Source organism: Magnolia sinica, chromosome 2 (assembly GCF_029962835.1).
Source record: "Magnolia sinica isolate HGM2019 chromosome 2, MsV1, whole genome shotgun sequence".
In the NCBI taxonomy this organism is placed as follows: domain Eukaryota; kingdom Viridiplantae; phylum Streptophyta; class Magnoliopsida; order Magnoliales; family Magnoliaceae; genus Magnolia; species Magnolia sinica.
Window position 1 is genome coordinate 107,225,182 of NC_080574.1, and position 144,179 is coordinate 107,369,360.

At 41.5% G+C, this 144,179-nt stretch overlaps 1 protein-coding gene across 2 annotated transcripts; it reads right to left on the reverse strand.

Annotated features, from left to right (window-relative positions):
* Nucleotides 1–29,812: 29,812 nt before the first annotated feature.
* LOC131237353 (probable alkaline/neutral invertase F) lies at nt 29,813–94,217 on the reverse strand. 2 transcript variants are annotated; one of them, XR_009167193.1, is made up of 6 exons: nt 94,062–94,217; nt 85,514–85,984; nt 84,416–84,847; nt 54,526–55,084; nt 53,362–53,605; nt 30,188–30,327 (listed from the first exon to the last, which is right to left on the reverse strand). XR_009167193.1 is itself a non-coding variant. In XM_058235070.1 (5 exons), exons 2-5 carry the CDS (start codon nt 85,931–85,933, stop codon nt 30,032–30,034), a joined length of 1,707 nt encoding a protein of 568 aa, XP_058091053.1. In that variant the 5' UTR covers nt 85,934–85,984; nt 94,062–94,217; the 3' UTR covers nt 29,813–30,031. The 2 variants fall into 2 exon arrangements, 1 of the variants encoding a protein (XP_058091053.1); XM_058235070.1 differs by lacking the exon at nt 53,362–53,605 and having other exon boundaries at nt 29,813–30,327.
* Between the last annotated feature and the right edge of the window lie 49,962 nt (nt 94,218–144,179).

A 144,179-nucleotide genomic window follows, 5' to 3' on the forward strand; every position in this document is an offset into this window, starting at 1 on the left:
TCCAAGCCCTAGTCGAGCTATGGCCGAGATATAGTCGGGCTTTAGGTTGACCTATGGCTAACCTATAGCCGACCTATGGGTTAGGTCGGCAATTGACCATTTGAGTGGACTTATAGTTGCATCCTCTTTTAGTGTCCTTACAGTTACATTGACCTCCTTGAAGGTTGGCCTGTGTCTGGACATAGAAGCCCATTGGGGCTTGAATCTTTAAGGGCCCATGTTGTTTAGTAGAGTTGGTCCATTCCATAAGCCTACTTATCGACTTATTTATTTTCCCCCTACAGTGAATTCTCCTTACTTTTTAAGCCGAACTATTGAGACCCGGAAAGTAAGCCGGTTGTAGCTAGGTCGGGTTATGTGTAGCTTAGGTCGAGTTGTATCATCATAAATGCCAGGTATGGTGGTCAGTATGGCAGTTAAGGAGTGTCAGTACCTAATCATGGTGTGTCGTTTTGTGACTTGAGGTCACGTGGGGCGCCAAGCCATCATTTCGGTGATGGACCAATGAGGTTGTGATGCGTGGCACTTACTTGATATTTGGGTCGAGCAGCGCGTGGGGTTGCACCACGTGTTAAGTCAGGTTAGATGAAGGGACATTGTACGGGCCGTCTCTAGTGAACGCCTTTAATGGGTGCCACGTGGCTTCCCTATATAAGGGAAGCCTTAACCCTTAGGCTGTTCTACGTGCCTTTTCTCCTCTCCGTCCCTTTGAGTTTTTGCCGTCGTTTCCCAGTCATCTTCCCTAGCATTTCTAGTGATTTTTGGTGACTGTTTTCAGGCCAAGACTTTGCTTATTTTCCCCTGGTGAGCTTTGAAAGAGGCAAGCTTACAGTCCTAGAGGGGGGGGGGGGTGAATATGACTATGCCAAATTAAAATTAAAGTACTAAAAGAATAAATAAATCAGAACTTAATCAGAGATCTCAATTATAATAGTATTGAGAAATTGATTCGAACCGTGTTTATGGGACAACCTTACACCAAAAACTGAGGTTTTAGGTAGGACAACCTGATTTCATGAACTAGTAAGGATCAAGATCGCAAACTAGAACAAGAGGGAAAAAAATTCAACTATCTATTACAAGCATTCACCACATGTACATAAAGATTTACAAACATTCACCACATGTGCATCTCGAAAATCATTCACCACATAAACACTAGGAATTATAGTGGTCCAGTGTGTACACCAACTGTCCTTAAATAGCCACACCTACTCTACTCCCAATAATCACAACCCACGTGATATTGGCATTCACTAAAAATCAAGGTTTTCTCAGGTTTACCTTAAAACCTATATAGTTGTGATTTTAAAAGGGCTATCACAATCAAAACGCCACACACTAAGATTTTCTGGTTATCTCAATCAAAACTAATACATGAGATTTTCCTGGATATGTCAAATAAACCAAAAATAAAAAGTAAATACTTATCTTCTTCAGAAGACGCTGAATGATGTAGCCTGTAGAACCTCTTCGGTTAATGACGAATGTTTAATGTTCAATGTCCAATAATCAGAATGAAGGGTTTTAGGGTTTAAATAGATTTTAACTTAATTCAAACCTGGGCTACTTGTTTGAATTTCTTAGATCTCAAAAGGAAGAACAAAATCTCCCTTTAAAACATATGATTCGTAAAAAGAGATCTAGAAATTACAAAACAATAAGCTATTAAAAAGAATTTAAAATACGGTTCTATAGCTTGAAGAAGATGGGGACTTTTCTCTCTCAAAGTGAAGGCTTTTTATGGCTTGAATGATGTAATTCAGAGTGAGAAAAGAAGGGGAATGGAATGACCAAGAAGGTAAAAAAGAATGACCAAGAACAAAAGTCCACAGCACCACCTCTAAATCTCAAGAAGGGGAATGAAAAGAAGAAGCAGAAAAAGACTAATATAATCTGCTTCGTCTGTGGAAATTCTGGCCATTATGCCCGGCAGTGTGCCCATAAAAAGACGATAATTCTTAAGTCACATGACACTTTGCATGTAGGCGTTTGTTATGAAATTCTTTCCATTGATACCACATCTAACGAGTGATTTTGGATTCATGCGCAACAAAGCACGTGACATGAAGTTGTCAAGGACTCGAGGAATTTCGACTTGTAGTCACGGGAAGTTATAAGGTGTATATGGAAAATAATGCTATTGAAGACATACTAGGGATTGACGTTTACCATATCTGTACGTGCGTAGGGCGAATAATAGTCCTCTGTGATACTCTTTATGCACCAGGCATGCGTCAGAATTTAATTTCTCTTTCTATGTTATTATTTGATGGTTTTGATATTTGTTTTTCTGGGACACGAGTTTCTTTGAGACTAGATAATCTCATCTTTGCATGGAGAAATTTCATTTCAGATTTATTTATTCTGCACATAGATAATGATAATGCACCTCTTGCTTTATCTGTTACAATGAATAAAACTGTAGTATCTAAATTTCTAAAATGGCACGTGAGGTTAGGTCACATCGGAAAGGATCGTATGATAAGACTAGTACGTTCTAGTCTGTTAGATTCCTTTTGCAAAGTTAATTTGTCATTTTGTGAACATTGTGTGTCTGGGAAGACATCAAAGAAACATTTCCTAAAGCGGCTAGGTCTAAGGGCCCACTAGAGATAATCTATTTAGATATCTGTGGACCCTTCAATGTACAGGCTAGAAATTAATGTCAATACTTTGTCACTTTCATTGACGATTACTCGCGCTATAGATATGTGTATCTCATCTTATACAAATCTGATGCTTTTGATTGTTTTCTTAAATATAAAGCTGAGGTGGAAAATTAGCTTAAGAAAAAAATTAAAATCCTTCGATCTGATAGAGGTGGTGAGTATTCATTTGAAACGTTCAAATCATATTGTAAAAATGTTGGCATTGTTCGGTAGCACACAATGGCTTAAACTCCACAATAAAATAGTGTTGCAGAGATAAGGAATAAGACACCATTGGACATGTTTAGATCAATGATGGCACAAGCCAATCCCTCTACCACATCTGGGGAGACGCGCTGATAACATCCATCTACATCCTTAATAGAGTTCTATCCAAATCCATTCCTAAGACCTCATATGAGATGTGGTCTGGGAGAATTCCTTCTCTAGCTAACCTATGCCCTTGAGGATCTTTGGGATATGTTTTACTACCTACTCCGCATAGAGGTAAACTTGATAGTAAAACCATTGAATGCATGTTCATAAGGTACCCTATGCATTCAAATAGATACATTTTAATTTATGAGGATTATGGACGATGGATTGAGATATAATCTCGGGACATGACCTTCGTCGAAGATAGATACTCCAGCTAAATGAAGCAAAAGGTTCTAATAAAAATTTTTAAAATACTCGATGTATCTCAGGAGAGTAGGAGTTTTGCTTCTTAAAATGATGATGTTCTTATAGTTTGTCAGGATAGTGGGAGAATATCTCAGCAGGCTCCTGAGTTAAGTTGAAGCGAAAGAGGATTGATTCTCTAAAGATACTTCGATAATGAGGGGCAGACATTCTCTTACGTTGTAGTTGATGATGATGAACCTGATTCGTATCAGGATGCATTATTATCTTCTAACTTGGCCGATTGGGTGACTACTATGGACGAAGAGATCGCTTTCATGGAGAAGAATAAAGTCTAGAAACTTGTTGATCCGCCTTCCAATTGCAAAGCAATATGTAATAAATGAATACTAAAGATCATAAGAAAGGCAGATGGTACAGTGGATAAGTATAAAGCATGATTAGTTGCTAAATGTTTCACATAAAAAGAAAGCATTGATTATGAGGAGACTTTTTCATATGTTGTAAAGTTCTCCTCAATCCGCATGATCTTGTCCATTGTTACAAGTTTAAAATTAGAGTTACATCAGATGGATGTAAAGAACGCATTCTTAAATGGTGACTTGGATGAAGAGATATACATGCAACAGTCCATGGGTTGTGTGGACAAAAAGCATCCAAAGAAAGTCTATAAGTTGTTGAAATCTATCTATCGGCTGAAGCAATCTTCAAGACAGTAGTACATAAGGTTCCACTTAGCCATCACTACTTTTAGATTCATAATGAGTGAAGAAGATCATTGTGTATACATGAAACGGTCTAGAAGATCTTTTCTGATACTATCTCTATATATAGACGATATCCTGCTAGCTGGTAAGGACATACAATTATTGATATTGACTAAAGATTGACTATTCTCGAGCTTTGAGATGAAAGATCTCGGTGAAGCTAGCTTTATTCTTGGGGTAAAAATCATCAGGGATCGCCCTAAGAAATTTAGGCTTATCTTAAGCCACCTACATACAAAAGATCTTAGAGCGGTTTAGGATGAAAAATTCAAAAGCTGTTGAAACCCCTATGGATAAAGCTACAAAGTTAGACAGAAAATCGTGTTCCTAGATTGAAGCCGACAAATTGGCCATGTCCTCAGTACCTTATGTAAGCGCAGTAGGGAGCTTAATGTATGTAATGCTTTGCACCAGACCAGATATTAGCTATGTAGTTGACATAGTCACTGTTATCAAATTAACCTAGGACATCTCATTGGCAAGCCGTCAAACGTATATTCTACTATCTCAAAGGAACAAAAGACCTAATATTGTGTTATGAAGGCGCGAGCCTCGAGCTCAAAGGATATTCTGATGCTGCTTGGAGTAATGATGCCGATGAGGAAAAGTCTACTTCAGGATATGTCTTCTTACTCGGAGGGGGAGCTATCTCATGGTCCAGTAAGAAATAGACATCCACAGCTCTTTCATCTATGAAGGCTGAGTACATTGCATGTTGTGCTGGGTTAGGAGTGTGTATGGGTTCACAAAATTTTACTAGGTCTGGGTGTTGTACTGAGCATTGATCAGCCTATATCACTAAAGATAGACAATACTTCTGCCATTGACTTGGTAAAGGACCCTAAACACCACCATAAGTCCAAGCACATTGAGATCAAGTATCATTATGTGTGTGATCAAGTGAAAGATAAGAAAGTCGCCCTCAGTTACATTTCCACTAAGGAAATGATGGCTGATCCCATGATGAAACCTATATCTAGATATCTATTTCAGGTTCACGTCAGGCAGCTGAGATTGAGGAAAGCTTGAGTGATATGCTTGTATTTAGTACCTTTGATCTTTCATTAATAAATAAAATATTTCATTTATTCAGTATTGAGTACTAATATAAACTAGGTAAGTAGATCATCAGCATTTACCATGAGATCATGTAGGATTTCTATTTTTGTCGACAGGCCGGTTACCCCCTCGCATGAGTTGACCAACCTTGAATGTACAAGAGATGTACATTTGGGCGATGTTCATACATTGAGGTATGGACTTCTCTTTATTGTGAATAATAAAGGATGAGGATATGAGTGAGTCGTATTCGCCGATAATCTTAAAAGATTAAAGATGAGACTGATAAAGTTGAATAACATAATCGCACCATTCCTTTTTATGCGATCAATGTTATAGCCTAAGATAATAGTCAGGTTGTGAGGTTATGAGATATAGAATGACTTGTGTATTGTAGACCCAACATACACCTAGTATTGTCTATTTTACGACGTGGATTGTAGCCACGTGCAAGGACCTTTTACCTATATATTGCTTTAATTCAATCTAATCATTACAACGTGCAAGTAACCAGTCCTATAAGTGACTCTTTGTGTCCTTAGCTACCTTCTTCTTGTGTACAGGAGGATGAGATTTAGTGTTGCTACTTTAATGTACTATGACGAAAGGTCCTTGATTGGCCAGACTCAATTATACTAGGAAAGTGGCTTGATTGATTCCAAATTACACATCTGCGTGGGAAAGATCACGTGACAGTTACACCAAGTTTCTAGAAATATAAATACGCACTTGAAGACGTATTCACCGACAGTATCGAGTTATTTTTATTACACTTTTGCAAACAATATTCTTTCTTAAAAGTATGTGTGTGTATATATATATATATATAAGTATTGCTTTAAATTGATTTTAGTCGAAGTTTGTGAAAAATAGAGTTTTTAGAATAACTTGATAAGTTAGATAAGTGTGTATGTTGGCCGAGTATTCCAGATCAGGAGTTAACTCCATCCGATGTGGTCATGCGGACTAGGACAAGCATTGCAAAGCTTGGGTTATTGAGTATTAGTTAGGTAGTCACTTAGTACTTTAACACCTGTGAAAAGATTACGGTGATCCAGCTGGTCTCACGTGTCTGATTTTTTTGATCGCGATATTTGGTTTTGATTGTTATTAGGTGAGTTAGATGGACAAATTTTTTATACCTATCCCACAATGTGATTGAGTGGGAGATGTTGGACATAGGCCAATGGGGCCCACTGGTGGGCAATCAGTAGTGGGTGGATCCCATGAGTTTAGGCCTCTTCCGTTAGCAGATGGATTTTAAATTCAAGTTTGAATTTAAATTTAGATGAGGAGACAAGGATAAGACTGGATAATTTTTAGTCTCATCCAAAATTCCATCATTTTCTATAAATAGGATAAGGCTCTCTTGTAAAAAGATATTAAGGAATAACGAAAGTAAAAAAGATGAATAGTGGTATATGGAAATTTATTCGTTTAGCTTGTCCTTAGGACGATCTAAGCCATAGATCATAATCCAGGGCCATCTATACCGTACAATCAGAGGAGTGATTAGACCCATCTGCTCTAGTAGTAGTTAGGCAGACCGCTAGATCTGGACCGTTCATCTTCAAGTTTGTGGAGGTTCCATATCATGTAGACCATTAGATCTTGAGAGCTCACACTTCTGCACATCCCTATCAACATCATCAATTAATCCAACACTTGTGCACGGTCTAGATAGACCATAAGAACCCAGTGGGGCCAACTCTTTGGATGGTTATGAGTGCTTTTTATGGTTTTGATCATCGGTGGCCGAGAGGGAAAACTACAAAAGTTGTTAAGGAAACCCTAATCATTATGAAAGAGGATTCTAAAGTCTTTGCTATGTGTAGTTTGGACAAATGAGATTGTTAGAAGAATGACGAACGACTACGATTTGATTTAGGGTAATGCTTTCCTTTAACTGAAAGATTCTTCCCGCGCCTCCATTGCTGAGCTGAAAACCTTAGAGTGGATGGCTAGGATTTACATCAATGGAGGGTTGAGATTTTGAGAGACAGATGCACGCGTATTGGTGGTGTGGAATTCAAAATAGAGTTTCCATTTTCGAAAAAACTGTCGCACGTAGTGCTGCTTGAGCTTAAGCTCGTACGAAATTCTCGTCCGATCATGATGAACAGTTTAGATCGTTAGGATGGTCTGTGGTGGTGGGCCACAGTGAAATCGAAATGGACATCGTCCATTAAAAACGTACGCTGGTGGGGGAGAAGGGGAACAAGCCCTTGCCTCTTTCAGTTAGACTCGGGTCAAACCTGGTTTGACCAGGTGTTGAGGTCTGGTACACCATGGTTGTGCACGGGTTGTGCACACACACACCTAAAGTGGGGCCCACAGTGATGATTGAGGAAATCCACACCATCCATCAGATGCATCTTGGTCGCGGTAATCATGGGCTTGAAAATGAAGTTGATCAGATTATCATATAGGCTGCAACATACGAATTCATCCACAGTTATAAGCCTTAATAGGGTCCCGTTTGACAAGCGATTCATGTCATCTTTCTGGGAGATCTGATTAGTTGGTAACAGGCCCTACTTGGCTTCATATCGATCGACTGAGAGAACCCAATTTAAATGGTATTTCACGCGAAGGGATGATGGCTATTGTACACGTGTGAACAATTGGGTTTGGGTTGTTGATATATGGCGTAGATTCAGATAATTAATGGAATAAACACTAGACATATCCCATACTTCTTGCTCCCACTAGCCGCTAGATGGAAATACATACATCCATTTATTTCGGCCAGATTTAGATCTCCTTACTTGGACACTTTAGGGTTTTACAGGATGTCTTCAACTTATTGATCTAAATCGAGTGGTTTAGATTCGTTTTGATTTAAAGATAAGGGTTGAAGGGCCCTAAATTTATTATTTGAGTGGCCCATAATACTTCTTGACACATCAAGATGTAGATATGTGATGCATTTGTCAAATTAATGGTTAGATTGGGATCCTACCGGGTTGTTACGTACCATATGAGATATACATAGGATCACTAGGTTTATTTTTAGTTTTAAAAAGTGGTTGATGAGTAAGATTCTTTTTAGACGTCAATGGACTCCTAAAATGGTCTTATACTTGATCCGGTAAGAGTTATATACTAATATAATTGTTTAGAATTGTTCATAGGTCACAAAGATGGTCCTTTTTAGAATTATCAAGTAATGATATGTGTTTTAGATTATCTATTTTCCCTCACATATTAAATTAAATTAGTTCTTCATAGTAACACCCAAGTACGTAAAAGTATGAGGTGTTACACTATGCGTTTGTAGTATGGAGACTTGTCTGTCCCAACCATCCCAACACCTAAATTAAAGACTCTACTTGATACATATCAAGATGTCTTTAAGGAACCCCAAGGTTTGCCACCTACTAGGTCCGACGACCATATAATTTCATTGGTTGATTGACCAGTTAGTGTAATGCCCTATCAATACCCGCATTACCAAAAAATATGAGATCACGTGGATGGTATGAGAAATGTTGGCAACTGGTATAATCTGGGCCAGTACAAGTTCGTACTCTTGGCCAGTGCTTTTAATACATGAGGCGGATTGTAGTTGGTGATTATGTATTAGTTATCATTGTTATGGGTAAAAATGGCTTGACCACTCATGAGGTTAGCTCGGATTCACGAGCATGTGTTTCTAGGCCTAAGAGTTCTTAGACAATCATTAATAAATTATTTTGGTGAAGGGGAGATACTCCGTACCCTTGAGCCTGGTACTTGACATCATACACTTCTGAGACTCCGACTAAGCTTATCTGTCCGAGCTTCAACTAAACTTATCTGTTCGAGCTCCGACCAAGCTTATTTGTCCGAGCTTTGACCAAGCTTATATGTTCGAGCTCCGACCAAGCTTACCTGTTCAAGCTCTGACTAAGCTTATATGTTCGAGCTTCGACCAAGCTTATATGTTTGAGATTTGACCAAGCTTATTTGTTCAAGCTCTGACCAAGCTTATATGTTCGAGCTTCGACCAAGCTTATTTTTTCAAGCTCCGACCAAGCTTATTTGTTCAAGCTTTAACCAAGCTTATCTGCTCAATCAATCAAGGTTTTAGCTCAGCTCGGCCTTATCTTGATTGATTGAAGGATCCAACCCAGGTCGGCCTCGACCATTTGCTACGTAATTTTAAGGTTAACTATGTCGACCCTTATCACTTGCATAAATCTCGCGTGATGATTGAGAAAATTATGTGAAGATCACACCTAAGATTAAGAACTAACTCTCGCTTGCCCACATTATAAATAGGAGGTCCATCTACATGAAAATGTAAAAAAAAAAATCTCTCACCCAAGACCCCTCGATACTATAAGACCCAGATTCCTAGCCTGACTTTCACATCGGAGGGTCCCCTACTCTAGATAGGGTCTCCTTTGTCTTCTTCATGTGTAGGTCTTTTAAGGTCTAACAGCTCAGCTAGGGTGAACCAAGTTTTTACATTAACAATTTGGCGCCGTCTATGGGAACGACGTCAAAGCCATTCCTAGCTCTTCATATGTTAACAATGGCTAAAGGGAGAAAGAAAGCTCCTCCCGCCACCACCGTTGCCGATCCCATGCTTGTGGAACAGCCTATTCATCGGGATTTATCTTCCCAACTTCAAGTTGAATCTGCTCATAGGGGTCTAGCACAACAGTCTCAGAACCAAGGAGGCCGCCTTCTTTCTCTAGAACACCAGGTTAAAACACTGGCCAGGGACCTTAGCCAAATAAGGTAGATGCTAGAAAGACAGATCCCTCTTCCTAATCAGGAGGCCACTACTTGAGCAATTTTTGAAGACATGATATGAATGAACTCTCGGAAAGACCTATCTTATGAAGCTAAGGGCCATGTACCCTCTCACATCTTGGGGACCTCCGTGCTGGCCCTGTCTGACTTACACCATGAATTAGAAAAGAGGAGGCACGGAAAAGGACTCAGGGTGGAGCCCTCCCATGAAGTTGTCACTGAGAACAAAGATCCCTGGGAAGCTCAACTTGATGAACTACAAGGTAAGATTGGCGACATACACCAAACCTATTGATCGCAAGCTTCGACCTTGATAGACGCCATGATGGAAGGGCCGAGCCACCTTTCACCGATGACATCATGAGCTGGTCCCTCTCCTCGAGGTTCCGAATGCCACCTGTCACCCCATACGCTGGCTCTAGAGATCCCACCGAACACTTGGGGTCTTTCAGGGCATGGATGGAACTTCAGTCGGCATTTAAGCCAATCACGTACTGAGCCTTTGCCTTAACCTTAACGGGAGTTGCACGGAGCTGGTATAGACAATTAAAGTCGAAGTCGATAGGTTCTTTTTCTGATCTCAGCAAGGTGTTCCTGACACAGTTCATCATTGGGAAAGAACGGAGGAAATCATCCACCTATCTACTCACAATCAAGCAAAAAGAAGGTGAAGCGCTGAAGGACTACATTGTGTGTTTCAATGAAGAGATGATACAAGTGGACAACTACTTAGATAAAATAGCCCTAACCGCCATGATAGTCGGACTCAGGGAAGGAAGTTTCCTCTTTTCAATAGGTAAAAATCCTCTAGCAACTCTAGGTGAGCTCATGAATAGAGGTTTGGGACAAGTAATTACTGAAATGGCCGAATCGGATGAAAATCGACACAGATAGGCGGGATAAATGAAAGTATTGCCATTTCCACTACGACCACGACCATTCCACCAATGATTGTTTTGACCTCAAAGAAGATATCGAGGCCCTCATTCGCAGTGGGCACTTGGGAGAATATGTCAAAGAAGAACGGCCAGCTCTGAAGGATGAGTAGCCCAGCAAGGCGATCGATAACAACCCCATCGGCGAGATCCGTACTATCTTTGGTAGACCCACGGGAAGTGGTGATTCAAACCTGGTTTGAAAGGCACATGCTCAGAGCACTAGCCCAAGTCATTATGTTCATCTCACCAGTAGACCGCACAAGGAGCAGCGAATGTGCCCTTGCGATCTGATGTTCACGGAGGAAGATGCCTGTGGTATTTAACACCCACACGATGACGCCTTGGTCATAGCCCTAACCATAACCAACTATAAGGTGTATCACATTCTTGTGAACACAGGTAACTCAGTTGACATACTCTTTGTCGAGGCATTTAATAAGATGAGAATAGCCAAGTCATAGCTCTGGCCAGTTAAAACTTCGCTACTCGGATTCGCAGGTGACATGATCATTCTTGAGGGTTCCATCTAATTTTCAGTCACTGCTGGGGAGGGGGTAGAACCAAACCACCATGATGATCCACTTTTTGGTTGTATACTATTCCTCCACCTACAATGTCATACTCGAACGACCTTCCCTCAACTCCATGAGAGACGTAGTATCTACTTACCATCTCATGATGAAATTCCCTACCAATCACGGGGTCGGTCACGTCCGAGGAGACCACTACAAAGCTCAAAAATGCTAATCGACCCTCTGAAAGCAAGGACTTTGGTTTGTACCTTAACAACTGTCTCCATTGACCCCAGAGGAGATTCACTTGAAAGAGGGTCCCCAATAGAGGACCTTCTGACCATTCCGCTTGACGAGTCTGACCTGACACGAACAGTGCAGGTCGGTTTATCGTTGACCCATGAGCTCTGAGGCTTAATGATGGATCTCCATCAACGTCATGCTGATGTGTTTGCCTAGTCCCATCAAGACATGCCTGACATCAGTCCCGAGGTGATGGTCCATAAATTAAATGTGTACCCCGATCATAGACCGGTCAGACAAAAGCGGCGAGATTTCGAACCACTATAGTACACCATTACTACATAAGAGGTCAACAAACTTCTAGATGCAGGGTTCGTCGAGGAGATTTACTACCTTGATTAGATATTCAATGTCATCCTAAAAAAAGTCTAATGGGAAATGGCGGGTTTGTGTTGATTACACGAACTTGAATAAGGCCTGCCCCAAGGACAATTTCTCCCTTCCCAGGATCGACCAGCTGGTTGACAGTATGGTGGGGCATGAGCTCCTCAGCTTTATGGATGCGCACTCAGGATATAACCAAATAATCATACACCTGCACGACAAGCAGAAGACGACCTTCGTCACAGACAAAGTGCTCTACTGCTACAAGGTTATGCCCTTCGGACTGAAGAATATTGGAGCAACATATCAGTGACTTGTAAACAAGATGTTCACTCGATAGATTGGACGCTCTATGGAGGTCTACATCGATGACATGCGCTTGAAAAGTGTCAGAGCCGCAGACTACAATGTCGACCGTGAAGAAATGTTCTCAATATTGTGACAATACCGAATGAAGATAAACCCGGCTAAATGCGCATTTGGGGTTAGCTCAGGGAAATTCCTTGGGTTTCTGGTCAGCTAGAGAGGAATCGAGGCGAATCCCAATAAGATCAAAGCTTTGCTGGAAATGAACTCACCTCAGATTGTCAAAGAGATCCAGTGCCTCACCGGAAGGGTCGTCGCCGTTAATCGTTTCATGTCTAGAGCAACAGACAAGTGCCTTCCCTTTTTTCAACAACTGAAGGGTAATAAGAAGGTAAAGTGGACCGAGGACTGCAAACGAGTGTTCCAGCAGCTAAAGCAATACCTCGGATTGCCCTTATTGCTCTCAAAGCCTGAGCACGGGGAACCGCTACTGTTGTACTTAGTGGTTTCAGCAGTGGTAATCAGCTTAGCTCTTATCAGAGAATCTAGGGGAAAATAATTTCCTGTGTATTATGTCAGTAAAGTCCTGGTTCCCACTGAGACCAGGTATTTGGACATAGAAAAGCTCACCTTAGCCTTGGTGATCTCATCTAGACGTCTTCATCCATACTTCCAAGCCTACATAATAGTAGTCCCGACCAATTAACCCCTCCTCCAAGTGTTCCAGAGGCTTGAGGTGTCGGGAAGACTCACAAAATGGGCGATTGAGCTCAGTGAGTTTGATATCAAATATCAGCCGAGGAATGCCATCAAGGGTCAGGTTGTAGCTGATTTCACGTCGAGTTCGTTGAATGTCAAAACCAAGTTGCTTTAGACGAAACAAATAAGAATGACGACCTCATTTACCAACCTGACCAGCCTATCGACGAGGGTTCCCAATCTAATCGGTTAGTAGATGACGTCCGGAGTCCCGAAATCGACCATCATATCTGGACATTGTATGTCGATGAATTTTCTAACTCCAGGCGTGGCAAGGCAGGTATCATCCTCATTACCCCTGACCTGACGACTGTCTAGTACACCTTACGGTTTGGATTCCGCACATCTAACAACTCACAGAGTACGAGGCATTACTGGTAGGGCTCAGGTTAACAACATCTATGGGAGCTCAGGCCCTAAAGGTCCATTGCGGCTCTCAACTCATTGTCAATCAGGTCACCAATAAATATCAAGCTAAAGAGAAGCGAATGATCGTGTATCTACAAAGAGCTGAAGAACTGATAGGCAAATTCTCGAAGTGCAACATCAGTTTGATTCCGAGGTCAGAAAATTCAAAAGCGGATGCACTGGCTAAGTTAGCATCTGTGGCCGAAGAAGATGTCTCGAAGTCAATCCCGATCGAGCTCTTAGCCGAGCCGAGCATCCATAAGCTCGACCAAGATATCGCCCTACCCATATGCTCAGATCCAAGTTGGATGGATTCGATCATCGAATACCTTCAAGAAGGTAAAACCCTCGACGATAAGCTAGAAGCACGCAAACTTAGATGCAATTTAACTTGGTATACAATGATAGGGGATATCTTGTATAAGAAAGGATACTCTCTGGCCTATCTCAGATGCTTCTGGCTCGATGAAGACAATTACGTTCTGAAAGAAGTTCATGAGGGGATATGCGACAACCACTTTGGAAGTCGAGCCCCTCGTCCATAAGGTCTGGCCACCCATTCAGAAAGACACTAGGCAGTACGCTCAGAAGTGCGACAAGTGTCAGAGGTTTTCATTCGTTCCACATAAGTCTGCAGAGTAGCTAAGCTCGATGACCGGGCCCTGGCCATTCACCCAATGGGGGATTAACATCATCGGCCCACTGCCCATGGAAAAAAGTCAGACCTGCTACGCTGTCGTAGCAGTCGACTATTTCACCAAGTGGGTCGAGGCCAGGACTTTGGCCAAAATTACTGAGCAAAAGATCACTAACTTTGTTTGGAAACACATCATCTGCCAGTTCGGAATTCCGCATACCATTGTCTTAGATAATGAGAGACAATTTGACAACGACAAATTCCACGGAATGTGCAGGGAGTTCAGTATCCGTAATGCCTACTCATCTCCTCGGCATCCCCAAGCTAATGGACAGGTGGAAGCAATCAATAAGATAATAAAAAAACCACCTCAAGAATAGTCTCGAGAAAGCAAAAGGTGCATGGGTCGAGGAGCTCCTTTATGCACTCTGGGCCTATATGACCACTGCCCAAACAATGATTGGAGACACCCTATTCTCTCTAACCTTTGGGGCGAAAGCCATCATTTTAGTCGAAGTGGGACTTCTTATAGCATGCGTGTGGTCCTACAATGAAGCTCAAAACGTGGAGCAGATGACCATGAGTCTCAACCTTCTCGAAGAAATAAGGGAATTAACTAGTCTCAGGACCGTTGCCTGGCAGTAGTAAGTCGCCTGGTTCTACAATTGCAGAGTAAAAATCTAAAAATTCAGACCAGGAGATTTGGTCCTTTGCAAAGCATTCCAGAACAACAAGGAGCCTGGGGCAGGAGTGTTGGGACCAAACTGGGAAGGACCATATCGGGTGATAAGCACAGCTCGACCGGGTACCTATCGATAGGAGGATCTAGAAGGGAAGCCTTTGCCACACCCTTAAAATGCCAAGAACCTAAAGATTTATTATTCATAGATCGTTCGGACCGAGGAGCGAGAACAACAGACTCAAGGAACGATAGAATGACATGTAAATCCACTTATAATAAAGCTTGGTACAAAAAGTTTGCTCTACTATTGTCTCTATTTACTCAGACTATCAAGGACCTCCTTCAATGCAAGGAGAAAATTTCCTCTAATAGTCTAACCCTTAAACAAGAGGTCAAATTATTAATTAAAAGTTCATCTAGTAGTCTGACCTTTAGAGAAGAGGTCGGATTATTAATTATGGCGACAGATGAACTGATCTGCAGTGTACAGGTCATAATAACGTTCGTTCCTTCAACTTGATGTAACGTCTCGGAAAAATCCGTACAAAGACCCGAATACCACCTCAGACAGAAATCACATAGGACCAAATCCTTTAGAAATTAGGCGAGAATTGACTAGCGCTAAACTAGAGTACTTATGAAATTAGCACTAATCACTTTAAATATGACCTGTAAGACCTAAAACGTGTAGAATCATTAATGCTACATTACCCTGAAATCTAGAATCCACCTCTAATCCCGGTTGCTCTGGGGAGCACCTTGAAACTTCGTATCGGATCTGGACCGCACGTCGAAAGTCCGATTATCCCGAAACCATATGGCTATGACTGCATTACTGGACTTGACAACCCCCTCAGAAATCGAATCTTAATAGTATCCAAAAACACACATCTTGAGCCCGGAGCGAAGTGTGTGAGAAACGTGAATATATTTAGAAATAAAGTCCGAATTTAAGTAAACTGAGTCGTGTCGCTTACGGGTCGAATATAAGGATTTAGACTATCAGATTCAGACCCAAATACACTCTTGGATTAGGAGAAATGTCCCACACATGTCGGTGTACTTGTGGCCCTGATCGAGTGTCGGTGACCGTTAAACTGAAACTGGTCCGCCACGGCTGATCTGTAAAGTCGATCGGAACAAAAACTCAGCCTGACCTAGATCCAATGTCAGGGAGCTTAAGTCCGACTGCACGCAGAAAGGGGGGCTCCAGAAGTGCTCCGTTGGACCGGAACAGTCCGTATTTGGATATAACCTAAGTATACCATGGCCCTGGGGCCATTCCCATCAGTTCTGGGCCTATATAAGGGCCTTAAACTCTCTCTCTCTCTCTCACATTCCATACGAATTCTAAAATCCTAAGAAAGAGAGTAGAGGAAAAGGAAAGGAAAGAGAGAGAAAGTGAGAGAGTGAATTGGAGATTCCTCCTGGGATTCGATCCCATTGCTTCTCAGGTTTAACTACCGCTTCTGCATTGCTATTCCGGTGATTTCGACTCCGTACTTGGGTAAGAAAACCTAACCCTAAATTGTTTTAGGATTTTCGACTAGTGTAATAGATGAATTAGCTAACCTATTCCCTGTTATAGGTTATTGTGGTGCCATAAACAAAGACTTAGCTTTTAAACTGAGTTCGTTACGAGACTATTGGCGAAAGGTACGGACTATAAACGTATAGGTTATGGTTTTCAAGGCTTTCAATGTCGGCTAATGATTTATTATTGACATGGGTGCTATTTCACATGCCTAATGTGTTGTCTGTTTCGCCTTACATGTACATATGAACTATGTCGAGGTAGTGCAATTCATGTGTTTGTTAAAATGTTTGTATGAGTATGGAATCTAGATTTGGGTTTACCATGATTAACTGTTGTAGACATATGGTTGAGGTATATGTGATAATTCCTTAGTGAAAGGATTTGCCCTAATACGTGCTATCACCAACATACGTCATGTATATTGGAATATGTAGTCTAAGTGTTTATAGAAATGTCTGAATGAACAAGTGTGTAGTAAATTGTACTTTATATGGGCGTTGAGATGAGATTCTCAACTACCTTAACGATGTGTATGATTTCCTCCATGTAACTTATATTCTTTGTCTGTTTTACTTAGGGACTGCATGTGTGAATTCATGTTTAAGTTGAAATCCATCAAATGCTCACATGCTTGTATGATTGTAATTATTGATCCATTACTGCTCTGATTATCTTATATGATTATCTATTAAATTTGAATGTATTTGGAACTACGGTATAGTCTAGGTAATCGGTAACAGGCACTGAATAGGTGGCTGAGGTTGTTTCGCCACATAGGATGTGATCGATGAATCCGAGCCGTACTTGGGATGTCGGCAGTGGTTAGGCCACACGGAGTGCTTACGCACTTCATGTCAATCAACTTAATGTGCACTCATACTAGTCGAGCTCGTCAAGTAAACCGATTGACCTGATGTATGTTCACAATATATGGACGCTACTGCTTGAACCTAAGGTACCAACTTACCACTGGAAATCCCGTTAACCATGGTACCTAATCCGCTAAGACTCATGAGCCGGACATGGTGGTATGGGACACCATGGTCAAGCTGTCGGCTTACACTGGGGTGACGAGCCTCCCTGTAGTGACCAGTGAGCAACATAGCCTCGTAAGCCGAATACGGTGGTATGGGACACTGTATTCGAGTTGTCGGCCTACATTGATAAGGTGACGAGCCCTTTGTAGTGACCTCGAGTATACTCTGAGACTGTGTAAAGGCGACGAGCCTTTCCGTAGCAACAAGAGTACAAACTAGGCCTACACTGATAAGGTGACGAGCCTTTTGTAGCGACCTAGAACCAAAACATCGTATGAGATTTACTAGGACTGACGACCCTAGAATGGATCATCATTTGGGAACTGATATAAGGGAGGTACCTTAGCTTCCCAATCCTGCTGTATGAAAAGGACAAAGGACTAATAAGAACTTGGTAATCACGCTCATGCACTGCACTGCATGTGCCGTTTGACGTTGAGTAGAGAGCACGAGGAAGTGACTAACATGCCCAACCATTAGATGAAGATCGCAGAGGGAGTGCAGGCGAGGGCACACATCATCTATACATACCATTCTTGCATTAATTAGAGTACTTAGGGATGTTTGATTATCTTGTTTTATCATTACTGCTTGACTGAATTGAGAACATGTTAACCTTTGCTTTATTGTTCCACTGAGTTGATCACTCACGCCCACGTTACGGGACGGTATTTTAAACACCAACCAGACTCTGTCTTAGTTGCAGATGGAGACCCGACTGATGAGGCAGAGACGGACTTCGAAGACGAGGAAGATGCTTTCTCATATATGCAGTATTCAGGCGGGTTCATATAGACCGTTCTGATCGATGAGGCTTCAGGGTTATACTTGTAGTGGCCTCTCATATTTTTGACATTTTGTATTTTGAAACAATATTTGTAATATTTCACCTGGGAGATGTTTATACTCTGGAGATGTGCCACAACTTACATGTTTTATATCCATCTATTACAGTCTTCCGCTTGCGTAATTTAACTATCTCTGGGGTATGATACGCTGTTTTGGTATAATCCCACTCATGTTTAATGAACTAATACTGACAACATTTAATCATCATTTTCTATCTTGCATAAGTGATGCGTTAGAACTCGGGAATCGAGTTTGTGCTCGACCCCTAATTTTCAGGGCGTTACACTTGACATGGTTAAAACTAGCCCATCACTGCACATGCACGACCCTAGAGATCTACCCTTCAGACATACATAGGACGAATAAACTAAAAGAAAAAAGTCTTTTCATTTCCAACTAAAATTGTACAAAAAAGAATATATACTTAGTCCACTTTGGAGGGAGGCTGTTGGTCTTTGGCCTTGGGCTGTGAAGGCTTCCCTGAGGCTTTGTCACTAAAGAGGTCGTCCAAATTTAGCTCGGGGTATTGCCGCTTGACTTCCTCAACGTAACAGTCATAGCCACAGTTGTAGACTACACCCACATCGTCGGCTCTTTCCTTCAAGGCTCTGTACTCTTCAAGGCTACAACCTTGATCACCGGAATGGCCGCCTCAGACTCAACCAGTTGGGTGGCCAAAGTCTTCTCGACGTCTGCCAACTTAACCGATGAGCTTGTTTTCACTCTCTCCAGCTCCATCCTCAGCCCTGTAGTGTCAGCTTTGACGGATGAAAGGTGCGCCTTCACCCTCTCCAGCTCGGCCCTAGCAGAGCCAAGGTGGGACTTAATCCCTTTGAGCTCGACCATGACTAAGCTCTCCTTGAGTGCCCCTTGTGCTTACTCACATGCATCAGCCACTTGCCTCACCTTCTAGCGGGTGGTCAACAATGGTGGGATGAGCCGGATATAAAGGAAATAAGTTAGCAGAATGGAGCAGAGAATGGAAATAATATTTGTAAAGGGGCATACCTTTTAGCAGAGCCAGACGATATCGGTGAGGAAGCTCTTTGGATGAGAGTTTATCGGGTCAACAATGTCTTCATCTAGGACATGCGTTGTTGCCCGGTCGGCTAGGCAGGACATATGATGGCCCGATGAATATCTCCTCACCTCCTCAGGCCGAGGGCCCGAAGCCTCTCCCATCTCAGCACTAGCTGTGCTGCCAAGGAGTGAGCCTCCTCGGCTGCCAAAGGCCCAGCTCCCTCGGCAACTTGGGCAGCTCTTCCCTTGGACTCGGCTTCAACTTCATCAACTGTATGGATGACCTCAGCATCATCAGTCACTTAAATCTCGAGGGCAACAAGTACCTTCTCTAGATACACAGTTAGGGAGGGGCAGCGGGGGCAGGAGCGTCACTCTCGCTCGCCTCAACTGGAGCAGGTCGGTTCATCAGGGGCTGCTTAGCGCTGACCCCCCATCTCAACTCCATTGGAAAAGTGAGCATTTGTGTGATGGAGGGGACCGCTACCTTCTTTTAGGCAACAGTCTTCTTCTTTATCATCTCCTCCATTGGGGGGGAGGGGGCTCTTCCTCTTCCTCGACTTCTGGACCTCAACCATGCCTGCATCAAAAATATTTCAAGTTACTCGAATGTTAAAGCTGAGCTGTAATCGATGAATCGATGAGATGACGCTTATCGAGAGAAGCAGAGGCATGACTACAGAAGGAGATTGGCCGTTGAGAAGGAGTTGATCGACATAGGCCAAACCTGTAAAGTAGATCTGTGTAATCATAAAGTTCCAATGGCGAAACTCGTCCTTCAAAACTTTTGCCTTGTCTACTTGTTTGCGAGGAGGGCAGACAGCTTGGGTCAGCCCTTCGGATAGACTGTAAAAATAGATAGGTGGCAAAATCATTATGAAATCATAAGACATGGGCAAAATATCTAAGTATTGTACCATGGCGGTACTCGACCTGGAGTGGCAAACTTGGTGGGGACTTTGACCCATAGATGAGCCAGCTCAGAAGTAGGCGCCTCCCACTCTCCTGAGACCCAATCCTTGTTGGAAGTCGGGGTATTGAGGATGAGGCTCTGAACTCTATTCGCCCATGTTGAGAAGTAGTACTAACATGGCTGCACGGGATTGTGCTTGGTCTGGTACATGTATGAACTCCTTACGTGTCAGCTCATTGTTCTTGAGCTGAAACCAAGGGATGTAAGTTCCCAGCAGTGCCTTCCACGCGTTTGGGATGAGCTGCCTTGGGGCTAACTTCAAATGAGCCGTCATAGCCCTCATAAATCGATAGAGCGGAAGCCGAAGTCCGCACTGGAGAGCGACGATGAAGATGGTGACATCCCCTTCGGCCGGGTAACCGGGGTCTTCAGAGGGGGTTGGAATCTGAATATGCATGGAGTCTAGAATCTAGTATTTCGAGTAGATCCTGGCCAAGGCCACCTCCTTCAAGATCGACCCCTCGGGGCAGACATCAGCTGGCTGCTCAGCCGAAGTCTGAGCAGTAGCCCTCTAGGGAAGGGAAGAAGCTTCTTTTTGAGTGAATCCCAATGGGACCAGAGACCGGGAATCGACACTTTCTTGGTTTGAATCGCCTTCAAAGGCATAAACCTCTCACTCCTCTCCTAATAAATTCAACATATTAGGTTAAGAAGAGAGCCAAAAGAAAGAAAATGGAGAAAACGGTGATCAGAGAAGAAGGGAGAACTCATCGAAAATTACCTACTTCGGGAGCTCTGAAGCAACAAAAGGAATGATAAAAATGTAAATGGTTGAGCTGCCAGTGGGGAACTCTGCATTTATATGCCTCATCGGCTATGGACTTTAATGACAAGCATTAAGTGGTGTAGGCGAAGAGACGCCTCAATGCTCACTACTTTACACATTGCAGCTCCCTGTTCTCTCCGCCGATCCGACTCCCTGAGCAGTACCTGTAAGCCCCGTATCCTAGACCGTACCGTTCCATAGGCTTCCGCGGTCTTTCCGGTCGAATTTCGGCAACCTTCGACCCTTAACAGGTATTTGCGCGTGACCTGGACTCTCGTGCCGTCAACCCGAGTCGACTCAACCCAGGGCTTATACCTTAGCGACCGCGTCGTCGCTGCGGTTCCGATGCCGCGACTCGCGCGCTGATGCGATGCTCTGGTCGGGAGTTGTGGGCCAGCATTCGCTGATAGGAAAAGCCGCGTGTGCGAATTCGAGGGAATCTCTACAAGGTGTCACATCAATCAATCAATCCCATCAATCCCATCATGTCAAGTACACATCACATTTCACCCTTTCCCAAGCAAGCCCCAAAGTCAAAAAGCTCTTACACAACCCATGCTTTTCTTACACCTTTTGCCAAAAAAGTCAAAAAGTTCTTACACTCCCATCCCTCTCTCCCATCCATCACTCCATCACCCATCACTCTCTCTCTCTCCCTTACAAGTCTCTCTCTCATTTCAATTCTCCCTTAAGCAAAAATCCATACGTATAAGTCCTCCCATGGTGAGAAAATTTCATTTGTGAGGCCCACCTTTCCTACCCCTTCATCTCTCATCTCAACCATCCATTTCTCATCTTCCTCCATCAAAGAGAAGCACAAGGAGCTAAGGAAGCCAAGGGAGCAAGAAGATCAAGTGGTGGGTGCCTTGATAGGGTAGATTTTGATATTTTTATGATGGGCCAAGTGAGGCCAACCGATCAATGGTTTGGATCTCACTTTGGACCCTAAGATGTGGCCGATGGCCCACTTGGATCATCATGATCATTCCATGATGGGGCCATTCTCCATGGACCCCATCATGATGTTTATTTCCTTGTATGCTTAGGGTCATCTAGACCGTCTATTTTAGTGGAGAAGGGATCTCCACCGTTGGATTTCGATTTCATGGATCCACATGTAATGAGACCCACTTGATGTATGATTTAGTGCAAGGGAGGGCCCATAGTGCCAGGGTCCCTCCATCACGCGGGTCTCACTCTCTATCCCTCTCTCTTTTATTTTATTTTATTTTATTTTTATGATGATAATGAGGTTATGTGGCCCACTTGAATGGACCCCACCATGAGGTAGGTATTTTATCCAAATCATGTTCAAGTGGAGCCCACCTTTTATGTATGGTACCCACACCACTCAAGCATGTGGTGGCCCACCTGAGCAGGGCCCACTTCCAACGAATGTGTTAAGTCCAGTGTCCAGGGACGCTGGACGTTTGCTGGGAGGAAACCAAACTTGCTTGGTTCCAAGTCAATGAGGATGGCCCACTCATGTAGACCCCACCTTGATGTATGTATTAAATCCATGTCGTCCATTCCTTTCCCAAGCTTGTTTTAGGCGTTAAGCCGAAAGATGGGACCAATCCGACTTTCAGGCGGGCCATGGCACGGCAAACAACGGGTTTACTATTGAATCATTCCCTGTTGTTTCTATACGCCGAAACAGGCCCAATATTGGGCTTGTTTTGCTTGTCAGGAGCTATGAAAGGCCGTTGGACGGAGTAGATCATCTAGATGTGGACCCCACTGGCAAAAACCTCAGCAATAACAAAAAAAAAATCAAAAAAAAATAACGTGGGCAGCAGCAACGCTGCTGCCGTTGTCAGAGAGCAGGCAGCGCCTGCTGCTACCTGTGCACTAGCGCCAACGGCGGACTGGCAGACGTACAGCCTAGCACGGCTATAGCCGTGGGCCCCACCTTGATGCGTCTTGATCATCCAACCCGTTCATGAGGTGGGACGCTCTCAGTAGTGGGCCCCTCCAAATTTCGGGTCCATCCAAGGCTTTGGTGGCCCACACCGTAGGACACAGTGGGATTGAACCTCTACCTTTGAAACCCCTTTTGGGGTCCACAGAAGTTTTGGATTAGGGTGAAATTCGTTCCCACCCTCCACCTAGGTCCACTTGACCTTACCAACGGGTTGGATGGAAAGCAAACATTACGGTGGGCCCCACATGGAGCCCACAAAAATGTATGAGTTTCATTTCCACCGTCCGCCTGGACGGTGGAGCCCACTGTGATGATTGTGTGGAGCCACTGTGATGATTGTGTGGAGCCCACTGTGATGTGTGTGCGTGCGTGTGTGGTGTGTGCGTGTGTATAGTTATATATATATATAATATTATATTATATATAATATTATATGTATTATATATATATATATATATATATATATTATATTATATCTTATTTAATATAATGGTGGTGGGAGGCCCACCTCAGTTACTTGCGGCCCATGATTGAGGCCCACTTTGATATGCATGTAAGGCCCATGGGTTGAGGCCCATTGATGTATTAGGGGCCCATGGGTTATGGCCCATTAAGAATGTTTTGGGGCTTATGGGTTTAGGCCCATTTGATGTACATATGGGGGCCCGATTGGTGAGGCCCATTTGATATACATAAGGCCCATGTGAGTAGGCCCATTTAATGCATTCTAAGGCCCACGGGTTATGGCCCATTGCAATGCACATAAGGCCCATTGGTGTGGCCCATTGATGTGGCTCACTTGATGAACATGAGGCCCATATGATACGGCCCATTTGATGTATTGAAGGCCCAATGAAATATACCTAAGGTTCATTGCAATGTGCAGTCCCAACATAATTTATGTAATGATGTTTACGTCAGGGCTATGCCTTGGGAGCAATGGTGGTTTGACGTCCACATTGCAAGTATAGTGTGGTTAAATGTCCGCATTATGACTTTCCCTAGGGCCCATTGTTAGACTCGTACGTCTGATGTGTAGGCCGTCTAGGCCCATCTTTGTTATGATTATCATCCATCCTATATAACATGCTTAGTTCCATGATTCATGATCATATGCATCATATGTATGCTTGATATGAGAAATGACTGATCATAGCATATGCCTTCAGGCAGATTATCTAGGGGCCCCGTACAGGGGTGTTGCCCTACATGAGCGCACGATACGCGTAGGATTGCTGCATGACTGGATAGTGTGATTCATGCATTCGCATTGAGTGATATTGTTACTGTACGCCCTAGCGACATCAGGGCCGTAGCCTCCACAGACGTATTGTGGTTGGCAGGATTGGATACCGAAAATACTGTTCTACATGAGGTGCGATAGATATCCCTGGGTGAAAGTCCCTAAACCCTTATGGTACCAAGAGGTTGCTCCAACGTCTAGACCGAGTGGGTGCATGAGCGCTGAGTGCCGATTACCAGACGGTTGCGCTTTCCACTATGTCGTGGTCGGTTGGAAGTGGGTGCGGCCTTACCCGCCCGAGAGTAGGGGGCAATGCTAGGCTGAGTCTGACCAGCTCGAGGAATGAGTCCGCTATTGACGAGCCGAGCCCGATATTGGCAGGCGGATCGTGAGGTCTTTTCCACTCACCTTATTGCGCGCGATGGGGCGATAATCTGGCTTGGAGTGTACTAGACCCCGGTGATATCCCAGATTTTTGAGCTATATTGATATGTGGACTTAGATGAGGATTTGCATACTTGAGTTGCATTTCGCACTGCATGGCCTTGGTATGGCCGACATCATTCTTTGCACCGCATGGCCTTGGTACGGCTAATGGTATTCTTAGCATTCATCAGCATGTTCCGCATTACTCTGATACTGCATAACTGTATTATCACCTTATTATCACCTTAAGCATACACTTTCACCACCCTCTAAGCTTTCTATAAGCTTATGCACGACCGTTGCGTGCAGGTGACGTTGGATCGCAGCAGCGCTGAGGCTTGGGTACGTAGCTGATCTTTTGTGGAGCTTTTGGTCTATCATCATTGTATTTCCCTTATGCTCATTGTACTTGTAAAGTTTTTAATTATAGTGAAAATGTGATGGAGTTTTTGATTGTTGTTTGTGGGTTATGCCCTTGGTTATGCTAATTACGAATTAAACTGATGTTGAAAATCCTCCTTGTAGTATCCCAGGATCGGAACCTGGCGAATGGGCGCTGGGAGCCGAGAATGGGGTTCTACGGAGGCTGTCGGCGCCGGATTCGGCGATCGGGAATTTTGTGAGCCCGGTTTCCGAGTTTGGGGCGTGACACCACAAGTTCGCACCTTACGGGCCAGAGTTGAAAAAGCTGCTGCAGCGGAGTACCGTGCCTCGATCGTGCCAGACCATCATTACGGATTTTCCTCGATCTTCCCACCTTTCCTTCCACTGGCAATGAATGTGAAGCGGCTCACGCGCTCGACCTCATTCCACCGACTTACTTCTCAAGTTCATATCGAGAACTCAAGAAGTATGGGGCTTCTGTTATGGGTAAAAATGGCTTGACCACTCATGAGGTTAGCTCGAATTCACAAGCATGTGTTTCTAGGCCGAAGAGTTCTTGGACAATCATTAATAAATCATTTTGGTGAAGGTAGACACTCTGCACCCCCAAGCCTAGTACTTGACACCATACACTTCCGAGACTCCGACTAAGCTTATATGTTCGAGCTTCGACTAAACTTATCTGTTTGAGCTCCGACCTAGCTTATTTGTCCGAGCTTTGACCAAGCTTCAACCAAGCTTATATGTTCGAGCTCCGACCAAGCTTATTTGTTTAAGCTCCGACCAAGCTTATATGTTCGAGATCCGACCAAGCTTATTTGTTTAAGCTTCGACCAAGCTTATTTGCTTGATCAATCAAGGGTTCAGCTTAGCTCGGCCTCATCCTGATCGATTGAAGGATCCAACCCAGGTCAGCCTCGACCATCTGCTATATAATTCTAGGGTCCACTACGTCGACCCTTATCACTTGCATAAATCTCATGTGACGGTTGAGAAAATTATGTGAAGATCACGCCTAAGATAAAGAACCGATTCTCACCTGCCTATACTATAAATAGGAGGTTCATCTACATGAAAAGGTACAAAAAATCTCTCACTCAAGATCCCTCGATACTATAAATTAAGATTCCTAGCCTGACTTTGGCATCGGAGGGTCCCCTGCTATAGCTAGGGTCTTCTTTGTCTTCTTCCTGTGTAGGTCTTTGAAGGTCCAACAGCTCTGCTAGGGTGAACCAAGTTTTTACATAAACAATCATGGCCTTAATTAGATGACCATCAATGATAAATACCCTATATCGGTCTTTAACTAGCTGATTGATGAGCTTCATGAATCTTATTTTTACAATAAGCTGAATTTGAGGTTAGGATACCATCAAATTCGTGGTAGAATGAGATATTCCTAAAACTACCTTTAGAACCCATGAAGGTCACTACGAGTTCACGGTGATGCCATTCGGTCTCACCAATGCGCCATCAACATTTCAAAGTCTCATGAATGACATTTTTCATCCTTGTGAAAATTTGTATTGATGTTTTTCGATGATATACTCGTAAACAGTAAGACATGGCACGGACACTTACAACACATGACAATCATATAGGGTTTGCTGCAGGCCCACCAGCTATATGCAAAGATGTCCAAATGCAGGTTTGGTTCGCGGGGAATGGAGTACTTGGGACACATGATATCGGGTGCGGGAGTAGCCGTGGAGCTAGAAAAGATTATGTTAAGATGGATGAAGCCTAACTCACCTAAGGTTTGAAGCAACGGTTTGCCACTCCAAAGTAGTAGAAATGGCTCATCAAACTTATGGGATATGATGACAAAATTGAATAGAAGAGAGGAATTGAAAATATTGCAGCCTATGCTTTACCTAGAAGGCGTGAAGGAGGGGAACTCCAAGCCTTGTCCATGCCTATTTCTGATTGGTTGGATGAGATCAAGAAGGATTACCATAATGATCCAACCACTGGCGAGCTCATTCAACATTGGAACGAAGGTCCACTAGATACAAAGAGGTATGAGTTATATGATCGGCTTTTGTTCTACAAGGGCCATTTGTTTATTGGTTCAGCTCAATATAGAACCCACTGCTGGTCACATGGGAAATCACAAGACATGGCAATGAATTAAGAAATAGTTCTATTGGCTAGGAATGAGAAAATCTGTGAAATGTTTTATCAGAGAGCGTGACACCTGTCAGTGCAATAAACATGAAAATACCCTACCTATGCCGAAGTGGATTTGGACAAACATTGTCATGGACTTTATTGAAGGTATTCTTGTTTTGCGAGTTCAAATTGTGATCCTTGTGGTGATAGATCATTTGTCAAAGTATGCTCACTTCATAGCACTTGGCCATCCTTATTTAGCCAAATCACTCAGCACAAGCGTTTATGGACACATTTAAACTTCATGGGATGCCATAGTCAATTGTTAGTGACCGTGACTCGGTCTTTACCAGTGCGTTCTGGAGGGAGTTATTCTGCTTGCAATAGAGCCAGCTACGAATGAGTTCCACTTATCTTCCCCAGACCAATGGTCAGTCAGAAGTTCTAAGCATGTGCCTTGAAGGGTATTTACGTTGCTTTTGCAGCCACAAGCCCAATGAGTGGACTCTTTGGCTTCCTTGGGTTGAATGATCTTATAACACAACCACCCATTCCACAACCACCCATTCGGTAACTAAGATGACCTCTTCTGAGGTTGTCTATGGAGTATCTCCTCCCTAACTCTTATGTACCAGATACGACTAAGGTGGAGGCTGTAAAGGCAGAATTGCAACAAAAATGATGTCATTCTATAGATTCTTAAAGATAAGCTCATTGAGGCACAAGATCAAATGAAGAAACAGGCTGATACACTTCGGATCGCAAATTTGAAGAAGGTGACCATGTCTATCTCAAGCTACAATGCTATCATCAAAGCATGGTGGCTCAACGTCGCTCCATGAAATTATCATCAAGGTATGATGGTCCCTACCAGATTATACAATGCATTGGTCAAATTGCCTACAAACTTGACCTGCCTGAAAGGTCTAAGGTTCATCGGGTCTTCCATGTAATCTTAACTCAAACAGAGAATAGGGCCAACTGTTTGGTTCAAACGACTCCACCTACCTTGCTACTTAAAGACCCTATTACCAAAATTCAGAGTGGGAAGCATAACAAGGCTGTGATTAAGCTGTTGATCCAGTAGCGAGACTCTCTGCCTGAAGAGGCAACTTGGCAAAGCTTTATATCTATCAAGGAACAGTTTTCAAATTTCAACCTTGAGGACAAAGTTTGTTCCTATAGAAGAGGATTGTTACATGAGCTAAGTCAAGAGACATTTGAATAAGTCAAAGAGAGTCGTTGGCAGAGTCACAGGGAGTTTGTTATCTTCTTTTTTTCTATTTTTTTTTTTAAATTTTAAATATTTTTGTTTTTTTATTTTTAGGGAATGGTGTCCACATGTCTAGGTGATTGTTGCCAGTTGTCGAGTTTTCTCGTACTTAAGTAGTGTTAAGGAACAAATAAAGGCCAGACTTAAACTATTATCTTCCATACACAGAAGATTGGAAGGTCGTTTCCCCTTGCAGCTAACCATATTTATCCCTTATTTCTGTCCATGTGCGAAGATCAGCCTACCAAAGAGGTTAGCTCGTATGACTCTGATACCATGAAAATTTTGAAAGAATGCCAAAAAAAAAAGAAGAAGAAGAAGAAGAAGAAGAAGAAAAGAAAGAAAAAGAATGTGGAGAAAGAAATTGATTAATTTTTCCAAGTGTATATTGTATTGGAATACGTTGAAATTTATAGAAGAGGGGTTTGAATCGAATCTCTAATTGGAAGACAAAAATGGAACACAGTAAAAGATACAATCAATAATAATAATAATAATAATAATAAGCGAAAAAGGCAATGGCAATAGAGAGTAATGAGTTGCCTAACACACACCAAGTGCGAAATAGAAAAAAGTCAAACAAAAGGTTTTGTTTTTACCTTTGATGTGAATCTGGATCCCAGCATGTTTTGCTCCATTATGACCCACATGCTGAGATGGTCCAATGATCAGAATTGTCCATATGTTCTGGATTCTATGCTCTACAGCACATAATAAGAAACTCTTGTCGAATGATTAATTCTCACCATTACTGTGTATATGACTTCAGAACATTAAAAAGTAGATTATGGGAACATCAGTGAAGTGTGATAATGGGAACGTAGCTTATTTATGATAGCATCCAGAACATGGATAGTTCAGATCATTGGGTTGTCCCAGGGCCCCAATGAGCCATCACATGCTGGCCGTCCTGAGTCTTGACAAAGGCAGAAACCCACTCCATATATATATATATATATATATATATATAGAGAGAGAGAGAGAGAGAGAGAGAGAGAGAGAGAGGAATGGAACTTTTTGAAAACTCATCTCCCATGATATGAACCCAAAATCTGAATGGTCCACGTGATGCAGCCCCCCATGAAACCCCCAGGGCCCAACTTTTACCCTGATCCAAAACTTTGGTGGGCCATGGCAAAAGAGAGGCAAATCAAGGGAAGAAACATGTTTCCTTTTGCTATGGCCCACTAAACTTTTGAATCAAGGTAAAGGTTGGGCCCTAAGGAGGGGGGGATACATGAAGTGCTGCATCACGTGGACCGTTCAGATTTTGGGCTCATTTAACATGAGATGAGTTCTCAAAATGTTCTCACGAGTTGTTGTGAGAACTGATGCGCATGTGTGTATTTCAATATATATGTGTGTGTCGCAGAAAGTATAAGTGGATAACTTCAAACAGACAAACAACCACAAAAGCATGGCATCATCGCCACATTCTTCCGTGTATCTGAACACAAAAGCAGCATGTGAAATTCAGTTGTGGATACCGCATTCCACATGCGAACAAGGCATACATGTGGGAAATAGATGCCAGATGGGACTGGGAAGTAGATACACACCTTGCATTACTGTGATCAGGCATAACAAGGAAGAAGCAGATGAGGTGAATTAATAAGATTACAAATTGAAATCAAGTCCTTTGGTAGATTTTTATATTGTCTGTGAATTGGGTGATTCTCAAACCAGAAGCAACCATGATTAGAAACACATGCACCAACATAAATATGCGAAATGCATACATAAGAGTAGATTTGTGTTAGAACGTCCAAGAAGCAGATCTCTTGATAAGGGGCTTCATCTGTTTGTCCTCTTCATGCGATATCATTCCCAAATGAGATGGGTCTTCAAGCATCATCTTTGCCACCAAATAGCCTGAAATGGACCAGGTTTGGAATTTCCTAGCCTGTTTCCCTACATACCGGCCAAGCTTTCCATCGTAGTACTCGGGCCAGCCATCTTTCAGTAACCGGCTTTCAGCAAGATCAATTGCTCGCCTTGCTATCTGAGGACGTCCAGTCTTGATACAGGCAGCAGTAAGAAGCCAAAGAAGCACTGAAACACAACACTATATTAACCGACGATTTGATAAAATATTAAGGGAATATAGAATTCAATTCCCGTCATTCAGTTCATTGAATTGAAGGCTCATGTGTTGATAGAACATGTGAAGTGATAATGTTATGGAGCACATGAGTTTGTTTCCGAACAGATGAGTGTTTGTTGAAATTTTTTATTACTACACCAGTGCACAGTTGTTTTGCACCCATAGAAGCACTGAGGTTTCCTGCCGTGACCTTACATGAATGGAAATGTGTAATTCACAGCTACAATCATATCATGAAGCATTCTCTCTTGTACTTCAATTCTGATTATAGACAAAAACTTCAAATCTGATCCCTAGGGATCTTTAGGGGGTGCAAATGGGCCATTCTGGTCCAGAAAGTGGTCTCTATGCTCAACATGAAGCCCACCCAAAATGGATTGGGCCACCTTCAACCCTGTTTCCTTAGCAATTTGGGTGGACCAAACGCAAGTTCTCAACTTTTACCTTCTATCATATCAAAGATCAATGTTTGTACGGTAGTCCACATGAGCTACCATTTGCCTTTTTGGTTAGATAATATGTAACTTGGTAATTGGGATATGCTGCAGGTAAAGCCAATAGGAAAAATGGTGGTAGCAGGACTTCCATAGCAAAGTGTTGATTGGTTCATGATATTAAAAAATGGTTATGTGACGAGACGGGAAGGAAATGGTCACCCCATTTATTCTATACGGGGGGAGAATTATTATTATTATTATTATTATTTTTTTTTTTTAAGAGGATCATGTTGACGCCGTTATAGGCTAATATGGCCATAAAGGGCAAATTTTCATGTTCAAGTTTTTTCTTGTTTTTCCACTTCTTTATTCATTTCAACCATGAAGGAAGCTTAGAAAGTAGTTTTAACCAGTGTTCGAAATATCAGTATCGCACAATGTATCACACCCTTGGGATACAGATACGTATCGGTTATCGCATGGGATATATCGTTTGTATCGCATAGTTTATCGCACTTTTTGGGAAACATGGGGAAACATTGGGAAAATGGTTGAATTTTTTAATGAAACTTTGGGGATTGTTAAAAAGGCCCTTAATACATACTTTTAAATCATAATATCTCAAAAAAAAGATGCACATAATAAATTTCCTTTGTATAGGTTCCTAAGTTATGCGATGTTTAACTGAACTAATGCAACTATTTTTAAATTGAATGGAGTAGATATTGCTCTAATATGATCTAATATGATCTCTAAAAATAGATGAACGGTGTAGATATAATAAATACATCACTTTGGGCCCATGTAACTTTGATCTCCTTTGAATCGTTCGTGCAACTGGAGCTCGAGGAGCATCAGTGCTCGTCTATGCACGTCACGGATGCGGATTGCGTCCTACCCCTACCCGTCTCTAGCCCTGAATGGGCAGTTCTGTGGGTTGGGCCCACCTTGAATGTATGTGATCTATCCACATCGTCCATTTGTTTTTCCATCTAATTTAAGGGGTTGAGCCAAAAATTGAATCATACCCAAAGATCTAGTGGACCATACCATAGGAAACAGCAGGGATAATGATATCCACCGTTGAAACCTTGTTAGGCCCAACAATGATGTTTATTTGTCATCCAACCTATTCATAAGATGGTACAGACATGGATGAAGGGAAAAAATAAATATAAACTTGATCCAAAATTTATGTGGCCCCCAAGAAATTTTCAACGGTAGACGTTCAATTCAACTGTTTCCTATGGTGTGGTCCATTTGAACATTGTATATGTTTCATTTTTGGGTTGAAGCCCTAGAATTATCTATTAAATTAGATGGACAAAGCAGATAAAATACATAAATCATGGTGGACCATACAGAGTTTACTCAGTACACTAAGCGTAGTGAGTTACTCCGTACAGAAATTGGATTACGTACTAAGTTACTCAGTATGCTTTTATCGTACTGAGTAAACTCAGTTGGGCCCACTGTGAATTTATGTGGTTTATCCACACTGTCCATCCATTTTTACAGATAATTTTAGGGGTTGATCCCAAAATTGAAGTAAATACAAAGCTCAAGTGGACCATTACATAGGAAACAGTGTGGAATAATGATTTCCACCGTTGAAACCTTCCTAGTGTCTAAAGTAATTTTTATTTGTCATCCAACCTGTTCGTAAGATCACAAAGACATGGATGAAGAGAAACCACAAACTTTAGCTTGATCCTAAACTTCTTTGGCCTCCAAAAATTTTTTAATGGTAGAGGTTCAATCAAACTGTTTCCTGTGGTGTGGTCCACTTGAGATTTTAATTTGCTTCATTTTTGGGATCAAGCCCTAAAATTATCTTTTAACATGGATTAACGGAGTGGATAAAATAAATAAATAACAGCGGACCCCACACAGTTTACTCAGTACGCAATCCGCTTCCCTCAGTATGCAATCCGCTTCCAGTGCAGATTACTGAAGTCACGTCACCAAGTTACGTGGGTCCCACCATGATGTATTTTTCTATCCACACCGTCCATCCATTTGAACAGATCATTTTAGGGCGTGAGCCAAAAAATGAGTCAGATCCAGAGCTCGAGTGGACCCCACCACAGAAAACAGTGGAGAGAGTGACGTTCACCATTAAAAATTTCTTGAGGGCCACAAGAGATGGATGGTTAAGACGATATTTGTGTTTTCCATTATTCCATATCTTTTTGGACTTATGAATAGATTAGATCACAAATAAACATTATAATGGGCCCTCAAGAATGCTACAAGTTTCAATGGTGGGCGTCACTCTCTCCGCTTTTTTCTGTGGCGGGGTCCACTAAAGATTTATATCTACATCATTGTTTGTGTCATGCCCTAAAAAATTATTTCCAAATTAATGAACGGTGTGGATACGACACACATTACCGTGGGACCCACAGAACACGGACACCACTTTATATGATTGTACAGTGAGTAACTCAGTACGCTTAGCGTACTGTGTAAACTCATGTGAGGTCCACCACGATTTATGTATTTTATCCACTCCGTCCATACATTTTAACAGATAATTTCAGGGCTTTAGCCCAAAAATAAACCATATACAATGTTTAAATGGGCCACACCTTACAAAACAGTTGAATTGAACATCCACTGTTGAAATACCATTTTTGGCCACAGAAGTATTAAATTTAGATGACTGATAAACATCACTGCAGGGCCCATATGATCTTATTAAATTCGTATTTTCCTTTCATCCACGTCTATATGATCTTATTAAGGGTTTGGATGACTGATAAACATCACTGCAGGGGCTAGAAAGGTTTCAACGGTGGAAATCAGTGTCACCACTGTTTCCTGTGGTATGATCCACTTCCCGTTCTAAGTTTTGGGATCAACCCCTTAATTTAGATGGGAAAATAGATGGACGGCGTGGATAGACCACATACATTAAAGGTGGGCCCCAACTGAGTTTACTGAGTATGATAGGAGCGTGCTCAGTAAACCACACTCGCGCCGATCCCCATTTCACCCCTCCCGCCCCATCTTCTTCATTTTCCCTCTTTGTCATGAGCGCTCTCCCTCTCCTTCACGCAGCGAGGGTTCCGGATGAGGTAATGTAGATAAAGATTTAAAAGATAAATTTATAGATGTTGGGAGAATAAGTGATAAGCAAGGGAAACCCGAAGAAGAGAAAAAAATGAAGAAAATAGCGAGAAAAATTAGAAGAAAGAGGGATACAGATACTTACCTCTCGAATGGCCCACCTCCGATCACCGCTACAGCCTACGGCTTCAGGTACTCTCCGATCTCTCTCTCTCTCTCTCTAGGTAAGTCACTTACAACTTAAAAGAACTTACAGGCATCCAAACAGGGCCTTAGATCGGGGTGGGTTGTATCGGCGATATCGATGATGTATCGCATGATGTCGACGATATATCGCACGATATCGACGATAATATCGTACGATATTTGAAGTTTTGGATTTTTGGTGTCTTCCGGGTGTTATCGGCGGAGTTTTGTCTCACACTGGTGCGATACCGATAATATCGGCCGATAGTATCGATATTTCGAACACTAGTTTTAACTAAATCTTAGGCCTAGTTTTTGGATGAAAACACAAAATTTGTGTAGGATTCAATGAATCAAAGCGGAGTGAACCATTTTGGGAAATATAGGAAGAAGCGGTAAACCATCACTTTGTTTTCGATTTTCCTTTTTTTTTATTTTTTTTATTTTTTATTTTATTGTTGTTGTTGTTGTCTTCAAATGAAATGGGAGATCAAATCATGCTTGATCTGTGTTTGATTAGGGCTTATTTGGTCGACCTTCAGCAGGTCAAGCTGACAGACAACATTCTTACTAAAGAATGGCCCATCATACCATCAAATACATGTCCGAAAACAAAAAAGAACACATATTTGGGACTTCACATTCTTTAGAATTTTACCAATAATTTTTGAGATTTCCCCCCAAAAAATGTCCGTTTTAAGGTCCGTTTCAGCCAATGCGGCCCATATATTGGCCAATAAGCTGGCCAATACTGTTACATAATACATTAGATAGGTTACTATAGTCGTGAGATTTTTCATGCTTGTCTTTCACCAAACAATTCTAGTGACTTGATATTTGTTCTTACTTGAAATGATTTATGCATCTTCATTTATGTGTATGAAACTAGCAATATCTTCCTTAGGTCAGTTCACATGTATATGCATCTGTATTGCATGTAAAATCATGTTCTACGTCCACCAAGTTTGTTAGGCTCTGTGGTAGACTCATGCCTCAGCGGTAGACTCACAAGAGTTTCAACACGAGGTCATGGGTTCAAGTACCCATTGTGAAATTCACTGTGGTGTGAGTGTGTGGGTGTGTGTGGGGGTGTGAGTGCGTGTGTAAAAAAATAAAAATAAAAATAAATAAATAAAAATGTTAGGCTCTGTCACCACAATAAGTGTAAGTTCCGGGTGTTTTGGCAACCTCTCCGGAAATTCTTTGCTGCAGTTCTGTAGTTTACTCATTTTTCACATGCTAGTTACAACAAAATGGAAATGGGGATTTGACCTTGGATTCAAGGGGTTCATGGTTGGAAAAGTTCTCTACATTTGGTGGGGTTGTTGTAGGCTTCTAGCATATTATATGTGTCATCCTTGACCAATGAAGGTTGTAATGGTAAGATTTTTATGTTCTTTTCTTCTTCTTCTTCTTCTTCATCTTCTTTTTGCCTTCATTTTGTAAAGGCAGAGTTTCTTGTTCTTTCTTGCTCCCTCAAAGCATCATCCTTCAAAAGAATGAAATGTTTTTTTTTTTTGGCTTAATCAACTTGAGCAGCAGATTAACGAAAAACATTAGAATTGTTATCATTATAGCCTTATCATATTTTGAGGTCAGCTCCTGCTCAATAATTCTTATTTAAGGTCCTATCCTCAGTAAATGAATGAGCCTTCATATACCAAGTTCGAACCTATCAAGGTCATGAGCAAGCTTATGCCAGGAGTAATATTCATGGAGGTTCAGGATGTCAATGATCATAATATAAGACAGCATAATCCTATCATAGAATAAGCCCACCGGAGGATGAATGCCCATTTGAGTGACTACTTGACTAGTTGAGATGAGAACGTCATCAACTTGAACCAAGATTTGTGGAATGCTATTAGGGGGGCCATTCGGATCATGCATCTGCCAATCCTAGATTCGCCAATCTAGGGATTGGCATCAAATCCAATGTTTGGGGTCCTTGAATGATTGACAAATCTCAGGATTGATGATCCGCAAACATCTAAAAGGATTGACAATTCCCAAAAAGGAGAAATAACACAATTTTGTGATTACAACTCCTCTTCCCCTTTGATCTCAGTTGCTTATCTGATTGTTGTAAAAAACCATCCAACCACCATTTGATCACCTAGCAGAAGTACTGCTTTACTTGTAGTTGCTTCTCCCTTGAGTTTTTTTTTTTTTTTTTTTTCTATGAAGATTGGAAAAAAAATATATTGAAGGCCAAAGGCCAAAGGCCAAAAACAAACAAAAAAGAGACAAGACAATCAACAAACTACAAATAGAAAAACAACAGGAGAAAAAGAAAAAGAGACAAAAGCCTAGGCCGCTATACAACTCAGGCAAGACAGGGCCCAGCTACAACCACTGGGCCAAGGCCCAACAGAAAAATGCAAGAGAAACAAGCCGAGGCCCAGCAACAGCCTATGCAAGGTAGAAGTTGATGCCAGGGGAAGCAGAGGAGAACAGTCCAAAATGTCTCTGAAAATTGAGCTGATGGGGAGGAGATATTCTGGAAGCAACAACAATTCCTCTCTCACTAGATTGCCTAGAACACAGCCATGATAGATAGACACCAGATAGATTTCCGGGATGGAATCAAGGGACCACCATTGTGCCAAGCAAAGAGAAGGTCCAATGTTGAACGAGGCATGACCCAAGAAGAACTGAGGCTATCGAGAATGGCAAACCATATCTTTGAAGTGAATGGGTGGTGCACGAACAAATGTTCAATGGACTCAACTTCCTTGAGATAGAGTAAGCACGCACTGGGGAGGATCAAACTGCGCCTCTGAAGATAGTCTACAGTAAGGATTTTTCCTCTCACAGCCAAACAAAGGCAACGATCTTCTGCAGGGCTCCATAAGAAGAAAAGATGGGAACACAGCACTGATTGGAGGACTAGAGATGGTGCCAAGAGCTTTGCAAAAGGAGCAAACTGAGAAGACGCCAGAGCTCTCTCAGGACCAAACTAGCTGATTAGGCACGTCAGAAGAGGGGAAAATCCCCTGCAACAGCTCCAAGAGGTAGAGAAACTACCCAAACTCTTCTTCCGAAAGGGCTCTCATGTAGAGGGGGGCACCAAACCCTGGAGCCAACATTAGAAAAACAGGAAGCCACAGGATCCGAAAGATTAGATGCAGCAGAGGCCAAAGCCGGGGAAAGAGAGGAGAAGGGCTGGTTAGAGGCCCAACGATCAGACCAAACCCTGACACAAGAACCATTACCAAAAGCAAAAGAAGATCCTGCTCGAAATTGGGGTTTAAGGGATACAATGGCTTTCCATGTGGATGAAGCCCTATAGAGGGATGAGGGTTTGGAAAACCAACCCGTATCATCCAAACCATATTTATCAACCACCAAAAGCCTTCACTAGCTCTCTTCCTTGGAAGAAAACCGCCACAACCACTTAGCAAGGAGCACTGAATTAAAACTAGACAGATCACGAATACCAGCACCGCCTTCAGACAAGGGCTTGCAGACATTAGTCCAATTGAGGAGACTGAACTTATGGCGTTGTGAATTTCCTTTCCAAAGGAAATCTCTACACAACTTATCAATTCTTAACAGAACTGATTTAGGGCAACGGAAGAGGGATAGGAAATATGTAGGCTAGTTGGAAAGGGCAGCTTTGATAAGGGTAAGACGGCCTCCAAGGTATAAATAGTGACCTTTACAGGAGGCCAGCATGCACTCAATGCGCTTAGTAATCCCATCCCAGAGATGCTTAGTTGGCTTGCCAATGCACAAGGGGAGGCCTAAATAGGTCGAAGGAAAAGTGGCAGTTTTACAACCAAACACCGAGGCAAAGTGAGCTAAGTTGGACAAGGGGAGATTAATGCCTAGCATTTTACTTTTTGTAAGGTTAATTCGAAGACCAGACACCACTTTAAAAAAAAAGGTGAAGCAATCTTTAGAGATTGAAAACTGCATATTCGGAAGCTTCGTAAAGGAGGAAGGTGTCATTGGCATGTGAGAGACAGAAAGACTAGACCGAGATACCTGAAAGCCAGTGACAGAGCAAGCAATTCCCCTTTCTCCAACATCCTACTCAAACCCTCCTCAACAACGAGGAAGAAGGGGGGGAGAGGGGATCCCCTTGTCTGAGATCGTGAGAAGAGGAGAAAAAACCTTTAAGGAAACCATTCACCAGCATAGAAATTTTGGTTGATGAAATACAAGAATTAATTCAGCTGCGCCACTGTAACCCGAAGCCAAGGCAGCCCAACATGTAATGCACATATGCCCAATCAACATGATTGAAAGCCTTCTCAATATCCAGTTTACAGACAACCCCACTCCTACCCTCCGGGTGCCTAGAATATATCAATATTGGGCAATTAAGGCACAATCAAGGATCTGACGGTTAGCCACAAAGGCACCTTGAGAAACAGAAATGACGTTGGACAAAACATGAGACAATCCAGAAGAGAAAACTTTATATAACATCTTGTACGACCCTCCTATTAAACTAATAGGCCTAAAGTCCTTAAGGAGGGCAACACTCTCCACCTTGGGGATTAGTGTTATAAAGGAGGCTCCAATAGCCTTGTGGATCCAATTGTAGAGAAAGAAGTTAGAGATGAAGTTGAGAATGTCTAGTTTAATGTCATCACAAAAGACTTGAAAAAAGGCAAGAGGGAACCCATCCGAGCTAGGGACCTTGTCATGGCTAAGGGAGAACACTGCTACCTTAAACTTTTTCCTAGAGAAGGGGGATTCAAGGGCAAAGGCGTCCTGAGAAGGGATTTGGGGGAAAACAGATTGTCAAGCTTAAGACGATTCCATTCTTTTGAGGAAAGGAGACACTGTGGGTGCATACTTGTTCCTGGTCATCAATTATAGACCCGTTAAAAAAAATGGAACTTATCTTGTTACACCAAGCTCTGGCATTGGCAATCTGATGGAAGAAATGTGTGCTTTTGTCACTTTCTTTGAGTCATAGTGATGTAGGAAACATGATTTAATGCTAGCATGCAACGTGGAGATTATGAAAGATTCCATAAAGTAATTGAAATAACAAAAGATGCTAACCCACCAAGTAATTAAGAGTAAACAATAGAAAATAAAATCTGATTTAACTTAAATCACATGCCAACATGCTAAAAAATCACATAAATTGATTAAAACTAGGCCTGATGAAAGGACAGATGATGCAAGATATGAAATTAAATATGGAGTGCAAGAAATCAAGCTTGTGATTATACCAATATTAAACAGTCACAAAATTCCACATCTTACATACTATCAAACATTCAAAAAGGGAAATCTATGGGAGTCCAAGCCTACACAACTTTAGGACTAGATCAAATAAAATTATAAGTCAAACAAGTCCAAAGGAGTGTAAGAATCATCCATTCTTGCAAAGGATTATTCCCAACTCAAGAGATTCGCTAAGTTTCAATTTGAGGGAAAATCTAGGGTTTGAAAATTGGGGATAATTGAGATTTGGGACTCTCTAAGGTTAGGGATTTGGATTAAGAGTTTTTTTTTTTATTATTTAAAAAAAAAAAAAAAAAGACAAAAGGAAGGAAATAAAGGAGAAAAGAAAACCAGGGATGGTCTGCACACGTTGGACAGCCGAAGGGCCTATACGCACGTGCGTGACAAGTCGTCCACACGTGTGTGGGACCCACAAAGTTGAAAACAACCTTCCAGGCTGGGATCGACCAGGGATGGGCTGCTTCCATACCAAATTTCACGTCGATTTGACGCACAGTTTGTGCGTAGTACTCCGCCGAAGTTTCAACCCCTCAGATGGGTCAGAATATGAAAATCTATTTGTGCATTGTTGTAGGAGAAAACTTGGATGCGAAAATGGGTGAATTTGAAGGTGAAAGGAGTGTAGAGGGTGATGGATATAGTGCGTAAGAAGATGGAGATGATTTGGAGCGGATGTGGCTTCGCACCACGGTAGTTAACCCTTCGAGGAAGAGAGGGCTTCGCACCCAATTCGATTCTTTAACCCAAAAAGAGAGAGGAAGAAACACATGAATTTTTATTCATAAAATATCATTCTAAATACCTACATGGGATTACTTTATTTATAAGAAAACCCTAAACCCAAAAAAGACAAAATTGCGTGCAGCAATACTAAAGCTAAAGCAAATAAATTAAGTAATCTAAGCAATCAAAGCCGTTCATGATGTTTCTAGTAACAAAAATAGTCAAAACTCAAAATCTTAGATCATCTAAAGTAGTGGGCCGCAATCATGAGATTCAATGGTAGAATCTATGCGATGATCAGGTCCACTCCAATGCTCCATAACGCAGCCCCCTAATTATGAGGCCCTCCAAAGATGTCGTCGTTGATTCAAATCGAAAGTGAGGCCCGCCTCCTCCTCGAATAAATGTGTAGAGGGGGCGTGTGCATGATGTCCCCATCAACTCTCCCCGGCTGCAAAGGATTCGTTACTGGCGAAACAAAGTTCTTGAACCGCTTTAAGATGTCTAAATCAAGTCTCTGAATCTCCTCCTCAGTGAGCCACGTACCGTCTGAAGTTGGGCATGACTTCCACTTGACAAGGAACTTTTGAAAGCAACCGTCCAATGTCGATACTATCTGATGGTCTAGAATATCCTCTATCTCCTCTCTAAATGTAGGAAGGGTAGGTATAGGAGGAAGAGGCTGGGAAGATGGGTCGAGAAGAGGCCATGGGTCAAGGGAAAGGTCTGGGGAATCGGGATGGTTAGGTGAAAGACTGGACAATATATCAGTGGTCCCCTGAAATGTAACTAGATCCTCCGCATTGAATGTGGAACTAATTCTCATAGAAGGTGGAAGATCTACCATATACGCATTGGGACCATTTCGTTTTATAATTTTGAATGGCCCAGCATTACGCGCATTTAATTTCCTAACGGCTACCTGAGGATACCGCTCTGACCTGATGCGGACCATCATAGAGTCCCCTACATTGAATTCTTTGAATCGTTTATGTTGGTCTGCAGAAAATTTGTATTGTTCATTACTAGTATTGATCTTTCGCCTGATTCCTTGATGCAATGAATGAATATGACGTGTAAATGATTCTGCAGACTCTAATGGCCTATGGGACAAGGACATAGGGACAAGATCAATAGGCTTTTTAGGTTTATAACTAGTAAAGACTTCAAAAGGAACCTGTGGATTTATTGACAGAACTATTAAATGCGAACTCAGTGATAGGTAGTGCAGTCCCACGTCCTGGTGTGCTCTCGTCACTAAACACCTGAGCAAATTTCCTAGGCTCCTATTGACCACCTCAGTCTGACCATCATTAGTCTGAGGGTGGCAGGCAGAAGAAAATTGGAGCCTAGTACTCATCATATGCCATAGTGTCTTCCAAAAATAACTCATGAACTACACGTCACGGTCAAACACTATGGTTTGGGGTAACCCATGAAGTTTGACAACCTCACTACAAAAAAATTTAGCAACATGGGATGCATCAGAGATCTTCGAACAAGGGATGAAGTGGGCCATTTTAGAAAAATGGTCCATGACAACAAATATCGAATCGTGTTTTCGAATGGTCTTGGGGAGCTCAAGCACGAAGTCCATACTGATGTCCTGCCAAGGGGCGAATGGAACTGGCAAAGGTGCGTATAGCCTCGTATTCTGCTTTTTTTGCTTTGCGAGTGGACAAGTACGACACTGTCCTATAATTTTGGTCACATCTCGCTTGAGGCTTGGCTAATAGAATCTATTCTCCACTAGGGCAATGGTCTTGTCTTGACCAAAATGACCTGTGACCCCTCCTGAATGTAACTCCCAAACAAGAAAATCGCGGAGGGAGGTGCGAGGTATGCACAAATGGTCACTCCTAAACAAATATCCGTCCAATATCAAATAATCACTACTAGCTCCTGACGGACTCTTTAACAATGATGCGTACACAACTCCAAAATTGGGGCCCTCAGAATAATCCTCTCTGACATGCTCGAGCCCCGTGACTTTGACACTAATGGAATTGAGTAACGCGACTCGATGACTCAACACATCGGCAGGTTTATTCTCTACACTGGCCTTGTGCTTAAGCACATAAGTGTACTCTTGAAGGAATTGGACCCACTTGGCGTGCCTAGGGTTTAATTTCTTCCGAGAGTTCAGATATCTAAAGGCCTTGTAATATAAGAACAAGATGAATTCTTGCAGCAATAGATAGTGACGTCAGTGGCGCAACAACTGCACTACCGCATAGAATTTTGTTATAGGTGGAGTAATTTTGCTACGCCCAACGTTCGAATTATCTCCGATATTATCGAAATATCTCCGATATTATCTTTATCTCCAGCTTAGCGATACCGATAACACTGGTAGCGATACCAATAATGCTGATAGTATCAAAAATTCCAGGTATTAGCAATCTATTGCTAAGTATCACCAACGTATCAATATTGCTAATACAATCGCCAATATTTTCAACCATGTAAATTCTAGGTATCACTTGTATTGCCAATGCATCAATATAGCTAATGTATCGCCCATATTTTTACTATGTAAATTCTTGGTAATGCTTGTATCGTACGTGTGTCGACGATATTTCAATAATATCGCCAACGTATTAATATCATCAAAATTTTGTTTATTAGAAAAAAAATTCAATTTTTTTTTTCATGGGCACATGGTTGTCTGTAGTGTTCAATTTGTTATTGATAATATTGATAATATCTCGATATTTTTGATATCACAAATTGAGACCACAATCTTTCGTTTCCTTTACAATTGTTGATGATTGCTTGGTGAAATATCATGTGTTGTTGATATTTTGCAATATCGATTGATGTTTAGATGGAAGTTTAGATGGTTAAATAGGTCGAATGAGATGGTTGGACTGATTTCTTACAACGACACATGCTTTTAGGGCCTTATTAAATGGAAACTTGTTATGTATGCATTCTTTTTGCAATTTTTTTATTTCTAAATATACAAATATGTACGTTTTAACATCTCCTGAAGTTTTGCTGAAAATTTCATCATTTTCCCCATGTTTCCCCGCATTTCCAGTTATCAGCGATATTATTGGCGATATCGGTATTGTTTCCGTATCCCTGGCCACCGAAACTTGTAGCGATACCAATACTTCGAACACTGGCTTCGCCTCATTCAGTTTCTCACTAAAAAAGGCAACAAGGCACCCTTCCTGACTAAGTACTCCTATACCAAATCCTGACGCGTCGCATGCGACCTCAAAAACTTTCAAAAAATCCGGAAGTCGCGTGACTGGAGCCTCGATCATCTTAGCCTTTATCTCGTTGAAGGCCTTCAAGGTTGCCTTCATCCATTGAAACTCTCCTTTTTTTATGCAATCCGTGATGAGAGCCATAATAGAACTGAAGCCTCGAATGAACCACCTATAGAAGGTGGCCAAGCCGTGAAAGTTGCGCACCTCGTGAATATTGCAGGGTTCGGGCCAATTGATAATGGCCTTGACTTTCTCGGGATCCACCGACACACCCTTCAACTGACACAATAAATCCTAAGAAGATAACACTGGTAGACATAAATGCACACTTCTTTAGGTTGACATACAATTTTTTGGCTCTAAGGATCCCACAAACCTGCCTCAAATGGTTGAGGTGTTGTTCATTGGTCATGCTATAAATCGGGATATCATTAAAGTAGACGACCAGGAACTTCCCTATGAAGGGCTTCAACACTTGGGTCATCACACGCATGAAGGTACTCAGGGCATTAATCAGCCCAAAAGGCATGACTAGCGACTCGTATAGCCCATCCTTCGTCTTGAAGGATGTCTTCCACTCGTCGCCAGGGCGTATATGGATTTGGTGGTAACCACTTTTGAGGTTAATTTTCGAGAAGATAGTAGCGTTGGCCATCAGATCCAACATGTCATCAAGACCGGTATGGGAAACCGATACCTGATTGTGATTTTGTTGATGGCCCAACTATCAACACACATCCTCCATGTGCCATCCTTCTTAGGTGTAAGAAGGGCGGGCATGGCACATGGGCTCATACTCTCTCGAATGAAACCTTTTTAGGAGCTCATCAATCTGCCTCTTCAACTCTGCATGCTCTTTTGGGTTCATTCTGTAATGAGGGAGGTTTGGTAGAGTCGCCCCAGGGACTAAATCAATTGCGTGCTGGATATCCCTCATAGGGGGGAAGCTCATCCGGTAGATCATCAAGAAAAATATCACAAAACTTATCCACTACTAGTATGGCTTCAGTGGGTAACTCTACACCAGCCTTTGGTGCACTCTCCCTAGCCACAAGGGCATACACCATCGAATCCGACTCAATCTCTTGCTCAAAGTCTTTGGCATTTAGAATATGGAGAGGCTTAGACTTGGACTTCGATTCCTTTACTTCCTTCGAACCGCTCGCACTACTCTTTGTGGTGGACTCCTTTCCAGTTGTGTTCTTGGGTGGGAGAGGATTTAGCTTGACTTTTTTGCCCTCAAACCCGAATGTACACACATTCGAACTACCAAATATGGTGACATCCCTGTCATAGAGGTAGGGCCTACCCAAAATGATGTGGCCAACATCCATGGGAACATCATCACACCAGAGTGTCTTTATATGATCCAAACTGAATAGGAACAAGACAACGGTGCAAGATTGGAATAGAAGTCTCATCAACCTAAGACACTCTATAGGGTTGAGGATGGGCTTCAAGCTTTAAGCCCAAACGGCTCACAGTACCAGTTGATGCCACATTGGCACAACTACCACTATCTACGATTATCTTGCAACTCTTATCACCACATTTTGCGTAGGTATAGAAGATCGTGTTGCGGCACCAATCGTCAATATTCTTTCCTTGTGCAAAGGCGCAACAAACAACTGCAAGTGTCGCAGTCTATTGCGCTCCCTCTTCCTAATCACTAGGGATCTCCGCAACAAACAACTCCTCTTCAACCAGTCTCAAGTGATAAGAGAAAGAGAGGTAGTTCTCTTTCATTTCTTCCTAATGGACTATTGGGGGTTCCCTCAACCTTTCTTTCTTTTATTCCACGGTAGTCCAAAACCTCTTTGCTTGGCCTACAAGCTTCATCTTAGTAAATCGGACTCGGCGAGCATCCGACATGTCGTAGCATTCAAAATAGTAGTCCATATCCGCCAACCAATCTAAAAAGCTTTAGAGTCCAAGTGCCCATTAAACGCAGGGGCCTCTACACTAACTCCCTTGAGGAGTTGCGCATCTGGGTCACAATGATCACGATGCCCTTCGCGGGGTGGGTGCACTGGTGCGCGCCCACGACCATTTCCTTGGCCACTCCCATTCCTTTGTCTATCCTCCTGACCACCTGCCTAAGATTGGGTATCTACACCAATGGTGGTGTTTGCTCGGATGGAGGTTTTAACTTGATGGAGCATGCATCTAGTTTGTCCAAACGATTATTAACCTGTTGTGAAGATGCTGTGATGCTTGCACCCATGGCGTCCAACTTTTGGCTTATTCTCTTGAGAGACTCAGTAAGTTGCTCACTGTTCATGATGGAGTGAAACCAAAGCCGCGTCTAGTACGTGTGGGCATGCACTACACAGCTCAAGGGGTCCTAAAATGCAACTATATGCGCCTAGACTCCACTATATGCACCCTAATGACATTAGATGAACCTATAGGACGCTATATGAACGAAATTACGCAACTCTACAAAAATCCAGCAATATGGCTGTGAAAATAAATGAACAACAGAAAATTCTGCCATGTGAATTGCTAACTTTCTGATAATAGAAATTTCAATAGCCTATATCATGAATTATGGACCTCAAAACAACCCTAACTAAATGGGTGTGGTGCATGAACTAACCCCTAATCATGCATCGTATTCCCCTATGACAACCTTCTCTGATACCAAATTTGATGCAGGATATGAAATTAAATATGGAGTGCAAGAAATTAAGCTTGTAATTATACTAATATTAAACAGTCACAAAATTCCACATCTTACATACTATCAAACACTCAAAAAGGGGAATCTATGGGGGTCCAAGCCTACACAACTTTAGGGCTGGATCAAATAAAATTATAAGCCAAACAAGCCCAAAGGAGTGTAAGAATCATCCATTCTTGCAAAAGATTGTTCCCAACTCAAGAAATTCGCTAAGTTTCAATTTGGGGGAAAATCTAGGGTTTGAAATTTGGGGATAATTGAGATTTGGGACCCTTTAGGGTTAGGGATTTGGATTAGTTGTTTTTTTTTTTTTTAAATTTTATATTATTATTATTTTTTTTAAGAAAAAAGGAAGGAAATAGAGGAGAAAAGAAAACATGGGATGGTCTGCACACGTTGGACAACTGAAAGGCCTGAACGCACGTGCGTGACAGGTCATTCGCACGTATGTGGGACCCACAAAGTCGAAAACCGCCTTCTAGGCTGGGATCATCTAGGGATGGGCTGCTTCCATACCAAATTTCACGTCGATCCGAAGCAAGGTTTGTGCGTAGTACTCCGCAGAAGTTTTAGCCCCTCAGATGGGTTAGAATCTGAAAATATGTTTGTGCACTGCTGTAGGAGAAATCTTAGATGTAAAAATGGGTGAATCTGAAGGTGGAAGGGGTGTAGAGGGTGATGGATGTGGTGTGTAAGAAGATGGAGATGATTTGGAGCAAATGTGGCTTCGCACCACGGTAGTTAACCCTTCGAGAAAGGGAGGGCTTCGCACCCAATTCAATTCTTCAACCCAAAAAGAGAGGGGAAGAAACATAAGAATTTTTATTCATAAAATATTATTCCGAATGCCTACATGGGATTGCTTTATTTATAAGAAAATCCTAAACCCAAAAAAGACAAAATTACCCTTGCGCCATGTGTGCGCATTAATACCAAAGCTAAAGCAAATAAAATGACTAATCTAAGCAATCAAAGCCATTCATGATGTTTCTAATAACAAAAATAATCAAAACTCAAAATCCTAAATCATCTAAAGTAGTGGGCCGCGATCATGAGATTCGATGGCAGAATCTATGTGATGATTGGGTCCACTCCAATGCTCCATAACGCAGCCCCCTAATTATGAGGCCCTCTGAAGATGTCCTCGTCGATCCAAATTGAAAGTGGGGCGCGCCTCCTCCTTGAATACGTGCGTAGAGGGGGCGTGTGCATGATGTTCCCATTAATAGAACTTCCAATTTAGCATAGGCACGTTCCACACTCGAGGGACATATTTGTAGGTTTTATGATTAGGGTTAGGAAGAAAAAAATCTAAAATTTAGAAAATTTGGATTCATGAGAATTGGGGATATATAGGGTTTAGGGTAGGGTTATGGATGGGGAGTTAAGGGGTTTTGATAAGGAAGAAAGGGAAAATCAAAGGATTGTTCAGTTGTTCTTACGATTAGCCTAGGGGCTCGCATGTGTGGGTCGTTGGCTAGGGTTTTTGGATCCTCAATGGTTGATTTCGATTGGGGTTGAAGTTGGATGATGAAAAGTTGAAGAAAAAGATGATTTGGATGATCTTGGATAGGAAAAGAAGAGAGATGAAGTTTTTCTGGGAAAATACCTCTTTTGGATAGAAAGGAAGAGAGAAGGAAGATGATAGATGGAAGCCTCGCACCCCCGTTGAATGGGGAATGAAATCACACCACACCCATGCTCCAAATCACATGGAGTATTCTTCAAATTACATGAAGAAGAGAAAACACAAAGCTTTTTTTTTTTCCTTCAAAATAATGGCATTAGGGCTTCACACACCCATCTTCTTCTTTTATAGTCTCAGAAAAGACCTTTTTACAAAAAGACATTCTCAGATAAGATTTTCAATATAAAGGTACTTAATAAATTAAAAGTTATTCCTAACTCCCTAATCTCAACACAAATATAAGGTATACGAAAATAACGAAGCATGTAAACAATCTAAACAACTAAACTATTTTGTGGCCCATGGGGGTTCGTAATCAAGATGACTGATGATGATCCAACGGTCTGATCATCGTGTCCACCCAATCCAACAGTCCAATGTGTCCATCACGCTTTTATATGCAGCCCACATGCATCTTCCTAGTGTGGGGTCTTCAAAGATACACAATCATGCACGTGGGGTCTTCAATGTGGCTAAGAATGTGAATTGGGCCAAGTGGGCCCCATGTAATGGTCGTCTAGCCATAAAGAGACTGGCTCAGTCCTCCTCTAGTATGGCGCTCGAATGTCCTCATCAATTCCCCTCGGCTGAGGAGAATTCGCCTCTGGCAAAATAAAGCTGCAGTAATGCTCGAGGAGATCCGGGTCTAGTCACTAAAGCTCTGCCGCTGTGATCCATGTATTGCCTGACTTTCGTCTGCCCTTCCACTTGACAAGGTACTCCTGGTAACCTCCATGTCGTGTGGAAACCGCTTCTTCATTTAAGGTATCCTCTATCTCCTTTCTTCTCGTAGGCATAGATGGTACGGATGGTAAAGGTTAAGAAGAAGGGTCAGGTAACGGCCATGGGTAATGGGACAGGTCAGGGCATCATCATCAAAGTTCATGTGAGGGTTAGGAAAATGTACATGAAATGGTTCAAGATCTTCCACATTAAATGTGGAACTGATACCCATGTTAGGTGGAGGATCTATCAAGTAAGCATTCGAACCCAGTCTTTTCAAGATTTTATATGGCCCAGTGCTACGGGGTTGTAATTTTTTTATGGTTCCCTGTGGAAACCTTTTTTGACATATTCTAATCATGACTTCATCACCCACAACAAACTCTTTAAACCTATGGTGTGAGTCAGCAATCATTTTGTATGTTTCATTACTTATATTGATTCTTTTTCTAATCTCCACATGCAAGTCGTGCATATGTTGTGTAAATGCATGTGCAAACTCTAAAGGCTTATGAACATTGACATGGGTATGCAATCTGTAGGGGTCCTAAGCTCATATACTTGTCTTTCCAGATCCACTTCCTCCCCGGGACTCATTTGATCGTGACGAAGGTTTGGCAGAGTCAACGCGTGAATGTCCTGCACGGGTGTAAGCTCATCTGGTAGGTCCTCTGGAATAACAATACTAGACTTCTCCAATACCAGACCCACCTCAGATGGTAACTCTACAACACCCTCGGGTGTAACCTCAGGTGGCATCTCCATAATAACCTTGGGTGTGACCTCATTAGCCATGTGGGCATACAACGTCAAATTAGTTTTAGTCTCTCTTTCAGACTATTTGGCATTAACTATAGGAAGAGACTCAAGCTAGAGTTTCGTCACATCTTTAAGACCACATTTCTTGACATTCTCCTTTTCCGTGATGCTTTTGGGCGGGAGAGGCTTCATGACAATCCTTTTGCCTTCATACAGAAATGAACACGTATTCGAGAGACCGAATAATGTTGCGATCCTGTCATACAACAAAGGCTTGCCCAAAATGATGTGGCCTATATCCATAGTCAAAACATCACACCACAATGTGTCAGTATATGAACCAAACTGGATGGGAATGGGACAATGCTGAGAAACCGGAATCGAAGATGCATCAACCCACGAGACTCGATATGGCTGAGGGTGAGGAGCAACTAGCATACCTAAGCGGTCTACGATGCTAGCAGAGACCACATGGATATAACTACCACTATCATTGATCACCTTGCAATTTTTTCCACCACACTTGGCATAAGTGTGGAAAATTGAATTCATGCGCCAATCACCACTTTCTACAATTTGGCCTAAGGCGCGGTTAATAATTACAAGTGGCACAATCTCAACTCCTTCAATTTGATCCCCGACTTGTGATTGGACATCTTCCCTAGTGTCGGGGTTCGCCTGAAGGGAGGCTTCAAGCTGATCGACACGCGCATTGGTCATGGTCAATTGAGTCACGATGGTCCCATTGTGCACTTCAATGACTGTTAGACGGTTGTTGATAACGTTAAAGGCCTCAGTAATCTATTTTAGATTCATAGTGGGATGTAGACCAAAACCACGTCCTGAGTGAGTAGGCATACACAAGGAAACTCTAAAAGGAAACCCTAGGTCCTAGGATAATGTTATGACAATGATAAAACTAACCTAGATATCACGCTGGACACACTAACCAGAAAATTTGGCAAGTCACTATCCTCAAATATTATGTTGAAAATTCGGTAGGGAGGTAATCCAAGGGTGCCAAACTGAAAATTCAGCAAGAGTGTAATATGAAAATTACAAGCTGAAAATTCAGCAATGTGACAAGCTGAAATTACTATGCTGAAATTTCAGCAATTGTATGAGTGGAAATGCGAACTGAAAATTCAGCAATAGGATACTCTAAATAAAATTTAGCAATATGATCTTATATGCAATGAATGCTCTCCTAACCCTACATGTGACTCTAACTTAGATGCAACACAAAAATCCTATGCTAAACCTATGTCTCTGATACAAAATTTAAAGCAAGACACATGATTTGTTGCTAGCATGCAACGTGGAGATTATGAAAGATTACATAAAGTAATTCAATTAACAAAAGATGCTAACTCACCAAGTAATTAAGATTAAACAAAAGGAAATAAAATCTTATTTAACTTAGATCACATGCCCACATGCTAAGAAATCACATAAATCAATTAAAATTAGGCCCGATGGAAGGATAGAACTTCCAATTTAGCATAGGCACACTCCACACTCAAGGGACATATTTGTAGGTTTTATGATTAGGGTTAGGAAGGGAAAAATCTGAAATTTAGAAAATTTGGGTTCATGGGAATTGGGGATTTTGGAATTAGGGTTTTTAAAAATTGGGGATATAGGGTTTAGGGTAGGGTTATGGATGGGGAATTAATGGGTTCTGATGGGGAAGAAAGGGGAAATCAAAGGATTGAGCGGTTGTCCATACGGTTAGCCTAAGGGCTCGCACGTGTGGGTTGTTGGCTAGGATTTTTGGGTCCTCAATGGTTGATTTCGATTGAAGTTGACGTTGGATGATGAAAAGTTGAAGAAAAAGATTATTTGGATGGTCTTGGATAGGAAGAGAAGAAGATAGATGAAGTTTTTTGGAAAAATACCTCTTTTGGATAGAAATGAAGAGAGAAGGAAGATGATAGATGGAAGCCTTGCACCTTCATTGAATGGGGAATGGAATCACACCACACCCAAGCTCCAAATCACATGGAGTATTCTTCAAATCACATGAAGAAGAGAAAACACACAAAAAAAAAAAAAAATTATATTTTTTTTTCAAAATAATAGCATTAGGGCTTTACACACCCATCTTTCTCTTTTATAGTCTTAGAAAAGACCTTTTACAAAAAGACGCTCTTAGATAAGATTTTCAATATAAAGATATTTAATAAATTAAAAGTTGTTCCTAATTCCCTAATCTCAACACAAATATAAGGTACACCAAAATAATGAAGCATGTAAATATTCTAAAAAACTAAACTATTTTGTGGCCCATGGGGTCCAGAATCAAGATGTCCGATGATGATCCAACGGTCCAATCATCGTGTCGACCCAATCCAACGGTCCGATGTGTCCATCAAGCTCCTATATGCAGCCCACGTGCATCTTCCCCGTGTGGGGTCTTCAAAGATGCATGAACATGCACGTGGGGTCTTCAATGTGGCTGGGAATGTGAATTGGGCCAAGTGGGCCCCATTTAATGGTCGTCTAGCCATAAGGAGACTGGCTCAGCCCTCCTCTGGTATGGTGCTTGGATGTCCTTATCTCATAGGACCCTGGATCTTTGACGCCGCTTGATCTATTCCTATTTGATTTTACTCGCATAATTTGGCATTAAAGAATATCTCAGAGAAATAATCAGATGATAGCGGACCAGATTCCTCCTTTGAATCCAAGAGCTAAATGGCCGAGAGGAGGTTGTTAACCTCAACCTCAATCTCAATGAATTCTTCTCTGCATGTTATCAGCTTAGATTTAAGGAGCTTCAACTTCTCACTGAGAACTTTCCTAGGAGCTTCAACCTCAACCTCGAGTATTTGCCTTTCTTTTTAAATTTGTCAACCGTAAAACATTGTTATCATCATCATCATCATCATCTAAGCCTCATCCCAACTAATTGGGGTCGGTTACATGAATCCTGTTAAGCCATTCCACTCCATCAAGGACCATATTGTTAGCTAAACCATAGGTCATCAAAAAAAAATTTCTTACTACCTTCCCCCACATCTTTTGGGGCCTTTGCCTTGCCCTTTTAGAGACTTTAATTTTCTCAACCATCATAGAAATTTACAAATTCCATGATATATATCCTAGATGTCAACCAAACAACGGATCTATTGATTCCAAGAGTAACAGATCTATGATTCGCTACTAGTAGGATTTGTTAGCTCCCCTAGGATAACAAACTTCCACCATCAAAAGAGCCCTTTAGTCAGCAGCTTAACACATCTTGGATGTCATTGAAAACCAATCCAACATATACGTCAAATTTTCACAGCAAACAATGATGGTGACATAAAGAGCCTCATGGAGATGAAGGGTAAGAAAAGATTGGAAAAAGGATACTCTAGTAGTGTCACATGGGCATCTCTACTTAGTCATTGTTGACACGCTTAGTTGAAAGAACCCTCTACCTGCTTTGGACTCACTCATACTCCTGCTTCCACTTCATAGATGTTTACACCTACTAAAATTTGGACGATAACACCTTACTCTTCCAGTTGAGGCCACTATTGCTTCCTTGTCATATTGTGCAACTAAGGATAAATCTCAATGGAGGCCAATGAAAAGAATATGGACAACTTTGTTTTCGCAGTTAGTGCTTTCTCACTAGTTCACCCCTGTCTTAAGTAAATTCTACAATAATAGCATTCTAAAGTCATTGTTAAATGTTTTCAAGATGGCTCTTATTTTTTTAGCATCTAAATAGGATATAACTCTCCCCAAAAATTGAGATGTGCCTGAATAACACAATGAAATGTTGCTTAATAGAAGTTTTTGAGCAAAAACCCACCTGGGCTTCAAGAAAAGGCTAGCAAAAACCCAACTGGGCTACAAGAAAAGGCTATGTTTATGATTTTGACAATTCAAATAAGTGCACAAAAATATTACAGAATTCAATAAATTGTTCCAAATTTTACCATCTATGAGTCAAGAACATTAAACAGACACGCGCGTGCGCGCACACACACACGAAAAGAGAAAAGAAAAGAAAGAACAACAAACAAACATAGATATGATATCCATGCATGAAGTTTTATATGCAATGGATGGAGGTTCAAGCCCATAGCTCAATAGTAGCAGTCTTTGCTTCAACAATGAGATCTCGGTTTCAAGCCCAGCTTTGCTACCAGGAAAATAAAAATTAAGATGATATTTATGCATGAACTATTACGAATTGAGTTCACTGTTCATCAAACTGTCATATTCTCAGAAAGAAGTGCCACTGTTCTACACTCAAAGACAACTAGAGCAAAGGCACCTACTAGGAAGAAGGTCCCACATTTGAATCCATCCATCAGATATTGCACCCATGTCTTGTTATACGTATATTCAAGTTGAAAAAAGTGTCATTCACAGTGTTTTTGATTGCTTCGGTTGAACTTCAATTTTATTTTTTTTCCAGAAAGGTGGGAGCACACCACCTGAAACTTTGTTGATATGAAACTAGATGTACAAAATTTCAGATGGGCACCACAAAACATCCAGGCCACACCTATCGTATAGCTCCTATACACAGAAAAAATAAAAGGAGAATAAGACAATCTATCATCTCAAAAACTTCAAGAAAAACCTGCATATTGATACTCAGAATGCCCAATGACAAGTGCAAAGATAGGAAAGATGAGTTTTAATATTCCATACCATTAAAGTTTTCTACTAAAATGTGACGTGCAATAGATAAAGTTCCTAATGAAAAATACTAAATATGCTTCTCTAAACTTCTTCCCCCGGACCATAGCATGCACATGCCAATATGTACGTGTGTATGTAAATATGTGTTATTCTTTTACTGCAAATATGATTCCAGTTCAAAATTTCATGTGAAGAAAGTTCATGAAAGAATGCATATGATTCTCATTAACAAGAATGCATATTTGGAAAGGGGTGGGCTATAGTGGTACTGTTACCACCGTAAGCTTATGGTGATACAGGGAAGATGTGGGACCAAGTGATGTATTCACACCATCCAACCTATCCATAAGATGCATCACTTCAGAAAACCGCAAGGGTCCAAAAATCAGCCCGATCCAAAACTCACGTGGGCCACAACACAAGGAACATGTTGAGAAGGAATGCCTGGCGTTGATTAGTGTGGGGGTCCACCATGTTGTGATTATAATCAAGTACATTAACGTCATCCAGTCAAGATGAGGAGTCAGGTCAAAAGACTCAAAACTAACGCTGTTTTGTGATTCAAGTAGGCCCTGTGAAATTCAAGGTGGGCATCCCTCACAGCTTGTTCCCTTTCTGTGGCCCACCTTAGTTTTCGATCAGACAATGTTTTTTTGGCATAGAGGTTTTCTGATGTGACACAGCTGATAGATGGGTTGGATGGTGTGAATACATCATGTGGCACCTGCATTTGCCCAGTATGTAGTGGTACCACTTTAGCGCGTCTTTGTAGAAATGCATTGCAGATTTCTCACCAGGCCATGATCCTCCATTGTGGTAGCTCCACCTAGTATTTTTTGGGTCGCAACCTGTCACAATCTGCCACTCATGACCTTCTATGGCAGGATAACAAATCTTTAGAGGCATTTCTCCAACCAATTCTTGCCAACGTGTTTCAATAAGATCCATAATTGCTGCAGCTTGCTCAGGGGTTGCCAAAGATGATAAAATTGCAACGCAGTTACCCAAACAAAACCAACGGAAATCCATTTTTGCCGGACTAACATTTCCAATAAAGTAACCACCACGAGTTGGCATGAAATCAAATACCCAATCCGGAAGAGAATCAGGAATTACGTTGAACTTGTTAACTGCAGTATGCGAGTATTCCTCTGTTTTATACCGATAGATATCATTCAGTTGCTGAAAGTCGAGCCAAAAGTAACTTCGCATGTGATAACTCAAGGCATGGAGGCGTTTAACTATTCGCTCCACAAACTCCTTCCCCTCATTATCTTGCTTGAGCAAAAGCAAAGCACATCTTAGAGTCATGAAAAAAAGTGCTTGTATTTCAATAGGGTACCCATAAACATCCTGCAAAAGTGAAAAGATAAATTATTCACAAAAGGTCAACTTCAGGAAGGAGAAAAGTCATATCATGAGATTAATGACAAATCCTTCTTCAAAATATGAAGTTCATTCATTTCAAATCTCACACACAGTGTGCTAGGCAAAAAGAAAAAGGGAACCTACATCAACCATATCTGTCGAATCATCAACAAACCCCACTTGTACCAGCCCTACTCCTTTAAATCATTCCTTTATAGACCATGGAGACTGTCCATCCGTGCGTGAGCAGGTGATTTGCTCAAAGGCACATTGGGTATGATGCTTTTCTTTTCAACTCTTTGATAATTTATTAGTCTCTTGTGTAAGATTTCCCACGTTCCTAGCGCGAAGTTTATAAATATATATGAAAGATAAATGCGGGAATTTTCCAGTGATAACAGGAATCAGAGGGACTGAATTGTAGCCACACCAATATCCTTCGATAAATCGTTCTTATTTGAGAAGACCAATACGTAATCTCTGCTATATGACATTTTCCTTTCCCTAAACCTGGTGGCAACCATTGTATAGTCTATCACATATAAATCATGCCCATATCTATACTACATATAATGCCAGCAGCCCTGGACAATTCTGCCCTTGATATTAGCTTTTGGATGCCTCTGGAGCTTTGGTTATGAGAGGACAGGAAAGAGATTCACTATTTGCAATGAGTTCAAAGTCATTTTTTGGAAAATGTAGCTCTTCAGCAAAAGATAGTTCAGATTTTCCTTGCTCACCACAATGGCCTATATTGTAGGGCTTCCCTCTTCTTTGCATGTAGCCCAGTTGCACATTCCCTCTTCTTCAGCATGTGTCTTGCATGGAACTGTAGGATTAGGGGGACCATGCAACAACGGTTCTATGGGGCCTACTCTAATGGGGGACCTTCAGCAAAGGACAGTTCAGATTGCATCGAGGAGTTTTTGGATGACATCGAAGGTGTTGGTATGGGCCAGCACCCCAACCGTGAATGAACCGTTACACCGACATTCATTGATCCCCCGACTTGGCTATAAAACTATTGTTCCGCCTTTGGCTAACAGCTTAAGCTTTTAACTCAACTGGTTGGAATAGTAGGGCCGAGGTTCTAACAAGTGGTATCAGAGACTGGTAGGTCAAGGGTTCGAGTCGCAGTGGGTGGTGGCGCTGGGAGGGGGATTGTTGGTATGGGCCAGCACCCCAACCGTGACTGAACCGTTACACTGACATTTATCGATCCCCCGACTTGGCTATAAAACTATTGTTCTGCCTTTTGGCTAATAGCTTAAGCTTTTAGCTCAACTGGTTTGAACAGTAGGGCTGAGGTCCTAACAGAAGGTTGGACGATGACATCAACAACTAACACATTGTGAAAAGGCATGCAGTTTCCAAATCGAATTCAATTCGGACTTGTACCTTCGATGCCATCGAAGTGCCAAATTCGATGGCATCGAAGGTGCGCAGAGTGCGTAAATTTGAGGCGGTTTCCAAAGTCGGCCAAACAAAACCTATTTATTTGGGTTTTTCAAGTGATTCTAAACACGAATTAGGGTTGGAGTAGAGCCAAAGGTGTAGCAGCTTCCAAGGAGTTCTTTCTTCTTCTTTAGTTTTTAGTGTTTTTCTTTGAGAGTTTTAGTTTAATCATCTCTTTGGTTGGCTAATCTTTTAGATAGAGCTAAGAGGTGAAGCTTGTAGTTTATTTTGATACTTATTTTACTTTGATTCAAGTTTATGTTGAACTTTCATTGATTTCTAGTTTGAATGAAGGAATATTTTAAGTTTTCTATGATTTATTTTGACTGAAATTACAGTAGATGTTGTGAAAGCTTTTGATATCTTTTTATCCGTTTTGCAATCGTGATCTATAAAATTCATGATCCACCATTGTCTATGAGCATGGTTGATGCATGAATTCCCTGCGATCATGAGATTGGTGTTTCATGAATGAACTAATTCAATGAAGTTCAACACCAAACTGTAATTTAACTGCTCCATCTTCCAACTGGATAGAATAGGACTTTGATTCTAGTTGTGTTCGATTGAATCAAATAGAATAACATCATAAATGGTTTGGATGGCATCTAAACATCAAGGTGGAGCCCAAGAAGGTTTCAACGGTAGTGATTTCTTTCCTTAATTTTCCCTCTCGTGTGGCCTACTTGAGATTTGGATCCACCTCAATTTTGGTATCATGTCCTAAAATAATCTTGCAAAACGGATGGTCATGGTGTATTTCTCAAAAACATCACTGTGGGCCCCACCTAAGCATTCGAATGCAAGAACTTTCTGCTAAAGCCTTTCGCAGGAAATCCACGACCGGAAGTTAGTTGATAATCTTGCTACGTATGACACTTGATACCCAACACTTGAAAATGGTACATGTGGTGAATTCTAACACAATCTAAACCGTGTTTTTACTTTCGTCTAGGCCTGTGTGATCTAATCGAGAAGTTGAATGGCAAAAAGAAAAAAACATTAAAATGGCCTAGGAAGTTTTTAATGGTGGGTGCTTAATCACCACTGTTTCCTTTAGTGTGGCCCACCTGAGATGAGGATCTGCCACATTTTTAGGCTCATCTCCTAAAATTATCTGACAAAATAAATGGACGGCATTGAAAAAATATAACACATCATGATAGACCCACAGAGAACGGAGCCACCGACCCATGGACCCAAACAAGACCCACGCTGGCTACTTTATAGGAAGTGGACTACGCACGTACTAAGTCAACTCTGTGGGGCCCATCGTGATTTATGTATTTTATCCACTTCATCCATCCATTTTACCAGATAATTTTAGGGCTTGATCCCAAAGATGAAGCATATCCAATGCTCAAGTGGACCACACCACAAGAAACAATGTAAATTGAACGTTTACTGTTGAAAAATTCTTAGGGTCCACAGAAGTTTTGGAACCTCATCATTTTTGTGTTTTACCTTCATGCATGTCTATGTAATCTTATGAACAACTTGGTTGACAAATAAACATCATTGTGGGCCCTAAAAAGGTTTCAACGGTAGGAATCATTGTCCCCACTGCTTTATCTGGTGTCGTCCACTCGAGCATTGGATCTACCTCATTTTTGAGCTCATCACCTAAAATGATCTCGTCAAATGGATGGACCATGTGGATATAACACATACATCATGGTGGGGTCCACGGAACATGGTGACGTCCACACGCGTCTGCACACCTCACACCACGATAATCCGCTCCTCGTTAAAAAAGGCTTCGAGAAGCCATTTCTTAAAATGGAAGAGGGTTCCGGAAGGGAACCCTCAAAACCCTAGAATCCCCAAAAATCACTCCCAAATCCCTAATCTTTCACAAATATTCGCCGAAATTATCATGTCATTTGAAATATTTTATCTATTCAAAGAAAAAAAATGGAAAGTTGAGATTTTTTTTCGCACTTTAGTGCAACGATTGATCGATTGGCCCGCTGCTACTTCCGATCAACGATCCTCTTCTACAATTGGCCCACTACTACTTCTAATCAATTATCCTCTTCTACAAACTACATGTACCGAAATTTGAAAGTTCCCCCCTTTTCCCCCATTTTCAAAAAAAAATTGGGTATTTATGTAGTCCCCCAATATCAGACCTTTTATCGTCGAAAAGGGGTTGTTCGCTACAATTATCCTGTCATAGAGTAGGTAGCTACAACGATTTCCCGCCAATAATTGTATTTTTCGCAAAATAATAATAATAATAATAATAAAATGATATAATCATTGAAAAATCACCGATATTAGGAAGAGAAACAAATAAAGTGAGTTTTGGTGTCGCAACTCTAGCGACACCGATAATATCGATTTTTCGCCAATAATAGGAACACTGATCACTCAAATAAACTGTAGGCACAAATATCATCCTCATACAAAACTTCTGCGACCCCACAAAGTTTCCATTAGTGGGCATTTAATCCCCTCTATTTCGTGTGGTGTAGCACACATGAGTTTCGGATCTGCCTGATTTTTATATTCCTGTCCTTTTTTATGTTGTAAAACTAGTGAACGAAGTCGATTTGTTACGAAAATCTCCATAGGCCCACACATCTTCTAACTACAAGAAGTTCCAGAAGCACAAGCAATCTACGTCCGTCTTTGGCGCGAGCTAAAGGTTTCCATAAGAGGTTTGGCCTCTGCTTCACCCAACACAGTGCGGCCCTGACCGTGGAGCATACCTTGATGTATGTGTTGTATATTCATTTCGCCGACTCCTTTTAGGTCATGAGCCCAAAAATTAAGCAGATCCAAATCTCAACTTGACCATACCATAGGAAACGGTGTTGATTAAATGTCCACCATTAAAAACTTCATAGGGCCCATCGTAATGCCCACCTTAATGTTTGTTTTCCATCTAACCTGTTGATACGGACAAACAGACCTGGATGAGGGAAAAAGAAAATACCAGCTTGATCTAAAACTTGTGGCCCACAGGAAATTTTTAATGATGGGCGTTCATCACAACTGTTTCGTGCAGTGTGGTCCACTTGAGATTTAGATTCGCCTTATTTTTGGGCTCGCATCCTAAAATGATTCGTAAAATTGGATGGACAGCGTGGATTAAACACATACATCATAATGGGGCCCATAGGGCACCATATGCGATGAGTGTCTAGGTTAAGGGCTCCGTGGGGATTTTCATCATTTTAGGAAAAACCATACTTTAAACAGATTGAGTTAGAGAAAACTAACAAAGGTACCTAGTTGATTGACAATAAATGGATTAATGAGGTAGCTTAATGAAAACTTAATTAAAAAAAGGTATCAAAATGTAAATACCATATTAATTAGGTAATATTTTATAAAATTCCCTTTTTTTGAAAGGTAACAATAATTTTATTAAAAGAAGTGCCAAGATGGCATTTCAAAAACAAAAGCTACAACCCAAAGAAAGGAAAATTACAATCCTTCAAAGCATGTATACAAGAGACCTACTTCACAACATATAACCTTGCCCTACTAGTGACCCGCTCCACTTCATTGCTCTCATTCCAAAAGCACCTCCCATTCCTTCCCCCCATATCACCCAAAGGGCAGCCAATAAACTCTAACCTCCATACTACCCTCGCTTCTCGAGCTTCCTTTTTTTTTTTTTTTTTGTTTGTTTTGTTGGGGGTTAGCTTGTTAGTACACACCCATGTCAGTACACACACTCCATGTTAGCCACCCCCACTAGGGATCGATACCAAGACCTCAAGTGTTGAAACGAGGCATGCCAAGTCTTGAAGAGAACACAATATCAAAATCCATAAACACAAATAAAGAATATGAAATTTTATCATTTAATGCTCTTTTCACTTAATGTTTAGATTGATCATCATCAATACAAGAAATCCAGACCATTATTTTAAAAATAAAAAATTAAAAAAAAAAATGAGGTGCACCATTGGATAGTTCTCACCATAGAACCCTTGTTACTTCTCAGGTCAAGTCTTAAATCGGCCAACAAATAGCCGATTAAAGGCCCTCCAGAATAATGACATATACTTGACCAAAGAAGAGGCAATGGTCTTTATATTAGCCCACCTTGTTATATGCATAAATGTGGGGCCCACACAAGTTGTCCAAATGCCCATGACAAAAAAGTGATATAATCGTGTAAAAAATTCATTATAACTTTTTATTACGATTAATGGGCCTTGACTCAGATTTGGGCCCACTTGACTAAAAGGGCCAAGGACGACACTGTCATAGTAACGCTTGTTGTCGAAGCGCTTCACTAGGTGGACCCCACAATCCACTACAGTTTTAGTCAAAAAGATAGCTAACTATTTAGCCATCTACTAATTGGCCCATCAAATGAGTAGGCCCACCTAACCCATCACTTGGGCCCATTCCTCTTTCTTCTTCTTTTCCTCTTCTTCCCTAGGGTCTCAAGAAAATCCACCACCCATCTTTCTCATCAAGGCAACCATTGCTACATGTCATACACATCCAAGGGAGTCTACAAGCAGTAAGGCTGTTGACAATGGCTGGCGGTGACTTCCTAGGAGAGAGAGAGAGAGAGAGAGAGGTGGCAACCGCGGCTGCCACTACCTCGGCTATTGCAGGCGGTGGTGGCAAATGAGAGGGGAGAAACGAGAAAGAGAAAGACAGGAGAAGGAGAAAAAGAGAGGGTAGGAGGTTGTGCAGTGGCTACGACTGCCAGTGGTCATGGATGTTGGTAGCAACGGTGGTGGTGACACTTCCATTTATTGGTAGTCAGGGTCAACGGCAGCTACCACCGGGCATGAAGAAGAGAAGGAGAAAGAGAAGGCAGGGAGTTGATGTATGTTATTGTGATTGGGGCTGTTGTTGTTACTATAGAAGTGGCAGTGACCCACCCCTTTTCTATTTATTTCTTTTATGTCATGCAACAAACAATTGTTGTACTTCTCTCCTTCTATTTTTGGCAGTGGTCATGACTAGAGCTAGACACGAACTGAGTTAGCTCGGTTAGCTCGCTCGACTCGACTCGGAAAAGCTCGACTCAACTTCGCTCGAAACTGGGTTTGGGCCGAGTCAAGCTAGTTTTTGGAGCTCGAAAATATTTTAAGTCGAGTTTGAGCTTGAACGAGCTCAACTCGACTCGGCTCGAACCCTGACTCAAATCGACTCGGTTCAACTCGAATCGAATTGGCTTGGTGACTCGCTCACTTATACTTCCAAACCCTCTCTTACCTCCACTCTCTCTCCCCCTCTCTATTTTTCCCTTTTGCAGCTCTGTATTGATTCAAATGCAAAAAATGAAGGTAAAGTCCTCCATCACCATCTTCTGCAAAATCTTTCTGTCTCAGATCAGCATCTAAACACCAAATTCATCATTTTCTATGCTAAAATCATTGATCTTGATGCTGCTCGTCGAGTGTTTGATGTAATGCCTCAATGAAGTATTGTTTCTTGGACTACTCTCATATTAGGCTATTCTCAAAATGGGTATTTGAGGGAAGCTTTAGAACTTTTCTTGGTGATGTGTCGATCAGGTTTTAAGTCTAATCAGTTTAGTTATGGGAGTGTTTTGAGGGCATGTACGGGTTTACTATGTATTAGAAGTGGCAAACAAATTCAAAGGTATATTGAAAAGAGTCAATTTTGTGGGGATTTGTTTGTGCAAAGCGCTCTTGTTGATTTGCATTTGAAGTGTAGAAAGATTGAAGATGCAATCTATGCGTTTGAGATAATGTCGCATGGGCTTGAGCTAGCTAGTCAAGCTTGAGGACCGAGCCGAGCCGAGTTCGAGCTAGGGTTGGCTGCTAGATGAACCGAGCCAAGCTATGTCAAGCTCAACTCGGTTCAACTCATGTACAACTCTAGTCATGATTGTCTTTCATCCCTTAGACATTGTAGCAATGGTTGCTATCCTTACCCCCCTACTTTTTTTACTTTTTTTTCCTTTTTTACTATAAAGCACAAGGTTTGGCCGGTACTCCATTTCCCTTTTTTAATTAATTGGTGAACATGGTTGTCAACGCAAACCTCAGTGGTGGCCATGCCATTTCTACAAAAACCAAGAAGATTAATAGATTGTTGTGTTTTAGTCAAAATGATGTAGGACCAATGCATGAACTCAAATAATGTGAGAGATCAATAAGCAAATTTAAATTAATTAATGAAAACTACAAATCTTGCTACCATCACCACAAATATCAAGATTCTAATAGGAAATCATGCATAGTTTAAGCCTAAGTTGCCAAGCATCAACCTGCAGGACCATTAAACATGAGAAACTAGGATCTAATGGATGCAGAAACATCCAAATAGCATATGGTTAGGCCTAATGTAAAGGGGAAGGTATAATACTACCTAGGGTTTACCAGATTTGGGTGTGGGTGAAACTAGGGTTAGGAAAGTTCGGGGGGAAAAGGTGAAATTAAGGTTAAAGTGGGAAAATAAATAAAGGGGTTAAAGGATTTAGGTATTAGGAGGTGGGAATTAGGGTTTTGGATGTAGGGAAGTTAGGGATTTTAGGTTAATTGAAGGATTTGATGATCTAGGGTTTGAGAAATTGGGGAAATTGGGAGAATTGGGATTTCAGGGATAGGGTTTTGGACAAGGAAGATGGGGTTTGGAGGAATAGTTCAAAGAGGCAAGGGAGAATAGAGATATGATCGTACGGACCAGCCATGGGCTCACACATGAGGTCGTCCAATCACACATGTGGGGTCCGATTGGCTAGGGTTTGGTCCGTAACCTTGGGATTTTGAGGGAAAGGAAAAGGAAGAAAGGAAGGAGTTGGGATACTTTTTGGATGGTTTGGGATGAAGAACTAAAGAGATTTCAACAAAATACCTTATATAGAAGAACTCAAAAGGGACAAATGAGAACCTCGCGCCCTTGTTGATGAAAAATCGACCTCACTCCAATCTCTCTTTCAAATCACATGGAAGACTTTTTCACATCTCATGAAGAATAGAAAGAAAGAGAATTTTCTTTTTTATTTTAATGAGCAAAAACCATCAAGGAGCTCTACACCCCCTCTTTATATAGTCTCAAGAAGTTTTGAAAATTACAAAATAAAATGTTTTATGACTTTTAACCAAAATAACCCTAGTCTAATGAAAAAACATATAAAACCACTCATAAAGTGTTCAAAGCATAAATCCAACATAAACTAGATCCTAAAACATATATATATGTCCTATGATGAAAAGAATGGTCCAACTTCAACGGCCTGATCATGTAATCCATGCAATCTAACAACTCGATCGTCACGTCCCTCAAATCTAAGGTCCAAATCGCTCCTTAAAGCAACCCATGTGCATCTTCCCAGTGTGGGATCTTCCAGATGCTTGCACATGCACTGTGGGTCTTCAACACCAATACTCGCCTAGCCACAGAGAAACCCGGGCCCGCCTTCTTCTCTGATATGTATGCAAAGGCATACGTGATGTGACGTCCTCATCACAAAAGCTCACGAGACAGTATTTGTTGATGATCAAATTAATAAGAAAAAGGAGCATTAAATTAAATAAAAGTTAAGATTGGAAAAATGACACTTATCTCAATATTTGATGCAATGTCAATCCTTGTAAATCGAAGATCTATCAAAGCTGCTTTGATACCCCTTTGAAAGGCCCGAATGGGTGGGCCCACAATATCTAACGGTATCTGCATGATTTTAGGAATCTTCACAAAATCGACGATGGATGACCCTTGTCTAACAATTCGCCTGATGGGGACATCCCGCGCACGCCGTCCACACGTGGATGCACACCACCCCCCCTACGCTCGTATGCCAGAAAAAGGAGGGCCCCACCGTCGATCTAGATCGATGATGACGTCCAAGGAGGGCTCCTAGCTAGAAGACGAAGTTTTAATTCAAAAGAGTGGGCCCATTAGTCAAGAAAAGCCCATCATGGGATCTCATGATCGTGTCCCACTAGTCAGATTGATTTCATATTTTAGGTTTTGCTTATTAATGTTATTTAGAGCATCATAGATGCTTTAGATTTCTTTGATTAGTTTTTATTTTGGTTTACTTCATCGCCAAGTAATAGGTTGTGCACATGTCGCGAGTTTTGGGGTATAGGGTTTTCTTATAAATAGGCACCCCTTGTAGCTTTTTTCATTCATTGAAGATTAATAAAAATTCTGTGTTTTCTTACTCTCTGAGTTGTGAAGCCTAATTGGGTGCGAAGCCCTCCCTTCATCGAAGGGCTAACTACCGTGGTGCGAAGTCACATCTATCCCGATTCGCCCTCATCCATCGCCATCTCTATTACCCATCTTCCACCATCTCTTCTTCTCATCTCACCCCATCATTTACACTTCGAATCAGTCATCTATTACAGCAATTCTTCTCCCTACAACAGATTTCCAGAATCTGGCCCTGCAGGAGGGCTGAAACTTCGGCGGAATACCGTGTTCAAACCGATCATCCGTTTGGCCTGAAATTTGGAGGGAAGGTGCCCATTCCTGGCCCACCAGACCCTAGCTGGCCAATCCTAGATTCGTGGGCCCCACACACATGCCAGCCACCATCCACGCACGTGCGTCAAGCCGATTTGTTGTCCACTTGTGCGAGCCGATCACAAGTGCTCTCTCTCATCTCCTTCACTCCTCTCTCACCTGATTTCCCTAACCGTAACCCTAGATTATCTTAAATCCCAAATTCTATCCCTATTCTCACCCTAGGATTCCCTGAATTGAAATTGGTAAATCCCTTGGATTAAGGGCTGATTACTATGCATGTGTGGATGATTATTTCTTATCTTTGAGCATCGTTTGGTTCATAAATTTTATTGATCCAGCCCTATCATGTGTAGGCCTGGACCCGCATAGATTCCTCTCAATTGAATGTTTGGATTTTTGTGTGGGACATGGAATTTTTATGTTATTGTTTCTGAATTAGTATGATCTAAGCCTGAAATCTTGCATATCATCTTTAAATTTCATGTCCTGCATCAAATTTGGTATCAGAGCTTAGGGTTCTTATATGGGAATACGTTACTTGTTTAGGGTTAGTTTGTTTGAGTCCTTCATGCATCCAGCCCATCACATGTAGCCTTTAGGAGTCCATAATCCCTGATATTAGTTGCTGAAATTTTTGTTAGCAGGAAGTTAGCAATTTACATTGCTGTAAGTTTCTGTTATTTCTTTAATTTGACAACTATATTGCTGGATTTTAGTAGCACTGCGTAGTTTCCCTCATATAGTCTCATAGGATCATTTAGTCCTATATAATTGTTGTAGAAAGTTCTTAGGTGGAGTTAGCAAGTTGTACACCCACACCTACGGGTCATGGTTTTGGCTAGCACCCTACACTAAACATGTAACAACTGCTAGAGTCACTAAACAAGTTATCCCAGTAGATCGAGTCTTGGGGTAAGAGCTTGGAACAAAGTATAGATCAACGCCTTGACCAAATAGAGGCCTCCCTCACGACAAACTGTAACGTCTCGGAAAAATCCGTACAAGGACCCGAGTACTACCTCAGGCAGAAATCACCCAGGACCAAAACCTTTAGAAATTAGGTTAATATTAGCAAGTGCTAAACTAGAATACTTGTGAAATTAACACTAATCACTTTAAATATGATTTGCAAGACCTAAAACGTGCAGTATCATTGACGCTAAATTACCCTAAAATCTAGAATCCATCTCAAAACCCAGTTGCTCTCGGGAGCATCTTGAAACTTCGTATCGGACCTGGACCGCATGTTGAAAGTCCGATTACCCCGAAACTATACGGATATGACCGCATTACTGGACTTGACAACCTCCTCAGAAATAAAGTTTAATTGTGTCTAGAAATGCACAACTTGAGCCCGGAGCGAAGTGTGTTAAGTAATCTGAGTCGTGTCGCTTGCGGGTCAAATATAAGAATTCAGACCGTCAGAATCTGACCTGAATACACCCTCGGATCAGGAGAAATGTCCCACACATGTCGGTGTACTTGTGACCTTGATCGAGTGACCGTGACCGTTGAACTGAAATTGGTCCGCCACGGCTGATCTGCAAACTCGATTGGAACGAAAACTCAGCCTGACCTAGATCCATGGTTAGGGAGCTTAAGTCCAACCGCACGTGGAAAAGGGGCCACCAGAAGTGCTCCGCTGGACCGGAACAGTCCGTATTTGGATATAACCTAAGTATACCTTGGCCCTAGGGCCATTTCCATCAGTCCTGGTCCTATATAAGGACCTTAAACCCTCTCTCTCTCTCCTCATACGAATTTGAGAAACCCTAGGAGAGAGAGAAGAGAAAAGAGAAGGGAAAAGAGAAAAAGTGAGAGTGAGATTTGGAGATTCTTCCTGGGATTCGATCCCGCTACTTCACGCACTCAACCGCCATTCATGTATCGCTATACAAGCGATTCCGACTCCGTACTTGGGTAAGAAAACCTAACCCTAACTTGTTTTAAGGTTTCCAACTATTGTAATAGATGAAATAGCTGACCTATTCCCTGATATAGGTTATTGTGGTGCCGTAGATAAGACTTAACTTTTAAAACTGAGTTCGCTACGAGTTTACCGGCGAAAGGTGCGGACTATAAATGTTTAGGTTATGGTTTTCAAGGCACTCAATGTCAGTTAATGATTTATGCCTGACTTGAATTGCTATCACATGCTTAGACATTGTTTCCCGCACTTTACACATATATATGAACTATGTTGAAAATAGTGTATTCTTGTGTTTGTTGAAATGTTTGTATGTGTATGGATTCTGGATATGCTTTGCCATGATTTACTGCTGTAGACATATGGTTGAGGTATACGTGACAATTCCTTAGTGAAAGGATTTGCCCTAATACGTGCTGTCACCAACATACGCCATGTATGTTGGAATATGTAGTCTACGTTTTTGTAGAAATGTCTGAATGAACAAGTGTGTAATAAATCGTACTTTATATGGGCGTTGAGAAGAGATTCTCAACTACCTTAACGATGTGTATGATTTCCTCCATGTAACTTATATTCTTTGTCTGTTTGACTTAGGGACTGCATATGTGTGAATTCATGTTTAAGTTGAAATCCATCAAATGCTCACATGCTTGTATGATTAGAATTGTTGATCCATTACTGTTCTGATTAGCTTGTATGATTATCTGTTATAATTGAATGTGTTTGGGACTACGAAATAGTCCAGGCAATCAGTAACAAGCACTGAATATGTGGCTGAGGTTGTCTCACCACATAGGACATGATCGATGAATCCGAGTCGTACTTCAGTTGTCGACAGTGGTTAGGCCACACGAAGTACTCATGCACTTCATGTCGATCAATTCGATGTGCGCTCGTACCAGTCGAGCTCGTCAAGTAACTCGATTGACCCGAAATATGTTCACCATGTATGGACACTACTGCTTAAATCTAAGGTACCAAACTCACCAGTGAAAACCTTTTTTAAACCTTGGTACCTCAATCCGCTAAGACTCATGAGTCGGGCATGGTGGTATGGGACACCGTGGTCGAGCTGTCGGCCTACGCTGGGGTGACGAGCCTCCCCATAGTGACCAGTGAGCAACCCAGACTCGTGAGCCGAACACGGTGGTATGGGACACTGTATTCGAGCTGTCGGCCTACACTGATAAGGTGACGAGCCCTTTGTAGTGACCTCGAGCGTACGCTAAGACTGTGTAGAGGCGACGAGCCCTTACGTAGCAACAGGAGTACACTAGGCCTGCACTGGTAAGGTGACGAGCCCTTTGCAGCGACCTAGAACCGTATCATCGTATGAGATTTACTAGAATTGACGACCCTAGATTGGATCATCGCTTGGGAATTGATATAAGGGAGGTATCTTAGCTTCCCAATCCTGTTATATGAAAATGACTAATAAGAACTTGGTAATCACGCTCATGCACCACATTGCATGTGCTATTTGGCGATGTGTAGAGAGCACGAGGAAGTGACTGATATGCACGACCGTTAGATGAAGATCGCTGAGGGAGTGCAGGCGAGGGCATGCATCATTTATTCATACCATCCTGCATTAATTAGAGTACTTAGGGATGTTCGATTGTATTGCTTTATCATTACTGCTTGACTGAATTGATAACATGTTAACCGTTACTTTATTGTTCCACTGAGTTGATCACTCACTCCCACATTACGGGACGGTGTTTTAAACACCAACCAGACCCTGTTGTAGGTTCAGATGATGACGTATCCTACAAGGCGGAGCCGGACTTTGATGATGGTGAGGAGGCATTCTCATATATGCAGTATTTAGGCGGGTTCTCGTAGACCGTTCTGAATCGACGGGGCTTTAGGGTTATACTTGTAGTGGACTATTACATTTTTGTCATTTTGTATTTAGAAACAATACATATAATTATTGACTTGGCAATGCATACATACTTTGGGGACTTATATTGATTTGTAAAATTATACATATTCGTTTCAGTCTTCCGCTTGCGTATTACAACTGTCCCTGGATTATGTTTTGCTGTTTTGGCTTAATCTTATTCATGTTTTATGCAATAACACAGACAACATTTAATCATTATAAAATATGTTGCATAAGTGATGCGTTGGAACTCGGGAGTTGGACTTTTACTTGACCCCTGATTTTCAGGGCATTACAAGTTGGTATCCAAGCATGATTTGGATTAAACCGGACCTGGGTTATAGTCACATGATGTACGCTGACGCATTTAGACCTAGGTGGGTGTGAGAAAAATGTAGAAACAAGCTTAGGTTGTCCAGTTTCGCCAATTGGCGAAAGTTACCGAAAACGATCGCTGAGATCGGGTTCGTACACGTCCGTGATCACTTGAGATGACCCCGGATCATCCCTAGACCGTCAATCAATGGGTTTAGACCATAATTTACCCAATCCCAGCCTTCAACAATCGAGAAAATACGAGGTTACATCAGAAATTACTCGAAATGACCTGAAACAACTCAAAACGGAGTCAGGGGCCAAACGAAACAATTCCAGGGGGACCCAGGGTGGGTCCCACATATTTTTAGAGTTCATGGGGCAGGAGGACCTCGCCTCACCGGCGAGCCATCGCCGGTTTGTCCAAAGGTCGGCGAGGGCCTCACCGTTTCAGCGAGGCCTCACCGGCTAGCGGGCCTGACCGGGCGGGCTGGTTCGGGCCAATGCCCCTAGGGTGCTGTGTGGCCCACTGATGCATGTTGGGTTGATTTTAAACCCTCCTAACACACCTTCCCTTCATAACCTACCCCTCCAAGCTTTCCTTTTCCTTCAAAAACTTTTGTATCTCTCTCAAATCTCTCCTCCATCCACCCATTTCATCATTTTCCTTCAACACATATCCCTCCACCCTTTACATCGAAACCTATCTTCCATCTTCTTATTTTTCTCATTTGTTGAGCTTACAAATCCTTTTTGTAGCTCAATATTCCAAAGACCAACATCCCCTCTTCTACCTTCTTCATTCCTTCTCATTTTGAACACACCAATACCATTGTGTGCTTCAACAAGCCGTGGGAGCCTTTTAACCATCCCATTTCTCTAATTTCCTCTCTTTTCCATGGCCTTATTCGAGCTTGTTACGGCCATCTTCTCGATTTCCACGCTTCTTTCTCTCATGGGGAAGAAGAGGACTCATACGGATGAAGCCGGGCCTAGTCGCCCTACTCGTTCAAGGAGGCCTAGAGGCGCCGCTACTAGTGCTAATGTTGATCGGGAGATACGGACCAAGCGGGAGCTTGATCCCCAGGGTCCCCTCGAAAGGATCCTCTTGATGGATGTCTCATGGGAGATTTCAGGGTCGCAGGGTCCTCTTTGAAGCTCATGTGGATGAGAAGCTCTTCGGGCAATATCTGGTGATGGACCGCCTGGTCGAAGCCGGGTGGGGTCCTGCGTACCTCGCAAATGTGGGCACAGTCCGAGCCTTCTACGCCCACGTTCGAGAGCCTACGTTGGAGCCCTTGTAGTTCAAGATCCCCGTTGGTAGAGATCGGGAGGCCACAATTGATGCTGGGTTGATAGCTCGGCTTATGAAGATGCCACTTGGCGAAGTGCATGCAAGCGAGAAAAATTTGAAGAGTGCACGTGAAAGGGATCGCCGCACGCGATTCCTTTGTGGACAACTGGCTCGCTGGAATCCGAACAACAGTCTCCTAGCAACTAATATGACTGATGACTTCCGCCTGCTCCACCACATCTTCACGTACAACGTGTACCCTAGGTGGAGCAACCGCAGCGAGTGCGCCCGTCTGATGGTAAATTTCCTGTACCAAGTGGGGCAGGGAGAAAAGTTGTGCGTGCCTACGTACGTTCTGCGATAGATAGTTCTTACCGCATGCTCCACTAGAGCGTCTGATTCACTCTCATTCGGCCGACTCATATGCAAGATTGCACGTGAGTTTGGCTATAGACTTGGGGCGGAAGTGTCGGTGCCGACCCATTACATCAACGAAACTACTCTCAAGTAGATGAAAATTGGGCCACGGCAGCGACAAGCCCGCCTCGATGAAAGTGAGGACGAGACGGCTAGTGACGAGTATGAAAGCGAGGAGGAAAGCAGAGAGGAGATAGAAGAAGAACAGGAGGAAGAAGTGGAGGCTCAGGACACGGATGAGAGCTCCCCACCTATGGCAACGGGGCATGACCCTGATCGGGCTGCTAGGGAAGCCCGCTTAGCTTGACTTGAGGAGGGTCAGGCTGCCTTGCGACAAGAGATTATTGATGTTCGGGCCCTTGTGAAGCACAAGTTTAAGAAGGTGACCCGCACCTTGAAAACTATCCTGTGTTGCCTGCAGGATAAGGGCCCCCCTCCTCCGTCGTCAGACTCGGATGTCTAGTCATCCATGCCGTTGTCCAGTAGTTTGTTTTGTTGCTGGTTTAGAATGTTTGCATTTTAATGTTGATGGACCTAGTAGTATAGTAGGAAGTGTGTTTGTGTTTGGCAGTTGCTCTATGTTTGTAGTCTTGCTTTGTAATAGCTTATATGCATTTCCTGTCATGATTCATGTAATATGTATTTCATGTATTGTGACAATTTTGATAAATGAAATGTATGAAGTTTCTGTAAACTGTGTGTAAATGCTGTGTGGTTAAGGTTGTGGGCATGCTAAATCTGACCTGCGTTGTACCCTATGTTGTATATAGGGAATGTCACCTAAGGCCACATGGAGTACGGCACGGCTCACTCTTGGCGATTCGTTTGACGAGGCACCTCTTCTGAGCGATAGCCATACGGACCCTAGTTCAGGCCCGTCTCCCTCTGACACCATGCCGGACTCTCAGCCGGCCACTGGCCCCACCAATGGGCCTACAACTGTTGTGCCACCGGTTCCAGAGCAGAACCGTGCGTCCTCCTTGATGCCCTGTGCCTCAGTCGACTCCCCCTACTGATAGGTTGGAGCAGATGATGTTGTTGATGCAGCAACAACAGGTACAGCAGCAGCAGCAGTAGCAGTTTTTGGCCACCATGGCGGGAATTTTCTCCCAGAGCATGGGTGTGGCTTCGCCTGCTCCATTTACACCCCCTGCTAGGAATGCAGGTGCCAACGGCCATTTTGAGCGATTCCAGCACTTACGGCCCCATACCTTTGCAGGTACTCACAGACCCGAGGACGCCGAGTATTGGCTTGACCACATCTCTAAGATGCTAAAGCCGCTGCACTGCACAGAGCCCAAGCAGGTGGAGTTGGTCACCTTCATGTTCGAGGAGGCCAGCTTATGGTGGGATAGTGTCCTCCGTATTGTTGCGATTGGACACGTATGGACGTGGGCAGATTTTGAGACCTGCTTCCACGAAAAATACTATCCCATCACCTACCGCCACGAGAAGGAGAGTGAGTTCCTTCGCCTTCGATAGGGAAGGATGTCAGTGGCAGAGTACGAGAACAGGTTTACAGAGTTGGGCAGGTACGCCCCGTTGATTCTGGCAGATGAGCCGATGCGTATACGGCGTTTTTCTGAGGGCTTGCGACCAGATATTCGCTCGAAGATGTGCTGCGCTAGCATACCTAGCTATTCTGAGCTAGTGAGCATGTCCATGAGGGCTGAGCAGGACGGGGACAGGCAGTCCCGTATGCGAGCACCGATGGCTCCTAGGCCGCGACCAGAGATTCAGAGCAGACCATTCCTCGGGAAGAGGCCACGGGCAGATTCACCGCCGAGGCTGATGGCTCCACCTGCTACTGTGAGGCGACCTGATGTGTGGTGTGCCTACTGCAAGAGGTCAGGCCACACGGAGGTGACTTGCTTCACCAGGATGAGGGATAACGGCTTTTCATCGCCCCAGAGGATCAACTGCCAGCTTCCCCAGACTATATCACCACCACCTCTATGCTCGGCACTAGCTCATCCATCATTCCAGCCACCCGTGCCTCGATCTAGGCCGCCTCAATGGCCTATGGTACCTTAGCCTAATCGTTTTCAGCAGGCTCAAGTGCACTCACTTACAACTGAAGCATCAGAGGCAGCACCTGCGCCACCTATGGCTTTTGATGTTACGGCACATATCCAAGGTACTCCAGTCTTTTTATTAGTGGACACCGGGTCCACTGTCTCTATCATATCGTGCGCAGCAGTCAAGCGGCTAGGGTTGGAAACTAGTCCTATGGTTGGGGTGAGAATCCTTACCGCCACAGGGACTTTCTCGGATGCTACCAAGATCTATAAGGGATGTTCGATAGATGTAGGGAGCGGGACAGCGCTCCTCGACTTGATTGTCACCCCATTACATCATTATGATGTCATTCTCGGTATGGATTGACTCATAGAGATGAAAGCAGAGATCGACTGTGATTGTAGAGTAGTGACAGCCTATGGACTAGAGGGCACGACCTTTACTTTCCCGGTGCAGGTCAGTTGGCCCTATCGCATTGATTGTTATGCTTCCATGCTGGAGGACGCTCATGGTCCAGCGCTTGAGGACACTCCTGTGGTCCAAGAGTTCTCAGACGTGTTCAGGAAGATACCTGGACTACCCCATCAGCGCGAAATTGATTTTACGATCGACCTAGTGCCTGGTATGACACCTGTATCTCTTCCGACCTATCGCATGGCTCCGTGCGAGATGGAGGAGCTCAGGAAACATATCGATAATCTGTTGGATGCGGGCTTTATACGACCCAGCGTGTCTCAATGGGGAGCGCCCGTGTTGTTTGTAAAGAAGGATGGATCTCTGCGATTATGTATTGATTATCGCAGATTGAACCAAGTGACGGTAAAGAACAAGTATCCTTTGCCCAGGATATATGACCCGTTTGATCAGTTGAAGGGGGCAAGGTATTTCTCGAAGATTAACTTGCAGTCGGGGTATCACCAGTTGCAGGTCAGGGATGAGGACGTGCAGAAGACGGCCTTCATGACCAATTTTGGACACTATGAGTTTCTCATAATGTCGTTCGGCCTTACGAACGCACCAGCCGTGTTCATGGACCTGATGAACAGGGTATTTCGGTCATTTCTATTCCGATTCGTCATCGTGTTTATTGATGACATCCTGATATACTCTAAGAGTTAGGAAGAGCATGAGGAACACTTGCGAGCAGTCTTGGATACTCTGAGGAAGAACCAGTTGTTTGCACAGTATAAGAAGTGTGACTTCTGGAAAGAAGAAGTCAAGTTCCTGGGACATGTAGTGTCCAGAGAAGGGATAGCTATGGACCTTGCCAAGGTAGCCGCAGTTCAGGACTGGAAGCAGCCCGGTTCGGTTACTGAGGTGAGGAGTTTCCTTAGTCTGGCAGGTTACTATCGACGATTCATTCGGGATTTCTCGAAGATAGCTAGACCTTTGTCTCAGTTGACACGGAAAAATCTGAAGTTCGCCTGGAATGAAAAAGCAGAAGCAACTTTTCAGGAGTTGAAGGACAAGTTGACGTCTGCCCCTGTGCTAGTATTGTCGGAGCAAGGGGTCAAGTATATGATATACACGGACGCGTCTCTCGTCGGTTTGGGCGGTGTTTTGATGCAGAAAGACAGGGTTATTGCCTACTTGTCACGACAGTTGAGGAAACACGATGAAAACTACCCTACGCATGACTTGGAGTTAGCTGTCGTCATCTTTGCCTTGAAGATCTGGAGGCATTACCTCTACACAGAGGAGTTTGAGCTCTTTTGCGACCATAAGAGCCTCAGATACATATTCACTGAGCGGGACCTGAATATGAGGCAGCAACGATGGATGGAGACCTTGAAGGACTTCAAGTTCGAGGTTTCTTACCATCCCGGTAAGGCCAACCTTGTGGCAGACGCACTGAGCCGCAAGAAGGCATTGACGTTTGCAGCTCTGTTGATGATAGCAGAGTGGGACATGCTAGAGTTTGTGTAAGACTTTGAGCAGAAACTCATGGTAGAGGAGCCATATGAGGGCATCGCACATATTCGAGTACAGCCCCTCATTGATGATAGGATTATCGCAACTCAGGCAGACGATGCGCTGTTGGCAAAGATGAGAGGGCAGGTTAGTGCAAATGAGGACTCAGAGTGAAGAGTTGGTACGGATAAGGGTTTACGTTACTGTGGCCGCCTATGCATCCCGAACCTCCCTGACTTGAGAAAGGAAGTTCTTGAGGCCGCTCACAATTCTCAGATGGCTATGCATCCAGGCAGTACGAAGATGTATCGTGACATGAAGAGGTCGTACTGGTGGGACAATATGAAGGCTCACATAGCAGATTACGTGTCCCGTTGTCTCACGTGCTAGCAGGTCAAGGCAGAGCATCGCCGACCTCCTGGACTACTTCAGCCCATGCCCATAGCAGAATGGAAGTGAGATTTCATCTCTATGGACTTTATCTCTGGATTACCGAAGACGAGGAAGGGTTATGATTCCATATGGCTGATCGTGGACCGGTTGACGAAATCGGCTCATTTCCTCCCTATTAGAGTTTCGAACTCTTCAGATGAGTTGGCTAGGTTGTACATCAAGGAGATTGTACCTCTGCATGGAGTTCCCTTGGAGATTATGTCGGACCGAGACACGCGATTCACATCTATCTTCTGGACTCGCATCCAGGAAGAGATGGGTGTAAAGTTGAAGTTCAGTACCGCGTTCCACCCACAGACTGACGGGCAGATGGAACGGGTGAATCAGATTCTGGAAGATATGTTGCGGGCCTGTGTGCTGGATTTCAAGGACAGCTGGGATGACTGTCTTCCTTATGCAGAGTTCGCCTATAACAACAGCTTCCAGGCAAGTATTGGAATGGCTCATTACGAGGCACTGTATGGGAGTCCGTGTAGGGCACCGCATTACTGGGCAGAGGTTGGCGAGAAGAGTTTGATTGGCCTGGAGTTAGTTCAGGCGACTTCAGAGAAAGTCGACATTATCAGGCGCCAACTTCTGACAGCGCAGAGCAGACAGAAGAGCTACGCCGATACGAGGCGGCGACCGCTAGAGTTCGAGGTCGGAGACCATGTGTTCCTCAGAGTTTTCCCTATGAAGGGAGTCCTTCGGTTTGGTAAGAAGGGGAAGCTTACACCTTGATTCATTGGCCCATTCCAGATACTTGATCGAGTGGGGGCAGTAGTGTATCGCCTTGCTTTGCCCACTCCACTTTCGGGTGTGCATAACGTGTTTCGTGTTTCTATGCTGAAGAAATACGTTCCCGATCCTTCCCACATTATCAGATGGGGGCAGGTCCAGTTGAGCGAGGACGCTACATATATACTGCGATCGACGCGTATCCTAGACAGGAAGGAGCAGGTGTTGCGCAGAAAAGTTATTCCACTTGTGAAAATGCTGTGGACGCATCACACGGAAGAAGAGGCTACTTGGGAGACAGAAGCCGAGGTTCGAAAGAACTACCCTCAGATTCTCGAAGAGTATGAAAAGGTACTAATTTCGAGGATGAAATTTTTCTTTAAGGGGGGTAGATTGTAACGTCTCGGAAAAATCCGTACAAGGACCCGAGTACCACCTCAGGTAGAAATCACCCAGGACCAAAACCTTTAGAAATTAGGTTAATATTAGCAAGTGTTAAACTAGAATACTTGTGAAATTAACACTAATCACTTTAAATATGATCTGCAAGACCTAAAACATGCAGTATCAATGACGCTACATGACCCTAAAATCTAGAATCCATCTCAAAACCCAGTTGCTCTCGGGAGCATTTTGAAACTTCGTATCGAACCTGGACTGCACGTCGAAAGTCCGATTACCCGGAAACTATACAGATATGACCGCATTACTGGACTTGACAACCTCCTCAGAAATCAAGTTTAATTGTGTCTAGAAATGCACAACTTGAGCCCGGATCGAAGTGTGTGAGAAACGTGAAAATATTTAGAAATAAAATCCGAATTTAAGTAATCTGAGTCGTGTCGCTTGTGGGTCAAATATAAGGATTCAGACCGTCAGAATCTGACCCAAATACACCCTCGGATCAGGAGAAATGTCCCACACATGTCGGTGTACTTGTGACCCTGATCGAGTGACCGTGACCATTGAACTGAAACTGGTCCGCCACGGTCGATCTGCAAACCCGATCGGAATGAAAACTCAGCCTGACCTAGATCCATGGTCAGGGAGCTTAAGTCCGACCGCACGTGGAAAAGGGGCCACCAGAAGTGCTCCGTTGGACTGGAACAGTTCGTATTTGGATATAACCTAAGTATACCTTGGCCCTAGGGCCATTTCCATTAGTCCTGGTCCTATATAAGGACCTTAAACCCTCTCTCTCACCTCATACGAATTTGAGAAACCCTAGGAGAGAGAGAAAAGAAAAGAGAAGGGAAAAGAGAGAAAGTGAGAGTGAGAGTTGGAGATTCTTCCTGGGATTCGATTCCGCTACTTCACGCACTCAACCGCCATTCTTGTATCGCTATACAGGCGATTCCGACTCCGTACTTAGGTAAGAAAACCTAACCCTAACTTGTTTTAAGATTTCCAACTATTGTAATAGATGAAATAGCTGACCTATTCCCTGATATAGGTTATTGTGGTGCCGTAGACAAGACTTAACTTTTAAAACTGAGTTCGCTACGAGTCTACCGGCGAAAGGTGCGGACTATAAATGTTTAGGTTATGGTTTTCAAGGCATTCAATGTCAGTTAATGATTTATGCCTGACTTGAATTGCTATCACATGCTTAGACACGTTGTTTCCCGCACTTTACACATATATATGAACTGTGTTGAAAATAGTGTATTCTTGTGTTTGTTGAAATGTTTGTATGTGTATAGATTCTGGATATGCTTTGCCATGATTAACTGTTGTAGACATATGGTTGAGGTATACGTGACAATTCCTTAGTGAAAGGATTTGCCCTAATACGTGCTGTCACCAACATACGTCATGTATGTTGGAATATGTAGTCTAAGTGTTTGTAGAAATGTCTGAATAAACAAGCGTGTAATAAATCGTACTTTATATGGGCGTTGAGAAGAGATTCTCAACTACCTTAACGATATGTATGATTTCCTCCATGTAACTTATATTCTTTGTCTGTTTGACTTAGGGACTGCATATGTGTGAATTCATGTTTAAGTTGAAATCCATCAAATGCTCATATGCTTGTATTATTGGAATTGTTGATCCATTACTGTTCTGATTAGCTTGTATGATTATCTGTTATAATTGAATGTGTTTGGGACTACGGAATAGTCCTGGCAATCGGTAACAGGCCCTGATTTGGTGGCTGAGGTTGTTTTCGCCCCACAGGACGTGTTCGATGAGTCCGAGTCGTACTTCAGTTGTCGACAGTGGTTAGGCCACACGGAGTGCTCGTGCACTTCATGTCGATCAATTCGATGTGCGCTCGTACCAGTCGAGCTCGTCAAGTAACTCGATTGACCTGATGTATGTTCACCCTGTATGGACGTTACTGCTTAAATCTAAGGTACTAAACTCACCAGTGAAAACCTTTTTTAAACCTTGGTACCTCGATCCGCTAAGACTCATGAGTCGGGCATGGTGGTATGGGACACCGTGGTCGAGCTGTCGGCCTACGCTGGGGTGACAAGCCTCCCCATAGTGACCAGTGAGCAACCCAGACTCGTGAGCCGAACACGGTGGTATGGGACACTGTATTCGAGCTGTCGGCCTACACTGATAAGGTGACGAGCCCTTTGTAGTGACTTCGAGCGTACGCTAAGATTGTGTAGAGGCGACGAGCCCTTACGTAGCAACAGGAGTACACTAGGCCTGCACTGGTAAAGTGACAAGTCCTTTGCAGCGACCTAGAATCGTATCATCGTATGAGATTTACTAGGATTGACGACCCTAGATTGGATCATCGTTTGGGAATTGATATAAGGGAGGTACCTTAGCTTCCCAATCCTGTTGTATGAAAATGACTAATAAGAACTTGGTAATCACGCTCATGCACCACATTGCATGTGCTGTTTGACGATGTGTAGAGAGCACGAGGAAGTGACTGACATGCGCGACCGTTAGATGAAGATCACTGAGGGAGTGCAGGCGAGGGCATGCATCATTTATTCATACCATCCTGCATTAATCAGAGCACTTAGGGATGTTCGATTGTATTGCTTTATCATTACTGCTTGACTGAATTGATAACATGTTAACCGTTACTTTATTGTTCCAATGAGTTGATCCCTCACTCCCACGTTACGGGACGGTGTTTTAAACACCAACCAGACCCTGTTGTAAGTTCAGATGATGACGTAGCCTGCAAGGCGGAGCCGGACTTTGATGATGGTGAGGAGGCATTCTCATATATGCAGTATTCAGGCGGGTTCTCGTAAACGGTTCTGAATCGACGGGGCTTTAGGGTTATACTTGTAGTGGACTATTACATTTTTGTCATTTTGTATTTAGAAACAATACATGTAATTATTGACTTGGCAATGCATACATACTTTGGGGACTTATACTGATTTGTAAAATTATACATATTCGTTTCAGTCTTCCACTTGCGTATTACAACTGTCCCTGGATTATGTTTTGCTATTTTGGCTTATTCTTATTCATGTTTTATGCAATAACACAGACAACATTTAATCATTATAAAATATGTTGCATAAGTGATGCGTTGGAACTCGGGAGTTGGACTTTTACTCGATCCCCGATTTTCAGGGCGTTACACAAACCCTACCATTAGGGAAGATGGTCAATCTTAGGCAGGTGGCCGGCAGGATAGACCAATGAATGGAGATGGTCAAGGAATCAGTCATGGGCGTGCACCCATACCCCCACCCCATGAGGGACATTAAGAACATTATTTTGAGAGGTGCAACATGTGCGGCCTCGTGTTAGAGAAAGTGCACCAGAGGCTAGTATAGAGTTACCCACTGAGGCCATTCCGGTAGTGGATGAGTTTCGTGATATTGTTCCTGATGATCTACCGGATGATTCTCCCCCTAGGAGAGATATAGAGCACACCAGAACATGGGACACCGTAATACCTATAGTCGAGTTTGCGTTTAATAGTTCTGTCGATAGGTCCACAAGTCTCAGTCCTTATGAAGTCGTTACTGGTTATAAACCTGGGAAACCTATTGATCTTATCCCTATGTTATTGTTACATAGGCCGTCAGACCCTACAGAGTCTTTTGCACATCACATTCATTCATGGCATAAAGAAATCAGGCAGAAAATCATAACTAGTAATGAACATTACTCACTTTCTGCAGACCAACATAAATGTTCCAAGGAATTCAATTTAAAGGACTCTGTGATGATCCGCATCAGGCCAGAGTGGTACCCTCAGGGAGCCGTTCGAAAATTACATGCGTATGGCGCTGGACCATTCAAAATTATAAAACGAACTAGTCTCAATGTGTATATAGCAAATCTTCCACCCTCCATGAGAATTAGTTCCACATTCAATGTAGAGGATCTGGTTGCATTTCAATGGGCCATTGATGCATTGTCCAGCCTTTTGCCTAACCATCCTAATTCCCCATACCTTTCCCTTGATCCATGGCCCCCTCTAAATCCATTTTCCCAGCCTTTACATCCCATACCTACCCGTCCCGACCCATTTTCTCAGCCTCTACCTCCCATACCTACTCTTCCTAACATTTCTTCTCAGCCTCTTCCTCCCATACCTAACCTTCACACACCCAGAGAGGAAATAAAAGATATCTTGGACCATCAGATAGTTTCAATGTCGGATAGCGGGTTTCAGAAGTACCTGGTCAAGTGGAAGTCACGTCCAGCTTCAACCAATACGTGGCTCGCTGAAGAGGATCTTTGGAGACTTGATCCTTACATTTCGGAGCGGTTCAGGAGTTTTATTTCGCTAGTTGCGAAATCTTCGCAGGTGGGGAGAACTGATGGGGACATTCCCGCACGCCGTCCACACGTGCACGCACACCACCCCCCCTATGCTCGTATGCCAGAAGGAGGGCCCCACCGTCGATCTGGATCAATGACAACGTCCAGGGAGGGCCTCCTAGCTAGAAGACAAAGTTTTGATTCAAAAGAATGGGCCCGTTAGTCAAGAAAAGCCCATCATGGGATCTCATGATCTTGACCCACTAGTCAGCTTGATTTTATATTTTAGGTTTTGCTTATTAATATTATTTAAAACAACATGGACGGTTTAGATTTCTTTGATTAGTTTTTATTTTGGTTTACTTCATCGCCAAGTAATAGGTTGCACACATGGCGCGAGTTTTGGGGTATAAGGTTTTCTTATAAATAGGCACTCCTTGTAGCTTTTTTCATTCATTGAAGATTAATAAAAATTCTGCGTTTTCCTACTCTCTGAATTGTGAAGCCTAATTGAATGCGAAGCCCTCTCTTCATCGAAAAGCTAACTACTGTGGTGCGAAGCCACATCCATCCCGATTCGCTCCTATCCATCGCCATCTCTATTACCCATCTTCCACCATCTCTTCTTCTCATCTCACCCCATCATTTACACTTCGAATCAGTCATCTATTGCAGCAATTCTTCTCCCTACAACAGATTTTCAGAATCTGGCCCTGTAGGAGGGTTGAAACTTCGGCGGAGTACCATGTTCAAACCGATCATCCGTTTGGCCTGAAATTTGGAGGGAAGGTGGCCCATCCTTGGCCGACTAGACCCTAGCTGGCCAATCCCAGATTTGTGGGCCCCACACACATGCCGGCCACCATCCACGCACGTGCGTCAAGCCGATTTGTTGTCCACTCGTGCGAGCCGATCACAGGTGCTCTCTCTCATCTCCTTCACTCCTCTCTCACCTGATTTCCCTAACCCTAACCCTAAATTGTCCTAAATCCCAAATTCTATCCCTATTCTCACCCTCCAATTCCCTGAATTAAAATTGAAAAATCCCTTGGATCAGGAGCTAATACTATGCATGTGTGGATGATTATTTCTTATCTTTGAGCATCGTTTGGTTCATAAATTTAGTGATCCAGCCCTATCATGTGTAGGCCTGGACCCGCATAGATTCCCCTTAATTAAATGTTTGGACTTTTGTGTGGGATGTGGAATTTTTATGTTATTGTTTCTGAATTAGTATGATCTAAGCCTGAAATCTTGCATATCATCTTTAAATTTCATGTCCTACATCATCGCCTAACTACTACATGAGCGAAAAGGAGTTGATTACCCCTTTGATCCTACAATTAGGGTAGCCACCAGATACAATCAATAGTTTAGATCGTTTAAATCCAGCCTAATGAACAATTGGGTATACTCTCATTATTCATCTCTTAAATTTCTCTCTAAGGATTTACTTAGATGCGTGCCTTTACCAAGGAAATTCCTCTCCTTTTTATAAAAGGAGGAACCAATAATAGAATTAAGAGGAGTTCGGATACGATACGACTTAATCCCTATTACATCCAAACTCTCTACCTTATCACAATCCTCTCTTATCGGAATTCGAATTCAAATTAGAACTTAGAGAGGGTGCAAAAAGGGATATCCACCAGGAGATATCCCGAGGGAAAAACCATGTGGGACCCACCAAGCCCATATCCAACACTGATAATAGTGAAGGTATTAACTATAAATAAGACATCTAGGAACGGTTTGGGAGAGTATAAATGATTTTACAAAAATGGATGTCCATGGAAATGGAGCTTTTCCACTCTATATGAACTTATGGAAATAGGACATTTTTATGAATCTATGGACATGAATTTCTGTTGGAAACCAATTTTTGGAAAAGGAATTGTTTGCACTTCCTCCATAGAACCTCATACATTGATGTCCATCTCCACACTGGAAATTTCCATCATTAGATGGGGATAAGAACTCCAATATATTGTAAATTATCTTCAAATTTACGAGAAAAGCATGTTCGGTCTATTGGTTCTATTGCATAGAATGCAGTGCTGTTGTTAGGAACAGCCAAAAAATTTATAAAGAGCATACAAAAATCAGCTCATTAATATAATTTCACTTTTCATAAAAGAATATAATCATTTACTTTACCATTAAATATATGGGTAGCATTGCTTTTAGTATCCCCAATATTATCGAAATATCCCAGATATTATCTGTATCTCCAGCTTGGCGATACCGATAACAATGGTAGTATCAAAAATTCTAGGTACTGGTAATGTATCGTTAAGTAACGCCAATGCATCACCAATATTTTCAACTATGTAAATTCCAAGTGTCGCTTGTATCGCCAATATCACCAAAAATTTGTTTATTAAGGAAAAATCATTTTCAATTTTTTTTTAATGAGCGCATGGTTGTATGCAGTGTTCAATATGTTGATGATAATATCAATAATATCGTGATATTATTATTATCACAACATGGGCAATATCGAGACCACAATCTTTCATATCCTTTCCAGTTGTCGATGACTTCTTGGCAAATATCATGTTATCGATATTCTGAAATATTGATGGATGTTTGGATGGAAGGTTGAATGGTTGGATGGACGGATGGGATGATTAGATGGGATGTTGGACTGATTTCTTACGACGAGACATGCTTTTAGGTCCTCATTAAATGGAAACTTATTACGCATGCATTCTTTTTGCAATTTTTTTATTCATAAATATGAAATATGTGTATTTTAGCATTCTTGAGGTTTCTTTGAAAAAACCTACGGTTTCCCATATGTTTACCTAATGTTTCGCCACATTTCCATTTATCGACGATATTATCAGCAAGACAGCGATATCGATATTATTTCTGTATCCCCGGCTAGGGATAGTTGGAGCGATACCGATTCTTCAAACACTGGTGGGAAGCACGTTAAGAGTGGAGTAACATGGATGAAAATTGGGTGTTCACCCAATTGAATTCCAGTCTGTAATTCTTTGTTTACATTATTAAATAATATTGTATCCAGAAGTTTTGACATAAACCACCTTCCCTTTTGGCCCAAAGACCAATAACACCCTCCCTTACGGGCTTTCCCAAATACCACCTATTTTTCAAATATGGTCAAAACCCACCTTGCTGTTAATTTTTTGGATGGAAAAACTAGCCATGGTTAGTTTAGCAAGAATTTCATAAATAATGACAATATTACCCACCTCCCAAATACCCAAAACCAACCCTAATCTAACTTCTCTTCCCATCTCTATGAACAATTGCTTGTGAGCCGGTAAATTGTTTGTAGTGAATATGAGACTTGTCCACAACTATTCTCATTGAGAAATACAAAGATTATTTGTATCTTGTGTATCTGAATGTTTTGTTGTGGCAGGAACCTCTACAACACTTCCCAACAGGGGTGCCAGGAGGAAATCGCAAATGCCACAAATTTACAAGATAACAAGTGATGAAATTCTTTTCTTTTCTGTCTTCCATATGGTTCTCTTTAACGAGACATCAGTTTATAGATATTCATTCAAGCAACACATGACTTTAACATGTCAATGCTAGCTACAAGATTAAAAAAAATAATTTCAGCTCTTTCTCCCATCATGGGCATATGCTAGATCAGGATATCTACAGGTGTTGTGCATATGAAAATGTACACTACGATAATGCATTATAAAAGGAAATAGTCAAGTAAAAGGTAATTAATACCATGAAATTCATGACGGAATATGAGACAAGTGCCTAGAAATACACACATGAGAAAGAGAAACTCACCATTCTACGGTCAATCATACAGCAGCCATCAGCACAGAGCAGGGTTGGAAATGTATCAAAACCTTCAGAGAGACACAGAGTCAGAATAAGGCGCATACCCCTTTGGCATTGAGGCATTTCTGCCAAGGAAGTGTCGCCTGTGGATTTTGTATATGCACGGAGCAATATAATCCACCAAAATCCAGAATCAACTGGAGCAACTCTTCCTATCGCACTCTCTCCAAAGTCAGCAATTAAGGTTTCATAGTTCCGAACGGGATCATAGAGTACTTTAAAACTTGCTGGCATCGCTCCTTCTCCCAGTTTGAAACGGTCAATCCTTTTCTCCCATGATTGAAGGCGAAGAGTTTTCAAAAGGAAATTCTTAACTATTTCTGGTTCTCCATTCATCAAAAATGCCAAGGCACTAGGGACAAAGTCTCTCACAAACACCTACCCAAATGAAAGATTGGTCAGACCACCAACACAGTTCATAAAATGCCACATGGACTGCAGCTTGTTAGGGAAAAGGCAAGTGCAAAATCATTTCAATCCCAAAAGACAAATGTGAAGAGAGAAATAACTGCAACCAGAGATTTAGAAAAAAAAAAAAAAAAAAACCAGTTTAGCATTGTAGTAGGGAAGAATTCTATTCTACACAACAAGATGGAACAATGTAACATAATTTTTTTCTTATGAAAGCTACTATGGCATGTGTGCTTCCTGGAGTTCCTTGAAGAGCTCAGGTAGATGCCTCTATTTCTCGTGTTGCATCTATGTAGGGTGGTAAGGACCATTAGTGTAGTGGGTCACCACGCAGCTGGGCCATATCTTAAAAAGCAAAGAGATCGGCGTGTGGTGGACATCCTTTCAGTAGCATGGAAAGGGACAAATGTGCAATCGTCAACAATCCACATGCAAAACTTAGTTGTTCAGACTTGCCCAATCGCTAGGATTGTTAGCATATAGCACATGCATGTGGCAGTCTGCTACATCAGTGGTCCCAATCATCATACATGTTGTACAGGTGGGGACGGCACTTCATGGAACTTCTATTGAGAATGCATCATAAATTCGTAATAGCATTCTCTTTTCTTGTGTAGGGTAGAGGAAGTATACCTGATTATAGTTTAGTGCTTCTTCAGAATGATCCAACGCGGCAATTGTCCCGACTGGTTGACCACGAAGGTACACCAATGAACGTCTCAACGCTTCCCATGCTTCCGCAACCATGGGATGGGGGTCAAAACAAGTCTGTGACCTTGGTGTACTTGCAACAGATCTTCTCCCAGGAGAAAACATATTCTCAAGGTGGTCCACAATACGAAAGTGTTCGGTATTTCTGGAAGAAAGGCGAGGTGATAAACCAATAGATAGCTCACTGAGGGACCTTTCATCAAAGGATCTTTGCCGTTCTATAGTCAATTTTCTGGTCAGTGGCTTCGAGAAGTCACATTCTTCAATCTCATCCACAATGCTGAGTGGATCAAGATTTCTCAAAGACATACCCTGAGATACGTCCGTAGCAACTGTAGACATTCTGATTCTTTTCCTGGAATGATCTGATAAACGTCTCAAAGGTTGAAAAATCTGTATTGGAGACAACATATTAAAAAATGATAGAAAATTCACTGGAGTACAGAAACCTATCATGTGTTTAAAAAATATGAACACAAAAGGCAAATGACAAAGGAATATGCACAAGGGTGCAACAATAGCTGCATATCCAAATCCCTCAATATCCAAGCATGGTCCAAAACCCTAAAACCACAACTTATTTGATGTCCATACAGGCTTGATAGACTTGGAGACAAGATAGAGTCTTCGTATGACAATTTTAAAAAGGCCGTGTGATGCAGGACAATTAACCATTTGCTCTAAAATCTCGAACTATAGAGCATGGCGAATCAATCCCTTTATCTCATAGCCCAGGCCCCACATCTCATGGGTTAGGTTCTCGGCTGAACGCCCTTCGTGGGCCCCACATCACATGGGTTCCGCCTCACATGAGCCACCCACCCCGAGTGTGCTCCTGCATCCCACAGGCCACCCCACTCGAGCCCGGTGTGAAAATGCCCCTGCATTAATCACCCCCAATGAGGAGTTTCGAACACGAGACCTGAGGAGTTTCGAACACGAGACCTCTCGCTTTAATACCACTTTGATGCGGGACAATTAATCACTTGCTCTAAAAGCTCAAACTGATAGAGTATGGTGAATCAATCCCTTTATCTCATAGCCCAAGCCCTACATCTCATGGGTTAAGTTCTTGGCCAAACACCCCCCCCCCCCCCCCCCTCGTGGGCCCCACATCACATGGGTTCCTCATCACGTGAATGGGGCCCGCCTCACACAAGCCGCCGACCCTGAGTGTGCCCCTGCATCCCATAGGCCACCCCACTTGAGCCCGGTGTGAAAATGCCCTTGCATTTCCGTGTTTGGTTGCACCCCAAATTTTATGAAAGTTCATGACATTGTGAACATCATGAATGATATTCGATGCAACCAAATGCAGCCTAACACTTTGAAACAATAAATGTAACAGAACTTGAAAAGAGTTACACACAATTAAACCAATAACTATATTAGACCCAAAATTGGCCATTAATCGATTAAGAAAATAAAAAAAAGGATGCACCTATCTTGAAAAAAAAAGAAGTCCAAAGTAATAATTCTTTTCCATTTAAATTGTTGGAAATTATCGGGATTACAGCCAATTACATGAGGTCACTTGAACTGAAATTCCAGTGAGCCGACTCAACCAAACTTGAGTCAACTTGACAAGTTTCCAAAGGACCAAAACTATGATCTTTATATTTTTGAATATTTTTGAAACTCTGTCTAAGCAAGTAAAAGATCTTAGGCAGACTATGATAGCCAGAAACTTATACATGCTTTAGTACTGTTTTAACATAATGCCGAACTAACATTAGCATTCGCTCCGAGAAAAAATATGAAGCAACGTGATCTGCAGATCCGAGAAAAAATATTCATCCCCAGCCACCGCGAGACGAATCTCCATGGATCTTCAGTGGGAGCTAAGCATTTCAGAAAAGGAATCAGAATAACAAGCAAAGAGGAGAAAGGGAAAGGAATAGTTGAGGTGGCAAACAATTCGCAAGGCATCTTCGACAAGGAGGTTTGGACGGTAGTGGAAAAAAAAAAATCAAGAAAAGGTCTTTTGGTTATCTCGCTGGAATCCTTCCAACATTATTTGTAGAAAACTTCCCTCTGGAATGGGGAGAAGCTCATCTAGCCCAAGTATTTGGTCGTTGTGGTTTGGTGAAGGAGATTGTTATTCTAAGGGACAAAAAATTGAAACATGCAAGGGGCTTCGCTTTCGTCCAAATGCAATCGGAGGAAGAGTTATGGAGAGCGGTTGACGAAGTTCATGGAAAAAGCATTTCAAGGTCTTCATATGGTGGTCCAAAAGGCACACTTCGAGATGGAAAGGGCACCTGACGCCAACCATAAGAATTGAGAAGGGCCTAGAGCAACAGAAACATCAACGAAGGGAGGTCATCTGGAGATTGCAAAACCGGCATTTTTTGGGATAACCAAAGGAAGATGAGGAGAAAATTAGGGAGAGAAAACCTATCGAAAGAGGGAAGTTGAAAACCATTTGTGTCCCTAAATCTTATGCGGAGGTGGTTAAAAGTCAAAAGAAGACAACACAAGATGAAACGTTAACAAAGCTTCGACCGGAGAAGACGATTTGTAAAGAATCAAAGGTTTCTTTTAATTTCTTTTAGATTTCTCTTTGCAAATCAATTGCTCGATGAAAAGAAGGAAAGAAAAAGACAAGGAAGACGAAAGCTACAATGAGGAAGACGGGGGACCAACTAGGTTTCTCCCTCTTAATCAAGACCAGAGAAGGCACCTCCCTGTCGAACATCATCAACTGGTTTGAAGCTTGTTGCAAGCTCAAGGAAGACGACCTCATCATCAAACCCTTGGGAGAGGAGCTATGGGTCTCGGTTAGGCCAAAAGCTAACATTGATCAAATCATAGTGGCAAGATCTTTATTCAATGACGGTCCAGTCCTAGAAATCCACAGATGGGCGGAGAAGTCATTCTTCGGAGAGGTGGATTATGGTTTCTCTTATGGGGGATCCCGCTGGAACTTTGGTTCGAAGAGGTCTTCACAACGATAGGCTCATGTATAGGAGAGGTCGTAGCAGTCGATCCAGCCACGGTGGAAGGAGAAGAGATCAGCGCGGCCAGAATCTACATTAGGAAGAGAGCAATCTAGCTTTATCTGAAATCAATCAATATGTGGGTGAGTGACGAAAAGATCATTGTAGGGGTGATTTAAGAATCTAATCAAGGAATTCCATGTAGATGGGGAGAAGAATGGAGCAGGCGAGACACGATGGGTATAGTCTACAGAGGGGTATTCATGGCAGAGGCACCAATCTCCATTCCTCACTGACTACAGAATGTGGTGTCACCGTGTTGGAAGAGGGAGAAATGTGGTAGCAGATGCTGGAATCTGCAAGGAGAAGGACGATCGTGGGGCCTTCTCTTTCTCGCGGTCCAAAAGGGAGGGACATGTCTCAAGGAGATCCGTCCAATCGTAGGAAGAAGCAGGCTATCTGTCATCCAACCTTCGTTTGGAGTGAGGCTCAGGAGGAGCCTACAGTTCAGACACAAGCTTGGATACTAGATGGAAGCATAGATGTGGGTATTGTTGGGTCTGAAGCGAGGTTTGACCCGAACCTCTTGCTTCAGACATACCCACATCATCTTTCTTTATAGGAAAGATCGATAAGTGTCTTGCTTATAAATGAAATATCTTCTTCAGCTACCTTAACTCCTATGCCATCCTCTTTTCATCCAGTGCTTGGGGGAAAATTCTTACACGTGTCTCATTCTTCCGTATGTGCATCTCCTAAATAGGACACGATGGCAATCATGTCAGCTTATCGGCATGTGCGAATTGAAGACTTAAACCCGAGTTTGTTTGGCTCTCACATGTTTGAGTTGGATCCTTCTCTATTATATAAAGGAAAAGAACACTAACCTCTTATAGCCTTAGCCCGAATGCCTAGTCCCCCCTCTTCTCCTAGATGGCCGATTTCAGGAGCTTTTTCTCAAGAAACAACTCCAAACCAAGATCAAAGTCAGGAGATAGCTCTACGGAACCATATCTCATCATCAAATCCTGCGAGAAATTCTTTTTAGTAGAAGAGTCCTTCCCTCATTCAGACGAAGTTGCCATCTCTGATTTCTTTAACGATGCTCTTGATGTCACTCCCTTACAAGCAGTGAAGGAAATTCCAAGTAGAGTTAGTGAACCAACTCATTTGGAGAATCTAACATTGCATCACAGTTCAAGTCCAATGTCTGAAGTGGAACAAGAGTGCTATAGGGACATGTTGGAATGAGTGGGGAAATCTGTGGGTATGTCATTTGGACCAGAAGACGACAATGTTCAGGCTTTACTCGAATTTGTTAAGGAAAGATGTATGCAAAAGTCCAGGGAGGCTAGGATGCAGAAGGCCAAACATAAATTCCCAAGGGGCTGTAGAGAGCTACTAAACCTGGAATGCTCCATGAACTACGACGCAAGTAGTAGCTACAGTGAGGGTAAGAAGGGAAGGGGAACATGACATGAAGCCCAATGAAGATTCTAATATGGAATACAAGGGGCCTGGGCTCCCAAGACAAGAGGGCAAGAAATACAAGATTCAAATTCTTTCGCTTTAGGAGACAAAATTGGAGGTTTTCGATGACAGTGTACTACAGTCGATATGGGGAATAAAAAACAAAGGTTGGGCAACACTAAACAAAAGATTCGGCAGGAGGTGTGGGGGTTACATGGAACAAAGCTCTTTGGCGTGTCGTGGACAGTTGGATCCTTCTCAATATCAGTGGTCTTCAAGGAGGTTTCTTCTCAATTTAAATGGCTATTCTCTGCAGTCCACGGTCCTTGCATCCCGACCAAGGCATCTACTGTGGTCAAAATTAAATCAAGCCAAGGCATTATTCAATCTTCCATGGTGCGTAGGAGGGGACTTCAATGTCATCAGATTCTTATACAAAAAATCTAACAGGGGGAGAATCATTAGAAGTATAAAAAACTTCGCAAAATGGATGGACCGAAATAACATGGAAGACATTCTGATGGGGGGAGCCAAGTACACATGGTCCAACAGAAGGGAGAATCAAGTAATGGCAAGACTAGATAGACTTGTAGCATCGAGCGATTGGATCGACAAAAATCCTCGTCAAATTGAGGGGTCTTAGTCGCACTACATCTAACCATAGGCCCATTCTTTTAGAAGTTGAAGAAGACAGTTGGGGACCTAAAGCTTGGTGGCAATCTAGTGGATAACTTGGAAGAGGATAACTTCGCAGATCTAGTGAAGACTTGGTGGCAAGCTTGTACCATGTTAGGCTCAGCTAGTTATCGACTGGCTCAAGAGCTTAAATTTCTTAAGGCAAAAATATCCAGCTGGAAAGGGCGATTTTCTTTAGAAGTATTCAAAACCGCGAAATGGATGGACCAGAATAATATGGCAGACATTCCGAGTTGGGGCCACCCATTGAGGCACCATGGGGAAATTTAATCTTACGTTTCCCAACCATTTGAGAAACAGACTTCCATACAAACTGTCAGCCTTTGTTGTTATAACATCCCAATAATTGAACAATTGGCATCATATACCGGGCGAGGCACTCTGCATGTGGCCAATCCATCATGGGCCTAGCTCTTGAATGGTTCCAATCACCCATACATGTGCGGCAATCATAAGAAGATAACTTATTTTCTGCCCCACTAGTTAAAAACAAACCATAAAAATCTTTGAGTATTTTACCCACATAATCAACATAACAGCCTCTTTGAATTGTGAGAAAAAGAAAAAAGAAAAAAAAAGGATGACTTTTCCCATGATGGGACGTCTCATCATGTTTGGATGTATGGTAAAGGAAACATTGAATTTCAAAATGTGATCATCACCCAAACACTATAATCAAATTCTCGCGCACGAAATATGAAGTGAGTAGGGCTGTTCACGAGTCGAGCTAGCTCGAAAAACTTGCTCGACTCAACTCGAGTCAGCTCAAATTGACTCAGCTTGAATGGCCAATTCGGCCCGAGTCAAGCTAATTATTTGAAGCTCGAGTTGAGTTCGAGCCGAGTTCGACCAGGGGGCATTTCAACTCGACTCGACTTAAAGCTCAAACTCGAGCTCGACTCAGCTTGATTAATAAATATATTAAATATTATAATATATATATATATATATATATATATATTATATTAATATAAGTTTTAAGTTTTAATTTCAAAAAAGAAGAAGGAGAAAACAAACCCAGAGTTTCTACCCGACCGCAGGCACCCCCTTTCCCTTTCCCTCTCCCTTTCCCTTTCCCTTTCTTCTCTTTCTCTACCCGCTGCTAGCCGCACGCACGCCCGGACCACCACCACCAGTTTTCGTTTCAGCTCCACAATAGTATGATTTCACCTGCCTGGACCACCACCACCAGTTTTCGTTTCAGCTCTACAATAGTATGATTTCAATCTCTTAAGATCTACTTCTTGGGCGAGAAACCTAAGAAATCCGAGATGGGTTCTTGTCAGATTTGTTAGAGCTTCAAGGAAATCCAATGATCTAATTGGCTAGAGCTCTTTACTTGGATTTTTGATCTGTGTTTTGCTCTGTTTCTTTTTTAGTACTTGGATTTTTGCTGGTGGAAGAAGATCAAGAACAGATCGATTCTTACAGGTTTCCTCATCCGATTCGAAGCTTTGTTTGGTTTTTTCATCGGGTTTGTTTTGATTCTCCTAAGATTTTTGAATTTTTCATCAACGGGTGAGGATCAAGAATAGAATCCATTACTCTCTCACCCAATAAGCTCGAGCTTGACTCGAGGTAAACTCGACTCGACTTGAACCACTAGCTTGACTCGAACTCGACTCGACAGCTTTGGCAAACAAGCCAAGCTTCAACGTTGAGCTCAAGGCCGAGCTCGAGCTCGATCTCGAGTACAGCATGGACAAGCCGAGCCGAGCCGAGCTTGGCCCACCTCGACTCGACTCGACTTGATGCCCACCTATGGAAGTGACTTTTATAAGAGCTTTATTTGGATTTCCACTTGTTACCCAAACAAGACCCCCAAAACAGAATCCATGTGAATCCATGCTTATGAGAAATCTTGGGAAATAATCATTGAATAATTATTATAGTTTCTTTTCTTTCCCTTTCTTTTCCTCCCACTTTCTACCTAGAGGTGTACATGAACCAAGCTAGCTCGGTTAGCTCGCTCAACTCGACTCGAAAAAGCTCGATTCGACTCTGTTTGAAGCTGAGTTCGAGCCGAGTCGAGCTGATTTTTTGAGCTCGAAAATGAGTTCGAGCCGAGTTCAAGCTGGCCCCAGCTCGACTCGACTCAGATCGAACCCAACTCAAATCAAACTCGGATCGAACCAGTTAGGTGACTCGGTTACTTTGATATTGATGTTGCTCACCAAGGGTTTGATGAAATGACTCAATGAAGTGTGGTTGGTGGCAAGGAAGGTATGTATATGAAATAAATATCCTTTTTTTCTTGATTTTTATGTTGCTTAGAAGGTGTTTGATAAAATACTTGTAAAACAACTGCTACTATATGTAAAACAGTGAGATTTCGAAGGATTTTTTGAAGGTGCAGTCCATGTGTTTGTGAAAATGCTGCACAGGCGAACTCGGCTCGAACTGGCCCGAGCTGCTGACCAACCGAGCCGAGCTGGCCAGTCAGGCTCGAAGACCGAGCCAAGCCGAGTTCGAGCTGTGGCCAACTAGTGGCTGAGCCAAGTCGAGCTGAGGCCAGCTCAACTCAATTCGACTCGATGTACACCCCTATCTATATCACACGCATGATATATGCGTATGAAGATATAAATCATTCATTCACCACAAGAAAAACCATTAATGTGTAATGGTGATCAAACATCCTAATCCAGCCAGTGTTTTTTACACAAAATTCTTGACATTGCTAGGAATGTCAGATCTTTCGTTTAGGTCCATTTTATGGAGCCTTATGATGAGAGAACGATTTGGATCATACACATGCCATGTGGATTGCATGGACACCCGACATGGAAAGGGCTCATTATGATTGCATTCTTGTTGGGGTGAATTCTGCAGGCCCGATCAATCTACGCCATCAAAACCATCCGCACCTCTCCGGATAGGCCGAATGGCTGACCTCTGCAAGAAGTGCATCGGTTGGGCATCATTCCATTCAATTCCAGGCGGCACATCCAATCAAGCCGTAAAAAGCCTAGAAACCACTACAGAATTGTAGAATCAACATAAGTCTTAAGCTTCTAAAACCATCCCAGAACCCAAATTGCATAAACAACATCGCATCACTTAAGCAGAATTCGACATCCAAACACCCAAGAAAACAAAGCCGATTTTAGTAAAACCCATGAAAAAAAATTGCTCAGTGAGAGTTGATATCCACACCCATCCTGACTGATTTGCATACATGCAATTCCCATTTATAACATTTCAATTCCCAAACCAAATAAAAAAAAGAAAAAGAAAGGGAATTGGGTGTGTGAAAAATCAACGGAGGTGGATGTAAATGTCAGCTTCCGTACGAAAATCAAGAACATAGCAGGTAGTGAACAGAAACGAAGATGGAGTCTGAGTTATGGTAACGGAACAGTCACCTCCGAATTGGGTGTGCGCAGGTTAGTTAACCTACACCCTCTTTGAGCGCAGCAGCAACAGCAATAGCAACAGATATAGCAGCTGCAAGAAACATGAGACTGATGGGAAGAGGCGATTGCCTTTTTGCTTTCTTTTTATTTTATTTTATTTTATTTTTTCATAGCTACTGATTTTCAGTATTCGCGGGGCAGCAGTGCGTGAACCGGGTAATGCCGGTTTGGACGTTGGGTGACCGGCTGTGGACGGTGAATGCCCTTTATTGGGGTGGTTGGTGACCGGTAGCAGATCAGGTGTTACCCGCGTATTACCCTTACAGTGGGGTTCACCTTAATGATGTATTGTATATCCACGCCGTCCATCCGTTTATCCAGCCCAGTTTAGAACGCGTTCCAAAAAATTTAACTGATGAAAATCTCAAGTGGACCACACCAACACCAAAGTAAACAGTGGTGACAGAACTCCCATCATTAAAAACTTTCCAGGCCTTCAGTAAAGCCCACCCTAGTTTTTATTTTCCATCCAACCCGTTGATAATATCAAACAGATCTGAATTACGGGAAAATATAAAGACCATCTTGATCCAAAACTTTTGTCGCGCAAATAAATGCTTTTAATGGTTATTTACCACTGTTTTCAGTGGTGTGGTCCACATGAGATTTTTATTTGCTTAATTTTTGAGATAACATCGTAAACAAATATGGGAAAAAGGATGGATGGTGTGGATATAAGAAAAAAACAATCTAGCCCCTCACAGTAAGGATAAACTGTGTTACGGGAGGTCCCAGTAACACCTCATATGCTCCCCATCCTGACCTGATGGGACGTGGATCCCTTGTCGGGACGGGAGCGGGATTGGGTCATGTGGGTCAGGTGTGATAATGCCAATTTCAGTTTGGCGACCACGTGAACTATTTTGTAGCCCTGTTTCACTCGATGCGATCGATGCGGTTTGGCTGGAAGCGTATTGACTGGTGTACAGGTGTACCAGTAGTACTACCGAGGTAAACACGAGCCGAACCGAGTTGATCTTAATCCAGCTGAGCTTGGCTAAGTCTTCCAATCTAATTAGCGAGCTTGGCTCAAATTGGTCAACAATTCGAGTTATTTGGAGCCGAGTTTGAACCAAGCTTGAACTCAATTTTTTGAGCTGAGTTTGTGTTCTAACTTAAGAGCTGATTTCGAGTTTAAATTTTAAGGTTTTTAACATATATAATATAATATAATATATTTAAATATAAAAGCATTTATAAAATATTTATACTAAGTGAAACCGATTTAAGTCGAATCAATTCTAACCGAGGCAAGTTCTGAGCTGAGCCAAGTTAAGCTCGGTCTACATCGAACTCAACTTGAACTTTTTTTAAGCTAAAAAAATTAGCTCAACTTGCATCGAACCCAATTTTAAGTAGATTCTTTTAAAGTAACCCTAAGAAAAAAGAAGGTAAATGCAGGCAGAAATGAACCGCCCCATGGTGATGATGACCTAGATCGGCCAGGTTGAGAAGCTTTTAATATTGGGGCACATAATCCCCACTGCCCTGTCCACTTGGGCTTTAGATCTGCCACATTTCCGAGCCTATGCCCTAAAATGTAATGGTTAAATGGATGGCAAGCATGGATAAAACCCATAGTGAATGAGCGATTCATTCGTGCACCTGTCCTGGATGGAATTATGAATATTATGTCCATTGCAGTAGCCCCTCGGGGCGCTACCGATGTTTAGCTTGTGCCATTTGAGTGTACCACCCACCAACGACTTTGGTGGTATGTTAACACCACAAGTTTTATGAGGCTCACCATAAGATATGTGTTATATCCAAATTATCCGTCCATTTGGCGAGATCATTGTAAGTCCTGAGCCCAAAAATAAGACAGATCCAAAGATCAAGTGGACCACACTGCATAAAGCAATGGTGGATTGAATGTCTACTATTGAAACTTTCTTAGGGGTTATAGAAGTTTCAGATCAAATCTGATATTTGTCGTGTGACCTTGTGAATAAATTGGATGGAAATCAAACATTATGATGGCCCTACAAATGTTGTAACGGTAGGAATCATTATCCCACTACTATTTGTAGTGTGGTCCACTTCAGCTTTGTATATTACTCATTTTTGGGTTTATCCTCTAAAATGATATCCCCGAATGAATGGACGGTGTGAATATCATTGTGGGCCCACATAACTTTGATCTCATTTCAACCGTTAGTACATTTCAGACCAGCTGGTGGGCTCGATCTTCTCACGCTGGGTACGTACACACACCACCAAGGTCAGTGGCGTGTGGTACACTAGCCAATCTGCTTAAGTGGGGGGACAGTAGAGGCCTATTAACTTTTAAAAGTTTGTCAGATCCAGCACATGTCCCACCTGACGGGTTAATGAAATGGGGCCTCATCATGACATGACAAAAGACAATGTAATTTTGGCTCAACTGATTCTACAGTGTGCAAATTGCACAATAACCTTGACACCATCATACAATTTAGCTAGTTATAAATTCATTTAAAGAGTGGCAAACAAACAATTATGGCTACTTTTTTATGCTTGGTTTACTATGAAATTTCCCTACAAAAATAGGATAACTCAACATTGTAATAAATAACCCTACCATGATGTGTATATTATATCCACATCATCTATTCAGTTTCTCTTATCATTTTAGGACACGAGCTCAAAAATGAAACAGAGTCAAATCTTAAGGGGATTACACTACATAAAACAGTGAGGCTCGAATGCATACCATTGAAAACCTATTGAGGACTCGAAAAGTTTTGAATCTATCTCATTTTTTTGCTAATGTCCTAAAATGATATGAAAAAAAATGAATAGACGACATAGATAAAACATATACATTATAGTGAGGCCTATAAATTTAGGTGACACTCTTTTTGAAAATTATACTTGTGAGCATCTTTAGTGAAGTAAATACGTGTAAGCCACTATCGTTTATTTATCAATTTTTATATGCGTTTTTTCGATAACCAAACAACCTAAATTGAAAAAGATACATACATAGATAACGCCAATAAAACACATGCATCTTAGTGGGTCTACAGTACTTTTCCAAGGCTGACTAGAACAAACGTCACGTGGATTTGCTCCCAGAAGCGTGTAAAATTCAAATCTTGGTGTATCAGACACGTGTGCAACGTTAATCCATAGCCAAATGCATGCGGAAAATAGGTTCGGATTGATCACTCATGAAAAGAGCCGAGCTCACATGAGGGACAGTTGATAAGAACAGGTCATTAAATATCCGACTAATATCACGTGCCATACAGTTGATAGGAAGACATAGATTAGGTTTCATCTAGTTAACACTAGGGTGGGCGTTTCCCTGACCTTGGGCCCACCTTGATGTATGTGTATATGGACGCCGTCCATTGTTTTTTTTTTTTTTTAAAGCTCATTTTAGGGCATGGTCCAAAAAATGAAGCAGATCCAAATGCCGAGTGGACTACACCATGGGAAAACATGGTTATAGAGCAACTACCATTAAAAAAATTCCTAGGGCCCACCGTGATGTTTATTTGCCATCCAATCTGTTAATAATGTCACACAGAAATGGATGAATGGAAAACACGGATATCAGCTTGATCTAAAACTTTGTTGCCTGTAAGCAGTTTTTAATGATCAATGACCACTGTTTCCTGTGTTGTAACCCACTTGAGATTTGGGCTGCGTATTTTTGGATTCATGTCCTAAAATGAGCTGAAAAAACTGATGGATGGTATGGATATACAACACATACATTGAAGACCAAGTTAGATCACATGAACTACAACTGAAAGAAGTTCAAGCGCATTGTTACCAATGGAATGTACCAGATTGAAGGCCCAGATATACCTGGGAACTGCGTGGAATTTTATATCTACGACGTTCATCTCTTTTTAGAGATCATTCTGGAGCATTATCCAAAAAAAAAAACCCATATCCAAAGATCAACTGAACCACACAACAAGCAGCAGAAAATTGATTTTCCCCGTTAAAAATTTTGTAGGGCCCACCATAACATTTATTTTTCATCCCATCTACTCATAAGGTCATAAGGACACGGATGAAGAGGAAAAACAAATTTCATAATGATCCAAAACTTATGTAACCCCTAAAAGGGTTTCAATGGTAGATGTTCAATTCCCCACTGCCTTTTACAGTGTGGTCTCCTTGATAGTTAGATCTATCCTTTTTTATGTCCCAAGCCTTAATATTAGCTCGCCAAATATATGTACGTTTTGTATATAAAACAAACCTCATGATGGGACCCATAAAAGCAACGAAAATTAAAAAAAAAAAAAAACAGATTGCTGGCGCCGCGCCAATATGGCAGTTTTTTTATTTTTCTTTTTACAACGAGAACTTTTTCTCCCTTACATTTTTCTTCAACACATAATCATGTAAATATGTATATATAAGTATATAAAAATATTTTTCTATCTTTCAATTTATTTCTTTGCCTATTTATTTAACAAGCATATCTCCTAAACTAGAATAAGTAACTTAAGTACCACATATGATTTTGGGGTAGGAGAAGCTAATTTCGCCAACCAACATAGTTATTTTCCAAGCTTTTATCGGTCGATGGTCAAAAATCCATTTTATTCACTTGTGGTCAATTTCATTCATTTTATTTACTTCGCAGTCAATTTCATTTACTTCACGGTCAATTTCAATCAGTTTGCAGTAAATTTTATTAACTTCGCGATCATTTCCATGAATTTCGTGGTGAATTTCGGTGAATTCCCTCCACTTCACAGTCAATTCCATACATTTCACAGTCAATCCCGGCAATTCCCCATCACTTCACGGCCAATTCCATGCATTTCACGGTCAATTCCCTTCACTTCACGGGCAATTTCATGCATTTCACAGCCAATTCCATTCACTTTATGGTCAATTCCGTGCATTTCATGATCAATTCCCTTTATTTCACGGTCAATACCGATGATTCCGCTTCACTTCATTTCCGTGCATTTCATGATCAATTCCCTTTATTTCACGGTCAACTCCATGCATTTCATGGTCAATACCGATGATTCCGCTTCACTTCATTTCCATGCACTTCACGGTCAATTCCCTTCAATTCACGGTCAGCTCCATGCACTTTACGGCGACCGTGAAGTGCATGGAAATGACCGTGAATCTAAACGGAATCGCCGAAAATGACCATGAAATGCATAGAAATGACCGTGAAGTGAAGCAAATTGAATGTGAAATGCATGGAAATGACTGTGAATCTAAACGGAATCATCGGAATTGACCGTGAAATGCATGGAAATGACCGTGAAGTGAAGCGAATTCACCGTGAAATGCATGGAAATGAACGTGAAGCGAAGGGAATTGACCGTGAAGTGCATCAAAATGACCGTGAATCTAAACGGAATCACCGGAATTGACCATAAGATGCATGGAAATGACTGTGAAGTGAAGCGAAATGACTGTGAAGTGCATGGAAATGACCGTGAAGTGAAGGGAATTGACCGTGAAGTGCATCGAAATGACCGTGAATCTAAACGGAATCGACAGAATTGACTGTGAACTGCATGAAAATGACTGTGAAGTGAAGCGAATTGAATGTGAAATGCATGGAAATGACCGTGAAGTGAAGGGATCTGATTATGAAGTGCATTGAAATGACCATGAATCTAAACAGAATCGCTGGAAATGACCGTGAAATGCATGGAAATGACCGTGAGGTGAAGCAAATTGACCGTGAAATGCATGGAAATGACCGTGACATGAAGGGATTTGCTCATGAAGTGCATCGAAATGAGCATGAATCTAAACGGAGTCGATGGAATTTTCCAGTAAATTCCCTTCACTTCAAGGTCATTTCCATGCATTTTACGGTCAATTCACTTAACTTCACGGTCATTTCCATGCATTTCACAGTCATTTCCAGCGATTCCGTTTAGATTCACGGTCATTTCGATGCACTTCACGGTCAATTCCCTTCACTTCACGGTCATTTCCATGCATTTCACAGTCATTTCGCTTCACGTCATGGTCATTTCCATGCATTTCACGGTCAATTCTGGCGATTCTATTTAGATTCACGGTCATTTCCATGCATTTCACGGTCATTTCCAGCGATTCCATTTAGGTTCACGGTCATTTCGATGCACTTCACGGTCAATTCCCTTCACTTCACAGTCATTTCCACGCATTGCACGGTCATTTCACTTCACTTCACGGTCATTTTCATGCATTTTATGGTCAATTCCGACGATTCTGTTTAGATTCACGGTCATTTTCATGCACTTCACGGTCAATTCCCTTCACTTCACGGTCATTTTCATGCATTTCACGGTCATTTTGCTTCACTTCACGGTCATTTTCATGCATTTCACGGTCATTTCCAGCAATTCCATTTTGATTCACGGTCATTTCGATGCACTTCACGGTTATTTCCATGCATTTCACGCTCATTTCGCTTCACTTCACGGTCATTTCCATGCATTTCACGATCATTTCCAACGATTCCGTTTAGATTCACGGTCATTTCAATGCACTTACGGTCATTTATATGCATTTCACTCTCAATTCACTTCACTTCACGGTCATTACCTTGCATTTCACGATCATTTTCGGCAATTCCGATTAGATTCACGGTCATTTCCATGCATTTCACGTTCAATTCGCTTCACTTTCACGGTCATTTCCACACATTTCACGGTCAATTCGACTTCACGGTCAATTCCCTTCATTTCACGATCATTTCCATGCATTTCACGGTCAATCCCCTTCACTTCACGGTCATTTCCCTGCATTTCACAGTCAATCCCGGCGATTCCGTTTCATTTCACGGTCATTTCCATGCATTTCATGGTCAATTCCCTTCACTTCACGGTCATTTCCATGCATTTCACGGTCAATTCCCTTTACTTCACGGTCATTTCCATGCATTTCACGGTCAATTCCCTTCACTTCACGGTCATTTCCATGCATTTCACAGTCAATTCCCTTCACTTGACGGTCATTTCGTTTAGATTTCACGGTCATTTCCAACGATTCCATTTCATTTTAGGGTCATATCAAGTTGTGTTTTCTTGAATAAAGAACTAAATATGAGGTGACTTTTGCTTATCCTATAGATGTTCAGTACAAGAATGCTAGTGAAGTGGGGTACAAATCTATGACTTGGTGGCTATGAGAACAGGCATCATGATGGTCTATGAACTCAGACAATCCAATGATTTTCTGGTTTTCCTATGTATTCTCAGTTCCAACAGCCTTATTTTGGATTCACCAAGTTATCTCATTTGACTTGTATTTGAACATGATCCCTACTCTTGGTTTTCATCATTTCATTACAATTCCTCATTTACAACTTCTAAATTAGCAAAATAAAGAAATCAGCAATTTTAAAAAGTATAACCTATTTCTAGCAATATCTTCTGGTGTCTGGCTTTTTAAAACCTGCAATCTCCTTTGCAATGAAGTTGGGTTGAACATGGCTTAGGATTGGATGGAAGAATGAACCTTAGATTAGTTGAGGCTCTCTTTCCAGTCTTCATTCATGAATTCTTGCTTCATTACTCTCTTTAAAGTGTTTCCAATTTATTGGGTCAGGCAATCCGAGACCTCAACCTGAGCCCAACCCAAGTTTTATCAGGTCGGTGTTTGTATGGCCCAACCCCAAGACCAAACCCGATACATCCTGCCCAAGACCAACCCAATGTCAGGTGGGTCACACATTGGTCGGGTTGAACCCGCCTAACTTTCAGCCCTAAAATCATATATGGTACGTAAGTAACCAATTTTGGTTTAGAAGATATTCTTGTTATATGAATAAAGAAAGAAATGAAAAAAGGAGAGAATTTTTTTTATATGATTATATATACATATTTATATAAATATGTGTTAGAGAAAAATGTAGGTAGAATAAAATTCTCTATGTAAAAAAAAAAAAAAATGCATACAAATACGGTTATAGCTATGGTTATAATTCATAGCCAAAGATTGGGGGTGGAATCGCGGGATCTGCGATTGATCGCCAATTGGGGCAGCGACTTGCGGTGGAATCGCAGGAGGTGCGATTGATCGCCAAGCTATCGCTATGGCTACGGTTATAATCTGTAGCTATAGAATAACCGTAGCTATAGCGTATCCTGTTCTTCTTTTTGACATGGAGAATTTTATTCTACATACATTTTTCTCTAACACATATTTATATAAATATATATATAAGCATATAAAAAAAAATTCTCTCTTTTTTTCATTTCTTTCTTTATTCATATAACAAGAATATCTTCTAAACCAAAATTAGTTACTTGACGTACCATATTTGATTTTAGGGCTGAAAGTTGGGCGGGTTCAACCCGACCAACCTGTGACCCACCCAACATTGGGTTGGGCTTGGGCAGGATGTATTGGGTTTGGTCTTGGGGTTGGGCCATACAAACACCAACCCAATAAAACTTGGGTTGGGCTCAGGTTGGGGTCTCGGGTTGCTTGACCCAACGCGAACCCGATTAATATATAAGTTCCTTATAAATTAATTATAATTGAGTGCAGATCATTTGTGTTGTAGGCAAAGAAAATTCCAAATTCCGACTGCTTTTATTGGTCCACATCATTTTCGATGACTCATCTCACATGTAGACTCCTGTATGTCAACATCACCCCAGTGTACAACATATACATTGACTTCCTATTCCAGAGAGCAACCTTTCAATGACTTAAAATAATGAAGAAGAAGAGGATGGAGAGAGGAGAAGAGGAAGAGAAAGGGAAGAGAAAACATTAGAGAGAGAGAGAGAGTTTAATGCAGTATTTTTTATTAATAGAAATAATGCAAAAGACCAAACTATCTTTAAAGATTAATATAAAAGGACAAAATATTCCAACGATGGATAATAATTTCAACACAAATCATTATAAAGTAAAGCAGTCACATAACTTGAAGATTCCGAAAATTCTTGCAAGATACTTTTGTTACCATAATATTTGTTAATTCTTGCAAGATACTTTTGTTACCATGAAGTGAAGGGAATTGACCGTGAAATGCATCTAATTGGCCATAAAATGAAGGGAATTGACCATGAAATGCATTGAATTGACCGTAAAGTAAAGGGAATTGACTGTGAAATTCATGGAATTGACAGTGAAGTGAAGGGGAATCGCTGGAATTGACCATGAAATGCATGGAATTGACCGTAAAATGAAGGGAATTGACCGTGAAATGCATGGAATTGACCGTGAAGTGAAGGGGAATCGTCGAAATTGACCGTGAAATGCATAGAAATGACCGTAAAATGAAGGGAATTAATCGTTAAATGCATTGAATTGACCATGAAGTAAAGGGAATTGACCGTGAAATGCATGGAAATGACCTTGAAGTGAAGGGAATTGACCGTGAAATGCATGGAAATGACTGTGAAGTGAAGGGAATTGACCGTGAAATGCATGGAAATGATCGTGAAATGAAACGGAATCGCCGGAATTGACCGTGAAATGCATAGAAATGACCGTGAAGTGAAGGGGAATCGCCATAATTAACCATGAAATGCATGGAATTGACCGTGAAATGCATGTAAATGACCATGTAGTGAAGGGAATTGATTGTGAAATGCATGGAAATGACCATGAAGTGAAGGGAAATGACCGTGAAATGCATGGAAATGACCGTGAAATGAGACGGAATCGACAGAATTGACCGTGAAGTGAAGAGAATTGACCGTGAAATGCATTGAAATGACCGTGAAATGAAATGAAATCGCCGAAATTGACCGTGAAATACATGAAAATGACCGTGAAGTGAAGGGAATTGCCCATGAAATGCATGGAAATGACCGTGAAATGAAATGGAATCTCTAGAAATGACTGTGAAATGCATGGAAATGACCGTGAAATGAAACGGAATCACCGGAAATGACTGTGAAATGCATGGAAATGACCGTGAAGTGAAGCGAATTGACCGTGAAATGCATGGAAATGCTCGTGAAGTGAAGGGAATTGACCATGAAGTGCATGAAAATGACCGTGAAATGAAACAGGATCGCCGGAAATAACTATAAAATGCATGGAAATGACCGTGAAGTGAAGAGAATTAACCATGAAATGAATGGAAATGCTCGTGAAGTGAAGGGAATTGACCGTGAAATGCATGTAATTGACCGTGAAGTGAAGGGAATTGACCGTGAAATGCATGGAATTAACCGTGAAGTAAAGGGAATTGATCACGAAATGCATGGAATTCACTGTAAAGTAAAGGAAATAGACCATGAAATGAATTGAGTTGACCGCAAAGTGAATGAAATAGATTTTCAACCATCGACCTGATAGAATCTTGGAAAATAACCAGGTTGGTTGGCTAAAGTAGCTTCTCCTACCCCAAAATCATATGTGGTACGTCAAGTAACTAATTTTGGTTTAAAAGATATTCTTGTTAAATGAATAAAGAAAAAAATGAAAAAAAAAGAGAGAGATTTTTTTTTATATATGTTTATATATACATATTTATATAAATATCCATGTAAAAAAATAAAAAATTAAAATTAAAATTTAAAAAAAAGTGAAAAAATCAAATAGCACTACGGATATCGCTACGGTTATAATCCGTAGCCATAGGCCCAAAACTGACCTCGTCAACCAGTCTTGCAATTGGCGGATTATTGCCGCGGTTATGGCTGCAGATATAATCCATGGCTACAGGGATCCCCAGCTTTATCAAAAGGCTGAAAAGCAGGGCATTTTCGACCTTTGGCAAGTCGTCCGTGCAGCTGGGGCTTATTCTGGTCAGGTAAAAAGGGGTAGGCTTAAGCGGGTAAATGGGCCACAAATGGATCGTACAGTGATAAATTTCTCGTTGTGCGCATTTCTTCTGTACCTTTGAAAAAACTGATGGATGGTATGGATATACAACACATACATTGAAGACCAAGTTAGATCACATGAACTACAACTGAAAGAAGTTCAAGCGCATTGTTACCAATGGAATGTACCAGATTGAAGGCCCAGATATACCTGGGAACTGCGTGGAATTTGAGGCTAATCAGATGCTTGATCATGCAAGATCAAGAGGTTATCATAACTCTGTTGAATGGACCACCAAAAGATTACTCTAGATAATAGATAATATTACAAGCCTCTACATATTTAGGTGTGTTGAGTTTTGAGTCAAGTCGATGGTTAGTATGCAAAATTAAGAGATATATATCTGCGCATTATAACTCAATTAACGTGGCTCACTTAGAGAAATGCTCTGGAAATGTGCCGGAATGAATATCTCAGTACACTGAAGGTGTGTGAATTTTAAATTCAATGCAATGGAAGATATTGTTCACGCTAGATTTGATCGAACAAGATCCAGCGACTTAGTGCCATGTGGTAACAAAATCTTCTCATGAGATAAATTAAAGATCCTTGTCAGTTTTGACAGTAAAAAGAAATCAAAATTTGAAAAGTTACGAGTAACTCATAAAAGATAAGCCCAACTAACTACAACAGGCATACACTTGTTGCATATCTAGTATACATACACATGTTGTATATCTAGTATATGTGAAAAGGCCAATTGTCCACCAAAAAGGTTGGTTTCATGACTATGGAAAGGATGTGATTTGATCAAAACATAGTCAAAACTAGTAATAAGTTCGGTCAATCCACCACAGTAGGTTATGCCACTCCTATGGCTGAAGATATATAGAGCACGGAATAATGGTTGTTCTAATATAGCCTGATATTACAATGTACTATTCATGATCGTGTGGACAAATAGATGGTTATCACCATACGCATTGACTCAAGAGAAACTCTTGTTCACATGGTGGGAGTACAACGTGTGCATAAACATATGGCCAACCCATAAAAACAACTAACTTATGTGTTGTCGTTTAATAGGTCACGAGTGTTTATAGGTCCAGATGATTATATATCTTTACATCAGTAGACTAAAGAAGTGGCTACAAAGATCTCTCATTGCATTCAACTCCAGCGATCTATAAATAGAAGGAAGATCGAAGAGTTTCAGGCCCTCGTCAACCTAACACATATCAAATTTATAATGTAACGTTGTCTATTAATTTTATCTTTTATCTTGACTTAGCTTAGCTTAGCACGACCCCATTGATGCTACTACGCTGGATCGATTTTAGACTAGGAGTAGTGTAATCTCATCCGTTTACACTGCTACATTGGACTGACTTAGACTAGGAGTAGTTTAATTCCCTTCATCTACACCTCAGTCATTGGACCAATGAAGACTTAGTTCTACGACCTCGCCATCTACACTATGGACGTTGGATCACCGATGAATTATCTTTTGTAAGTCTGTTCTAATTCAATACTATTGAGTTCCTTTTACTATCATGTCATACTTATTGTATTATCTCTATTATCATGATGGAATAGGTAGATCATTACAGTTGGCCCAATGACCATGATTTCCGCTAAGCTAGGCTTAGGATCTAAATTAGTCTTAGTCCCCTCAAGATCGCTCATTATACATTGGAGCTCTTCTACATCCTCAAGGCTCTTCCACCATGGGATTAAGACATCAGATCAATCTAGGACACGCCACTTCCCCTTCTTGGTCGAATGAATGGGCTCATTCTGCCCATTTGTCGGTTATTGGGGCTTTTTGTCGCTGGATTGTTGAAGTTGGAATGGATAGGTCGTGCCCCTGATTAACTAGAATGGGTAAATCATGCTCATGGTTGGTTGGACTATGAAGATGCATTTCTTGTCTCATGGTGACTAGGTTGGGCTCTTCTGGCCTTGGACTATATGGGTGAGGAGGGTGATTAGAGCCTCCAAGTGAGCTCCTGTGTTTGGTGGGACCTACCCCTAGTCTTGTTCTTACTGGGGTACCTCCTCTTTATTTGGCGCTTGCTTAGTTGCATTTTCCCCTTGCAATAGGCTCCATTTCTGCAAACCCATGAGTTTTTCTCATCGAATGGGAGGCCCTATGTAATAACTTGAAAATTTTCACACACGAGTAGATACATGAGTGCTTTTTCATGTGCGTAAGTAGATTTGTTTACTACTAGATTGAGATATTCAACCGTCCACTTTACTTTTGGACCACCCAACTATAGTAAACTATGTGATCCTCATATCCATGTGTACACGCTTCCATTTAAGAATCAAGTTCGTTCACCCTGCTCGTAACTTGCATATATGCACAATCTATTATTAAAAACACGATCTAAGAAACTTACTAACATATATGTATACGTATACTCACCTCTACACATCCTGGGTTTATATACCATAACACGCTCGATCAATCATCAATCCAACTACTAGGAAGACCTTTTGCAGATAGATTAAGCTATCCAACCATCCAATTTCAATTTGAACCCTTTTATCATCGTTAGCATACAAAGAGTCCATTTTAGCAATGTAAACCATCTGTAATCTTAAGCCACTCATCTTGACCTTGATATAATAGTGAATGATTCATAATGTTAATATCCAATTCTAATGGTTGGAAGTCCATCATTCATCAACTAAAATTTCCTACCATGTAACACATTCCTATTTGACACAATTATTCAAAAACGTTATTTTTAGGAACCGATCATAATGAAATTTCAAAAAAAAATTCCCAATTAGCCTAATTGACCTGTACATTATTGAATTCAGGACCTAACTCACAAAATCCACCGTCCGTCAGTGTAACACCCCGAACTTTTCAACACTTGAGTATTGAAAGTTCTTGAGTGTTAACACGAAATTTAATGAATGGCGTACATGCATATGATACCAAACTATCCATCCTAACCTTACATCTATTTCTTGACATGAATCTAACCATTAGGGATAACCTCCATTTAATAGAACCAGCCATCTGACCATTGACTATGGGACAAAACCATCCATCAAGTGATTAGATGCAAGTACTTTCACTTAAATGAACTGGTGAAAAACTCCTTATCAATAATGATTTAGACATAAGTTCTACTGTAAGAATTGTTTAAAAATGTGCATACAACCATGTAGAACCATTAAATTTCACAAAACTCTTAGATCAGTAATGATTATGAAATTGCCACTAACCTAGACCCTGACTTCTAGATCACATGGGTCTCACGATCCGTTTGATGTGAAATTTTATACCTTGCCTATGTATCATAAATTAACCATACACGTCGAATTCCAACCCTTAAATCATTATAAAAATGACCCAATGGACAGACCAACCATTAACCGTCGATTTTGGGGCCGCTTGATCATTAGACATGCTTCAAATTTGGGATTAACCCTTCAATTTAGATGGAAAAATGAATAAACGGAGTGGACTCATCCGAACTACTTGTGGACCCCACCTCCTTACAGTGCGCGTGCACCGTCCACAAGCGTTCGCACCACACCGTAATGAAAAGCTGGTCAAGGTAGCCTTGACCTGACCAAACACAGAACCCAACCAGATGCTGCAGACGATCGTCCACTGGGACGAGATGTGGGCCACCATCATCATCCGTGTGGACGATCTGAACCGTCCATCGTGTCTAGGTGGTGGATTAGACCAAAACCTAGTCGATCACGTGCACACGTGCCTGCAACAACAGTCACAAGAAGCCCCGCCGTGTAACCATTTAAACAAATCAAATTTTGCCATCGTTCATGGCCTACCAGCCTGAACTTATGAATGATCGGAACCATCCATCAGATACGGATGACATTTTCAAGCAAGACCAAGTGAACTTGATAATGGAAAGATATAAGAAGGAAATCCCATTCCATTCGGGAGTTCGGGAAACCTTACATAAAAGAATCTTGTGGGCCACTGCAAACGTGATCCATACTACACCATACCAGGCCAGAAGGACAAGAGAAGAACAATGGAAGGAGTGGATTTTCCAGACATCCACAATCGTGGGGCCCACCAGGTAACACAAATCAATCAAATCGCAATAGATGCGAACAACCGAAAAACCGGACGCAACTCGGGAATTTCAACTCGCTATGGGACCACGATCGGGATCGTATCCCTGATCCAAGCCATCCAATCTTCTAAAGCGAGAGAACCGATCCCTCCCTAGAAGTCCAAAACAAAAGAAAAGAATGGATATCGCGCAATTCCATTTTTTGCGTGCGCAATTGCAGCCGCATAGGAATTTCATAGGAAAATTTTGGAACCTTTTACAACCTATATAAACCTCCACATCCGTCGTTGGAGAATACATGTAGCAAACACAAAAGGATCAGAGAAAGAAGGAAAGATGTGTGAGAAGAGAGAGAGAACTCGGTCGGGAGCAGCACTCCACAGAAAAAGGGAGAGAGAGAGGTTTCTAGTTGAAAGCTTGGTCCATCTAGACCCCTTGTTCAATCAGCAAGGAAGGAAGAAGGGAAGAAAGAGAAAGAGAAAGAGAAAGAAAAGAAAAAAAGGAAGGGCCATGAGAAAGAAAAATGGTAGCTTAGGGCCCTCTACTGATGCATTGTTTACGAGAGGTCAGAATTCTGAGCGGGACACAGGATCTTCTTGGTTAAGATCGAAATCCAAGGGCAAGGGCAAGGGCAAGTTGAAGTGTTAAAATTGTAGAATGACAGGACACATGAAGAAGGATTGTACAAATCCTAAATCGAAGAAAGAAAACTTAGAGGATTCTTACAAGGAAGCCAATACTGTCATGTCTGATGAAGAAATAAGTGAAGGTGTAGGTGATGTGTTGTCAGTGTCTATGATTGGACACATATACGATGATCGTAGAGACGAGTGGATCCTTGACACAGGGGCTTCATACATATGACTCCTTATCAAAGTTGGTTCGCCAGTTACAGAGAGTGCAATGGTGGACAAGTATTTATGAGCAATAATAATGCCTGTAATGTTATGGTTGTTGGTACGGTGTGCATTAAGATGTATGATGGGACAGAGTGTACGTTAACTAAGGTAAGGTATGTTCCTGATATAAAGAAGAGTTTGATTTATCTTGGTGCACTCGAAGCAATATGGTGCAAGTTCATTAGTTTTAATGGTCTCTTTAAAGTTTCAAAAGATGCACTTGTGGTTATGAGAGCGCATATGCACAATAATCTTTACAAGTTGATCGAGAGCACTTTAATAGGTGGAGGTATAGTGGCTGTAGAAGATTCCACGTCTGCACGTATATGGTGTGCTCATCTGGGCCACATGAGCGAGTGGGGCATGAAGGTTTTTTTCGATTGTTGTTTAATTCCAGTTTTTAAGAATTATGATTTAAATATATACGAGCATTGTATATATGGTAAACATTCTACATTATCCTTTAAATTTAAAAAACACATATGTAAGGGAGTGCTTGATTATGTGCACTCTAAGACCCGTATCTAGCCTATACGATTCGTATGCTTCCACGGTCCTCTCGGTGAATTTGCGACCGCGATCATTATTAGCGTTTGCGGCGATCATGAGTCGTGTTCGTATATCGAGTTGGCTCGACCGAAACTTGTACCCTAGCGATCGCACGGCGTGGTTTCAATGCGCGTCTCGCACACCGAAGCAATACTCGAGCTAGGAGATGTGGGCTTGCGTTCATTTTGAAGAAAACAGCCGCGCGTGCAAAACCCAAGAGAATGTCTACATCATGTCACCTCAATCAATCAATCAATCCTATCAAGGGTCAAGTACATGTCAAGTACCCATCACCTCACACCCATCCCTAAGCAACCCTATAAGTCAACAAACCCTTACACAACCCATACCCTTCTTACACAAATTTTTTCAAAAGTCAACAAAGTTCTTACACACCCATCCCTCTCTCTCATCCATCACTCCATCCCATCTCCTCTCTCTCTTATTTCTCCTTCCTTTTCCAAGCAACCAAAAACATCAAAAATACCACACATCCAAGCTCTCCCAAATCTCCATGAGAGAATTTTGTGTGTGACCCACTTCCTAACCCTCTCATCTCCCATCTCAACCCTTCATTCTTCATCATCTTCCATTGTAATCGAAGCCAAGGAGCAAAGGAAGAGAAGGGAGTAAGAAGATCGAACGGTGGGTGCTTCTATAGGCTAGATTTTCATGTTTTGATGATGGGCCAAGTGAGGCCTACCGATTGATGGTATGGATCTCACTTTGGACCCTAGGTGTGGTCGATGGCCCACCTTGATTCTCATGATCATTCCATGATGGGGCCATTTTCTATGGACCCCATCATGATGTTTATCTTTCTTGCATAAATAGGGTCATATAGACCTTCCATTTTGGTGGAGAAGGAATCTCCACCGTTGATTTTTGATTTGGTGGGCCCACATATAAAGGGACCCACTTGATGTATAATTGAATGCAAGGGAGGGCTCATAGTGGCGGAGCCCTCCATCACACGTGTCCCTCTCTCTTTCTCTCTGTCCCTCTCTTTTTCATTTTTCATTTTTGTACAATGATGTAGATGTGTGGCCCAATCGGATGGACCCCACCTTGATGTATGTTTTATACACACCATCCAACCATGTGGTGGCCCACCTAGGCAGCACGCCTGTAGGTGGGGCCCACCTTTGTATGTGTCATATGCTAACCATCTAGCGTCCAGGGATGCTGGACGTGGGTTCCATGAAGTGTGAGTAAACAGTGGGGTGCATAGCAACAAAAAAAATAAATTACTTATATTTAAACTTTTGGGTGGGTTGCTCATACAGGCCCCACCTTGATGTATAGGTTTAATCCATGCTGTTCATCCCATTCCTCAACTCATTTTAGGCATTGAACCAAAAAATAAAGTGAATCCAATTTTCTGGCGGGCCATACCATAAAAAACAATTGGCTTTACCGTTAAAATCCCTTTTGATGTTTCTATAGACCGAAATATGTTGAATATTGGGCTTAATTGGTCTGTTTTGAGTCATGAAATGCAATCGCTGGGTTGGATTTACCTGATGCGGGCCCCACGTACGAAAAACCATAAAAAAATAGTTTTTCAAAAAAAGAAAATAACAAAAGAAGCAGCAGGCGCTGCTGACGCTGCAGCACGCTGCTATGCTAGCGAGGAAAAGGGGCTGGGACGTGGGTCCCAGCCGTGGGCCCCACCGTGATGTCCATGAACATCAACACCGTGCATCTGGTAGGCCCTTTAGGGCAGTGGGCCCCCACCCAAAATCAGCTGTATGAGGAACTCAGGTGGCCCACATCACAGGAAACAGTGAGGGGTTGAACGTATACCATGGGAACCCTTTTGTGGTCCAAAAGTTTTGGTTCATTATGAAATTTGTTTTTCCTCCTCATCTGGGTCTACGTGACCTTATTAATAGATTGGATGGAAATAAAACGTTATGGTGGGCCCCACGTGGGACCCACTTGATGTTTATGGTTGGTCTACACCGTCCTTTTCCTTCATCTGGGTGTGTGTGACCTTATTAACAGATTAGATGGCAGATAAACATTATACCCCACATGGGATCCACTGATGTATGTGTTTTATCCACACCGTCCACGGCACTGGGCGGTGGGACCCACCCCACGTGTGGGGCTGCACCTAGTGTGTGTGTGTGTATATATATATTATATTATATAATATATACATGATGGTGGGCCCTTCGTGGGACCCACCTCCACCTTTTTAGTACAGTAAGCTACTCGTACAGCAGCTATATTGCTGCTCCTTTTGATGGCAGTAAGCCCGTAGGCCCCACATTGATGTATATTTTTCCACAACGTCCACCGTTTGGACGAAGGGGCCCACCATGATGGACGGCCAGTAGGCCCCACCCTTGATGTCTGTGTTATATCCAAACCATCCATCTAGACGGCGTGTATGCACACCGTCCATTTAATTAGTGGGCCACGTGTGTGGACCCTACCATGGTGCATGTGTTGTATCCATACCTTCCAACCATTTTTAGAGATCGTTTTATGGCTTGAGAAAAATGAGACAGATCTATAGTTCAAGTAAGCCCCACCATTGAAAATAGTGGAGACAGTGACATTCGCCATTCAAACTTCTAAGGGCCACAGTAATTCCCAATTAAGCTGATATTTGTCTTCACTTCATTTATCACTATGTTAACTTATAAATAGATTGTATCTCAAATACAAAACAGCGGGCCACACCATGATGTGTCTAGCCCTTTGATCAGGTGGACCACACCGTAAAGAAACAGTGGGTTTGAACGTCCACCATTAAACCCTTGGGAATTTTAATGATGGAAATCCTTATCACCACTTATATTTGGGTGTAACCCATTTGATATACATATGGCCCATGTGATGTGGCCCACTTGTCATATTTATGACCCATTGTTGAGGCCCACCTTGATGTGTATAAGGCCCGTTGTCGAGGCCCACCTTGATGTGTATGAGGTCAGTTGTTGAGGCCCATCTTGATATATATGAGGCCCATTGTGATGTATGCAAGGCCCATAGGTTATGGCCCATTGCAATGTATGTAAGGCCCAATTGGTGCGGCCTATTCTCTCTCTCTCTCTCTCTCTCTCTATATATATATATATATATATATATATGAGGCCCATGTGAGTAGGCCCATCTTGATGTATTTGTGGCCCGTCCATTGAGGCCCACCTGTATATGTTTGAGGTCCATGTGTAGGGCCCACCTATTGTGTATTTAAAGCCCATGGGTTGTGGCCCATAGTGATGTATATTAGGCCAATGTGATGTAGCCCATAATGATCTGTATTAGGCCCAGGTATGTGGCCCACCTGTGAAGTATATTTGAGGTCCACTTGCGATTCTTTCGAGGCCCATGGGCGAGGCCCAACATGATGTATTCGAGGCCCAGGGGCAGGGCTTGATGTGATGTATGTGTGGCCATTACGTTATATATGAATCCCTTATGTAGGCCACTCCTTGGGAGCAATGTTGGTTAGATGTCCACATTGATGTGAAATGATGGTTAGATGTCCTCATTGTGACCTCCCCGTAGGCTTGTTAGGCCCATTCGCACCATTCTCTAAATGGGTTAACCAAAATAAGTGGGCCCCATTCGCCATAGACGGATGGCTCCGTGCCATCGATTGACGTGACTGATTTGCTAATTATGATTATCGATTGATTCCGATTGTCGTGATCGATTTGCTGATTTCGATTGTCGAGGCCGATTTCGAGTGTCGATTCCAATTGTTGAGGCCGATTCCGATTGTCGAGGCCCATTGTGATGTATTCGAGGCCCATGGGACGTGGCCCATTGTGATATATTTTCGGCCCATATGATGAGGCCCGACTTGATGCATATTAGGCCCATGTGAGTAGCCCATTGCGATGTATATTAGACCCGTGAGATGCGACCCACTCGATGTATATGTGGCCCATGTGAAAGGCCCATCGTGATATGTATTAAGCTCTTGAGTGAGGCCCATGGTGTTGTATATTTGGCCCTTGTGTGAGGCCATGAGTCCACTGTATGTTAGGCTCTATATGGGCTATTCCTCGGGGGCAATGTTGGTTAAATGTCCACATTATCGAGGTTGATTGTCAAGGCTAATTATCATCCGATACCGATTATGAATATGTGACAACATAGCATCATGATACATACCCATACGCATCATTTGTATGTTTATTATGAGATGTGGTTGACCATTGCATATGTCATTGGGCAAATTGTTATGAGACTCCCTAATAGGCGAAAATCGTCTTACATGAGTGCATGGTATGCGCGAGATTGATGCATGACTGGATTGTATGACTCATGCATCTTGCATTGTGTGTTGTGATTACTGTACGCCCTAACGACATCAGGGTCGTAGCCTCCACAGGCATATCGTGGATGGCCAGATGGGACACCGAAAATGTTTGGTTCGAGCATCGGGCTGCCATAGATGGCCCTGGGTGAAAATTCCTAAAACTCTCTTAGTACCAGAGGACGCCTCAACGTCGAGACCGAGTGGATGTACATGAGCGCCCGAGTGCCGAATACCAGGAGGCCGCGTCTCCCACTGTGTCGTGGTCGGTTGGGAGGGGGTGTGGCCTTACCCGCCCGAGGGAGTAGGCATAGCTAGGCTGAGTTTGACCAGCTCGAGGAATGGGTCCGCTATCGATGAGCCGGGTAGGTATTGGCAGACTACTGGCCAGGCGGATAGTGAGGTCTCTTCCACTTACCCAGTTGTGCGCTTGATGGGGCGGTAGGTGGTGTTGAGTGTACTAGACCTCGGTGATGATCCCAGAGAAGAACCGTACTGATATATGGACTTATTGAGTAGGAGTTGCATATTCATTCAATCACTATCCACTCGGGCTGGTGGTGCGTTACTATTTGTTACATGCACCTTCGAAATGGCCAAAATTTTGGTTGGGGTGCACGACTAACCTGAGATCAGGAGTTTACCACATTGAGTTTGACTATCCAAATTTAAGTACGGGACTGGTTTGGATAGAAGTCCCTTGTGATGGACCTCATAGCCTACGATACTACATACTATTATCCCGACTTCACACTCCAGCATGGTCATTCCATTCACACCGCATCTCGCATTACATCCACAATGTATGACACTTTGGGTTACTGTGTTTCTGCATTTATATGGTCTAGGTACGGCTGACACTATTCGTGAACTCATCAGAGTTGTATATTGCATCGCATTCTCGGCATCTGATATTTGTCTCTTTATGACTCCTCATTTACATAGCTATTCTACATTGCGTACTCTAATATCGTATGATTCATGGACTTGTTAGCATTTCTGCTTACTTCGTTATCGTATGATTTATGATCTTGTCAGTATTTTTACTTACTCGATAATTCATGATCTTGTCGGTATTTATTGTCAGATATTATACGATTTATGGATTACCAGTATTTTCGGTATTGTATGATGATGGTATTGTATTGAAAATTTAGCACTTACCTTGTACACACACTTACACTACCCTCTAAGCTTTCTATAAGCTTATACACGATAGATGCGTGCAGGTGATGTCAGGTTACAGCAGTATTGAGCTTGGAGCATTCAGCGGTCTTCTGGAGCTTGATTTTCGATTTATGTATTTCCCTTACAGCATTGTACTCAAATGATTATATTAGTGGATATGTGATGATGATGTTGCCTTTGTGATTTGGGTAAACTTGTGGTTATGCTTATTACGAGTTAAATGTACGTTGAAAAAAAAAATCTTCCTCGTCGGATCCCAAGATCGAAATTTGGCGTATGGATGCTGGGAGCCGAGAATGGGGTATTACGGAGGCTGTTAACACTGGATTCGGTAATTTAAATTTGAAAAACACATATGTAAGGGAGTGCTTGATTATGTGCACTCTAATGTATGGGGGTCGTCGCTCGTGATTTCCGTTGGAGGGTCATCATTGTTTGTCTCATTCATCGATGACTACTCCCGAAAAGTTTGAGTTTATTTTATGAAATATAAATTCGAGGTTTTCACCAAATTCAAACAATGGATGGCCATAGTGGAAAAACAAACAGGGCAAAAAGTAAAAGTTTTAAGGACCGATAGTGGTGGTGAATTTACTTCTAATGAATTTAATGAATATTGTAAAGGTCAAGGGATGACTAGGCACAACATAGTGTTCCATACACCCGAACAAAACGGTGTGGCTGAGCGGATGAATCAGACTCTTTTGGAGAGGGCCTGATGCATGATTAGTAATGCTGAGTTGGGCAAGGACATATGGACTGAGGCCGTTAACATAGCCTGCTATTTGGTGAATCAGTCCCCTTCTACTACAATTGAATGCAAGATTTCAGAGGAAGTATGGAGTGGTCATAAGGTTGACTACTCAAATTTACGCATATTTAGTTGTGAGGCTTACTCTCATGTACCGTCAGTTGAGAGAGATAAGTTAGACCATAGATCTAAAAAATATATATTTATTGGCTATGGTGTTGGTATGAAATTTTACAGGTTATATGACACGGTCACACATAAAATCATCACTAGCCGTGACGTCAGATTCGATGAAAACTCCCTATTCTGCAAGAATGATCAGGAGTTAAATGAACTAGAGAGGTTAATTGTAGACGTCTATATTGATTTAGGTTATATGTCCTAGAGGAGGGGTGAATAGGACAATGCCAAATAAAACTTATAACAACAGAATTAAAAAGAATATGATAGCCAAAATAAATCACAATGCAAGAAAGTAAAATAACCTCAAAATTCAAATCTTGAGAGGTTGATACAAATGTTGTTCTAAGGACAACCTTACACCAAAAACCAGAGTTTATGGTAGGACAACTTTATTTCTAGAAAGATCTTTGTATCAAATCTCAAACCAAAGAGGAATACAGAAATAAATACAAACTGAATTGAAATAAATTGTAATCACAAATGTATTGTTCTAGGGACAGCCACACACCATAAAAATGGCAGGGCAACCTTGTTGAAACAACTTTTAAAAGAAATTGAATATCAAGCTGATAAAGGAATAGCAGAAAATAAATTCTAAACTATTACAAAATTCTCACAATGCTTGAATTAAATGATTACAACATTCACCACCATACATACATCCCACAAAAGAATAATTAAAGATCAGAAGTATAAATCATTCAACCACAACACAAGGGATTATAGTGGTTCGCCAGTGTGTTCACCAACTGTTAAACAACAGCCACACAGAATGCTACTCCACTCCTAATATCCTCACACAGGGGATATTAGCGTTCACTAACAAAATAGGTTTTCACAGTTCACCCAAAACCTTTACAATTGTGTCTTTATCGTGGGCTTACACAATTAAAAACCTCACTTCGAGTTTTCCTAGCTCTCCTCGATAACCAATACAACAAGATTTTTCTGCAAATCTTGAAAGAAACCAAAACAGAAAGGAATTTACAATTAAATGTAAAATACGATTATCTCCTTCGTTGTAGCAGGCCGGTAGAACTAAGTCGAGTAGATGATTGAATGTCCAAGTTCAATGTCCAGGACTCAATTACAATGGTTCTAATTCTAATAGATTTTAAATTAAACCAAATAGGGCTTGCCTTAATTGATTTTGATTCCAAAGAAAGGGAATAACAATTCCTCTTATCAAATTAGATTGGAATAGCAGAAACAAAATCAATTAAATAAAGCTAAGGAAAGAGAATATTAAATAAGCACACTTAGCTTAGATGGAGCACAGAATTATCTCTTAGAAGTTCGACGAAGATTGGCTTGAATGGATTAATTAATTCGATGATTTCTTCTGAGATTCGTGCACTATTTATAGGTGAGCAGATCGTGTCTTCGACTGGTCTAGAGAGCTCTTCGACTAGTCGAAGCAATAACAGATATTTGAAAAATCAGGTGCGATAAGCTTTGACCGTTCTAAGATTGCATTCCTCAAGTGTCGTAAGTCACCTTCGACTGGTCGAAGAACCTGAAAAACATCGCTGGATTTTGAGTCGAAGTTTTTCGACTGGTCGAAGATGCAGTCGACACTGTTCCTTCGACTGGTCGAACAGATTCCTGGACTAGTCGAAGCCTAACAGATTTTATCCGAAATTTGTAACAAACTCACGACTGATCGAGGAATTTCTTAGACTGGTCGAAGCAACTCTAGGACTAGTCGAAGAAGGCCTAGGACTAGTCGAAGAACAGACCAAACTTATGTAAAATAAACATTTGATTTATGTATCCAAAATGACCTACTTCTAAGGTCAACCTATGGTCAGTCAAACCTCAACCATGAAGTAAGGACATTGAAACATTAGGAACTAGTGACCTTGAAGTATGAGCCTTGAAGTCTTGATGTAGTTCAATCTTGAAATCTTGATGTAGCTCAATCTTGAAATCTTGATGTAGCTCAATCTTGAAAGTGTCTTGAGTTCTTTACAAACTGCCTTGTACTCTTCTTGAAGTCTTGCAGCTTGAGTCTTGTCTTGTGAGCAGTTCTTGCATTCAAGATTGATCCTTGTACTTGTGAGCTTTGCTTGTTGTGAGCTTAGCTTGTTTATGAATGTTAACCCTTGAGAGAGCTTCACTTATGCAAGTTATATAAAACAGAGTATAATAGTGATTTTGGCACTACAAATTTGACAACAAAGCTATATTAATTTAGGTTATACTCAGGCAGAGACAGATACACAGACAGAGGTACATGAGCAGGCGAAGCAACTACTTATGAGAAGAAACTCGCCGCATGATCGTAAGTTACCAGCAAGATACAGGGACGACTTTAATATCATATATATCATCATTACAGATGAACCTAATGAAAAAAAGTGGAAGGTGGCAACGGATGATGAGATGGACTCTTTGTACAAAAACGAGACGTGAGAACTGGTGGAGCTTCCCATGGGCCAAAAAGTGATCGGATGCAAGTGGTTATTCAAGAAGAAACATGATAGAGACAAAGCAAGGTTGGTAGCGCAAGTTTATGATTAGAGAGAAGGCATCGACTTCACAGTTCTTTGAGTCGGTCGCAAAGCAAGTATCTATCAGATTCATATTGGCACTAGTTACCCAATACGATCTCGAGCTAGATCAGATGGACATGAAGACTATATTCTTACATGGGGAATTAGAAGAGCAGATATTCATAAAGAAAATAGAGGGTTACAAAGTATAAAGAGCAGAGAACAAGGTTTGCAGGTTAATGAGGTCATTGTATGGCTTAAAATAGTCACTTAGGCAGTGGCATAAAAAGTTTGATTCTTTCATGTTGAGCCAGAAATTTACTAGGAGTGAATACGATTACTGTATCTATTACGAGACACTGAGTGATGGAAAATTCATCATCCCAGTATTGTATGTTGATGACATGTTGATCACCAATCATAACATGTCTGAAATTGATGTACTGAAGACTCAATTATCAAGGATATTCGAGATGAAAGATTCGAGGGCTATAAAGAGGGTTCTCGACATAGATATTCATAGAGACAAGAAGAAGAGAAGGCTTTGGTTATCTCAGGCATAATACCTTGAGAATGTGTTGATCAAGTATGGGATGGACAAGGCAAAGTCCGTCAGCATTTCCCACGCTGCTCACTTCAAGCTTTCCTCAGAACAATGTCCTAAATCAAATGAGGAAAAGTATGTTATGTCTTATGTGTCTTATTTGAATGCGGTTGGTAGTTTAATGTATTTCATGGTCTATACGAGACCATATATTTTATAGACAATTGATGTTGTGAGCATATATATGTTAAGCCCCAACAAGAAACATTGGGAAGCGGTGAAATGATTACTTTGATACATTCGAGGTACAAAAGACTATTAACTTTTGAGAAGATAAGGGCAAAATTGGTAGGGAATGTGGATTTAGACTACGCAGGTAGAATGAATTCTAGAAAGGCGACTTATGATTACTCATTTGTATTAGTGGGTGGAGCAATCAGTTGGATGTTGAAGCTTCAGTTCATGGTGGCAGTGACAGATGCGTTTAAGGAAGGTGTTTGGTTGAGAGGCATGATAAATCAGTTGGGGCTTCATCAGGAGGCCGTGTTGGTTAATTGTAACAGCGAGAGCGCTATCAATTTGTCTAAAAACTCTATTTATCACTCACGTACTAAATACATTGATGTTCGTCACCATTTTATCTGACATGTGCTTGAGGAAGGAGGCATAACTCTTGAGAAAATTCACACCAGCATGAATCTGGCGGACATGCTCACTAAAGTGGCTCTTTTAGAGAAGTTCACGTTCTGTACAACTTCTCTAAGCTTGGCGATGGTGTAAAAGAAGGACAAAGTGTGCAAGAGAATGGTTGATGAAGCTATGATGCAAGGTAGAGATAAGAGAAGAGGACAAGAAGCTACACGTTTGATGATTGAAGACATGGTGGAGATTGTTGTTTTTTGATGTCTTAAATCTTGTCAGAAACAGGATCTGTCGATGACATCGACAGACAATTCAATGCCATCGTCGATGACATCGAACAATGCTCGATGCCATCGAGCATTTTTTGGATTTCCTCAGTTGGTTGTTGGACATATTGGTGTCATTTCTGATGACATCGAGGAGAACTCGATGACATCGAAGTCTAAGTTCGATGCCATCGAAGTTGGTTCGATGCAATCGAAGATTTTCAAAATTTCATGTTTTGAGTCTGGACTATTTGGTGTTATTTTCGAGGACATCGAAGTAGGTCCGATGACATCAAAGATTAAGTGTCAATGTCTTTGAAATGGGTTCGATGTTATCGATTGTTTCACACAGATTTTTTTCGGAATTTGTTTCTGATTTCATTTAGGATTCTTCCATAAGTTATATATATGGGTGTAAACAGGATTGGGAGGCAATTCCAGGGTTTCTAATTCGTCTAAAGGGTTTCAAGGGTGTAGCAAGGGTTTGATTCGAAGTTGTTCGAATTGGGTAAGCTCTCTTCACTTGTAATTTCTACTTTCATAGTGCTATCTATAGCTTTGTGTTGTGGTTTTTTCCCGTAAGGGTTTTTCCACATTAAAATCATTGTGTTCTTTTCGTACTTGATTGGTGTGATTGATTTACATCTCTTGATTCACCTCTGTGGGCTTCCGTGGTCCCCCAATACTAATGACGTAGGAACTTGGAGAGAGAGAGAGAGAGAGAGAGAGAGAGAGGAAGTGCGTGGGACGTGATCAAGCAAGCGTGCAACATCTTTTTCTTTTTTATTTATTTTGATTCTATTGATATATGAATCTGAACATTTAAGTAATCTGTTGATAATCTTTTCATGGAGGAAAATCTATTTTGAAGAACTGTTGAATACAATCCAACTAGATGAACATGATAGACGTTCAAAACGTGTGCGCAGATTGTCCAGAACCGATAACCTCTGGACCATTTTGGAACGATCTGATAAGCAAGTATATATGACTAAATCCGCACGCTTGGAAATTAATCTGAACCGTAGACTAAACCAGAGAGTGACTCCCAAAACTCGGGCCAATCGATGGCCAGATCTGGACCATCCAATACAGTCACAGACTGTATGATGGATTGCTTTGGATCATGAAAGAATTCCCATCTAACGATGAATAATGGACTGGAAACAAGTCAGATTCAAATTATTTTAATACCCTAAAATAATCTGTTACGTGTCTAAAACAAATCTCCACAGCATGACTTATCAAATATATCAGTGAAAGCTTAGTTTTCTTAAACTGTTGGAACAGATGAATGGGACAGATTTAACCCTCGATCTAACCTAAAGGAGACCACCGTACGCATGGATCGGTGATCAAATTTAGACCGTTGGGTCGATCCAAAGGTCAGCCATAATCAAAGACATGTGGACAGACACAATAGAAAATTAATGTGTGGACGGCTACAAGAAAGACCACATCCAAAGACATTGAATTCACAAAATGGGTCTGATCTGACCATCTAATTGGTTTTTCATGTTGTGAATCCTCCTTGGATTAAGAAAGAGAGATTAATCCCTATCTAATCAGAAGAATAGCCTTTGATTCAAAATTTCAATTTGTGTGGTTAATGAATAAATCCTTTGATCATATGATTTCTAATAGAAGAAGATGATTACTTTGCTGTGGTAACTATTAGATCTGATTCTAATCTAATCAAATTTAGGGTTATTAGAATGTTCCTTTTAACCTTTATGATGGATCAGCAATATATGTGTGCTTTGTATTTTTTTCTTCCAACTAGATATTTTGATACTTTAAATTAATGATTTGGAAAACTTGCATTTTGAATCTAACTTGGACTGAGATGGGACACGTCTGACCATAGAAAGAAGAAAATCATTATTTCGACATAGGTCGCTATGTGGGTCATGGCTCAATAATCACCCTTTGGGCCAAATTGTAAAAGGCCAAGGCATGGCTGATGTGGGATCCATTATTAGTCCTAAGAGACGTTTTGAAAATCAATTTAGGGCTGAGGAGAAATTTTGCCTCTATTTTGAGCTTATACAAATTATTGGACTTCTAAACTAAATCTTTGATTTTCCTAAAGATTGGATGAACCATTGAGAACTATAGTGGGCCCCATTTCAAATGGTGTATCCGGAAAATTGTGATTAAATATAAATCAGAAAATGAAAGTCCATGTCACCATTTAATAGGCCTAAGTTAAGCCACAAATTTCATTATAGAGAAGTACTTTGGGCAATTTTGGGCCTATCCTTGAAAGTGGGCCCAAGAGACCCTAAGGGATTGAAGGAAACCTGCCAATGTTCTAATAATCATGGATAGGAAAATTAAGATACTTGGTAGAAAATCCTCTATTTTACTCTAGTTGGATCAATAAATGTAGAATTATTGATTAATTAATACTTGTAGTGGTGATGTGGGATGTATAATAGGCGTATGAAGTACATTTTATGTATTCATATTGAATCGTGATTATGCATGGGATGCTAAAGTGGGCCCATTTCATTAGAGACATTTGAAAATAAAAGTGATTTTGTCAGGCCTACATCAAGCCCATTACATCTGCAGGTGGGCCATCTTAGGTCTACTAACAAAGCCGGGCCAAATTAACTTAATGAGCCTAGTTAGGGTTCACTAGCACACCAACAATCATGATTAGATATGGAATAAAGTAAACTCTATGTTTTTTTTTTTTTGTTTTTTTTTTTAAATTTAAATTTTAATGATTAATATAAAAGTGTGTGCTTTACCCTATGGGCCTAGAGTAATGAATTGGGCTTTCAAATGGATTTTTAAGGGAAAGCATATTCCTAAAGGAAAGCACTTAATGAATGGAAATTCATCTCAGGGCTCACATGAGACCCGGGGAATTGTGATTACGGATATATGATCTTTGTTGATTTATGTATTCTTACTAGGTATATCTGAGAATTATAGCATCTGAATCATTTTCAATAGTTTTGCTTGTAGTTGTTTCATTCTCAATTTATATTTTGCTAAACTATCTCTTGGTTATGTTGCTTACAGGTGTATCTTCTTGAATAACCATATAATGCATACTCCTTTAGTCGATCTCTTAATCATTCTTGCTTCTTATTGGAAGACACTTATTTTTTTACTTCAAGATTATAACTTTTATGCACCTTTATTCCATTCCTTTGTCAGTTATGCTTATTGGCATGTTTATGATTTATAGAACTTTACATATTTCTATGCTTATTGGTGTATCCATGATATTGGCTCTTTATCAAATGTAGACAAAAAGGAGAGATTAAGATCCCACTAAAATACACTGAATTCTTTTTTTTTTTTCCGGTTCTCTTTGATGTTGGGATTTAATGAATTTAGGGGGAGTATTGAGTAGCATGTCTACATGTCATGTCCATGTATTTATGTTGTAAATCTATGTAATCATTAACATGTATTTTTTGAGTTGTTTTGGTTTGTCATCAGTGTTCACCATGACATGGTTTAATTTAGTTTTTTTTTTTTTTCACGTAATTGATAAAAGGGGAGATTATATATAAGTGCTTCAATTTGTCAATAACGTATGTCTGTGTGTCTTGAGTAGGGCTGTACACGAACTGAGTTAGCTCGCTCGACTCGACTCGAAAAAGCTCGATTTGACTCGGTTTAAAACTGAGTTCGAGCCGAGTCAAGTTGATTTTTTAAGCTTGAAAAAATTTCGAACCGAGTTCGAGCTTGCCTAAGCTCGTCTCGACTCGACTCGACTCGGATCGAACCCCAACTCGAATCAAACTAGGATCAAACCAGTTCGGTGACTCAGTTACTTTCATATTGATGTTGCTCACCAAGTGTTTGATGAAATGACTCAATGAAGTATTGGCTGGTGGCAAGGAAGATATTTATATGAAAAAAATAACCCATTTTTCTTGATTTTGATGTTGCCTACAAGGTGTTTGATGAAATACCTGTAAAACCACTGTTGTTGTTTTACATATAGTGAGAATTTGAAAGTGCAGTCCATGTGTTTGCGAAAATGCTGCACAGGCGAACTCGACTCAATCTTGCCTCGAACTGGCTTAAGATGCTGACTGAATCGAGTCGAGCTGACTAGTCAGGCTCGAGGACCGAGTCGAGCTGAGTTCGAACTGGGGTCAGTTAGTGATCGAGCCAAGTTGAGCTGTGCCAAGCTCGACTCAGTTAGACTCGTGTACACCTCTAGTCTTGAGTTAGTTTAGTACCATTTGAATATGAAGACAACCGAAGTGTAACACCCTAGATTTCGTGGGCCGAGTAGATACTCGACTCCTGATATCTCGGGTGCCACTTATGCATTGTGAAAGCGGCGTTCTATAGTTCATTTTTTTACTTGGCATTTGAGCAATTCCTAGAATTAAAATAGACTATGCAATTATCGCCTTATGTAGCGCGTCAGGCTCTGTAGTACCTGCATTTAAGATGAGATCTGATTGGTGTTTTAAAACACCATCCCAAAGTGGGAGTGAGTGATCAACTCAGTGGTTCTATTAACATTAAGTTACATAAGTTGTCAAATCCACATGCACAATTAATGAAAAATAAAGTAAACATACAGTTCCTAGACACTCTTGTTAATGCATATGCATGGTATTATGATATGATGCATGCCCTCATCATCTAATATTCCCTCAAGTGACACTATCTATACATTTGAATATGACCAACACTCCTTCAATGTGACCTCGACTGCCGAGTCACCAACCTATGTTAATGCAATGTTATGAATATTCATGTTAGCCAAGTATTTAATTAAGTCTGTTCATCCAGCAAAATTGGAGAGGCCGAAACACCTCCATTTAATTAATGGCCTTATTTAGATCACTTGGCCCAGGGCGGCCGTAGCAGCTTTAAGCCTGTGATCTATGATCCAAATTTAGGTATCATCCACTTGTCTAACAAATCAATAATTTCAAAAGTAAGGCATGATACCCAAAGGTATGAGGATAAACTCGGTATGGGTCGTCATCCAAACACCGAGTATGATCACTCAGTTCTGAAGTGCGGGCTTGTCATATAACCAAAACACCACAAGGAAGGGCTCATCACCCAATTCCATTCATGCCCGGATTGTTCGAACGGTACTCTGGAATGGAACCATTAGTTGGTAATTTGACAGGGGTTGTTGGAACAAGGACTTGTCACCTCCTATGTTCAATGGTCACTACGAGGAGGCTCGTTACCCCAGCGTAGGTCGACAGTAGGGACACAGTGTCCCATATCACCATGCCCAGCTCCCGAGACTTAGGGATCGTATCACTAACAGTTAATAGTAAGTCTCTCAAAGGTATGATGTGCTTTAGATTCAGGCAGGCGTGACCATACATGTCACGCCTCAAACTTGGAAACCGGGCTCACAAAATTCTTGATCGCCGAATCTAGTGCCGACAGCCTCCGTAGTACTCCATTCTCGGTTCCCAGTGCTTATACGCCAGATTTCGATCCTGGGATCTTACAAGAAGGATTTTCCAATGTACATTTATCCCGTAAGAAGCATAACCACAAGTATACCCAAATCACAAAGACAACATCATCATCACATATCCACTAATATAAACATTTGAATATAGTGCTGAAAGGGAAATACATATATCGAAATCAAAGCTATAGAAGATTGATGCACACTCCATGCTCAATGCTGCTGTAACTTAACGCCATTTGCACGCATCTATCATGCATAAGCTTATAAAAAGCTTAGAGGGTGGTGTGAGTATGTGTACAAGGTAAGTGTCAAGTATTCAATACAATGCCATAATCATACAATATTGGAAATGATGGCAAGATCATGAATCATACGATGTCAGAGTAAGTGGAAATACTGACCAGTCCATGAGTCATACAATATCAGAGTACGAAATGCAGATCATGAGCCAAATATCAGATGTCGAGGATGTAATATAATATGCAAATCCTGGCGAGCCACGAATACCATTAACATCATCTAAGCCATATAAATGTAGAAATATAGTAACCCAAAATGCTAAATGTTACAATGCAATATGCGGTGCGAATGAAATGACTAAGTTGGAGTAAAGTCGTGATGATAGTACGTAGTATCGCAGGCTATGTGGTCCATCACAAGGGAATTCTATCCAAACCAGTCCCATACCTAAATTTGGATAGTCAAACACAATGTGGGAAACTCCTGATCTCAGGTTGGTCGCGTGCTCTAACCAAAATTCTAGCCATTGTGAAGGTATATATAACAATTAGTTGCGCACCAGCCTGAGTGGATAATGAATGAATGAATGAATGAGTAGAATGCTGAGTATACCACTCCTACTCAGTAAGTCCACATATTAGTACCGTACATCTCTGGGATCATCACCGGGATCTAGTATATTCCAAATCAGATTGCCGCCCCATCGCGTACAATAAGGTGACTGGAAGAGACCTCACTATCCGCCTGCCAATTTTGGGCCCAGCTCGTTGATAGTGGACCCATTTCTCGAGCTGGTCAAACTCAGCCTAGCTTTGTCCCCTCCTCTCGGGCAGGTAAGTCCGTACCCCCTTCCAACCGACCACGACATAATGGGAGATGCGACCTAACGGTATACGACCCTCATGCGCTCATGTATCTACTCGGTCTAGACGTTAGAGTAACCTCTAGAACTAAGAGGGTTTAAAAAATTTCACCTATGGATATCTATAGCACCCCATGGAGAATAAATTTCTAGTGTCCCATCTGTTCATCCATGATATGCCTGTGGAGGCCACGACCCTAATGTTGCTAGGGCGTACGGTGGTCATATCATAAAATGTAAGATGCATGAGTGATATCATCTAGTCATGCATCAAACCTGCACGTACCGCACCCTTATGTGGATAACTCCTCATATCAAGGAGTCTCATAATAATCTGTCCAATGACATATGTAATGGTCAACCACATCTCATAACAAACATGCAGATGATGCATATGGGCATGTATCATGATGTTATGCTGTCACATACTCATGATCGGTATCAATAATGGCCTCAACGATCGACCTATACAATTGGCCTCGACAATCAGAATCGGCCTCGACAATCGGCCTTGATAATTAGAATCGACCTCGATAATCGGAATCAGCCTCGACAATCGGAATCGGCCTTGACAATCAGAATCGACCTTGACAATCGGCCTCGACAATCGGAATCGGCCTCAACAATCGGCCTCGAAAATTAGAATTGGCCTCAACAATCGGAATCAGCCTCGATAATCAGAATCGACAATCGAAAACGTCCTCAATAATCGGAATTGGCTTAGATAATCAGAATCGGCCTCGACAATCAGAATCGACAATCGAAATTGGCCTAGATAATCAGAATCAACCACGATAATCGGAATCAACCTCGATAATCGGAATCGGCCTCGACAATCAGCCTTGACAATCGAAATCAGCCTCGACAATCGGAATCGGCCTTAATAATCGAAATCGACAATCAGAATAGGCTCAACAATCGGAATCGACTTAGATAATCGGAATCGAAATCGACAATCAGAATCGGCCTCGATAATCGGAATTAACAATCAGAATTGGCCTTAACAATCGGAATCGGCCTAGATAATCGGAATCTACCTCGACAATCGGAATCGACCTCAACAATCGACCTCAGCCTCGACAATCAAAATCGGCCTCGATAATCGAAATCGACATTCAGAATCGGCCTCAACAATCGGAATCAACCTAGATAATCAGAATCAGCCTCGATAATCGGAATCGACCTCGATAATCGGCCTAACAAAGGGCTTAGGGGAAGGTCACAATGTGGATATTTAACTATCATTGCCCATCAATGTGGACATTCAACCAACATTGTTCTTAAGGAGTGGCCCACATAGAGCCAAACGTATAGTGGGGTCATGGCCTCACACAAGGGCCTCATAATCAAGTGGGCCGCATTAACGGGCTGCACTAATGGGCCTTATATATATTAAGTGGGCTGCATCAATGGGCCGCACTAATGAGCCTAATATACATCAAATGAGCCACATCAACGGGCCTCACATATATTAAGTGGGCCGCATCAATGGGCCGCACAAATGGGCTAATATACATCAAATGGGCCATATCAACAGGCCATACCAATGAGCCTAATATACATCATGATGAGCCGCATAACATGGGCCTTACACATCGCAAATGGGCCGCACTAATGGGCCTCGTATGGATCAAGTGGGCTGCATCAATGGACCGCACCAATGAGCCTTATATACATCAAGTGGGCCGCATCAATGGGCTGCACCATTGCACAATAGGTGGGCCCCACACGTGTAGCAAATGGGCCCCACCAGATGGTTAGCATGGATATAGAATGCATACATCAGGTAGGTCACATGTCCCACGAACACTGTGGATAAAACATACATCGAGGCAAGCCCTATATGATTTAGACGGTTAGGATATAACACATATCATGGTGGAGTCCCCACTATACCAACTTGATGGACGGTGTGGATTAAATCATACATCAAGGTGGACCACGTGTATTGGGCCCACGTCCAACACATGGACGGGACGACATGGATGAAACACTTACATCATGGCCGGTCCCACATACAGATGGACGGTGTGGCTAGAATACATACATCAAGGCCCCAGTTGGACAGACGGCGTGAATATACAATGCATGCATTATGATGGGGCCCATTGTCCACGTTAGACTGAATGGTGAGGATCAAAACATATACATCACTGTAGTGTCCCACCATCTAGAACAGATGGACGGCTGGGATAAAACACTTACATCTCACGTGTGTCCCTTAGTAGGAATGAAGCACGTATATTGAGGTGGTCTCACACCACTTGCTGATGTGGTACAACAGTAGCAAGCTGCTACTATGAGGTATACTAGCCAACCTGATTCCCAGATGGGTCCATGTGGTGGCCCACCATCTAGATGGACGGTGTGGATCAAATCTAGCAGAGGTGGGCCACATCAAAATGGATGGGCGGTGGATGTACAATACATACAACCAAGGTGGGTCCCATGCTGGCAAAACAGGTGGACGGCTATGGATATCAGTCCCATAGGACAGCCGACGTCATCACAGCTGTGGGTCCCACCGTTTGGACGGTGCAGATTACAACATACACCACGGCGGTGCCATGTGCTGTATGCAGCACATGATCAAGGTGGGCCCCACGTGCTGTGCACGAGCAACATATTATCAAGGTGGGCCCCACATGCTGTGCATAGGCAGCACATAGAATAAATACAATAAGGTGGGTCTCACCCATCCAGCACATGGATGGTGTGGATATGCCCCACATACCACACGTGGGACCTACAGAACTTGCTGACCCAATGCAGCAGCTATGTAGCTGGTGCGGTACACTAGCCAGTTCGAACCACACCGTCCAAAGTCTGGACGGTGTGGATGCAAGATACATACATCATGGCTGGGTCTGCACGCCCCGTTAATGGACAGTGCAGATTACAAAACACACCACCGTGGAGCCCCACATGATGGATGATTGGAGTGGATGTCACATACATCACGGTGAAACCCCACCGTCCCACCCATGGACGGTGTGGATATACACTACGTACATTAAGGTGGGGTATATCACATACCTCATGATGATATACATCAGGTGGGTCCCACATGGGGCCCACCACACATACACACATATATATAATATTATAATATAAATATTACTATTTATATTAAAACAAAACAGCGTCCAGGGTCGCTGGATGCAAATACATTTATGGGGATATAATTGAGGTGGGTCACACCGTCCAGGAGGCTGGATGGTGTGGATCTAGTGCATTCATCATGGTGGGCGGCAAGGGAGAGAGAGAGAGAGAGGGAGAGATAGAGAGACGGTGTGCGGCGGGGAAGCTCCGCCACTATGAGCTCCCCTACAGCTTTACAATACATACATCAAGTGGGTCCCATTACATATGGGCCCAACAATAAAAAGAATCAACGGTGGATATCCCTTCTCCCCCAAAGTGCAAGGTCTAGATGACCTTTTCATACTAGGAAAATAAACATTATGATAGGATCCATGGAGAATGGCCCCAACATGGAATAAACATATGGAACATGGTGGGCCATCTGCCACACTTAGGGTCCAAAATGAGATCTGTACCATCAATCGGTAGGCCTCACACTAGGTCCATCAAAAATAAAATCTAAGCCTATAGAACACCCACCTTAAATCTCTTCTTCCTTCTTTCGCCAATGCATGTTAGAGCTCCAAAGGAACAATTTTAACGGTTGAGATGAAAGTTGGATGGTGGAGATGGGAGATAGGAAGTGGGCTACACAAAGCTCTCTCATGGAGCTTGGACGTTGGGTTACTTGAGAGAAAATGAGAGAGCGAGATGAGAGAGAGGTTGTGTGTGAGAGAGAGAGAGAGAGAGAGAGAGAGAGAGAGAGAGATGGGTGTACTTGATAGGTAAGGGTTGTAAGAGAGAGAGAGAAAGAGTTGACTTTGGAGTTGCTCTTGTACTTGACATGATAGGATGTGGTGTGATTGATTGATGGGACATGTTCTCTTGGGATTACAAAACGCGGTGTTTTCCTCAAATTGAACGCGGGCCCATATCTCCTGGCTCAGGTATCGCCTCAGTGTGAGAGACGCGGCAACGGCACGGTCGCACTTGTACAAGTCTAGGGTCGAGCCGACTCTGGAATATGGGATACAACTCAGGGTTGTGCATAAATACCGATAACAAATCGCGGGTCGTCAGAATTCGACCACGAGAACCACGAAAGCCTGCGGAATGGTACGGGCTAGGGTACGGGTCTTACAATATATGATGAACATATATGGTTGGCTAACTAGTGGACTAATTTGGCTGACTTAGGTGAACTACGGTGTAAGCGGAACTGGGTGCAAGAATCCTATGTAGTCCAACTACTGGCGGTTGTCCGTCTTTGGTATGAATTGGTTGGATTGGCCTAGGGCAGTCGATTCAGTAGGGCTGCCCTTTTGAATTTTTTCAATTTGTTGGCCAACCCAATTACCAATAGACTAATATTTTATATAATGCCACAATCAATTCTATTCAGGAATAGGCAACCAATTAAACAGTATTTCAGGATATTATAACTAATATGGGCAAACAAATGGGCATGCAAGTGCATTATTCAATCATCGCGTAATTTACATAATTAGCTAATTAGGCGCATGTATCAGGGAAAAATATGGAACATGTGGGCATGAAATTTAAGTTTATCCAGTTTATTCTAGCATGCAATCAATAATCGACAACCATAAACGAAAATTTTACTTCATGGAGGATAATAGGACTAAGGATTAGTCACTAGTTAACATACAATTCAGAAATTTCATTGCATAATCATTATTTGTGACATAGGTTTGATAATTGGCAACCTAAAGGTAATGGTCCGCACCTAAGAGTAGTCCGTTGGGTTTCTAGTGCCTCCACTAAGATTCGGGTCCGTGGATGGGTGTATCGAAGCCCTGCATTGATGGGATTAGCTTGTAAGGGCGCATGCAAATGGCCTACAAGGCTGAAATTTGAAGAGGGCTAAAGGATTTACTTTTCTATTATTGGTGGGCCGCTCTCTATGGTGGGGCGCGGTTGAGGGGTCCGTTGTGAGCATGCAAATGGCCCTCCCCAAAGGTGTTCTTTCTTCCATGACTCCTCACTCCCTCTCTTCCTTGCAGCTGGAAATTCATATGGGGGTGAGGGAGTGAATTTCTGGGCCTTATATAGCCCGAATTTTATGTCCAAATGGCCTTGAGGTCCCTTCTTCTAGCATGCATCCCCTAATGGGCTAAATTTTGGCCCATATGGCTATTTTAGGGGCCCCCTGACCCATCTGTGCCATGAGGCAGATGCCTTATCACTGGATAAGTGATTGGTCCAAATTTGGCGGCAATCAGACGTCTTGATTGACCGTGGGGGCTTTATTCGTAATCGAGAGTCATTGATGTTTGATCAGGGCTCCAATTATATGGATATGAGCAGGAAAATATCCTTAACTCATACCTTGAGTTCGGTCGTGATCTAATGGTCGAAAAACCACAACTTCGCGAAATAGTGGGGGGTTCATTTCACTTAAGTTTCAGGTTTCAGCCTTGGGTATTTATAGATTTCGAGCACTCGGCCTCTTGTCCAAGTTGTACAGTTCTGGGTACTATCTTGATTCACCACCCTGGACGTCAAGTCCAATGAAACGAACATTATTTTATAGTTTCGAAACTAGTGGCCCATTAATGAGCGGCCTAGAGCTTGTTTAGATAATCGGGGTATTTCTGAAATGAATTGGGTAGGGAGATTTTTTTTATGCACAATGGTTAAGGTTTGGATTAGCTAAGTCCATAGTGTGACCTATTCACAATTAGCAAAAATAGTGATTCGGTCATTATCACTCTAAACCATCAGTTCTTAGGCTAAACGGATAATTGGGTTACTTTGGTTTGTTAATTAAATCCGACCCTTAGTTGTCTTGGCTTTAGGTAGATATTTAATTTAGTTGTGGTTGTCTCGATTGGTCAGTGGTAGGTTAGCTAGATTTGAGCCATAGATGAACAAATCATGAGGCTAGACTTGAAGTTTAAGTGATTGAGGAGATTCGTTAGCTTTCTATAGTTGATTAATCAGATTTGTGTGGTTCTTTACTGGTAGCGCCTACGTATAGGCTCACCTTGAGCGTCAAGGGTCAGTAAGTGACGACGTAGGCAAGTTATATATATATAATTTATGAAATTTTTATTTTTTGGAAATTCAAAATGGTGAAAATCCAGGACGTTACACTAAGTCTTGAAGACTTGCAGCATCAATGCATGAAGATATAGGTAAAACAAGGTGCCTTGGTGAAACTAGCCATAGACCCCTTTAGTTCTAAAACAACCTACCTTTAGATGATGTAAGTGCTATAATGTATAAAACACACTCTTGTCTGTCAAATTTCAATGAGAAAAAATAACTTATGATATAGTTCACCTTCAAGTGAATCAAGATGAAAAGTTCATCTTCAAGTGAATCAAGAAGATGGAAAGTTCACCTTCAAGTACAAGTAATGAAGATGGAAAGTGCAAGCTTAAGTACACGTCACGAAGTTGGAAAGTTCAAGATGAAATGAGTTCAAGTTCTACTACACTTAAAATAGATAATCAAGCTCCACCTTCGACTACACTTCAAGTATAAGATCAACTATACTTTATTGAAGATTCAAGAAGAAAATTCAGGCTTTACACTTTAATGTTCAGTCTTCTCAGGTATAATAGAGCCTAGAAAGACCTTAGACTTATGTACTTTCAAAAGACAAACTTATCTGGGTTTTTATACTTTGGTTTAAGTTCGACTAGTCTAGGCCTTGATTCGACTAGTCTAAGCTGTGACTCGACTAGCCTAAGATAATCTTCGACCAATCCAAGTTTGAAATAAAAAAATGGATATTTTTGGTGCTTTCTCGACCAGTTGAGTAGACTGCTCAACTAGTTGAAGAGGGACATTCGACCAGTCGAGGGTCACTCAACTCAAAGTCCAACAACCATATTTTGGCTCCCTCGACCAGTCGAGCAGGGCCTTCGACCAGTCGAAGAATAGTTTTATCCAATCGCGTCTAAAATTTAAAATTTTGTTAGATCTTAGACGAGTCGAAGGAGACCTTAGATAAGTCGAAGCAATAACATTTCTAACTATAAATAGAGGCATTCTCGCATTTCAAAATTACTCATTCAAGCTAAGAAAAGCCTTCACCAAGAGAGAGAGAAGTCCCCACTATCTTCAAGATATTACATGGTATTTTAATATTTTGTTTATATAACTTTTTGTTTTAATTCCTTGATCTTTTTTCATGAATCTTATTCTTTAAAGAGAGTAATTTCTCTTTTTTGAGATCTTGAGGAATTCAAATAAGTAGCCTTTGGTTTGAATTAATTTAAAATCAATCTAGAACCTAGAACCCTTGTTTGTGTTACTGGACATTGAACATTCTACTTCAAGCGAAGTGGTTCTACAGGCTACATCAAAAACATCTTCAAAGAGAAGATAAGTACAATTCTATTATTTGTATTTTGATTTCTTTGAGATAGCCAGAAAATCTCATGTGTTGGTTTTGACTGAGATAGCCAGAAAATCTCAGTGTGGGGTTTTGTTTGTGATATTCCTTCTAAAATCACAACTGTATAAGGTTTTAAGGTGAACTTGTGAAAACCTTATTTTTAGTGAACGCCAATATCACGTGGGTTATGATTATTAGGAGTGGAGTAGGTGTGGCTGTTTGATAATAGTTGGTGTACACACTGAACCATTATAACTCTTAGTGTTGTGGTGAATGGTTGTAACTTTATTTCTGCACTGGTGAATGATCGTAATAGATAGGTTTATTATCTCTTACTTGGTTTGAAGTCTTAATCCTTACAAACGTTCGTGAAATCAGGTTGTCCTACCTAAAACTTTATTTTTGGTGTAAGGTTGTCCTACCTAAAACTTTATTTTTGGTGGAAGGTTGTCCTACAAACTAAGTTTGAATCAATTTTTCAATACTAGTGCTATTAAGATTTGTGATTTATTCTGATTTATTTATGATTTCAGTACTTTGAGTTTTTATTTAGCATAGTCCTATTCACTCTAGGATTGTTAAACTCGCCTTTTTCAGATGATACACTTATTAGGAAAACCCTTGCTTTTTTATCCCAAGCCTAAGTCTTAAATATGAACAAGTTCAGCTAGGCTTTTAAAGGTTTAGGGCTGCTGATAATTAGAAATAAAAACTGTAGAAATTAGAGCTCCATCGATTGAATCGACTGTTCCTCTCAATTGAATCAAAAGTAGCTAAAACTTTCCATTAAACAAATCAGTGAAATTAGAGAATTGTTGATTGAATCAACAGACCAATTAACAATGTCAATTTGAGTTGATCGAATCAACAAAATATTCGATCAAATCCACAACTAGTCATTACGTATCCGTTGAAGCCTTTAAAAAAAAAGGGCACTTGGACCTTTGCAAACTAGATAGTTTTTAATTGTTTTAGAGGCTCTCTGCATACAATTCCTATTATCTATATTTAGACAATAAACCAAGGAGTTCATGTCATTTTCCTTGTGATTCATCACTTTATATGAGCATTCTAAGCTTACCTTGAAGATACACATGTTCTCTTGCATTCTCTAGATGTTAGATACTAATCCTATAGGTAAATCTTTTGTCTATCATATTTTAGAATGTCCATCTAGGTGAATCTTCAATTGGAACTAACTATCCTATTTATTGTAGGAGATTCGACCAACCCACTCTCCTATTACCTTAACACTCTTAATAGGAAAAATATTACAAGATAGCTAATTGAGGAGCTGAAGACGTTCCATTTTAAAGATCGAGGAAGCTGAAGAGAAGTTGATTCAAGTGTAAAGAAGCATATCAAGAAGTACACTATCAACGGGGCTCATCCAACTAGTAAAAGTTATGTTTTGAGTCCATTGTATACTCAATTTTTGTGAAGATTTGATTATAGAGTTTGCAATATAAACTCAATTAAGTCACTTTATGAGCCACCGGTGGGTGTGTACGTGGATCCTTGTGTAGGATTGTAAAGGTTCTTAGTGAACCTATATAAAACCTTGTGAGAGTTTTTGTGTTAGCCACCGATGGGTGTAAACATGTAAGTCACCGGCGGGTCTGTATGTAGATCCTTGAGTACAATTGTAAAGGTTAATGGTGAACCTAGAGAAAACCATATGAGATAGTGAAATTTGAAAAAATTGAGTTTGAGTTCTTCATCTGAGACTGGATTAAGGATTTAACTGAACTACTATATATCTTTGTGTTTGTGATTGTTGATATGTGCATCCAATTCTATTTATGTTTATGATTAGATTTGTTTATTTCATATGGATTTATGAATAGATTGTATGTTAGGTGGTTAATTTTTTACTCACACTAGATATCTCTATCTCACATCATAAACTACTTCGCATATATAGTTGTATCTTTTACAGTTTATGATATTGGACCCATTCCACCTTGTGGATTAAATTGGATTAATTGGTAAATAATTTTAAAATATCTAATTCACCCTCCTTTAGGTCTTAGCTAGGGCTGTACATGAGTCGAGCTAGCTCGAAAAGCTTACTCGACTCGGCTTGAGTCAGTTGGATTGACTCAACTTCAAAGGCCGACTCGGGGTGAATTAAGCTCATTTTCTAAAGCTCGAGTTAAGTTCGAGCCGAGTTCGAGCATGGTGCATTTCAACTCGACTCGACTCGAACTCAACTCGACTTGAAGCTCGAACTCGAGCTCGGCTTGGCTCGAGTAATATTTTAAAATTTTTTAATATTATATAAATTATATTAATATTAAATATACATAATATATATACTTAAAATTTAACAAGTAAAAAGTTTAAAAGTCAAAAGATAAAAGAAACCCTACCCAACCCTACCCTCCCTCTCTTTCTTTCCCTTACTGCACCCAGCACGCTGCTGCCCGTCGGTCGCCGTCTCCACTGGCCAGATACCCTCTCTATCTCTCATTCCCCTCTCTATCTATCTCGAAACATATGAACAAGTTTGACTCGACTCGAGGTAAACTCGACTTGACTCGAACCACTAGCTTGACTCGACAAATTTGGCAAACAAGCCAAGCTTCAATGTTGAGCTTGAGCTCAAACTCGAGTATAACATGGAGGAGTCGAGCCGAGCTTGGCCCACCTCAACTCGACTCGGCTCGATGTACAACCCTAGTCTTAGCCATAATTCTAAGTTTCTTAAGCTTTCGCTTTATGGTATCGTATTAGATAATTGTACAATTTCATCATCGGATGATTGAACATACTCTTTGGCTGAAGATCCAGCTCTTTTCTGACAACCTGGAGGATTGGACGATGACGCTTTTGTTGGTTTGGCCATAGGAGATCGAGCAAGTGGAGAAAATTTATCAATGATCAATTAGACTGAAAAATTCCATTGGCTTTTATAGTAAGAAGACCAACAGGTCCTAAAGGTGTCTGTCGATAAAGGGAAGTAGGGCAGAGAGTCCAAAAAGAAGGCATATGAACTCTTATAGCAGTTTGTGATGATGGATAGAAACTCATCATTTGATTTGATGTGATGACGTGTATAAGGAGAATTGAGAGAGAGTTGGCAAGAAGGAAAAGGAATAGACTGGCCAAAGACAAATTGATGGGTGAGGAGATTAGGAATACATGTCTACCACGTTCTTGGTGTTATTTCCTCGGTTCACACTAGCATCATTGACTGATATATCTCGAGCCAAAAGATAATTGGGCATTGTTCAACCATGTTCAAGTTAGATGCATTGAAGTATTTATTGGTGAATTAGTCTGGACCGATCTTCCACTCCAAAAATGGGCAGAATGTACGGTCGGGTCAATTAGGCTTAAGAGAGAAGAAAAAAGTTAAACAACTACCAAAAGAAAGATTTTAAATGGGCAAAAATCTTTCGTCGACCATAAGAAGAAAATTAGTCGATGTTCTTGTTGAGGGTCAAATATTGCATATCAGACCCCACTTATTGCCTAGATTTACGAACATGGTACTGTTTAACAGCCCTATTTTAATCGTGTTTGTGATGCAGGGTGTATTTAGGAGTCTGGACTGAAAATTAGTACTAAAAGCATGGATTTGATGCTCTGAAGCCACCAAGGCAAGGGACGGACTCCAGGAGACCGAGATCAATGGATTTACACACCAGAGATCTGAGAAAATTGAGAAACTGAAGCTTAAGTGGCTCGAAATTGGTCCAGAATGCAAGATCACAGGGTTATCACCATCTGTTTGGTTCAAAACTTCATACATGGCCTGAGGACCATAATTAACCATACAAATCAAAAATTAGCCATTGGATCCCTGTGGAAGTGGCCCAACGGACAGATCATCCCATAAAACAGTGAATTGGGGCCCACCTGATATCTGGATATGCTTCAATTTTGGCAACGTCTCAAATGAGATGATGAGACGGATGGATGGAGCGGATTTCTCATTAATACTCATTATGGACCCCACCAGTGTTAAGGGTGCACGGTGCATGATTGCATTCGTCGTACACCGAGCCGAGGTAAGTGGTCAAAGGACCTTTGACCAATCAATTCGAAAGGAATTTGAATTCCTTTCTTGCTGCCGCTGCGAACGGTGAAACAGAGCCCGCGGTTGGGTTTTGTGGGCCACCACCGTGCATTAACAGCTTGATCCGAACCGTCTATCAGGTAGAAGGAGAAAAACCAATTGAAGTTGCTCATATTTGGCGGCCATGCACATGCACATGATCGCTATAGCGATCGCAAGAAGATCGTTTAGTTGCCATTGCAGCCTGATTATCTCAGTGGGCCACATCAACGGATGATCAAAACCTCCCATCCCCCGTATAAATTTTGAGGATAATATTATAGAAGGCGTGGATTTCGCTGATGGAATCAATCATGGGTTCACCAACCACAGCGCAAGACTCCTCTATTCGAACGCTATCCACTAGCGACCGAATAGAGGATCTCAGTGGGCCACCATCATGGTCCTTATGATCAATCTAAACCGATAATATTATCCAGGTGACAGTTACGACCACGATCACGCTGACCTTTTGGTCCCATGCAAGAAATCGCGAGAATATATCATCCAAACGGAGGACGGACGGTAGAGTAGAAATCTTGATGGGCCATAGAGAATTCGAGCCGTACCACATCATTTCTAAAATTTTTTTCGAGAGGAATTCAATGGACGGGTAGGATCTCTCTTTTGACATCTTTCATGGCCCCACCAAGCTTCAACACAGCTCCCCTGCGTATAGATTACGCACGTACAGCGCGTCCGGAATTTGCCCAGACTCTCAGGGCTGTTACACATCCATAGAGAGGATCAGATGGACGATCCTAACGGTCCATAATTCAGAGAAGGGAATCTCGACGGTGCCTACGCTGTCAGATCTCGTGGAATGGACGATCTTGCATCCCGAATTCAATTCAAACGCAGGATGCTGTTGCAGGGTGCGGTTCATTTTCTGCGAAAGGAGGTCGGTTCTTCCACCGACTCCAGCTGTCCATGCACCACCTCTTCGTGCGGAAGCTTCAACTGACTGACCTTTGGCCGTTATAAAGAGAGAAGAGAGAAGAGGGTCAGGGGATCTCTACGGCTGGGACGTTTGGACGACAGTAAAGGGGAGAGATTTTCAGTTGCTGGTTTTATTAGTGTTTTTTTTTTAAAAAAAATTTATTTATGAATTGTTTGAGAATTAGCCCAATCATGTCTATGATGGCCTAAACCTCTTATACTAGGGCTAAGAGGTGAAGCTTGTAGTGTGATTAGGATGGTGGCTTTGCTTTGATTCATGGTTATTGAACTCTTATGGATTTTAGTTTGATTATTAAGGAATACTTTTGGTTTTTAATGGTTTATTGTGACTTAAATTACAGTAGATCTGCAATAGCTTTGAGTATGTTCTTTTCATTATGAGATTGTGAACTTGGGAACCCTGTTATTCATTATTGTCTCATGGGAATGGTTGGGTGATGGAACCCTTCCTAACTTTCATAATTCTCTCATGATTGGCTATGAGATTGGTAAATTGCTATTGTTTGTCATAGTCTCCTGGGTATGGTTAGGTGACGGAATCACTTCCAAATCTTCGCTAATCTTATCTGTTGATGATTAGATCCATGAGAAGTTCAGAGATCTGACAAATTTCTTCTTACCAATTGGATATGATAGGACTTTTATTCCACTTGTGTCCCTGAATCAATACAAGGTAACTTCCCAATTGCTATAAGTGGATCCTTGGCACCCTAGTTTCCTACCTCTGATTTATTTAAGTTTTAGATTAATATTTCACCATTATTCCCTCAAATTCATTCGATATAGATTTCATCTTAGTCTAATTCTAGTTCTACTTAGTTTTAGATTACGTACAAGTTTCAGTCCCTTGGGATTCGACCTCGGTCTCACCGAGTTTACTATTACATCACAACCCTATACTTGGGAAGTGATCAAGTTTTTGGCGCCGTTGCCGGGGACTGACGGTTTCATTTTCTGAGATTAACTAGTTTTGGGATTAGTTTAAGATTAGGTTAGGATTAGGTTTTTCTTTTTTCTGATTTTTAGAAACTAACCTAACTTTTCTGTTTTGTAGGATTCTGAGATAGACTTTCTAAATTGGTTTTAACTTAGGAATCTCTAATCTGGTAAGTTCTTTCTAACTTCTCCTCTTACTTTCCATACTGTTGTAGGATCATTTCTTTTATTTTTTTAGGATTAGATTCAGAATTAAGGTTTCACCATGAATGAATAAAAGTGGCTAGAGTGGGCACGTGAGTATGGTAATCTATTTCTAGAAAGCGAGAGGTTCCGTGAAAAAGTGTTAGATGCTTATGCTTGGAAACAACCTATGTCTTAAAATTTTTCTAAAACCATGATTGAGAACCGATTGGAATATGATTCTCCACCAATTAAAAAGTCTATACGCGATCATATGAGGGAGAATAATTACACCCCACCGATTAACAAAACAGTACGTGAGTGTTGGGGTTATCATAACTGTGGGAGTGAGAATTATTATCACTCATCCGATAAAAAGAAAACAATGCGTGATTATATTATGAGTAATAATATGTATTACCAACCATCAGATACTCTCACCTATGATCCGTATGACTATAATCAGTAGAAACATCAAAATTGGGGAAATTAACCAACAACATGTTATAATGATTATTCTCTTAGATCCCCTACCTTTAAGATCCAACCAAAAATGATCCAAGAGGATTCATTTTAGCGTAACATGGCCTGTCTTGTGGAAATTAGAAAATCGTTGGAAGCGCTTAATTCATGCCTTGATAAGGTAGAAGAGGCTCGTTCATCCCAGCCACAATTCATTCCAGAAATACAATGCGACGAAAGTGATCCTAACTTGCTTTTGAAGAACTCTAAAATTACAAATGAGAAGTTTGAGTCCATTAATGAGCATATGGTTCAATTTCCCGATGAGTTGATCTCGATGACGGTTCAAATGATCAAGAGACGTGGGTGTCTTTCAAATACAATGATATAGACACACTTTAATCACATGACACACCTGATTTTAATGATGAGGAAGAGGTTAGTTTATTCCAACCTCAACCTAATCTAAAAATAGAATGTGAGGAATGTGATCCCATCCCAAGTGTATATTGCACTGAATTGGACGATGATGAGTATTAGGATTCAATCTCCAGTTTGGCTTGTATCAATATCAAGAGGTTGAGGAAGTTGTCAACCATAGTGATGTACTTCACCAATTTGACATGACCAATTTCAACGCGGAGAATGAATCGCTTCCACCTAAACCTTCAAACCTTTGTGATGCATGTTTAGACCACTCCTCTGAATTGAATGATGTCATGATTCGGGAGATGGATGAGTCGCCCGATATGACTCTGGGAATTGAAACCATTCAGTTAAGGCCACCATTTGAGTTGCCAACTATTGATAATACAGTACCTTTACTGGGTGGTACTGATGAACAGAGTTCTCACATCCATGCGTCGCTAATTGATCCTCAATTTGTCTATGCAGGGTAAAAGTAAGAGATCATACCTCCTTCTACTTTTAAAGATGATGGAGTCCTTGAGCATTTCATTACAAATGTTAATGTGGAAAATAAGTCACTCTCAGCTGAATTTTTCAACTCTTTGGACGATTGCTTGGCACACCTTCCAGATTCAAATGAGCTTATGATTAAAGAAATAGTGGATGCCTCACAAGAGAATATGTCGGTAGTTATTACTAACCGAGAGAATCCTTACTCTGAAGCCCCTCATTCCCCAGACCCTGAATGTTTGCCATTAAAGGAAGAGGAGCTGAAAATTGAACCGAAGTCTGGAACTTCGGAATGTGTTGAGACTACATTACTTCCTGAGAATTCTTCTGAATTTTATCTACCTGTAGTCTCCAATTCACCATGGGGTACTAACTTTGAAACTTTCTCTGTCACAGGTGAATCATATATACTTTGGACACCTCAGAAAATTAAAAGGAAACCTTATGCTGAGGTCCATAAATTTCTCTGGAAATTTATGCTCCAGGGCATCCAAGCCTATTACAAAAAGGGCTTTTGGATAATCTTGTTGAGAAACCTACTGAGAAATTTATCAAGATACTGGTTGGAAGAGGAACCTTGCAGCATGACTGAGTAATTTTTCCCTACTTTCATAGGACTATGATAGTTTGCTTTATGTTATTCTAGGATAGACGGTTTTCTGCCATTAGGTTTGTTTGCTTCCTGCATTGTTTTAGGATAGTTTGCTTTCGTGTCTTCACTCTCATGCTAACCGGCTTTCATGTTGTGATCATTGTGGAAACATCTTTCTCGATTCCTTCATCCAAGTACTGTCTTCCCATCACTTCTCATTTACTTTCGTTGTCCCATGTGCATTGCATGCTCATATATATTTTATATTGAGGACAATATAGATTTTAGGTTGGGGGTGGGAGATGAGGTTTCCTAATAAGTGTTTTCTTGGTCTTGATTAGAAATTTGTGAAAATTTTTTTAAATTTTTTTTAGAATTTCTTGTGAATTCGAAGTGATTTTGACGACCATCTTTGATTTAGAATTATAAGATTAGTGATGTTGGTAATTTATGACTCTTGGATTCAGTTGTCTGTTAGATTTCACAGTTAAGTTTGAATTGTTAATCCATGATTAGAAGTTTTAAACATTGATTAAGTCATGATTTCACAAGACATAACTCACTTGCACATTTAGGTTTTAGTTCGATATTGAATTGTAACTTAGTGATCATTAAGCATGGAAGGAACCAACATGGGGAATTTGTCCATCATATTTAATAAGAAGAATATAGAAAAAGAAATAGTAGTTTTTTTTTTAATAAAGAAGAAGAAAAAAAGAATGAAAGTAAAAAAGAATACCTAGCTAAAAAGCAGTTGTCATCAGAAAAGGGTTGGGTGTACGATCTTCACCATAGGTTTGCTCCCTACAGGTGTAGATTTGATTCCCCTCCCCCTCGATGGAAAAATCAAAAGTTGGAAGAATGAAAAGAAGAACTGTAAGGCAAGTTCTGGTTTAGGTTTTGGTTGTCCTGAATGCTTTTTGGATCATCAATGTTATCATGGAAATTGACAATTGGATCTCTTAATGATGGTAAGCTGGGATTACACTATACACCGATGAAACTGAATCTTTAGAATTTTTCTAATTGATGGATTAATACCTTGAACTTGACTATGGAATTTACCGTACGCTTGAGTCCATGAGAAAGTAATTCCTAACATTCATGAATCTTAGAATTCTAGGATCTGGATAGTTTTTCAAAAAATCACTTGGTTTCAGAGAAATCATCCTGTAATTCTCAAACTTATTTTTTGCATACTTTGCTCGAGACTAGCAAGATGCTGGTTGGGGGTTGTATTAAGGGTCAAATATTGCATATCAGACCCTAGTTATTGCCTGGATTTACGAACATGGTACTGTTTAACGGCCCTATTTTAATCGTGTTTGTGATGCAGGGTGTATTTAGGAGCCTGGACTGAAAATTAGTACTAAAAGCGTGGATTT

Excerpts from the sequence above, each read along its gene's own strand:
- LOC131237353 (XM_058235070.1), bottom strand. The coding sequence starts at position 85,933 with ATGTCTACAGTTGCTACGGACGTATCTCAGGGTATGTCTTTGAGAAAT. Across the intron at positions 84,848-85,513 it reads AAGCACTAAACTATAATCAG|GTGTTTGTGAGAGACTTTGT; the intron begins GTATACTTCCTC and ends TCATTTGGGTAG. Across the intron at positions 55,085-84,415 it reads GTATGATTGACCGTAGAATG|GATGTTTATGGGTACCCTAT; the intron begins GTGAGTTTCTCT and ends TCACTTTTGCAG.